Here is a 144,179-nt window from a genome sequence, read left to right on the forward strand (position 1 = left end):
GTGGAAAAAATACTTCTAGGGGGTTATGTGTGGCCTTCAATACAGAAGGATGTGCACCACTTGTGTAGATCCTACCATGAATGTCAGAGAATGGGAAAAAGAATTCTTAAAATGGAGCCGATAAATATTATGCTGGTTTATGATATTTTTGAAAGATGGGGAATAGATGCAATTGGTCCTCTACACAGAACTGCCAAAGGGAAATGTTATATGTTGACTGCATGGGCAGAAGTGAAGGCAATAAAGAGAGTGGATAGCAAAGGGGTTGCTAATTTTATATATGAACACATATGCTGTAGATTATTACTTTCAGATAATGGTCCTGGATTGGTGGTCCTGGATTCAGAGGAGAAGTGATGAATTACTTGTGCAATAAGTTGAATATAAATCATAAGTACATCACCCCATACTACCCTCAGTGCAATGGGTTGAATGAGAATTTTAATGGAAATTTTAAATTGATGCTGACTAAGATGACGGGAAACCACACAAAGAACTAGGATTTGGAGATGAATCAAGTTTTGTGGGCATACAAGATAGCTGTGAAGCATGTTCACTCAATTCTCTCCATTTCATTTGGTATATGGAAAAGAAGCAATTCTACCATTAGATATGGAAATACTAGCTTTGAAATTTTTGGTTGAAGAAGGATATGAGCCTATAGACAATTACAAGGAGAGATTACTAGCACTGCAAGTGATGTAGTTAGACAGGCATTTAGCTTTTGAGCATTATGCCAGAGTGCAAATGCAGAGACAAGAACTAGAAAATGCAAAAATCAAGAAAAAGGAAATTGAAGATGGAGACTTGGTTCTTAGATATAATAGCAAACTGGATAGTACATTTCATACTGCTTTTCAGACCAAGTGGGAAGGTCCATATAGAGTAGAGAAGAGATTTGAAAATGGAAATTATCAATTGACTGATTTAGATGGTAAAAAACATAAGAAGAGGATAATGGTGTCCGGTTGAAGAAATACTTTGCATATTAATACTAGCACTGAAAGAGGAGGATCATGAACATAATGAGTTGTGGTAGGACAGAGTGCAAGGTGAAGAAGAAGAAAATTTGGATCTTTCATCTCTTTTTGGCTCACTACTGGACATGAATGTCACAATAGAAGAAAGGGGTTGCTAGAGATGTGTGGACAAAAATGTAAATATGTATATCACTTGTTGCATGTTGATGGGTAAGTGCATAGCTGTGTACATAGCTAGTTGGTGGTGGAAATGAGTTATGGACACTCTCATAAAAGACTCTACACTGATGTAAATATTTTCTTGAGATTTAGATACTTCTATAGGGACTTCTGGGAGATGATGGAAAGCAGTGTGGGTGCATTAGACACTCCAAAGCAATTGGTGTGGGATGACGTACTTTTCATTGTTGTCCTGAGTTACGTTTATGTTGCCATGAGTTGCTCTTGATTTGTAAGCCCTATGAGCAATTATATCAAGGGTTGTGGGCTTCATGAATGTGTGGTCATATTGGGCAATCAAGTGCCCAAGGTCTTGCTTGAAGGATGTGAGTAAGGATGTGCTTAAAGCCTAAGGTTTGGATTAATGGACCTAAGGTTTAAGAAGACCTTTGAGAGGGGGAAAAGAGCATGAGATGACGTGCTTTTAAGAAGAAGATAAGCCATGCATGCAAATGGCTACGTGATTGGAATCTTGGAGGTTCTGGATTGTGGGAGCTGCCATGAACGTGGAGATCGGCTGGCAGGAAGGATCTGGACTTCACTTGGAGCTGGAGGATCAGAGGGGAAGGAGGATGCAGAAAAAGAGCTCTCAAAAAAGGGAGGCGACGTAGGAAAGAAAGGGGAGAGCTGCGATCGCGACTGCAGGCCTGAGGAGGAGCCTGGACTACGGGCGAGGCAACGCTACTGTAGGAGCCAGAGGACCTTGGATGACGAAGGAGAGCTGGGTGAGCGCAACTGTGAGTTGGAGAAGGAGTTTGTGGGCACACAGGAGATCATCACGAAAAGGAAGAGGGGCTGCATGGTTCTGAAAGAGGCCGAGAAGATACGTGAACTATAGATGGCCTTGGCTGGGAGAGCGGGGGAACGTTCATGGAAGCTCGGTGGAAGAGGCTTGTGTGGGAGAGGAAGTAAACAGGGATCGCGACCGCAAGCTCAGTCAGAGAGAGGACGAGTACGCAAGCTGAGCTGGAAGGAGGATGCAGTGAGGGAGCAGGGAGCTTCTCATCGACGAGCTGAAGGCGCGTATTGACAACAACCAAGAGCAGCAGAGGACCGTGAGCTCGCAGGAGGGCCACGTGAATAGGAGAACCATGGGTGACAGAAGACAGATGTTATTGTAGAGACCTGGGCCGAAGGAATTGCTGAGATGACGAGCAGTAACGAGCTGGTCGTTCAGTTTGGTGACCCCATAGGGCTGTTTTACATCATATGCTATTGTGAGATGCCTTGAGTAGTCTCCTACAGGCTGGACGATAGCAACAATTATACCCTGCTTGATGGAATTCACAGATGTTTGCACGTAGAAGAGGCTGAGCGACCTGAAGTTGGACTGTTAGGAGTTGTCTTGCTACGTGAATTTGCTTGCCAATTGCCCTCCATGGATGTATACAGGCTGGCCGACCTAAATATGAGGTGTTTGGGACTTGTAGCTGCATGAATTGCTGTTGAGTGTTTTTACCACTGCTTAGAGGCTAGACGACTATATATATGGCTTGTTGCTAGTGTACGTCTGTGTACTTGCTGAAAAGTGCAAAAATCATAACTGATTTTGAAGATTGGAAGAGCCACTCACTAGGAGAAGAGATTCTCAGCAAATAGTGACCCCCAATATGAAGGAAAGGGAAGATTTGGAGGTTGATCTTTTAGCTGCAGCAAATCAGAATTTTCTTTGTGCTTGCCTGAGGAGTTTGAAGAGAAGCAAAGGGAAGAAGGTTTAGCTAGCATCTAAAGCCATCTGATTGTGTATAAAGGAAGGGTGACTTTATGAAGGATGATACTAATGGTTGAAGTCATGGTCCAACCAGGGAGTTTTTCCAGTCCAAGGAAAGACCGGAAGGACTGATAATCTTGGTGTAACTAGAAAGATGTTTCCGATGTTTGAAATTATTGTATCGCAACATGTGCAATATGAAGTAATATACAATGAAGCTACAAAGGAAAGGTGGACTCTCATTCTTCAGATAACAGATGAGATAGCTACAGGATTGGAGTTTCCCAAGAGTCAGTGGCCAAGAGATCTATTTTATGAGATAGATATGATACCAGAATATGAATTTTTTTGAGACTAGAGTGTAGATATCATATCAGAATCATTTGAGTGTGGGTCTGGTTCTGTAGATATTTTTGTGGAAAGAGATAGAGTGACACTAGTAGAGGAGTTACTGGAGGAAATAAAAAAATAAAAAATGTATTTTTGTCTAGAGGTAGAATCACAGTATGAAGCAATGAGCTTCAATTTGGAACTTTTAGTTTGAAGAAATCCTCAACTTTGAAGCACAAGGTGTGTGACACCTACTCTTGTATGTAAATGATGAAGAGTGGTAGGATGTTGTGTTACCAGCAATGGAAGACCTCCCATAAGAAATTCTCTGGATGAGTCTTTGTATAGATGTTGAGTTTGATGAGTGGATATAAATACTAAAAATAGGAAATTGTATATTCATTTACTTAATCTTGGAAATTGGTTCTGTCTGTACAGAGCATTGAATTTGGTGATGACGTACATGAAGAAATTTTATACTTTGAGTAAATCAATCTACTATTGCCATCAGCAATATCACTTTTAGATGATATGTTTTGCTTGAATTTGTCTGGGATGAAGACTTATAGGTTTGAGGGGGTCTATGGTATCTAGTGTTTGGGGTAGGGGTGAGTATATAGAAGAGATTGCAGTCGTTAAAAGGCACTGTAGTGCTCTATCTTTTTTGCAATCAATGTGTGATCAAGGAGTATTTCAAAAAACCCCTACCTATGGATTTTTATAATCTATATACACCCCTTCTATAATTTTTGAGACAATAAGGGTATCCCTTATGTATGAAAATGTTCACTTTTTGAATTTAAAAAACCCTTATGTATGTATACTTTGTGTAACTCCATAAACACATAAAACCATTTCTATTGATTGCATGTGCTATCTTACATATTTCTTAGTGGCCCCCTTGGGAGTCTAGCATGGGAGTGTGATTAGGATCATGCGTCTTGATATTCAAAAGCAAAGATCATGTCCATTTCTTTTTTAAGGCATCTCTCAATTGGTGTTGGAGGTGATGACAATATTGTTGGTATATGTGCAATGCCCTCCTCTCATATGTAACCACCGATGTTCCATAGTGTCCTTTTGTAAATCCCCCATTATGAGGAGAAGCCATGGTGTGAGCAATGGACATTGTTAGGATCCTAGTTTTGACCCTAGATGAGGTCTCATGATAACCTTTTAATGGTTAGGATCACACAATGTGATAAGTCAATATGCATGTGCCACTACCAACCCACCAGTGTGGTGGAATTGGTCTACTACAAAGGGATATCCTAGAAACATAATTCCTCCTGATGCGGCACAATATTGATGCACTTTGCACTATCATCACAAGCATATTTGATTCAGTTCTCACGTTGATTCAACATACGTCCAACACATCCGAGGCTTGGAACATCTGGAAGAATTAGTATGAGACCCACAATCAGACACGGATTCAAATTTTGAAAAATCCACTTGTTGCCAAAAATCTTGTAGAAGGGGAGATTGTTGAGACATTCATCATGAGGATCAACAATTTGTGTGATCAAATGGCTACTGTGGGCATTGCAAAGACTAGTGAAGAGCTAGCTTGGAGGTGCATTCAAATTCTTCCACATAAATTTGATGGTCTAGTAACTGCACTTAACACTCAAGTTTGAAATCTTGCACTTAATTTTGAAGAATTTTGTGCATTACTACTTGAGGAGGAGATGTGGCTGAAGAGTCATGATGGTGGGAGCGATGCTTCTTTCACTACTATTACCAAAGGAAGAAGTGCCAATTCTTCAAAAAAGAAGAAGCCGAAGAAGAAGAAGTTTCAAGGGTCATGTTACTGTTGCAACAAGAAAGGTCATGCTGCAAAAGATTGCAGAAAGAAGCAATACAATGAGAAGAACGGGACCTTAAAAACTTCATGGAAGAGTAAGGACACTATCAACAATGCTGAAGTTGAGAGCTTGAGCTATTTGTGGCTATTAAAGAGATGTGCTCCATGGCTCAATGTTCACCCAGAAACACTTATAGCAGTGCGCATATATAGTGAGACTCATAGGCATGAATATACAACTTGCAGCCATATGAGGGACTATGAAATATCAATAAATTGTGCAAGTCATCATCAATAGACTCACTAAAGGATATGAGAATTGAGTTGTTGGAAAAGTGTTAGTTGCTTTAGTCTCTCCTATGCTACCAAGTCCAAGTTACATTATCAAGATAATTATAATATATTATCAACTTGCTTTACTCTCCCAAATATGGAAAGTAGGCTAAGTTTCATTTTGGAGATTCTTCCCAAATAGTGGATTTCACAGAGCTATGTTGGCTAACTCTATAAGGGATTGTGGAAAAGATCGCTTTCTTTTTTGGGCCCGCTCACTTTTTCTCGCTCGCTCTATCGACTACCCTAGAAATTTGGCATCTATTATCAGGGAAGCTATGCAAGAGTCAACCACACAAGTAATTCCCAACACAACGGAAGCCACACAAGAACCTTCCAATGTGAAGAACAAAGTATCTTCATCCATGACAACTTTCTCAGTTGAAACTTGGGCTCAACAGAAGCAAAATATCTCTGAGACATTGCGATCCTTCTCACACTTGATACATCGAACATATCTCGCTTTATTACGATGAGTATCATAGAAGTGGTACATGTGGAAGATCGCAATGTTCAATGGTGCAATAATGACAACAAGGAACATGCAAATAGCAGATCCACAAGAACCTACTCCTAAAAATGGAGTAGCTCCACAAGAACCTATTGCTGCTACAATAAAAGATCTCAAAGAACTCCAAGCAACGTTGTTGCCCATGGGATGCTCACCAACAAAGATCTCCAATAATGTCTTAGTGACTCTCCTCCGAAGTGATTATCAGACTTACGTGAGGTCAGAATTGGTCAATGTGTCATTGCACTCACCTTTTATTACACTCATAGGTACTAAGGCCATTTAGGTGAAAAGGAACTCAGTTCCAAATGCTAGGTCTAGGTGTGTGCATAAAGAACAATAAAGTTATAACATGTGGAAGTCCTACCACTTTGCTCACATGAGGAAGTCCTAGGTGAAAATAGGACTAGGTGAAAATAGGAGGTTAGTCCTCTTCACGCCCTCAGGACAGCATACTCAGCAAATCACAAGTACATCAGCCCAATGGCCCCTTGGTCAGGAAGATAAGCTACAAACACTACGGAAAGTTGATTCACCAAGCAGCATCAACAACAAATCCCATTAGCAAGGCCAAAACAGAACAGGGCATAGACTTATGCCTAAGTCATCAAAGTCTTGAATTTGATTTCACACATGGAATGACAAGTGGTTCCCCACAAGTAGCTCTCGAGGATGCATTCAACTCCAAGGTGAAGGTGATTACACCAATATGTGTTTGGATGAGTTTCTTGTGACCCTCAAAGCTTTTTTATCATTCCTTTACTAACATAACCATTAACTATCTAACTTCTACTCATTCTCTTCTCTGTACCTTTCTTTTCTTTCATGTCTAGCTTAAAAGCCTTTCCTAGAATCCCCCTCCTATAAACCTCTTTAGCCATAGTTTTCATTTTAAGAGTTTGTATGGTGTATTATCAGACTCCTCTTGATTCAATGACTCAGACAAATAAAGCTCTAGTTGGTGCCACAACCTTATTGGGCTCAAATACTTCCAAGCAAAGCCCTCAATGAAATACAATCCATAAAATGGATTTTGAAGGTAGTTCAATGTAGAGAAGTAAGAAAAAATGTCATGCACAACTTCAGACGTTCAAACATGGCATGACAAAGACATAGTCTGATGAGAATACATTAAGAAGTCCTACTCATATCAAAGATGGGACTTAAGCAGAGCATGAGAATGCACTTTACTTACTCTGCTAACACTAACACCACTAGGATCTTACATCAATCCCTACTAACACCTTCTTCCTAATAACTTACCCCTTAGACTTTTCTTTTCCTTTTTCTTATTCCTTCTTTAAATTGTCACAAGTACTCAAATCAGCTCACACAAACCCTGAGGTGCTAGCTCTAGAAGAATCACTAATCCGTACTTCTAGCAGGCATTCCATAATAAGGAGCCACTACATCCCTCTGTTGCAATGGACTAAAAAGGATGATTCAGCCCAATGAACAGGAACGACTACTTGGCATGATCTTTAGTGACAACCCTCCAACAACCACGAACGCTACATGATCCAGAGGACTGGATCGAGATCAAGAAGGGGGGCATGTTAATAGATTGGTTAAAAATATGCCACCACTGGGTGGTTAAGTGATGTGATTTGATGGACAATGGCAAGTCCGTAGAGCCAGGATTGTGTCTTGGAGCTATATGGGCCCAAGAGGATGGTAAAAGAATGAGAAGGGAGAGTGGTATAAAGAGATTAGGGTTGGCCCTCCCTTTAAAAGGTGACTTGTATAAAAGGCCAAATGGTTGACTTTGGTCTTCATTGTTGTTTGCACAAGTTTGAATACAAGCTCCCTCATCTCTTCCAAGAGAGTGTTTTGGGTGTTCTCTTGTTTCCATTGTAGTGCCTTTGTGATTGTCACTCTGTCCCCCTTCACTCCCTTCTCCTTCTTCTCTTCCTCCTCCTCCCTTCTCCCCTCCCCTCTTCCCCTTCCCCCTTTCTCGCATGAAACCACATTGCAACAATCCGAAGGCCACTTGAGTGACACTTGCAGATGGCTCGTGCTATGCATGGCTCCCACAAGGACTAGCCGCGGGAGTGGAAGCTCCGTTGGCATATCTTCAACTACCCCACGACACGTGACTCACTGCTAAGACCCACACTACAGTCCAATTAATTGCTTTACCTTATCTAGGGGGAGGATCAATCAATGGATGCTAAGCTCTACATGGTTGAGGAAAATTATTGCAAGGCATGTCTATAGGAATCTGATGCAGGGTCAGCTTTGGTTGATAAACTAAATGAAAAGTGGAAATTAAGGAAGTCATCCAAGTGGTAGAAGTAGAGAATTGTGAGCATCTAGAAGGGGTGCCAGGTCAGAAAATCAAGTTTCTCTCTTTGAAAAGTAATGTGCAAATGGATGCCGCCATTGAGAGGGAGAATGGCAAAGCGGTCGAGGCTTAAACCGTATTGTTCCTTGTGTGGAAGATGCATTGAGGATCCTATGAACATTTTGTGAGCCTGTGCGGTGACCCATACGGTTTAGTGTGAAAGGGGATATGCAGGGATTATCATCTACTTTGGCTGCATGATGCTGGCAGCATATTAGACGAGTAGTGCTGCTATCTATTTGGAGCTTGAGGAATGATATGGTAGCACAAGAGGTAGGGTGGTATAGAGAAAATGTCATTCTTGGACTTCTTAAATCTATGATAGCTGATCTAGAAGTGATAGTAGGTATGAAAGACTCCCTTGTTGGATCTTGCCTTAAGGAGTTGAGTGTTTTGGTTTTGAAAATTAAAATTTCACCTTTTGCCTCTATAATGCATAGGCCACGGGTAGCTTGCCAATGTTAGTAGTCTAGATTTTGTACCCCTTTTAATTTTTGTATATAATAAAAGTGTACGTGGGTGATGCTTCCATCGGGTCGCTTTGGAGAAGGAGCTATAAGGCAGGAGGCTTGTTTGTTGTAGAACGTAGATGGTGGAGCTCGATGGCTAAAGCTTGTGGCTACGAGGCTTGGAGGCTACCTTTGGAGTGGGCTGAAGGAGCGTGGCTCGTGGAGTGATCACCTGGAAGCTTGTTGAAGGCAGGCAAAGGTGCGTATGCACTTGTGCTTGCACTGAGAGTCATGGTTGTTGGCCCTGACTGTTTGCCTGTGGAGTCTGCCAATTATGTCGACTCAGCAGAGCCTAAGGAAGGCTCTAGGTGCCATCAAGGATTCCACTAAGGTTGGCCTTGCCTCACTTAACAATGACTACAAGGATCTAGACATAGCAATCGTCAAAGCTACGAATCATGTTGAATGCCCACCGAAGGAAAAACATGTGCAGACCATCTTCACGGTGGCTATATCTATAGCAAGACCTCGAGTGGATGTTGCGTATTGTATTCATGCTCTTGCAAGATGACAACTATTCTCGATCAAAAGGGCTTGTCTTCAATTTGTCTCATTTCAAAGATGATTCTAGTCTCGGTGCTGCTGGTGCCTCGAAAAAATCATTGGAGGAGGAACTCTGGCACTAGGTGCTTAGGAGCGTAGCTCGTTGAGGCTAGCTGTGCAGATCCCCATTGTCGCTGGCTTGTTTGGTTGAAGAGCGTTGTAGTAGAAGATGGCCTTTGTAGAAGGCTATGGCTTTAGCCTTAGTTATAGAAAGGCTTTGCTGTAGTCATAGCATTTGTTGAAGCGTATGCTTCAGAAGGTTGAACAACACCTCTCACCTCTTGGAATACCTCTCTATCTCTCTCTCTCTCAACAGAGTGGACTCATAAGAGCTAGAACCAAATCTCTCACACATACTAGAAACCAATGTTTCTCACACAAAAGAACAATGGACAGAATTCCTTTTACAATGGAAGAATCTCTCCCTAATGGAATGACGGAAATTTCTTTCAAAGAAAATAGAAATTTTCTCTAATAAATGGAAAATTCCTCTCAAAGAATGGATGAAGATCTCTTACGGGAAGTGGACTCTCATGAAGAACACTCAAGAGAACTCTCAATCTCTCAATCACTCTCACTCTCTCAAGGATCGCAACGCCTCAGTGGAAGGCAAGGGAGCTCTGATACCATGACAAAATATGAAGAGGGGAGAGGAGAAGAGTGGAGATGAGGAGAGAGGGCACAGCTAGAGAGAACACCACAAATGACTAACTATACACTAGATTTAGCTGAAAAAATAGAATATATACAAACCCATTTAGGGTTAGGGTTAGGGGATCTAACCCTTTCCTTTATAGCACTCTATAAGGTTAGTGCTATGCACATATGATCACATGATGGTGCTATGCACACATGATCACATGATGTTGAGCGTGAACTCTCAACAAGTAGTAGGCACATTGGTCAACCCAAATATCATTACTCTAGCCACATACACACCCCACTCGGTTGCGAAGGCTATTTTGTGTTGATCCTATGGGGCGATGGACACTTGGTTGTATCTAGAGAATTCGTCTAGGATGCTATAGGCTTCCTTTCTGGCTACCCTTTCTAGGACTTGTTTTGTGAATGTCAAGGGATAGTGGTCCCACCTGGTGGCAGCATTAACTTTTTTCAAGTCCATGCATACTCGAATCTTTTCATTCTTCTTCATCAGTACTATAACACCCAATCGATATGCTCGATCTCATAGATGAATCTCGTATCCATGAGTTTTTGGATTTCCTCCCTCACTATGAGTGCTTATTTGGGATTCATAGGGTAGGGACGTTGTCGTATCGGCCTAGCATCGTGCATCATGGGTATCATGTGCTGCACATTCAACGGGCACCCCTTTCATATCAGTGTATTTTCAGGCCATACAATCCTTGTATTCTCATAAGAGAGCTGTTAGAGCGTTCTCCTCATTGGGGGAGAGATCATCAATGATGAACATAGGTTGGGGGTCCTGCCCTTCCAGAGCCAGGTTTACCTCCTTGACCGAGGCTGGACCATCATATCCTTGGGAGCACCCGTCTTCTTGAGATCTCTTGGCCTATTGGTATAAGATCTTGCGATCCTTGATCATGTACGCCTTGTAGTGGGATGGTACCTGTCATAGGTCTTCCTTCTCTTCAGCTTCCTTTTCTATTTCTTCAGGAGGAGTGGTCCTCTTGGCCTTAGTCGACGAGCTTTCGGATAATGAGAGTTTTGGACCTGAAGGGGGCTCTTTCATGGCACTTATAGAGCCAACTGGGGAGGTTAACTTGCTCACCCTCACTCCCCAATTGGAAGATGACTCATGGTGGGCAATAGTGGTGCCAATGTATGCTAGCCGGTGGAGGTCAGATTTGACCCTTACTGTCCCTTTACTCACCTTGTGGGGTTTGAGCATGTTAAACATCCTAAGGGGAACCACTGGGGTCATTTTCTCGAGCTTGGGGGTTGTAATTTGGAACCCTATTCTCTCTTGAACATCAATGTTGGCCAAGATGTGCATCCAGTTTCTGAGAAAATTTCAGCTCGAGAAGAAGTGCATACCAAAATTCATCGAAGTCTTTTTCATCCTCTTCCCTCTCACAGTGTTGGAATAGCTTCATGGATGTTGTTCAGATGGTTGTGTTAGATTCCGTAGCAAAAAGGTGTCCTGACAATTAGTGGACCTTATAGGTGTACAAGTCCACTCGCATGATTTGCTCCTTATGCTGCAAATAGATGTTATCGATACGCCAATCGTGTATGAACCCAAACATTCATAAGAAGGGTCTGCCTAGGATGGCTTCATATCCCAGCTACTGCTGGGTGAAGTCCATGACTCTACGAACCTGACGGAGTATGTGAATCTAAATACTTTAATGTTAATACCAGCAGTGAGGACTCCCAAGGGTTCTGTAGTTCTGCCATTGGCCAACGTCACCACCATATGGGTTTGCTTGAGCGCAGGTTTTCCCACTTTACCAACATTCCTTAGTACAAACACTCACTCCGGCTCCCCCATCCAAGATGGCATCAATATTTTGGTGCTGATAGGTTATGGGGATAGTTGTGTTCGTGTCATTAGCTTTGAAGTATTGGCCTAACTTATTGATGGGAACCTTGGGTAAGGTCTTCCCCTCCTCTAGCCTTAGGGCTAGTAGGGTCTGGGGGCAAGAATTGTATGTTCATCCAATTGGATAGGTCTCGCCAAAGGATGGGATTCCCTCTCAATAGGGAGGCGATTGACATTTTTAACTCGATTGAGAGGAAGACAACCAACCCAGCGCTATCGCAGTGTTCCTACGGGGACTCCCTTCCCGCAAATAGCCAATCCTCAAACCCATAAAGGTCTCCTTCTTCCTATAGGTTTTGCAATACTGGGTCCTCTTGGAACAATTGCTGCATCAAATCTGGAGCCTCTAACTTATCAAAGCTGAAACGTTCCTCTTCTTCCACCCTTTCCGACACCTTGAGTAGCTTTGCTCCTCGGTGGTTAGTCAAGTGGGCTGGGTGGAAGGTATCTGACCCTCTGCTCACCTTGAGTCTATGCTCAAACTTTTCTTGGAAGTCCCGTACCAACTTCTAGGCCTCTACTACATATTGTTTCTCTAAGACTGGGTCTAGATAGGTTTCCTTATATGGGGTCGGGGGTGCGATGCTTTGGGCCTACACTGTCTTGTTTACACTTGAGTGGGGAGGTACTTCCGGGTCACCCTGGGCGGAAGCACGCCCTAAGGCAGAGGAGGTGGCGAGGGTGGTTGTCTCCTCATCGGAGCCATCTTGAATGAGCATCTAGTCGGGCCCATCACGTACCCATATGGCTTTCCGGGATCGGGTTTGCGGGATATTGAGAAATGCCAGGGCCTTGCAGTAGGGACCCTCTATCCTTCCTTGCATGTTTCCTCATTGTCCTACCTATGGCTTTAGTTTGCATCCTTGTGATGACCTTTAAGGGTATCGCAGTCACTAGCCTTGTTCTATACTAAGTAAGTTAAGGCTGGTGCTTTTAGGCAAGGTGACTGGGGTTACTGGTCTTCTCAAGGGACAGTCCTTAAACAAATGCTTGATTCCGTACCCCGCACACAAGGGTGTAGGGCCAGTTGTGGGAGGAGCGACTCAAGTAAGATCCCTATAGGGACAGTCCTTTAAGAAATGTGGCCCCTAACACTTGAAGCATGACACCGAAGGGTTTGAAGTACCTTTATAGGGGTACTCAATTGCCCTGTGCCGGCCCTGGCAGGTATAGCATTAGATTGGGGGCCTTTGAGCAACAAATTTTATGTCTGTAGCCCTTGCATTCAAGGGAGTAGTCTAAAACATGGGGACTTGTTGATCCTCTTACATGAGGTAGTGACTTAGGGTGCCAAATTCCTTCCTCATAGGGGTAGTAGTCAAGGGGTCCGTGGTTTAGATCTGTCTCCTCCCAATGATTGGGCACTTCCTCTACCAATACTTGATTGACAGGGAGCCATACGGGGTAGGAAAGGTTGAGAACCCAGTATGGGCGATGGTAATGGAGCTTGTTGTGCTCTGCATTGGCTTGGACTAGCCAAAGGGGCACCTTGTGCATTTATAGGATTAGGTAGAGCTATCAGAGCTAATGGGGGTCTCGCTTGATACATAGGTTGGGGCAGGGACCTTGGAAATTGGCATTGGGAGGTATTGTGGTTCCCCCATCTATGACAATGTGCACACTAGAGGGTTAGCCTTGCCCTAAGGTGAGGACACTCATTGGAGGGATGGTTGCCATTATATATCTCGCACCGGACGTTGTCTCTCCATGGAAACAAGTGGGGGTTGCTTGGCACCTCCTTGGAGGTCCCTTACCTCCACTATTGGCCAAGCTAATTTAGCAAATTTGAGGCTCGCTCACTCATATCTAAGCCCTTGGGCTCGTTAATTTCCTTCTTGGTCTTCTCCACACTAGAAGACCTGACCGATGGTGATAGGGTCGGGGTTTTATCCGAGTTAGCCTTGTCCCCATCATATTATCACTTATATGGATAGCCACATTACTACATAGTTCGAAGGAGGCAGGATTCATAATGATCAGGTGATCATGCAGCTTCAGGTCTACAACAATCATTCATTGCTCATTCACTCATATGGCTCGCAATAGGAATTGAGGTGCTTGATTCTAGCTATGTAATCCCGAAGGGATTCCTTGTCATTCTGCTTAACCTCGTATAACTGATTAATCAGGCTCCATTTATGTCCACTCGAGGCAAACCCTAAATGAAGGCTTTTCTCAACATCTCCCAGTTGACTTTTTCTTTTGAGACGAGAGCCCTATACCATTAGCCTGCTTTGCCATCCAGACTGAGACCAAATGCATTAGCTATTTCTAGATCTCTGGAAGCTCCAAAGGCTTCACATATCTACTCAAATCGCTCCGTGTGGGGGATCGGACCTCCTTTCCCAAGGAATTTGGTCATTAACTTGGAGATGGCTATGGGTCGGCTCCTTGAGGGATTCGTGATCCCTACGGGAAACATTGGGGTGGGTGGAGGTGGTGTGGCCCCCCTTCCTAGAGCATTCACCAGGATGTGCATCGCCTCATCTAATAGCACTGTTTGGGCAACTAGTGGAGGCGGCGCCAATGTGGGCCTAATGGGATGTAGGGGTAGCCTTAAGCCTAGCCATGGTGGTGGAATCCATTGAGTTGCTAGTAGCGGCATTGGGGTGGATGCGCTAAGACCTACATTCATTAGAGCAATAAATGCAAGTGGACACAATCTGACTTGTGGAGGGGGTGGGTCATGGGGCATTGCCACAAAGGTTCCTTGCATTGGGCGATAGGGTGAAACTTGTGGGGCCACATAGTTGGCAAAAGTTGGTGGCACCGGGAAGGTTGGGGGTTCATAAGACACCTCTCCTTGGGAGCCTCTCACATCTCCTCAACTAGGATCTTGTCCCCAAAAGTCCCTCGACCATGGATCTTCATTCTCCATGCGTTCCCCACTGAGGTTTCCTTGCGAAGGAGGTGGGCCCTGGGTCCACAAAGGTGATTTCAGTCCTGGTCTATGTTTCAAGATTTGGTTGTTGTTTGCTAACCTTTCCTTCCCACTAACATGCTAGAAAAGGGGTTCTCCATGTGTGCCAAATCTGTTCGGCCTAAACATCCAAACATGTTGGTGAATGTATCTCTTAACTTGGATGCTACAGAAGGAGCAAGAGAGTTGGGAGAGGCCACACTAGTGAAGGGGGCTTCGGAAGCCTTTGGACCCATGGGGTCTTGCATCTCCTCATCCAAGCTCTCTATCTCATCAGAGTTAGATGGATCCTCCTGTCAAGGTCTTATTACGGAGTGGGAGCTAGGAATCGAGCTTCCAATTCAGATCGCGATCCCTAGCTAGGGCGAAAGTTGGGCTGAGTGTAGCTCGAAGCATTGTCTTCAGGTGCGGGCTCCTTGGACAAAATTCTTCCAGATCGCAAGTGCATGTATAAGACCTCTAACAGGGCACACTCAGGCTGAAACTTTAATTCTATATTTTTTTTTGTGGACTACCCAAGAGGTATCCCAATGGGCATAGGGATAACGCTATGGCAATGGTCATAGGGATAGCTTAATGCATCAATGGGCGGGATACCAATATGGCAACGGCAAGATAGTGCTTAAGGCGCCAGTCAATGGGATGGGTAGTGCCACATGTCGGTGGGATGGGATGTAGGTGGTATCCCTATAGTCATAGGGATGAGCTAAGACTATGGGCAGAGGAATAACGAGGTCGGTAAGATAATCGTATGGCCACAGGCATGGGGGTAGCAAGATGGCAATGGTCACCGATGGCGGGGATGAGCTTAACGCACCGGTTGGCAGAATATCTTGATCAACGGGATACGAATATGGCAACGGGCGTGGGGATAACTAAAGGCACCGATTGGTGGGATACTAGTATAGTGATGGTTGTGGGGGTAGATCTAAGGCCACGAGTCAACAACTATCAGTCCGGTGGATAGCTAACTCTAACCTGCATTAATTAGGGCAGCGAGTTAGACCGTGGTCAGAAGTTAGGTCATAGGGATAGGCGCTATGGCCACAAGTCAACGGAGTTTGATTGGAGGGATAGTGCTAAGCCGTCGACCCGCGGGATAGGACTGCACTATGTCACCAACTATTTTTTGATGATTTTTGATAGATTTGGAGTTTCTATTCAAGTTTTTTGGTGCTAGGGAGATGCTATACTACCTAGTCTACCTACTCAATGCAAAAAACGTGAAAGAAAAACAACATTTGAGTGGAAAAATGAGAGATCTCTTGAGGGGTGACTGTTGACACACAAAACAACTTCGATAAATCTCAGCTTGATTCTTCATTCTTGGTTGTTTTTTGGGAGATTTGACAACATACACACCTTACCTTCCTATCATTTTAAAACTCTAGCAAACCTAAAAAACAAGCTTCCTAAACTAAAAAATGCACTTCAACATAAAATGATAATTTTCCATCTCTTTTTAGTCCAACTCACACTTCCTTCCTCATACCTCTCCTAAAACTCCACTAACAAAGCTCCAAGTTAAGCTTGAAGCCTTGTGCAATGGGTGGATTACAAAAGAAAGCAAGTACAATGAAAAATCATACCTTGAACTCCCCAAGAACGGCACCAAAAATGTGTAGTCTCGACGGTGACTCACGTGTCATGGGAATCTTGAAGGAATGCCAATGGATCCTCCACTCCAAGCTACTTCCTTGTGAGAGCAATGCAAGCACAAGCCATCCACTTGTGTCACACAAATCGCTTCTAGATTGTTGAAGTGTGTTTCCGCGAGAGAAAGAGGGAAAGGGGAGAAGGGAGAAGAGAGGAGACAAGGGAGGGAGAAGGAGGAGGGAAGAGGAGAGTGAAGGGGGATGGAGTGGCAAACACAAAGGCACTACAAATGAAACAAGAGAACACCCAAAGACATTCTTGAAGAGAAGAGGGAGCTTGTATTCCAAACTTGTGTATACAACAATGAAGACCAAAGTCAACCATTTGGTCTTTTATACATGTCACCTTTTGAAGGGAGGGCCAACCCTTTTCCTTTTAGCACTCTCTCTTGCTTTACATTTAAAAGGCTCTTGGGCCTGTAGGGTGACAAGGCATCTTTGCTATCCTTTCCATCTCTCCCCTACTATTCCACTCTTGTGTGTTAGAAATAGCACTTGTGTTAACCATATAAGAGCGCTAAATAGCACTTGTGTTAGCCTCAAACCTTCGAGGCCAAAGCTATTTGGGGCTCAAACCCCATGTGTGAGGCTTAAAAACTAGAGTGGCGAGGTCGATCTTGAGCTGACCCCCGTGAGGCAAATATCCACTTGATGTATTTGTGGTAATTTGTGGCTTGAACCTGTGACTGCTTGGGATATTTGGGGCTCAAACCCCTGAGCTTGCATTGTACTCCTTCCATGGCTGCAACCGTTGAAGTAAATCATGAAGCCTACTCACCTCTAATCACTGGTTACCTTGCATTCTGCAACTGTACTTTGTGGATGTTAACAGAAGAAGATTAACGAAAATCTCAATCTCTCAATCTCACATGGACAGAAATTATTCACTCAAATAGAGTGAATTTTCTCAACAAAAATGAACTCTCACGGAGAACACTCAAGAGAACTCTCGATCACTCTCACTCTCTCAAGAATCGCAATGCCTCAGCAGAAGGCAAGGGTGCTCTGATACCAGGACAAAATATGAAGAGGGGAGAGGAGAAGAGTGGAGATGAGGAGAGAGGGCATAGCTAGAAAGCACACCACAAATGACTAACTCTATACTAGATTTAGTTGAAAATGTAGAATGTATACAAACCCATTTAGGGTTAGGGTTAGGACATCTAACCCTTTCCTTTATAGCACTCTATATGTGTTAGTGCTATGCACATGTAATCACATGATGTTGAGCGTGGTCTCTCGATAGGGAGTGTGTGTGCAAATGCACATGCACATGTGTGTGTGTGCACGCACGCATGCGTGCACATGTGTGTGTTCATCCTAGCAAACAATCTATCCTACTTTACTACGAGACAAATTTCATTTCCAAGAAAATGTTCAAATGAACCAGATGCACCCATGTGCTACTGGCCATTTTCAAATCACAAGCGGAAGTAATCCATCTCTATTCAACTCTTTTTGACAAATTGCTAAAGTTGGAGTCAACTTAAATAGTCACAAATGGGAATCAACCATTATTACTAAGCCCCTTATTAGACATTATAAAGGTAGCAGTCAACTTAATAATCCTTCTCACATTAAGGAACTAGAAAAAAGATACAAGCCTCCAACAAATAGGTTTTTCCTACAATACAATAGTTGGAGATAATCTATTGTAGAGTGATCCATTATAACGAAGAAAGTTCACTTTCTCATTAGACCCATATCCTATTACCATTAGGATCAGTGCAAACAAGTCTTACAAGTACCCCCATCAAGTCTACTAGTAATTTCTTATAGGTCATGGTGGCAATATTCGTAACTCAAGGGAGTAGACCTGTAATAGTATTCATGTGATTACATGTGCATAGAACTAACCCAATAGAGTGCTATAAAGGAAAGGGTTAGATGCCCTAACCCTAACCCTAAATGGGTTTGTATATACTCTACATTTTCAACTAAATCTAGTGTACAGTTAGTCATTTGTGGTGTGCTCTCTAGCTGTGCCCTCTCTCCTCATCTTCACTCTTCTCCTCTCCCCTCTTCATATTTTGTCATGGTATCAGAGCTCCCTTGTCTTTCACTGAGACAAGGTGATCCTTGTGTGAGAGCGTGAGAGTGATCGAGAGATCTTGAGTGTTCTCTTCCATGAGAGCATGAGAGCATGAGAGTGATCGAGAGATCTTGAGTGTTCTCTTCTGTGAGAGAAACATCCATTCCGTTCATCTCTATGTGAGAGAGATGAGTCTTTCATTGAAACCGAGAGAGAGTGATCTTCTTTGAGAGCTTATAGTTCATTGAGAGATTGTGAGTGACTTATTAGAGAGAGACTTAGTTCCTTTGGATTTGAGAGGGAGAGAATAGATTTTTGTTCTACTCCCATATGTGGCAAGTCAACACGATGAGGCTGACATACAAGATGGAAACCTAGTTTTATCGACCAACAGCTTCAGCATCTAACAGCATAAATTGCATCTTGGTCCTCTCGGCCGCTCCTCCAAGGCCCTCTATAAGGCATGGAACAATAGAGCTCCTTCAACGAGCTTCCATACAACAAAAGAGCCGCCTATCCCGGTTGACTAACCAGCTAATCTCATGCAAAGAACCTTCTGCAATGTCTCCAAAGGCTCCAATCTTGCAACACCATAGCGTAGTACTCTGTCAATAGACGTTGCTCCAACAGGCTAGGCAATGCACACAACGCCACTCCCAACTCCATTGATGGCTTGTGGCTTCTCACACAGCCAACCAGCTTAGCAAGTCTCGACAATGACTTCTTCCTTCCAACGACCGGCCTCTGCACGAACTCTGCTCATAATCCAACGAACTCTGCACTAGGCTGCCACAAGCCTCCTACTTGTCTTCGTTAATGCCCACAGAAGTCTCTACAACAAGCGGCTCTACAACAACCGTCGACAACAGTGCCTACACTACTTCAAACGCCATGATCTCAAAGGCTCTTAGCTAGCTTGCAATGAGCAAAATGACTCCATCAACATAGCTCCCAGTACCTTCAATGGCAAATCTGCAAGTTCCTTTGAATGAGCCCCCATAGCCATCAGACGGCCATGCTACACCCACAGTAAGCCATGACCATGCCTTCGTTGATGGCTTCTCACAACGAGCAACGACTGTCCTTCACCAAGGCGACTCATGTAGCGAGCCTCCCCAGCATCCTTTACGACCTCCAGGTTCCATGACAGCCCGCGCTACTCCATCTCTACATCAGCGATGCCCCAGGCCCTCTGCCAACGATAGGCTCCCCTCACCGGAATCATAAAGATTTTATCAATATCCACCAATATTCCGCCAATCCTAGAGCTGACATGTGGCCAGATAGGATCTAACCAAGGTCAAGTGAAGATGACCTTGGGTTGATTAGTTGGTCTAGAAGTGGCCATGTGGCAACCTTACGCTCGCAAGCCACGTTAATAGCAGCAGTTGGCACTCGTGTGCCACATCATCTGAGGAACCTTATCTATCCACATCAGCTAGCCATGTGGCAGACAACACACATGCCATGTCATCAGATTCTTATCCTCTCATCTAGCCATGTTATCAACAGGTCCACATCAATAGTGACATGTCACTGCCACATCATCCAAGGCACATCATCTGTGCCACCTCAGTAGTGCCACATGGTAGTCTCCCGCAAGCACACAGTCACTCTGCAGGCACATGCACTGTATGTGAATCCTCTTGCCACCTCACTAGTGCTCTGCAGACACACCTCTCCACAGGCACTGTTACTACATGTGACCCTAAGTGCCACGTCATCATTGGGCACTTTGCACCCTTTTTTGCCCCTCCACCTAGATCAAGTCGTATCTCTTGATCCGGGAAGAATTTGAGGGCGCTCCAAAAAGGAAAATCACCCGACTTTAGCTAGCTTGCTAGTGTAGTAGGTTGTTGACAGGGAAATGGAGGTGTCCTCTATTGTGGAGGCAAAAAGACTAGTAGATTCAGTAGTGGTGTTGGAGGCAGTGGTGGTAGCTGGGCAAGAGTGGCTTGATTATGTGCATGGATGTGCAAAAATCTAGAGAGTTCAAGATACCACAATAGTTTCAATATCTACGAGTGTGCCACCAATTGGTCAAGACACTAAATGCCCATGCTCAACAATCTATTGATTAGAGCTCCATCAATGTGTTGGCATCCATGGGGACTACCTCTTGATCCAGGTTTTGGGTAGTGTGGAGCTCATATAGCATAGGAGGGCTAGAGCTCTTATGTATGTATGTTGCTTGCAAAGGCTTTCCAACATGCTGACATGCTCCTCTCTAGACTACTATTGCATGTGCTTGTTTCAACCTTCTGTGACAACTAGGAGACCCTGGTCACAAACTCTTGGCACAAATGTGCCATCTCCTATTCCTACTACCTTAGCCTGTGGTTGGCCTATGCTAGCTCCTAGTAAAGATGCTTCGTCTAGTAAATGACTAGGTACTGGGTGCAGCATCAAGCCACCTCAACATTAGCAAGCAAGGGTAGATGTGGGAACTTGATTGGAATGGCCAACTGGGTGGGAGGCACTATGATGGAGAGCTTCAATTGCACCTCTTGGTCTGTGTCTAGCCTCAAGTGCCTCCTAGTCTATGTCCAGCCTCAAGTGCTTGTTGGTAGTGGTGGGAAACATCTCAATAATGGGGCCTTGTTGGGCCTTCCTCTTCAACAGTGCCTTGATGGGATCATTGAGCCCGATGATCACCCCTATTATGGTCTTCACAGCTGTGGTCATCAAGGGAGGGAGAATAGACACAGAGGCGATGGGTAGGGACAGAGTTGTCTAAGGAATAGTAATAGGAATTGCCACTTGGGAGGAGAGTGCCAAGGCAATAGAAACAAGAGGGAGGGGTGCCACTGAGTGTTGGGCGCATTAAGGGAACTCAAGGGAGGCACTTTGGAGAAGGTCACCATTTGAGACTAATGGGCAAGGGGAAGGAGGTGATCAGCTCAAAGTCATAATTGGCAGAGATCTTACCATTGGCGAGGCTACTGTCCTCCAACTCAACAACTTTGGTGGTCTTTTTAGTGTGCACGGTCTTCTTTTCTAGTGTGGGCTTGAGTGGCACTTCATGGCCTTAGAGGTCTCTGTTGGATTGGCCTCGAGTGCACCACCTATTGGTGGTACTGAGAAGGGGAACAAGGCTGAGCACATCTAGCCAATGTGTCTCCAAGGATTTACCTACTCTACAAGGCATTTTTCCTCATTAAAGAAGTGCTCCAAGAATAGTTGTACACATGCCATGGGCATCAACCACCCTACTGTTGCAGCAGCAAGGTCAAGATGTTATCAGTTTTTGTTTACAACCAAATTAGTTTGAGAAAGAGCCTAAAGCAGGGGATGAGAATAGGGTTATTGAGGTTGCTGAGGAGGTTCTCCTGGGGCAGATTTCCTACCAAACAAAGACTCCATATCATTGGGCTTGGCATTGGGGTAGTGAACTTTGCCGTCTTGAGGAAGACAAAGCACTCTAGCGACCAACTTAGTATTGAGCATGTATTTCCTAAAGGCAACACAAAATATCTTTCCTTGTTGGAGCTGTGTGTAATGCGTTCTACCTCAAGGTGAACGAGGATTATGCTCCAAGGCAAGCTCACTACATCTCTGAATCATGATGTTGTCAGCCATTCCTCTACATTGGGTACTATAGCATCAAAGGTCAACAATGTAGTGTAAAGTTCCACCATCATGGGAGCTGGAGGGATATGAGGTAGAGTGCAAGAGAGTGTAAAGAGCAAGAATAGTAGAGTCGCAATGAGCAAAGTTGCAAATGACAAAGGGAATGAGCAACGCTGAGGAGGAATAGGCATGCAATGGCAAGGAGGCATTTGCATCATGCATGCAAAGTGATGATGGACCTTTTTGGGATGCTACACCCCATGTACTATAGTTAAATCCACATTGGGGCTAGTCCTATCATTCAATGAGTTAGCATCCAGCCAAATTAAATACACACATGTGGACATTTTTACCACTAGCGCGTCTTTTGATTCCTTGAGGAAGACATATGGTAGCATTGGGCCAAAATAAGGCCTAGGGTGGTAGCCATTAATTGGCTTTTTGAAAAGTTCTCCTTGAAACATGCCAAGTTAAAATGTGCCATGATAGTAATGGTGCATGAGCCAATATGGTCTAGCCCATTGAAACTTCAGTTTGCCAAGGTGGGGGACCTGCTTAGACCAAAGCAGCAATGCTACATCCTTTTCTTTGAAGATATGATTCTTTGCATGGTGGTCAACCCATTTCTTTTGGTAGCACTGCACTATATCAATAGTGTGGGTTGCATCGAGTCTCGTCGAGCTGTTGCAGCTAGTCCATGCAATGTGTGAATGAATTTTTTGGGCTCAGCTGCTCCATGACCACAATCTAGAGACTTGGCACCAAATACTCCATAGGCACCACTGCTTCAATTCCATACACCATCTTGAAAGGGGTGAGGCTGGTTGCTACCTTATAAGCTGTCCAAAAGCCCATAGGATGGAATATAGCTTTTGATCCCAATCCGTGTGATTCATGTTGATGATTTTCTTCATGATCGTCATCATGTTCTTGTTAGATGATTTTTCTTGGCCATTTTCTTGTTCATAATAGATGGTGGATAGCTTATAGATAGTCATATGGTGCCTTGTCATCTTCTTCATCACTTTGTTAATAAAGTGTCCACCTTGATCACTGACTATTTGAATTGGATAACCAAATCATGTGATGATCTACTCGTAGATGAACTTCGCAGTTGAGGTAGCCGAATTGTCTTTCAAAAGCCTTGCCTCAACCCACTTGGTCTAGTAGTTCATCATCATTAGGGCATATTGGTTGAATGGGCTAATGAAGTCAAGGCCCCACTTTTGGAATGGCTCTAAAGGGAGAATTGGGTTATGTGGCATGAGATCTTTGATGGTGGGTTGTCCCAACCTCTGGCATGTGTTGCATTTCTTGGAGAAGGAGAAGGCATAACCAATGATAGTAGGACACCATAGGCCATCCTGGAGGATTTTCCAACAAGTGGTATCTCCTACAAAATGACCTCTGGCCAGATCTTTGTGGGCTTCTTGTCATAGGACTAGTTGCTATTCATGTGGCAGAATGCATCTGTGATTGACCTTGGGCCAAGGTGGACCTTGTCATGGATGATCTCAAAACTTGGCTCTGTAGAGTGAGTCGCTTGTGTCTACTCAGGACAAGTGATGGCTTGGCAAGTTGGTTGACAGGAACTAGTACATGTCATCATACCACATCAATAAGAACACTAGGATGTCAAAAAGTCATTGGTAAAGAGATAGGGTTCTCACTGCCATATATTCAGGTTAGGTAATTGGCCACCACTGCATGCAAACTACTTGGAGTATAAACAATAGTGAAGTTGAAGACTTGAAGTAACGGCATCTAATGAGCATTGAGCTTATTTGCCAATTTAGGCTTGTTGATGCGAACTAGCAAAGCAAAATGATTCACATTAATTACAAAGGGGTTCTTGAGTAGGTAGCGCTAAAACTTGTTGGTGAAATAATTCAATCCGAGCGCCGCCTTCTCCATCATTAAATAATGCTTCTCGGGCTTCAACATTTGCAACTTGCATAGTAAACCAGACGATACCAATTCTTCGTCCTTTCTTTAATCAATACCGCACCAATTTTTGTGTTGGAGGCATCAACTAAGGCATGGAAGGGAAGCTTCCAAATGAGTGGTTGGACGATATAGGCTTTGGCCAACATTAGCTTGAGAAATCAAAAAGCCTAGTCACAATCTTGCATCCATATTAGTGGCTTCATGTTGAGGAGCACATTAAGAGGGGTAGCCACATTGGCAAGGTATGGAAGCATGTGGTTATACCCCCGAAAGTGGGCTAATTGCTTGCCAATCGCAAGCCAATATGCCTTGCAAATGCACTTAACTTTATCTAGATCCAGAGAAATACCATCTTTTGAGATGATATGTCCAAGCAAGCAAGCATCCATTGTTGATCATGAAGGCCCACTTCATTGGGTTGAGGGATAGCTCCACAGCATGGCATTTGGTAAGGCACAGTCAAAGGTGGACAATATGTAGGCTCTGCTCTCCAAAGAAACTAAAATCATCTAAAAATATTCGCATGAAAGAATTGAGATACTCATCAAATACTTCTTGGACTAGGCATTGGAATGCCACTCGTACATTTTTAGGTCAAATGGCATTATGTTGGAGGTAAAGACCCCGCATTTGGTGATGAATGTTGTTTTTTCTTGGTCCTCTTTGGCCATTTGGACCTAATTATACCCACTAAACCCATAGAGGAATGAGTACATTTCGTACCTAGCGACAACATCTAGCATGGAATCCATGAAAGCGAGAGGGAATGGATTGATCATAGTTGTGGCATTGAGCTTGGGTAATCAATGCAAACCCACAACTTCTTCTTCTTCTTGGGTACAATTACAATCAAGGAGATCTAGGTTGCACTGTTAATGGGGTATATGAAACCCACTTGCATTAATTTATCAAGCTCTTCCTTGACCCATTTCGCATAGTTTGGTCATTTGGTAATGTTGTTGTTGGATTGGTTTGTCATTGTCGTCCTTAAGGACAATCCTATGCTGGATTGGTTTGTCATTGTCCTTAAGGATAGTCCTACGCTGATAAAATTGAGGGTCAATACCCATCATATCCTTATAGCTCCATGTGAATACATCAACAAATGTCTCGTCCAAAACCCGAGGCTGAGTCAGGTGCTTATGCGAACCATCAGTGGGTCGTTCTTGATGCCAAAGTTCAGGTCTATTATGGCATCCTCGATCACCATTTGAGAGTGTTGCAATTCCCACTTGAAATTTTCCTTTGCCTGAATGAGGTTCAAATTTTCAGCTGGGGTCTCTTGGCTATTTCTGGTTAATGGATTCAAATCATCCTTGAGTGGTAGATCTGGCATCTAGCAGCAGTATTTCCTAAGGGAAGTGGTAATTATCAAGTATGAAAACTACGTCCACCTTGAAGAGAGTAACAATATCGGGATTGCTCCAGAGAAACTCTTCTTCTTTGTCATCATCAAGTCCTTCAATCATGTTGACTCCTTCAGCCACTCGTGGGAAGATGTGTATATGAATGGACCTCTTGGCCTTTATGGATAGCTTCACCTTTTTCTTACCTTGTTGGAACGTGATTCGGTCATAATTCCAATCTTATTTCACATGTGCTTATCGCAGCCATGGCCTGCGGAGCAATAGTGGGTACGCACTACTAATATCTTCCATCTGAAGAACGACGATGGCAACCAAAAACGTTAGGTTTGCCACCATAATCGGAACACTGTAGAGAATTTCCATCAATTGTACATGCTGTTTATCTTCCATCTTAACTGCAAATGGCACTAACTCCCATCTGGAGTATCCAACACGTCGGCACATATCATCCGATATTATGTTGACCCTTGAACAACCATCCAGCAATGCACCCAGAATCGCTTAGCACTTTAGTGTCGCTATAATCATAGCAATATTCTTATCATAAAGGTGTGTCGTCAGTTGTGCCAGCATCACTTTTGACTAGGCAGTGCATACCATTGAACTAGTTCTAAATGATCCTTTGACGTACACACAGGCTGTGGACTGGTAGTGGCGGTGGAACTGGAACACTGTGGTGGTGACAGAGCTACTAGTAGAAGGTTGGCACAAGATCCAATACTTGCTTCACTAACATATTAATCTGTAAATCCTTTAATGCAATCCAAATGTCAAACTCAGCCTTAGACGACACTTGCTCACCCACATCGGGGTTTTTCGCTACTTTCTCAGACACGAACACACCCAACTAGATCTGGGGCAATTCATCCTTGTCTTTAGGAATTATTTTTAATGGGGACTTTATACCAGGCATCAAACCAATTAGAGTTTGCAAATCTTGCACCCATTGTCACTATGTCATGAACATTTGCTTGACTCTACCAATTAATTGGCCGAGTCTTTGTTCTTCTTGTCTAGTCTACCAGACAGCAATGCGAGACCTAGCAAAATCTTCATCGCCCATGTCATCACATTGGCAGCAGCACTAGTGTCAAAAAGTGCAATCTTTGGCTTTGTCTAGAGCAACAATCTATACATTATGGATTGAGGTGTTATAGGCATAGGCATGGCAAGGTTAGTACGCAATGTGTCCCTCTTGGCCAGGTGTTTCTTGAGCAACTTGCACTCACTGTTTTGGTGGCCAAGCACATCACAATAATAGAAAATTATTTGGCCTAGAGGACCACGATAAGGTCTTTGATGAGGGTGATAGGGTTTGCTTTGAGTGGCTAGATCAGCAGATTTGGGGACATAGTTTGAATTGGGGTGACACCCATGGCTTGGATAGGAATTGCCTTGGGCACGGGTGGTGTGCAACGAGCGTTGTATCTATGAACATCAATGTTGTGAGTTGCCGTTTGGCATATGGTGCAACATAGCTAATTGAGGACGCATACCTCTAGTCCATGGCCATTTTTGTGGCATTTGGGACACCAGACACCACCACGATGTAGATGCGGCAATGCTTCAATGCCATCTTCAAGCAAGTGAGGCCACACTCTATGGTTGATGTGTTGGGTTTCTTGGTCACTCTCTTGCACTCACGATGTTTGTGGGCTTTCTTGTCCATGCTATTGTCATCAGAGTCCATGTCAGAATTGTCATAAGCTTTGTTAGTTCATGCTTCATGTGGAATAGCATTCATTTGGTATGGTAGGCACTGTTGACAAAGGTCAATGCTGCCATATATCTGAGGACATAATAGCTTGTTTTAGTTTTCAATTTAACCCATGCACAAAGTATGAATTCAATACTTTGTGGGGGGGTCATTGTGCTTGTGGTAGGTGACTGGTGAGTGTGCAAAACTTAGTGACGTAGTCATCCAATGTGAGGTTTTGTTGGTTCATACATCCAAGATTTTTGAGGATGTGAACCGCCATATTTTCTATGTAGTTGCGAGCCAGAAATGCCATACGAAGTGTAGCAAAATGTGGGAACTAGTAACGCCATACTGTGAAGCCTAACTCATTTCCCTACTATAGAGAGTAGCTAGATGGCATCACCATTTTGATGGGTTCTATTTGCTACACCACAGGAACATTAGCCTACCATGCACTTTCAAACAACATTACACATGCATCGGCATCCTCATTTGGGAAATCAGAGATCTTGGGGTACTTGGCAGTCATGATTGTATGACAAACGTGAACACAAATTGGTAACTGGTGAAAGTAAATCATCAATGGAGGATATGGAGGTGCAATAGGAATACCACCAAATGTGGTTGCAACAAAGTGTGGGAGAAGAGAGCTAGAATATTTGGTTCATGCTTGTTAGCTACGAGAGCACTGCTACTGGCTTCCTCGTAGTCCAAGGACACGACATATTCTTGAGAGTGATGCAATTTGTGGTTTCTATAATGATCTTCTTATGTAGACATGTACCAAAAAGGGACCAAAAACCTTCATGGTTGCCAAAGTGTTAACGGGATGTTTATGCTACGTTATTTGGTCGTATCGATACAACATTTTGCAAACAGAACTGTGAGCCAAAAAAGGAAGCAAGTGGGTTAGGCAGTTTAACGATAAATGTTTGAGTCCATTTTCTTAAGAAATATAATGATGAAATACTGAAAAGAAACACAGGTAAACATGCAGACAATGTTAGAAGCCAGAACAAAAATGAGAAATACAGAGCTCAAAGTTCCCCACTGAGTGCTATGATGCAATTGATGGGTCTAACTGAGCAAAGTCACTTGTATTTTAGAAGTCTAGAATTAACAACTTACAAAGAGGGGCAAGGTGCTGCTTATAAAGCCTACTTCCTACCAACGGTCATCGTAAGGTGGCAAGGGATTTGAACTAACCACCGTTTGAATGAATGACTACGGCCACATGAGTAGCATTGCATTAACCAAGGGCAATGCTGCATTCAGTAAGAAGGAGCGACCCTCATGACTGCGACTTAAAGGCCTATTAGAGGTGGGTCCAAGTTGGGTGACTCTAATGGTTGGACCATTTGTGTTACCCAAACACCTATCCAATTGAGGTGGTTGAACCAGCTAACATCCCCAAGCACAAGAATCATGCCATCTGTAACAACAACATGAATGGAGGCCAAATGGCATAAGGCAATTCCCAGCCTCATCAAGCGGCACTGTGGCAATAGACCCACAAGAACCTACCTCTAAAAGGAAGGAAGCACCATAAGACCCTATTGCCAGCCCATCAAATGAATGGGCCACTCTGACGAAGTCACGGATGATATCACTATCCCCCTGTATTCTTATGCTACAAGGGACAACATCATCATTGACCACAATAGTCCCACAAGAAATTGCTCCTCAAAGGGGAATTGAGCCACAAGAACCTATTGCATTGCAAGACAAGTCAAAGCTAAGGCAAGTGGTGAGCCTCGATGGGTTCCCAAGCACATACACTTAAATTTTTCATGTACTTCTAATTCCACTTCAACATCTAGCTCAGTAGTGCCACAAGAACCTACTCTTAAAAAGTGAATAGTGCCACAAGAACCTACTGTTGTGCTCACTCTGAAGGTATTGGCTTCAAAAATGGCATTCCACATAGGGACCCCACAAGACCAAGCTGAACCGCTAAGCTCCCAAGACCTGAAAGTCACACTACTTCCAGTGGATGCTAACCTTCTGCTGGAACCATGCAAGTCATCATTGACAAACTAGAAACAGCACCTATTGCAACTCCAAAGCACCACTGTCAACCCTATTTACAGGTGCTCTCAATGCATATGCAGCATGGGATGCAGCTTGGAAGAAGGCAAGGCACCCCAAGTACCCACAACCTTGATTTCATTTACCAGGTTAAGGTCTAGGTGAGTTCAGAGACTAGGCATTGATCCTTAAAATCACTATACTCATTAAGTCATTTAGGAAATGAGTGAATAGTGTTCCAAGAACGACTCATTTTGAACTAACTCACACACCACTCACATCACATTCCAATGCAAGCTACCATTTGAGGTCAAATTCTCAGCTAAACACTCACCCACTAAAGCTCTCAAGCCCCAATAGAATGGGTACAATTCATCCCCCCCCCCCCCCAACACATTATCTTGACTTCATCACATTGCATTAATCCTAATGCTCTACCATGCCGCAGTAGCGCTAATGCACCGCTAGATACCGCCACACCATTGCACTATTAGTAATTATTTGCCATGCCACAAAAGTGCTAGCACTAGCGCACCACCAAATACCACCACGCTAAGAATAATGCTCTACCACACTGCATTGTTGCTTACACATTTCCAAAGTAATGCTCTGCCACAATGCTATAAAGCCATAGCCATGCCACTAGAACACCTCTAATGCACTGGCAGCTATCACCACGCCTCTGTTATGTGCATAATGTGCCATCTATAATGCTTTATCACACTACAAGAGGCCTAAGCCACTGCAATGCATTGCCAAAACCTATAAAAGCATCCCCTTGGGGCCCTCCAGGCTCCATTAGCAATTTTAATAGAATTCTACCAAAACTTTTTCAAATTTTCTACCATCTCCAACTAACTTCTAGCAACATTCCAAACTTCTACCAGCATTCCAAACTCCCTAGATATCATCCAATTGCTCCTCACCTGCCAATTTCTTCATTGCCAACAGCCTCAAGGATTGCTTTCCTATGAATTCAAAACTCAACTTCGAGTTTCAGTCAGATACCCCCCTCCTTCACCAGACTACTTTCATGGCAACAACCCAATCATCTGAAACTACCACCTCCCAACTCACTTCAATTGTAATGTCATCCCATCCCCCTTCCATATGAAACTACAATCTCCCATCTTGCTTCAATTATAATGCCATCCCATCCGACGAACCCAAAATTGATAGTGAATATGTCATGTCCCACACTACACACTCCCCTCGGAGTGTTCAATGGCTCAATGAGCTCAATGGTAGAGCCATCCATTCAAAATATAAGTTCAGCATCACTGCAGAGTACTTCTCTATACTATCATACCATGCCATGCTATGCCGCCCTACAAGATCCTAAAGTCTATCCTCATCTGCAAGCACTAGGACTACAGATCTATTTCCATACTGCATTGATATTTCCTTCATCACAAGTTGTTGGAAAATTATAATGCAGCCACAGACCTCACCTTGATTCAAAACAATAAATAGAAGCTCACACAACACCATCTTAGCATCAACATGGTGCAAGCTTCATACGGCTACCAGTGATTATAAGAGCGGAATACAAAAGCACCCACAACATGCCAGAAAAGTTGCAAGGGGTTGTGAATTACACTACCAAAAAGCATTGAGGTGGCATCCCCTTTGATGCCATCAAAATCCCCTCTAATCAAGCCAGCTCACACTCTCAAGTTCCTAACTAGGGTCAAGATGACGAATTACCCAAGCAAGATTACTCCCAGTTTGTTGGCCTACTTGCATCAATCCTAGCCCACCAACTGGGCCGTGTTCTTCACAAAAGCTATCAGGAACTTTTGCATACACCATGAATTTAAAATCAGCAATCCAATGATATATCACATGAGGGGGGAATGGGACTTCCCTTGCAGAGCTTTGGGATTGGCCACTAAGGAATTCATTCCAAGATCCCTCAATAGTCTCGCTACAAGACAAAGTAACAGCTGCATGCCAACAAAGCATAACAAGGGCAAGGCCAAAAAAAAGGATTATGTAGCCAAGGCTAGGGTATTAGAAGAGGCCAAAGCAAAAAAGTCCTACAAAGCCCATCTAGAGCAACATCAAAATGACAAAGCAGACAAAGAGGTTGCAAGACAACACATAGCACAGTAGCAACAGCAGTGCAGGAGGAGCAAGTGAGCGCAAAAGAAAAAAGCAGTAGGAGTAGCAACAGCACAAGCAAGTCAATGCACAAGCAGAGCAGCAACAAATAAGAGCAAGTGAGTGCAAAAAGAAAGGACATAGCAGTTGAGAATTCAAAAGATAGTGAGCTACACGAAGAGAAACAACATGCCTTGGAGCTACATGATGAAGCGGTCCACGATGCCTACCACCAAGCAGTATTGGACAAACAACGCATTTCCACACTCATGAGGTTCCTTCAAAATATCTTCCAGCAACCACAACCCATAGGTCTGTCAATTGCCCAGCAGCCAAGTGGTACAACCACCACCCAGCCCTCAGCTCAATCTGTCCCCCCATTTGGAATAAGTTCGATTGAAGCACAAGAAGTGGTTGCATTCTATTCGTTGACTACCTATGACAATAAATAAACTTACATAGAAATGAAGGGCCAATATCTTCAAGCGGACCGCATGGAAGAAAGGTTCATGATGGCCATGACCCAGTATTAGCAACTGGCGCTTAACATCTTCCAATCCACTGACACAAAGCGTAAGTTGCCATGACCGCCCGGCTCATTATGGCTAATCTCCATGGAAATGAGCTACAACAGTATTTAGTCACAATGAGTGACAAAGTCTAGTTGCATCTCAAGTAGCTAGAGAGGCTAGTATACAAACAGTGAAAAAATACAAAGACATAGCAGAAGAGATGCAAAACCACCTTAAGCAGCTCAAGGGCCAACTGGCAGAGGAGCAGAGCCATAACAAAGAACTACACCAGTAGGCACTAACCCTCTAGGACAACTATACAAATCTAGATAAATAATTTTAAGACTACAAGGTGGTAGTAGAGATGCAGGTGATCTCTCATAATATCCACATCACCACCTTGCATAATACTCTATGCACAGAGAGAGACAGCAACTGGCAACTATGACAACAAGTAGCTTTTTTCTAAAGCATGGGCCACAACTAGATTAATCCCCCCTAAATAGGAAAAAAACAAAGGAATTTGTGTGGCTCAATAGTGCTTCTCATTATCTTGCTACACAAGCACTTGGTCCGTGCACTATTGAAGAGTCACCTTCACACGCTTCTACATCACACTCACCGCACAATCCACCTCCTCTAATTTTGATCTCACCACACCACTACCTCCTAATGCACTCCAAGCCTTAATTAGTTGACTCAATATTTTTTGCCAGCCCATCCTATCCATGTCCTTCTTTAGAGACCAAGAGCTGACTTTAGAACCAAACCTCCAAAATCCAACAACTTGGCCTACACCCCAGTATAGAAAAGTTTTAAGCCCAATGGTGTAGGGTACTCCAAGAGTCTTCCCTTTTTCCTGAAGATGAAGACATTTTACAATTATCTGAGCCTGGTACATTAGGAATGTACGGGCCTACGACCCATAGTCATTAGCCAAAGTCCTTGGGTGGTTGCAGCACTAGAGGCACGGCACCAACAGGCTATCAGAACACAAAAATATCTAGTTTATTAATAATGTCTAGCAATATCATCCAACTGGCATTATAACCTTATATAGTCACATTCTAGATGCCATGTAAAAAATGCTATAATTTGGCATGAACAATTTTGATACAAGCCATGTAGCTTACCCAAAAGAAATCTCAGAAGCAGAAAATGATACCGCCCTTGCCCATGTTGCCTCTACTACACCTCTTCCTCTTCAAAATCGACCACAGCCTCTGGTCCCTATCACTGACCCCAGTCCCCTCCTAATACCTATACCAACAACCCACAACCCACATCAATCCTCTCATGCCACTCACACACATGCACATCCATCACCTCCCAACACATCTTGTCATGCCTCCAACACCGCACTCCCCTCCAGTTCACAAACCACCACTAGAACTCACACTGAGACATGGGAAACGTTGCTTGAGCTGCCAAAATCTAAAGATATTTCGGTTGACAACAGATCCTTGGCCCTACGGTCCTTCTATAGTAGAGACATCTATTTAAGAGGAGGAAAACTTTCCAATCACCAAAGAGGACCAGATCTGATCTCCTCCAATCTAGATTGGGATCATATACTCAAACCCTTGCAGTCCTCGATTGATCTAGAGACACTCCAACAATAGAACACTTATCTAGAAGGGTCTTGCCTCCAATTGGTGGATGTTATGGAGGTAAATCCACTCACAGTCTTCATTGAAAAAACTTTTTGACTGTGGTAAAAAGAGAACCCTCAAGAAAAAAGAGGTGGAAACCAAGATCCAGATCCATCCCACCATCAAGTCAAAGATGACGAACAGGAATACAATCGACCTGGTGCATCCCATTTCTCAAGCAACACCAATTTTGGACAATCTAATTTGATACTAGCTGGAACCCGTGAGCTCATCCCACTTATATGCCCATGCACCATCGGTGGGCTTGGTTTGAATTTTGCTCCTTTCAAGCCAGCCACCCTAACATATGCTTCAATTTTCCTTGCTTTGACTTTCCCCTAGTTGCCATGACTGTCGGTCTTGTCTACCAACTTCAGTACTTCAATGACATTTATGTCTTGGTAACGGAACCCACTATAGTAGCCACAGTCCAATTTTTTTAGCTTATCATTATTCTTCTATGAATATTTCCGAACAAGAAAAAAAAGCAAAAGAATACTACCTCTGCCATACCGCTAGTCTTGTCTACCAACTCCAACGATTCAATGGCACTTAATCTTGATAACAGACCTGGCTATAGTAGCTACAGTCCACTTATTTAGCTTATCATTATTCTACTATGAATATTCTTGAACGAGAAAAAATAGCAAAAGAACACTACCTCCGCCTCAAGTGTTAAATTGTTTTTGATATGAATGAAGGGCCATCACAAGGGTAGGACACTCACATGTACGTTTGGGTTGTAATTTACATGGCTATCATATCAGCACATACAAGGACATGCATGACACTCACTTATGGAATCCCCAGCCACAATTTTGCAAGATCTCCCCTCAACAACTAGACTGCTACTACCTAATGCAAGTAGCCATAAGCTCCTAGGTTCTCCACAAACTGTGATCTAGGGATGGCTCATGAGCAAGAAGGAGGGCATGTTAACCACATGGGTCAACTGAGTCATAGTAGGTAATAACAGAGTCACATTGGTTAACAAAGGTGCCATTTTTTGGGGTTCTCTTAAATCAAACAGGAAATTTCAAGACTGCTACCTGGGTTCAGGTTTTGGGGATGCATTATACCACTTTTTTCTACCAAGGATCATGCAAGGAGGTGGGAAGTTTTGAAATAGTTGCCCAGGTTTTTGAAATAGTTGCCCAAAATAGAATAACATGAGCGCCATTTTGCAGCACTTGTGCAGGACTAGCAACTTGGGAACTTGGCCTAACAACGCGGGAAGGTATAAGATAGCATACCGCCATGAATACCTCAACCAATCATACTTGGATAACACAATTTCCATTTATAAAGCATGAAAATGCAACAACAAAAGCAGGGCCACAAGAAGCAAAGACAAAGAAAGGGAAAGCAAGATGACTTGGAGCTAGATGGGCCCCAAAATTTTGTAAAAAGAGAGAATAGGAATGGTAGGATGAAAATGGTTAGCCTTCCCTTCAAAAGGTGGAATGTTTGGTCTTCAATGTTGTATGCACACATTTGGGAATACAAGCTCTTCTCTTCCATGAGTTGTCTTGAGTGTTCCTCATTTCCTATCATAGTGCCTTTGTGATTGCCATTCCCTCTCCCTCATATCCCCTTCTTCATTCCCCTTTTCCCTTCCCCTTCCTCTTCTCTTCCCCCTTCTCCCCTCCCCCTCTTCCTCTCATGGAGTTTTACTGTAACAATTCGGAAGCTGTTTGTGTGACACAAGTGGTAGACAAGCACTTGCATTGCTCCCAACCCAGAGTGGAGTGCAGTGGATCTCACTACTAGGACTAAACACATTCTTTCTCATCTCTCTCCCACAACCCCTTTGCTCCTACACCTTCTTTCTCTTCCAATCCTATGCTTCCCCTAAACCCTTACCCTTTTAGATTAGTTCCTCAACCCTTGTCCTTTAAGATCTATGAGGGAGACAAGTTCTCTACCATGTACTCTATTTTGTGAACCCTGGATTCCCCTTCTAAACTTGAACCTCCTTTTGGACCCTCAAACCTCCTTTTGGACCCTAAAACTTTTTCTAAACCTTAAACTCCCAATGGAGGCAAAAGCCTTCATTCCCCCAACCATGTTGCTAATTGTTCCTTTCATGCAAGCATGCACAATATTTGCTTCCCACACTTGAGCCAATGTCTCTCACTAGAATATGACCTGAGATCCTAAGCTACACATATAAAACGATGGCAACGACAACAATACCAATATACTATAGGTGACAAAAATCCTTGAAACCCTATACATCGTGTGAATGTTGTGGAGAAGTGGCAACAAGCGACAACAAAAGTCCAAGGAAACACTTGCACTTCTAGCAATTTGGGCATTGACACAGGAGCACACCTAACGCCTATGGATTGTGGAGACAGTGGTTGCCTGAGTTGACCATGGGGCAATTGATCTCCATAATACCTCTACAAACCCGCCATCTCTACCACTTCAGAAATCCAAGTTGTGCCCAATGATGACTCAGAGCTATAAAGGGCTGGCAAGGGGAAGGAGATCCAAATTATAGATGAGGAGGAGGAAAGAGAACAACTGCCACCTTAGTACGTTTTGTGACCATCCCCGTTAGTAGCCCAACAAATACCTTGACTCCCTCCCCCATGAATTGTGTTGCCAAGAGGGGTCATTAACCCTCTTTTCTACTCAAAGGACTTGTCAATCCCACATGTGGTCATCTACAACTGGCAGCAGTAGTAGCAACGGGAGTCTGTAATGGAAGTTGCTCGACAATTGGCACACACATGGGTATTGTGACCGCAAGAGTCATTCCACTGTGGGCTAGTACCAAGATTTAGTGGATCCTCACAAAGAGAGAAAAGAAGATAGACTAGAAATATACTCATCTTTAGGTAGTGCACAAGTAGCTCTGAGTTGACCATGACAAGGCTATACATCAATATATGAAGCAATGATTGCTTTGAAGGTGGCTCAGGATACCATTGCTTCACAAAGGTGGCTCATGGTCCAACAAGAGGAGAAGTTCAAGGCCCTAAAAGGAATAATAGCTGAGTCACAACAAACTTATGAGGAGAATGCCAATCGTGACATAGAGGGCCACCAAACTACAACAAATTCAAGCTCTATTGCAAGACCTCAACCATCCCATAGAACAACTAGGAGTTCGACCCAAGAGACAGGAGCTAGATGATGAAGAAGATGGCACTAGGTTGGATGGTCAAGCGCAAATTTTAGTGCTATAACAACCATCCACGTTGACACTACACATGGTAGTGCAAGTGCAACCACAACAATTCCAATGACATTTGCAACGAGTTCGGGTGACATAACTTGCTATGTCAATGCCGATAATCAAATGTCCCCCCTTTGACTCGTGGAGTTGGAGATAGCGACCACCCAAAAATATATATATAGGGATGAATCACGTTTAATAGAAGAAAAGGATCCCTATGAGTACACTTGGGTATTCCTTGAGAGCATTCAAGTGTTGACAAGAGTGACTCCCCCTCAGCCCTTATTTTTTATGGAAGAAGAATGAGTAGACATACCTGCGCATAATATTTCGTTTTTGTCAGCATTCTTGGATGCAAATTGTGATCCGGTAAAGGAACCTACACATTATGAACGATCCACTCGCACGTTCACTGACAAAGTACTAACTCTAGCATACAAGGGTGGAAGCACATTAACCTGCTCAAAAAAGCATGTCCATGGACAATGCTAGGAAGCACAGTTGAATAGCATGTTTTGGTTTTGTTTGTAAGTGAGCATAATGTTAACCGGTAGTTACACTTAGCCCATACGTGGAGTGTATCTATCTTTTGAATTTGAATTTCAGTTATAGGATGGGATGTCACAAGAGTTCTATAGTAATATGGGGGTAAAACAAGGATGTCCGCTCTCACCCACTTTGTTCGGCCTATGCATTGATAGACTTGAGGAGTTGGTGAATGAAGAAGCATGTAAAGATGAGTTATACAGCCCTCATCTAGCAGGTCTCGTGATTTGGTTGCTTCTTTACGCAGATGATGTGGTTGTTTTCACTGATAGTGAAAGTAAGATGCAAAAAATGATGGATATCTTCAGCATATTTTGTGCAGAGAGTGGGATGGCTATTAATGTCAACAAAACTAAACTCATGATAGTCAAGACTATACAGCCAAGCAGCCCCCTCCAAATCTTATATAAAGGACAACCCATTGAGACAGTGCACTCATTCAAATACTTGGGTATTGAAATCCCTGCCAATAATAGATGGAACAGCTGTGTGCAACGGAGACTTGATGCAGGATGGGCAAAATACTTCCAATTTGAAAATGAGTGCAACAATAGCAATACGAGAAGGTGGCAAGTACGAAATATGATCTTTGGGGCATATGTGATACAGACAGTACTCTACGGAGTAGAGGTATGGGGTGGGAGTATATCTCCATCAACGTGGAATGAGATAGAGAAAATGCAAAAGTCTTTCATTAGGAGGCACCTGGGCATCAAGGCTACTACACCATACTCTTTGTTACTCCTAGAGACAGGATGTATACCCATAGAGCTACATGCTCTGAAGAGAGTACTCAGATACATCACAAAGGTCAAGTGCATGGATAATGAAAGGCTACCAAAGAGAGCATGGAATGAAAGTCAGAAGCTTCAAAAGACAAACAAGGGCAAGATTTTGACATCCGGATGGGCACAGGACCTAAAAAAATGGTTCAAGAAGTGGGAAGTAGAAGAGTATTTAAACTACTCTTCAGAGGAGATTGATGAAGAGGCTTTTCATTATGACCTGCTGAATGCACTACACAGGAAATGGCAAACAGCAGAAAACAAAGATAAATTTGAGTACTATCGCACATATATCAACCCCGAATATTGGTCAATTTATACAGGAAGGGAGACAACAACGCAGAAGTACATATGTACACCTATAGCAGTGCATAAACGGAGGGCTTTAGCCTCACTTCGCACCCGATCACACCAGCTGCAAATAGAAACAGGGGGATGGAAAAAGATGCCAAGGGAGAGTAGAATATGCCAACTATGTGATCAAGGTATGGTTGAAACAGAAGAACACATGGTAATGATATGCCCTCACTATGCACACATTAGGGAAGAGTTCAATCACCTCCTTGAGGGACATAACAAACTGGCTGATTTGCTGCATAAAGGGTCACCTTCAGCTTTAGGAACATTTGTGTATAAGCTCTTCAAGCATAGGAATCCACCTGAATCCTAGAAGGTGGTTTCTCTTTTCCACCCTCCCATCTTCGGGAGGAGCTTTCATGTACTTGTGATATTGTATTGCTCAGGTCCCATAGGCCGGTTTTGGTCTTCAGAGGACGATAATATATTCTTCTTCTTCTTCTTCTTCTCTCGCATACCGTGACCAATGTATTACACAGGTAGCAACATGCTAGCTGTCCACTCCACCCTTCTTCAAAGAAGGAGACTTTTTTGTAACATTCCATTGGGTCCCATGGGTCAATTTCAGGCCCCCAGAGGACGATAATAATAGTTTTTTTATTTCTTTCTTTCTTTCTCTCTCTCATGCACAGAGATGCAGTCTTCATCTTGCCTGCTCCATCACCAACTCTCTCTCTAACAAAGGTGCAATCCTCCTCCTACTTGTTCCATTGCCAGAAATTGTTGTCCTCCCTCTCACTCACTCTGCTGCCGCTGCAAGCGACATTGCAGTGCCTAGACTGCTCTCTTTCACTCACACACAGCTGCAAGCTTCCTCCTGCTTGCCCCATTACTAAGAATCCTTGTTGAGTCAGAGTATTCTCTCATGTGGACTCACTCTCTCTCCAATTACACAAATCATTTCAGACTACATTGAAGGGGCTACCACAATCTTGTCAGGATCTCCTTGCAATCAAGCTTTCTTGAAGCTTTGGTAAGTATGCTCATGATATGTAGTCACCAGATTATAACTTGAATCCAGCTTATCCGCGTAAATCACTTGGGCTCTCTTATATTCTGCAACCTTGATGTCTGCATCTGGAATCTCTGTAAGCTGATGCAGAAAATTGTATGGATTCTTGGTTTATATTGTTCATCGTTCAAAGCATTGCTTAGTTCCATATTTTTGTCTGTGTGCTACATAGAATATTCCATTACTCACAGTCCTGAAGTCTTTGTCTCCTCTTCACTATGTTGGGCATCTTCATCTTTGTCTCCTCACTTGCCCTGTTGTATAGAGTTCCAATCCTCATGGCACATGAAGAGAAACCCCCAATCTAGCCACAATGGCAGATTGCATGTGTTGTGTGCTAGCCTTTGATGAAATTATAGATCTTTCCAAGTACACTTCAACAGCCAAGTTGACGATCTGGATCTGGTTGTATCTGCTGAAGCCATCTAAAAAACTATAGATTTTGGAAATCCATAGCTTCCCATTGTTCTTCAGAATGATGACTATCAAAGACAGGTAGGTTACCTCATCCATTGAATAGATAAATCCCACCCTTAGCAGCTTGTTAATTTCCTTTTTGACCTACTTCCAAAAATCAGGTTCATCCAATAACACTGCTAGGTAACGGGCTTGGCATCTTTCTTCAGATTGATGCAATGAACACAAAGAGTCAGATCTCCTACTTTCATGTCTGCGTACTCCCATGCAAAAATATTTTTGTATTCCTACAACAACTAGACCAACTCCCATCAAAATTCTCCTATAGCAAACGCACTCAGCTTTCCTAGTTTTGGATCATCCTCTAGTCCCAGATTAAATTCCTCCAAATCATCTTCTTTAATGCAGGACGTCCTCCACATCTGGTCTTCATATGCCAATTCGGCCTTCAAAATTATTTCCTCTCCATATTTCCAATAGAGTGCTATTTCCCCCTCATCCGGTTCTAGATACGATATGTCAAGTTGAGCCTCCTCTGGTTCAAATGCCTCCTCGGGTACTAGATCTTTGACTATTAATATATGAACCGGGTTGTTTCCCCCAGATCCTCTATCAAAACACTTCTTCCACATCTATCTCAAATAGTCTAACCACCAACGGATTTGCATCTAGAAACTTTTGCTCCTCGCGTCATCATCAAGATCAATCCCCATGTTCATCCCGTGTGCCATGATAGGTCATTCCCTTTCCCTTTTCTTCAAGGCTATACTCGAGACCATTTGCATCTTAAGCTTCTTCTTGCCATTCTGTATTATGATCATTGAGGAACCTCAATTTTACTTCACTCTAGCATGTTTAAACCATGGCCTACCCAACAACATGGGATAGTGCATATCTTCATTTGCTAGAATACAAATTTATGCAAAACACCATGCCTTGCATGTGAATTACCTGATTATGGATTATGCCAATTGGTAAATTCTCCCAATCTACCATGTGGACCAAAAATGGGGCAGCCTCCATACCAAAAAGTCCCAACCTCTTGAACATGTACTACGGTATGATGTTCACATGTCCTTAGGCCCGACATGCAATTGGTGTGTCCTCATACAAGTGAGTTGGTGGTATGAATTCCCAGGGTGGGAATTATACACGAGGCCACATCACATCTGCCACTTGCCTTTTCCTACCTTTGGGGACCATTCATAATAGGCAATCTACCTCGATCTTCACTTTTGCCTTCTTCAAGGCCGGTCAGCAGTCCTTCTGAAAAGTTTTCCAATCTAGGATTTTTATCATAAATATGAACCATAGGTCTTTCCTTCGCATCTTTTAGTGGTATCAAACTGGTTCCGAGAGAATCTGATCCGGCTTTGTGTATCTTCGGTGTAAATGGTCACCCTTCCTCTTGTTGCTTGCCGCAAGCTTGCATCTTCTCAATTTGCTTCAAGGTTGTCATTCAAACCTCCTCTTGGTCCCTCCATTTCAAGCGCTCTTTCTTCTTTGGTAACGCTTCCACTTTAGCTTCTCGAACGGGACCCTTATACCCTATCACTACATACACATTAATCTTCTCCACCTCAATATATGGTAGCTTTCCCTACTTCATGCACGTCTAGCAATCACACTACTGCAACTCGTATAGGTGAGCTATGGAAATGGTCAATGTCACCCCATTCTTTGATCAACACCGCATTCGTTTGTGTTGATGGCTGCTCTTGTTGAGGAGGTCCGCGTCTTGGTGGCCAACATGTGATTTTGAGTCCATGCTTTGTTTTGTGTTTGCACCACTGGGCAATCTAGGCCTTGCCGATGCCCATTCTCCAAACAGTATTTACTGTCTTTTTTGATTCAAAAAAAAAAAATTGGCCCCCCGTTGTTTGTGGATTCCAATTACCTCGGTGATTCTAGTTGTTTCTCTACTGGATCTGGGCCATATTTTGTGCTGCCACTAGATCAATTGTTACCTGGTTGGCTCCTATTTCCAGTGTATGGGTTACCTACTGCATCGAATTCATTCGGGTAATTGGGTTGTACCAACATATCTCCATTGAATGGTTCTTCTTGTATATTGCATAGCTTAAATAGGATGCTGACTTAGCTACCCCCAAACTCTTAAGTTTTCCTTCCAACAACTTCTCCATCTTGCTAGTTTTCTTCTTTGCTTTCTTCTTTTCCTTTTTGGACTTCTTTGATTCCTTTTTGCTCGATTTCTTCTTACTATGCTTCCTTTTCTTCTTTGACTTGCTGTCCTTATCATCCAAATCACTATTGGATTCGTCAATGTCTATTTCTGTCTCATCATTTGTGTCACTGCCAGATTCATATCTGTCTGAGTCTGACCCACTGCTTGAGTCATCATCCTTGGATTGGCTTTTAAATGATCCACACCATCATTCTGCTCTTTTGGCAGCATCCACCACTTCATTAAAGCCATTTGAGCTAGACCACCATGCTACTAGCTTACAACATGAAGGATAAGGCATAGCCTAAGAAATCACCTATTGTCCCCTCAGTGGTGTATCATTCTGGCAAGACAATTAGCTAATGACATGAATGCCATAATTCCCATCTTCTACCAAAACAAGAAGGCCATGTCTATCTTGGATGGTGGAGCGGGTGTCAGTATCATCACAAAGCAGTGCTGGGCAAAATGGGAAAAGCCTAAGATGGAAAGCACCAATCTAATTGTGAAACTAGCCGATGGTGTGACGACATAGCCAGTGGGGTCCTAAAGGACATAAAGATCAAAACCTTTGGTCTGACCTACCATTTCTCGGTTGTGGTGATGGATTTCCATGGGCAACCAGATGGCTATGATTCATCCTAGGTAGACCTTTCATGTGCGCCATAGGCCTAGTACATGATCAGGCCTTTAATCAAATTTATCTACACAAGGATGGAAAAATTGTGAGGGTTGACCTATAGACTTAGAAGGAACACACCATGACCATCAATATGTTTGCAGTCAAGTCAGATACGACCCAAGAACTACCCCCATGAATGGAATTTTATAGACCCCATCAATCAAGAACTTGCCAATACATTTGATGATGGCAAGAGTATGTGAAGAGAATTAATATTCAATATTCTTGGTCATGTTTTATACATTGTTTGTCACAACTTGGTTGGCAAATCACAAAGGAACAATAACTTTCTACTTGACTTGACTTACATATGTATTTTTCTATCATAATCATTTTGAACCTGATTGTGGTATGTAATATCTCTCTTTAGCATGGATGATGATGAAGAAGAAGAAAATGATAGAGGTGGACGATTTGCAAAGTTCACATTCATCAAGACACTCTCTTAATGAGTCATGGAAAGAGGATGACTTGGAATTTAGATGAGGATGAATGTGTGTTGACGGTCCTTTTCTCACTGCCAGTTCAACTAATAATCTTGTGCCCCAACTCAGTGTGAGTGCTCCACTATATAAGAAGATGCCCTCCCTTGCAATCCTAGAGTTGCTATAGCAGACTTTTCCTATGTCATTTGGGATGTAGAAATAGGTATCAATAGAAAACACTAACAATTGAGGTTTGTGTTGCATGGGGAAAAACGTATGGAGATGCATGGTTAAGCACTTAGTTAGAATACAATTAATGCTTAAAAATGCAAGAAGTAACACACTCAACAATGTAAACACACTTGTATTGCTTGAGAAGATTTGTTGAGTTACAAACTACCATAGCCACAGAACCAGCACTCTGATGATCCTTGATCTTGCTCGCCTCAACTTAAGGCACAAGACTCTAATGAGAAATAATAGCCCACCTATGCACAACAAACAAGACTAGAATAGTATAGGAAAGAACCTATTACAATCCACAAGTAACTCCTACATATTAAGACCTTAATTCATTCCTTCAAATCTGCTAAACCTCTAGCTATGATTGGCTTTATTCTCCCTTCTTGGTAACCTAGAGACACACCACCTGGCTATTGATGTTGGCCACATCCCACTCCTACTCATCTTTGTGATCTTGACCGAGGCTGACCTGCTGATCTGAGTCATTGGGTTAACCAAGGGTTATTGCATCGGATTGGCTTGTGTTGTGTCCTCATAGCTCTCTGGGCACTCGCTTAAGATGTTGCTTGGTTCACTAGTGGAGCATTTCTTTTGTGGACCAAAACTAATTCTCCTTCACTTGGGTGTCGAGCTTTGTTGCTGGGGTTGTGTGATGAGAGTCAGAGCAGAGGATTTGTGTAGAGCTCGAAAGTATCGATGGGCACTTCTTGTCCTTGAGGCTCAAGGTCTTTGGACAGACATGATGGTGGTGTGAGTGGCTATTGTGGCCACGGGTGAATGCCATTGATGTCAAGTGGTGCATGCTCTAGATAGTTGTGCCACACTTTGATCCATTCCTGTGTTATCAATGTTAACTCCACACAATACCAAGCCATATCATCTAGTAGCCGTGCACATTGGATGGAGGATCCACCCATTTCTCAATTGAAGTTCTACACACCATAAAAAATGTGGTTGTACATGGCGGTTGCCTCAGTGCATCTAGAGCCGAGCAACTGTTCGAGAAGTCACAATTGCTGAGAGAAGTAAGCAAGAAGATTGGCCATTCCAGGTCAAGGCATGTTCACCAATTGATTTGATATCTTGCCATGCTCAATCGCAAAAGCTTCCCATTGCTTGGTGGCTTCCTCCTTTACCATTAAGTCAAAAGCATTGGCTGCCCACTCATACTTGGATACCTACTTTGTGGGATTATCATATTCGTCCAAAATTGCTTCTTGAAATCCTGCAACCCATGAAAACCGATATCCTCCAGGGGATGGTTTATACAACAGACTCAGTGGAGTAATTCTCAAGAGAGATTGCACGCTATGCAAAGAGCGGATCTGTAGGTCACTCTAATTATTTAAGCTATGATCTTCAAAAAATGTGATAACAGGTCCGCAATATTGGAATAATACAAGGGTGAAGTCTACATACCTTTATCAAAACTGAACACCCAAGAAAGTAGCGGGGCCAAGAAGAGAAGCGTTTGTGCTCTTCTCGGTGGGCTCCTTTGTTTAAATAATTTCTTCCCCAAAAAAGATTTCTACTCTTATGACTGGAACAACTGTGGCCGTACTTGATTGATCCAATGGAACTGTTACTTGCACTTGTGCTCATGCGTCAAACTTTGGATGGTACCCACTATGCAACAATGTTTTGCATCATCCGAGCTGCTTCCAAACCTATTTCCCTTAACTGTTGCCAACGCTCAAAGATAGTGCTTAGAGGATGTGTATCTTCAAAATGGAACAAGGGATGAATCCCCTCACCTTGCAGCACATAATTAGGGGGGGGAATCAATGGTACTTCTTGTGTAGGATTTGAAGAATGGCAACTAAATCTTTGACCTTCTATCAAGGTATCTCCCATATGCAACTTGCTAAGAATAGCTACTCTATTTGGATCTTTTATCCGGGTGCCCTGAGTAGTCTTAGTCTATGGCACAATAGCTTAATTGGGGGGTACATGTGTTGTGTTGACCTGGTCACTCAAACATGATGATTCATTGACAATACCTTTGCCCTTGTGATCTATTATTCTCTAAACAATTTTCCCATTAAATGACTGTAATGGGACAAGTAAGGAAGTAGTATCTACCTCCAATTTTTGGAGTGTTGAAGTGGCTATTCCCATAACTTGCTCTGTCTCTATCATGGCCGTGGCTCACTCATTGTGCACCTCTAGCTTGCTCTCTTTTCCTTCTTCACCCTATGGTGCCTCCTTCTCTATATTAGGCTCAGGGCCATCTTGTCACTTGGGAGATATTCATTATGAGATCTTCATTATCGGAGATATTAGGCTCAGGAGCCATCTTGTCACTTGGGAGATATACATTATGAGATCTAGCGGTTTTTCATTCTCCACTTGACTTCTCAAAGTTGATTAGAGGGGTCTGACCCTAGATACTCTATTTTTGGTCTGCTCACTCGTACTAGTCATAGTCTCACCAACTTGTTCTTGCACATCGTCATAGGACTGCTCCTCAACAAATCTAACTAGAGAAGGAGGAGAGGACTACTACTCAGAATGGGGTGATGAGGCTATTATTTGGGATACTGGTGGTGGCAAAGGGGAAGGATCTAAGATGGTCTCATGGGATGGGGCAAGCTCATTTGTTAGAGGAGAGGGCTATGGAAGTTCAAGAACTAGAGGGGTTTTTATGTGGAGGACAAATGTAGTGGACCTTGTTCGTTGATAAATTCAACTCAAAAAAGGAGGGGTGGAGGAGGCTTACACATTTTTAGGTGTGGGCCAAGTTTGCAGTAAGCCTAGCTCTTCAAACAAACATGCTCGATCTGAGAGCCAAAATTCCTTCAAAATATCTTGAGCCAATAAATCTACACCTGGTCTTCGTATGCTACAATGGCCTTTGCCACAAACACCCTAGGGATGAATCTGGTGATTTTCTTCAATCCTATATATTCTAAGAGTAATTGAAATAAAGGCTGCATATTTGGATCAATGACCTTATAGATGAGGTAGCCTTGTGATGACTAATGAAATATCTTTGACTCAAAATAATGTCACAACGTATGACACTTGGCACTGAGGTGTGCTTTGACATGCCAAAGGGCATCAAGGAAAGTTGAAAATCAATTTGTCAAGATGAAGTTGCATATTATCGAGGGGGATAATGTGTGTATCCACATCATATGGCTAAAGTAGTTCTTCAGTTGCATTTGCACTCTAGACCTCTTGCCGTAAAAGCCTTACAAATTAGCCAATTGGACTGTACCATTTCTATAGACATCAATCAACATGTATGGTTCATTCCATCTGAGTTTGATATTAGTCTTTAGTGGCCCTACCTTGGCATTTTATAAAAGTACCAACATGCCCTTTTTAAGATGCTTCCTAATAACAATATATGATCATGCCAAGCTTTATTGCTCCTTTGTATCACATACTATGGCCACACATCTCAAGTGTGCAACTCATCCATCACGGTGAGTTGATGCACCTATTAATTATGTCTAGTTCACCTAGGTGATGTTCAACTACAACTCATAGGCTCAAGACTAGAAATTTTGATGAAACAATATCTTCCAATCCAAAAGCCATGTGGAAAGGAGTTAAATGTGTACTGACCTTATAGGCTATCCAGTAAGCCCATCAAGCAGCAAAAAGCTTTATGTCCCAGTCTCGATGATGCATACTAATAGTTTTAGTATGCATCAGCTTCAATGTTTTGTTAGTGGACTTGGCTTGACCATTACAACAAGGATAGTAAGTGGTTACCACTTACTATACCACCATAAATTCCTCGATCAATAGCTCAAATACTTCATTCATGAAATCAGCTCTATGATCACTAATGAATTAAATTGGGTAGCCATATCTGGAAATGATATTCTCAAAAATAAACCCGACTATCATTTGAACCAAGTTACCTTTTAGCCTTATCCCATTAAGTAGCATAATCTATGGCTGCTAAGATAAATTTATTATGTGTATATTGAGCCATATTCTTGAATGGACCCATCCCAGTGCTAGAATGCTTCCCATGGTTGACTTAGTTGCAATGGCATGTGGTTTGCAGGAAGCAACCTTTCTATGCATGGATAGACATCACACACTCAACACTACAAGCATGTGCATTATTAAAGCGAGCACTCCACCAAAATCTTGCTTATAAAACTCTTCGAAGCAGTAAGACCACCACCAAAGTGACATTTTGTAGGACTAGTATGTGCCTCATTGAGTACCTTAGTCTAGTCACGTGGCAGAACCCATCTTTACAAAATTCCATCAACACCCTAGCAATACAAGTATCCACCAATTAAGCTATCCTTCCGAGACTTTAAGGCCAATTGCCTGTCCTTATCTTGGGCATATCCTCAAGAAAATCTCCGTGGCATAAATACTATAGCATCTCATCATACTCGGTTTTTGTAAAGTCACAGCAAATAGATGAGCATTTGATAATTTGGTAGCAACACCTTTATAGCATTTGAGACTAGAAATCAGAATAAAATGTTAGCTCCCTCATGAGATTTCCTTGGTTTATGAACAATTTTAAATTTGAATTTTTTGTAGTTTGGCTTTGGATCATTGTTTTATTTATAAGTTAAAGAAAATCATGATGATCAACATAAAAAATAAACTAATTTTCAAGAAAACAATGGTGAAAGTTTGTACATTATATACCATGCTTCCCCTCCATTCTTTGAAGCTTCAATTCCCTGCGCTCTCTATGCATTTTGCTATCGCTATTATCCTCTACACTCATCTGCCAACAGAGATGGTTTTCTTCATTGCCACTAGTCTCCAGCTTGCTCCTCGATTCCTAGGCTCGGCTGTTCTCACTCCAAGTGGATGATGCATCAACTATTTACGAGTGCCTGTGTCTATTCTACTCTTAATTCTCTGGCTATGGAGAAAAGGTAAATCTTGGTGTTCATCATCTCTTATGGCTCTAGCTATGGCAACCCAGTAGCTACGATGACTCAATAGCTACTATGATGGTTTCTAGCACCATGCTTTTTTTGCTCTGCACTCTTGGATACAGAGAATTGTTGCACTCTCTAGAATCCTTTTACTTGATCCGTGGTAGCTAAGTTCATCTTCCTATATTGATTTGATGTCTGCTTTTTGACTTGGGTTTATCCCGGTCTAGTAATTGCATATTCGATTTACATATGTTATCATGATTTTGTGAGCATACACTCTTTAAGATTCCACCACCTTTCTAGCTCTTGTTCATCTTGTTGACCTCCTTACCTCTGATGATGTAGATTATGCTTAAATAAGGATAATCCAATCATGAGTAAGAAAGCATTGTTGTGGTGTTAATTATATAAATGCAAACTGCATTTGTTTTCATGGTTTGTTTTATGAAACGGTTTTGCAAAAAAAAATTACATATAACTACAATCATTGAATAGGCGTATCTAGCCAAGTATTAGAGACAAATTTTCCTTGTAACAGTCCTAGTTATGCTTCAAAAAGTACTTATTCTTGGAATTCTTCCACCTCTTCAACTTACAAGGAATATGGGTCTCTCTAAGCATCCTTTGGTAGCCTGGGCTCCATCACCCTCTCCTTGCTTTCATTTATGTTGATCTGTCAATTGTTATGGCGATGATATTATTCCAAAATGCTGTGACAATATCTATAAGTTTGTTTCGAGCCCCAAAGAGAATTTCCTTTGTAGTATATGGTTCACTCGAGTCCCATAAACCCCTAGCTTCTATCAGTTCCTTGACTAGGTCTACTAGCATACATTTCGTAGCATTATAGTGTTACAGAGTAATCTGCAAACTATGGTGTGGATACTCTATATCATCACATGGTTTTAATGGCAGCTTCATGTCACCTTGTATTGACTGTTGTTGCAAGATGTGGTGTTTCCAAGCATCTTGAGATTCATGGGTGTTCCTAGCTAACTCTCTTCTATTGATAAAGACCATATATGAGCGCTCACTACACATGGTGACCTGCCTTTGAATTGTGTACTTTGTTACAGGTTGAGTTCACAATGCCAGCATTTACTTGGGTCGATCCAAAATCCATTTGGAGTCATGACCTACTGTCGGAATAGGTTTTTCAAGGATATTACTTTTGATCTCTACCATTGTGATGTGTTGCTTTGCAAGGACACAAATGGCTAACTGCATTATGGCATGGTTGGCCAAAAGATTTTCTTTTCAAAGTTATGTTTTTGCTAGCTCTCTTGGTTGACTACTGGTTCGTATTCTTGACTGTGATAACAAGCAGTCAGAGTGTATGACACCTGTAGGCCCAAGTTAGAAGTTGTATGTATTCTAACATAACCTTCTCTTGGATGGATGCAGGTAATAGTCCCCCACATTGGAATATGCCTCAATGTAGCTTCCAATGAGATCAAGTCTTCATTACTTTGCTTGCTCATGATCACCCCATATTGGGGGTTCTAACTTCTAAAGGGTTTCTACCTTATTGTATTTCTCATGTTTCATTCTAAATGTAATATTGAGAATTACAAGAAGTTTTTTCACTCTCATAATACCAAGTCCAAGACCACTGCCTGTTCCCATGGCGGATTCCTATAGGCCTAAAACACACACTTTTTCCCGTTTATGTTTTCATTAGGAAAGCGGATAGTGTGTTCTACCTGGTATAAGTTTTATCCACCATTTTCAATGATTTCCCTCATTACATTGCCATTCCATTTCGTTACTAATTTCTTTTTTTCTTTCTTCCTTTATAAGATGTATAGCTGTTGGTGTAAGTTTCATCCACCAGGTATCTGGTCAACTGCGATATAAAGAAAAAATAAGAGAAAATATAATAAACAAATTTTTACGAAATTTGAGAAAATAAGAAAAGTTAACGTATAAGAAGGAGGGTAAATAATTAAAATTTTATTTGAAGAATTTAGAAAAGTAGAGAGAGAGAAAAGAGAGAGAGAGAGAGAGAGAGAGAGAGAGAGAGAGAATATAGGAAAAAAAGCAAAAAATAAGAAAATTTTAGAAAACTCTTTAAGAAAACATTAAAAATTAAAGAAATTCATAAATAATGGAAATAATAGGGAGAACTAGGAAATAATTAGCGGAATTAGGAAAAAATATAAGAAAAACTAGGAAAAAATAGGGGAGGATAGAAACAATTAGGAGAAGAGTATGAAAATTAAAAAAGGTGCTAGAGTGGGATAAACTGGGAGGTTTTAGGGGAGTTTAGGAGAAAGAGAGAGGAGAAAAGAGGAGAAAGAGAGTGAGGGAAAAAGACATAAGTGATGATACATAGAAGGCAACCGCTTAAGGAGGTGCCAATGATTTAGGAAGCCCCTATGATATAGGGCTAATTGCCTTTGATATAGGAGAGGTGTCTACGATCTAGGACACCCTCTCTCCCAATCTATAAATGAGAGGCTTCTCTCTCACAATCAATAGAACACACTTCTGGATTATTCTTGTGATCTCAACTATTGTCATGATGCATCTCTTCTCTCCCACCACTCCCCAACAAGTGGCATCACCACTCCCCAACAGATCCACCAGCATTCCCATTTCAAAAGAAAATGGAAATTTTAAGTCACCTAGAAAACCATGCACCTACAAAGCCAACCCCTTAGAGCTATAATTAAAACATAGCTTTGAAAGTTTGAAACTCGATAGGAATTGGGCTCGCAACAACACAATGATCTTTCATAGCCATACATAAATGATCATGAGGACTCAACACCAGATTTTACTTAATAAGAGTAAACATTCTTGAGAAAACTCGGTGTTAATTACATTCAACACCAACAAATTTCTTTGCAAAGTGGATGAGAGACAATAGTGCAAATGAAAACACAACTCAAAGTCAAAGAGAAGCTAGTGAGGCAAGGGAGAGACAAGGCATTGCATCCTTAAGAGTAGACCTACCAATCTAAAAACAATGTCACCTTAGAAGCTAGGCATAACGACTTCGAGAGTCACATGGTTCTAGCATGTGCCCTACATTCTCCTTATGATCTATGGCATCACACTTCAATTCCAATTTTGTGTTTTTAAACATTCCTCTCGAGTAGCTTTTATGGGATGGGCATAGTCTTTAAACAATGGTTGTTTAAAACTTGAATCATAAGCATATCATCTCAAAGCTGGATGCTCATGGTTATGGCCTTACCTTTAGGGAACATAGCAAGGTGTCCATAATACAAGGTTGAAACCTTGTGTGCAACACCACTTGGATGGACAATTTGAAAGAGGGGATGTTGAATGTATCCCCATCCAACATTTGATGTCAGGCATAAGAAAACATCAATGGGATTTGAATAAAACAAAGAGCTAAAGTGTAGTTAGTCATTAGGACAACTTATTATGCACAAATAACAAGACTTTCAATTGGGACTTTAAATTATAAGCACCACACGGCCTCAATCACGCCTAGCTCTCAATAGACTCATATATTGAAGAGTTGATCAAGCTCATTGGTGGCGGAAGAGGTTGAAAACATTGGTACAAGCAAGGTGTTGGGTGAATATAGAGAAGAAATCTAATGCTGGTAGTTTCCCAATATTCATAGTGGTAGCCTCAAGTGAATTCCATCACATGCATGCATTTGACCTAGAGATGCTTCAATTTTAACCTTAACACTCAAAGAATTGTGGTCTTTTGATTTTGATTCTTCGTGCTATTGTGAGGATACTATAGAGGCTTTTTCGTACTATTCATATTTCATTGAGTTGCAACTTTAAGTGCTACTTCTTAGTGATTAGTGCCAAGTATATGGGCCGTGATGTCTCCCATGCAAATCAAGGCAATGATAAGAAGGGAATTCTTTTTCACATAGATGGACCTTTATAGATAAGCAATTCTTAGTGTAGAGTCAGCAAATAGCCACTCTCGATTTTCTTTTTTCTTTTTTCTTTCTTTTGTTTTTTTAATTTGAGACAAAAGAAAAGGGAAGAGAGAGAAGAGGAGGGTATATAACATTGGATTACAATTGTGGCAATGTTCCATTTTATGTGCCCTGACACAAGCATGTCCATGGTGCAATGAATACAAGCACAAAAGTGGGGCTATACCATCAGGGTAAGACCTAATGCTCTTACTCGACTCTCATTGCATGCATTCTGTCTATATTTTTCTCCTTCATATCTCAACTTGTTCGCAGCATCTTGCTCTACCTGATGGTTACAATACAATTCAAGTTGAAACAGAATTACACTCTTCCATAAGAAAGATTCATATGGGGTCTTTGGACCAGAACCATCTTAACTGATGGGAGTTTCCTTGAATGATGACTAACTGGATCAATTGATCTATTATACATAAAATTTAGCTTATAAAATTACACAATTTAAAACATCATTCTCTAGCTTCTAGAGTCACTGGTATTTTGACTTTTTGGTCCCCACGTAGCACCTCAACAGTAACCTGAGTAGACAATAAATGAAATCAGAAGGGCATTCTTAAAACTCGAAATATTTTGGTCACGTTTCACAGAATTCCTGCTCTAAATTTTTTATGTAAAAAAACAGATTACCGTGTCCCCCACTTTAAAACGATCCAATATCTTGTAAAGATCACTTCCATTGCTGACTTTTTGACCATTTAAAGAGGTAATGACGTCACCCAACACAAGGCGTCCATATTCATCCCTCGAAGTTGGTTTCAAACCCTGGGACAGAAGCCACAATTATTGCATCACATGAACACACAAACAAAAGAGCTCTGGCCAAAAACCCCTTCCCATACTTTTATTCATGCAAAATGGCAGCTCATCTTGATGCCCAATAAATTTACCGCTTTTCCAGCTGGTCCCCCTGGTGGAGCGTCGAGGACGAGCACTCCACTAACACCCAGTTGTTCAACAGATTGTTCTGGTGCAAAAGATATTCCTAACACAGGTCTCGTCACTTTTCCATACTTCACGATTTGGTCTACAATGCCACTGACCTGCATAATGCAATGACATTAATGTACTATTTCCTCCTCCCAACTCGCAAAGGAGAAGTCTGCTCTTCCCTAAAAACAGACAGCAGAATCTTACAGAGAAGATAGCAAGTTAGTGTAGGCCGAGTATTGACAAATGAGGCTCTACACTTTAACAAAAGTATGTAAATTTATTAACCCGGGTATTGGAATCACCCTGAGTGCTCTACTTGTATTATCCCAAACCCATCATAAGTGCTGTCAAAACCAACTAAATCCCATGACATAACCCAAAAAATCGTCTCCATGTGGCATGTACCCATCCCCTCATTGTCAACCCTAAGCTGAATAATAAACTCACCTGCAAATCTCATACATTACCACTAACCCAAAACGCTAAGCATATTCAACTTCAACTATAACCCGCCCATTTTGCCTTGACCACCAGAAAACAAATCTACTTTCCAGACTCCTTCGCACAGCCAAAAGGCGGCAAAAGGCAGCCAGGACGGGAGGGGTTTTGGGGGGTTTCTGAAGAATGAAATGAGCAGCCAAATAGGATAAGCTGAAGCATATATTGTGGGAGAGCAATGGTGAGTGGCTAGATGGGTTTCTGTGTGTAGACGTGTCAGTGTGCAATCACGCAGACTAGAGAGAGGGAAGAGAGAGAGAGAGAGAGGCTAGTTGACCACTGTAACACAGTCAAAAAGCAAGGTATTCTACCAAGAACCAGCTTCAAGATTATTACTTCAAAGAGTCATACCGTGTCCACAGGAATGGAGAATCCCACGCCTGATGATGCCCCTGATGGGGAGTATATTGCAGTGTTAATGCCAATTAAATTTCCAGAGCTATCAAGAAGTGGACCTCCACTATTTCCTGGATTGATTGCTGCATCTGTCTGGATCACATCCTGTATTGGACGCCCAGTGGCGGCTGAGCTGATCTCTCTCCTTAAACCACTGCAAATATACAGTAGAAGCAGTCACATACCACAGCCAAATCAAACATCAGAAGCACCATCAATGCTGATGTACGACAGAGAAACCCATGAGTAAACTTATGAGTATCACACCTAATCACCCCAGTTGTCAATGTGTGGTCTAGGCCAAACTGCAGCACACAAAAGAAAAATTACAATAGGACTGTTAAAAAGACAAAGAAAAAGGTTATGGAAATACAGCACAATGCATGAAACAGAAAATACACTGCAATAAAAAAGGAGATACTTAAAAAATTCCACATGGATAATCATAACACCAAAATCTGGAGCTGAATGTCACATATGCAGTGTTCAATGGAGTCCTATTTGCAAGTCATATATGGTCATATGACTCGAAGCAAAGTGAAACTAACAATTCATTAGCCATCCTTCATGAGAGATGCAGGCTTGAATCCCTCCATTATCATATAAGCCACACATTCATAGTAGCCATAGAGACACAAAAGGCATCACTTTTTCTCTCTTTTGGAGGGGGAGAGAAAAGGGCAGTGGAAGGGAGGGGCGGGGGGGAGGGCACGACTTTTTACTCAGAAGAAAAGATACACCCACAAAATCCTAATCGGCTTGGAAGCACACAAGTTTCCTGTTGGTCTACCTGAAGGTGCCAAGTGGTGCACCTACCCTGTGTGGGGATGCAGTCTAGCAACCCAATGACTCTTCACACTCCCTCAAACCCGGTACCAGGAGGAAGAATCCTTGTACCATAGCCACTATTTCTTGATTGTTTATAGTTCCACCCATATGTAGAATATGCATGTGTCATCCAAGAGTTCCTAATGTACAACACCCCTTACTCTTTGATAGTTTCCTTAATGTAGACACCAACAGATAATCTAGGGACAAAACAATGGCAGTGCCTAGATACATCACCCCAAGCCTTAATTTGAAGGCCCTGAACCACCTGTCTGATTGACACACATGCAGAGAGAAGGCCACAGCAGTCTAAAAGTAATGCGTGTGTGCGCGCGCGCGTGTGTGTGTGTGTGTGAGAGAGAGAGAGAGAGAACTGTCCAATTTAAGCTTGTCTCTCAGCATGCAACTGATCTCTATAATTGAGAGGGGGGAAGGGGAGGGAGAAAACAGCTGAGCTAGTAGGGGTAGCACTAGGAGACTATTTAGCTGGAGAACGTTATAATGTCCATCTCTCTCTCTCTCTCTCTCTCTCTCTCTCTCTCCCCCCCAAAACCCTAACACCCCCCCCGGCACCTCAGCCCAACCTCTCCCCACCTCAGCTTCCTCTCAAGAATCTGTCGCAAGAACCCTCTGCAGGTTGATCCCGGGCTGTTCCAGCCCCTAGTCGTCTGTCACAAGACCTTCCAGGAGTGCTCCAGCCCCCATAGTCTGTTGCGATTCTGCTCCCTGTTAGCTCCAAGATCCAGGCCTTTCTGTGTGGGACTGTGTCTCAGGCCCCTAAATTTGTCCACAGGCAGCCTGAGTGGCCCCAGCCTGATCGTGAACTTGTTCACCCAGCTCCACCTCCAAGAACAGGACGTGATTCAGCAACTACAAATCAGCTGCTGGTAAGAACAGCAACTACACATCAGCTGCCAGTCATCTGCATTTTACTGCTCCAAATTTGGAGTTTCTTGGCTCCTATTGTGGGCAGGAGCCCCCTTCAGTCCACCACATAGAGGCTCAGCCAGCCATTGGGCCAGCCTCCCAACCAACACTCCCCTTCAGGCAATGGAAGGCTGTGTGCCTCCCCCCCCTTAAAAATTCCAGCAAAGGGTACGTTCTGCAAAGCAACAAGGGAAAAGAAACAGGAGAAAAGGAAATGGCAAAAGGGGATAGAGCTGAAAAGGAGAAAGAGAAACCCAAGAAGGATGAGAAACAACAGAAACAACTCAAGATTGATGATGTGAACAAATGCAGCAATTGAAGTGGCTTGCATATTGATAGCACTGCCACACAGAAGGCAGCCACCACGACCTGTATCCTAGATGCTTCGACCTCGACATCAGTCTCTACATCACCATCATCACCAGCATTCACCACACCATCCCTAGAGGTCACAACTCCCATACCTATGAACGTGACAGCACCAGCACCGGAGTTGGCATCATCATCATCATTGTTGGGATCAAGGGTAGCCACGACATGCCCTCTTAGCCCAACTCTCTATGCCTCACGACATACCTAGATGAATCCAAGAACATTCCCAAACTCATCCTCTAAAACCACAACATGGTGCAGTTTCAATCTCACGATAGTCACTCATAAGATTGAAAACCATAAACTCCATCACGCATAGCAAGAACTAGCTACTATGACATCCCCACTGACGTCATCAGCGCCCAATAGTGGGTGTAGACCATAGTATAAAAATATGCTCTCACATACAAATCCACACCCCCACACATACTTGAGCATCCTTTTATACAAAGTCTTCGTACTGAGTTTCTGTCGGCACTCCGGAGGTGCAGGGCAAACTCAGCCATGAAGAAGGCTAGCACAAAAGGAGAAGGCTAATCAAAAAGTAGTCCAAAATCCCTTCATTCAAGCTACAACTGCTTGTGAAGTCTAAACGATTTCATTTTAGTCTCTAAAACCTCACTAAAGTATGCCTCGTTTCTGTCCCCTTACCCCTCAGTCAGCCACCTTTCCCTACCTCAGCCGTACTCACCACGCCCGCATTTCAAATCTCCCCGCACCTCACCAGTCTCCTAACCCCCTGTCCCTGCTTCCATCACTCAGCTACATGGCCACACGTTCCAATCTGACACCTGGGATCGCCTCCTCATGGAGGTACACCGCCTTCGTACACAGGGAGCAGAACAGCCTCATCCAATTTGGGCTAGGAGATATCACACCTCCGAAAGGATTTTCTAGATGGGTGGATGCCCCAAAACAGGAGCCTAAGAAGGCCACTGTTTCAGCCACCAGTGTAGAGCAACAGTAGAAAGCCAATAAAGCTCTCAATGTCAGTACTAGGCATGCCCCGTACACTTGCCACCCCCATTGAAGATGCGACCAGCGTCATGACTTCCATCCTCGGAGTCTAGGAGCATGGGATCGAGGGGGGCTAGCATATAGGGCAAGACCCCAATCGAGAGCAACCTCACATTAGAGACGTAGAGGCTCGTCGTGCGGCATTGCATAAGTGTTCAGCCTTATGGGACCACCCAGAGATCTACTTGGATGAGGACCTTACACCTCTATCGGTTGAGGATAGCAGGGGAATGTCGCCTACAAGGAGGACAAGTGGATAGTAGTCCGAGAAGGGCAGCTCTTGATACATCCCCGACGGGCACTTCGTGGCTCCCCTACATAGGCAGGAGGGTCTATGAGATTCAAAGCACCGAGTGACATGCAATGTTTGGAACTGTATGGTACCCTATGGTCAGATTCAAGTAATTTCTCAGAGTCTTACACTAGTTGAGACATAGCCATTTACACAGAGACACATCAGAGCCTAGAACGTCCTTTGACGGTAGTTAGTCGATACATGTGGACGGCAACATACCAAGATGTGACCCAAGACACGAGGAGTTCAAGGATCGGGAGAAGTGGCAGTACTATAAGATCATCCCTCTTCGCAATGATCTCCATCGAGCAATATTCACATGCTAGGTTTCTGTGGGTTCAGATCCGACACTCTTCTCGATAGGACTTCTTCATCGCAATCTGTTACTTTCCTCCCAAGACCTCACACTTTGCTCAAGTCTAGAGAGGAGGCAGAGACGTCACCTACGCAGTCCTCTATCTGGACATCATGGATTTCTCGAGGTGAGGGGAAGTTCTCCTTGTTGGGGACTTCAACGCGAGGAAGGGTAATGTACCTATCACTTCTAGAATTTTGCCATAATTATATCATTTTACCGAGATTGATCTAGACGAGGCTCGGACATCTCAAGTCTCCGCAGATAGACAAGCCCCAATCACATTGTACGTGCATGCACTACTGGACATGAGTAGGGTACATGGTCTTATCATCTATAGTAGCTTGGCTCGTTGGCCCTCCTCGGGTGGCTTGAATTGTTTCTCACAACGTGGAGGAGGGATGGGGGCTCCAGCGTAGTTGACTATCTCATGGGAACTCCTGCCTTCACTTCACATATCACGTATTTCTTGGTCTCACCACTGCCTCTAGGAGCCGATCACACCTATTTGCTTTTTATATATACCAACAACTTATTATGATACACACCGCAACACCTCACACACTAAAACCAGACTGACCGGTGAAAGACAGCTATGGCTTCAATATCACCACTCTTAAATGACGGGATTTATACTCTCAAAAGCTCTCCCTCACTCCCTCTCTCTGGAGATGCACTAGGGCCCAGGACAATTCGTCAGGCTGGACCCCCCCGAAGGTCTTTATTCATCCAAGAAAATCTGTTACAGAAGTTCAGCGTAGAGCTATCTCGTAAATCTCCATCTTACAAAACGTGAATAATCTCTTCTTTTACAAGAGCTTCAAGCTCCATTCAAATTGGCAACATGCCACTTGTCTAAAATCTAGACTAAATCCTATTACAAGCCACTAAGGGCCATTCTGGAGTCTTCAAAGCTCTCGGTCACACGAACCGCCTCCTAGATGCTTGTCAGGCTTCCATTTCGCTTAGGAAAAATAATCCTTCCTAGTACCTGCAACAATTAATTAAAGCGCACCACCATGGTACCCATTAATTGTTAGCGCTTTGCATGCAAATAACACACTGTGGACTAATCCTAGTCACGGTGGGCGTCCCCACTGAACACATGTGCACATCTAAACAAATATATATACAAATAAACATATATATATTCTCTGGTTGACCGGAGTCAACACTCTTGATTATAATTAAAGAGCTTTGACCAAAGGTCAAGGCGCCTTAATTATAGCCAAGTCTCTCCAACCAAAGTTGGCACATCTTGGTTAATCAGGGTTAACCCTCTTGACGCATGCCAAGTCTTGTTGACCGAAGTCAACACTCTCTGACCGCAGTCAGGTTTACTTGACTGGAGTCAAGTATCTTTGACCGTAGTCAATCCTTTGACCATTAAAATAACTCTTTGACCATAATTAACACATATAAAACTCTTTAATTATGATCAAATAAATGATCAACTGTACTTTGACTTAGGATATTTACATTGTAGTGACACACACACTATATATCATGACATACACTTTGATCACAATCTGAAACCTGAGTACTCCACACGCCTCTCCACTTTACTCGCATACATCCACACATAGCTCTTAGAGGATCAAGCCGCCTTGATTGCACACTCTCCATGAGGCTACCCTACGCACCACTCATTCCACACACCATCTCTCTGTTGGGATATCTCAAGGTGTATGCCCCAGGCACACCTTGGGTTCTATGTTGAAAATGGGGAGAGGGTGAGAGACAAGATCTGAGGCACGAACTGATGTTGATAGATTGTGTTATCACAGCAAGTACATAGCCTCTTTTATAGGCTAGGCAAGCCTTATCTTCCCACACAGACACCTCATAGATGAGGTCACACACAAGAGAATCTAGATCCTATAATCTAGGGGAGGAATCACACCTACCACATGAGGTGGCATAAGTGGCCTCAAGACTCTTCACACTCACACAACTGTAGGACACTCCTAGGAGGCCACACATGCTAGCAATCTCAGAGGCTAACACCTCAGCATAATTCAGAGGTTGAACCAAGCACTCTCATGGCTTAGGTGTCAACGTGATCAGAGACTCAAATCTGAGCATGGATGCATGACCAACTCATAGGTCTAGGGAGTACACCAACATCCTGGAACTCGGCCAGGCTTGATAAAGGAAAGACATAACAACCCCCCTGTCTCCTAACTGGGTACGTGGAAATAAGTGGAGCATTTTATAGGACAAGGCACACAAAATGACAAATTATTACATCATTTTAGGGGGACTACCCAAGGCCGAGTACCTAACACACATGAGGGGCAGAGAACCCGTATAAGGCCGAAGTAGCTGCTTACTCAAGAGTGTGCACATTCCCCCATATCGATGAAGTGTCGATGAAGCGCATGACGGGAATGCCTGGAAGATATGTCAATGTCGGCCACGGGAGCAGCTACATGGGACAATCAGCCCATGACTCTCAAAGTGACAGAGGGAGAGTCACCAAATGTCGGAGAAGAATCTCAAGTACACGAATTTGGCAAAATCCCCAAAAGATTTACATAGTAGAAGCTTCAATTATGCCAAAGAAAGACACAGGACAGAAAAGCCCTAAATTTTTGGGTTAGGGTTGCTGCAAAATTAGGGTTTGCAGAAAATTGGGGCTTTTCTAAATTTCTGACAGAAGAGTTCTCGTTCAACGGTTGGGAACCCTCACATCATGAAAACACCCAAAAAATTCGAGAAGTTGAGCATAAATTGTAAGGGGCGAAAATTGTTGGAATATGGAAGCAAGAACTAGAACTAGAAACTGGAAATGAAATAACAAGACTGAAAGACTAGAAATACCTTGAGAAGAGTGTAGACAAGACACAAGCTAGACTGATGTATTACAATGATGTGACCCATTGAATATATGGGCCAAAGTACAAGACATAAAGCAAGAGTGCTTATGGGATAATTGTAGAAGTGCCACATGGCACACACTCAAGACATAAAGACTAGACTTAGACTTAGACAAATGTAGACTAGGAAATAGTACACTTAGTGTGCACTTATCTCCAACACCCTCCTTAAGTGGACACTAGGAGTAAGACAGAAAGACAAGACTAGAAGACAGACTGACAGACTGAGAGACAAGATAGAGAACATGACAGTCAAAAGATCCTGAGACACCCCTCCTCAAGTGATATCCTCATATGGGTCCACAAGGGTAGGGACGATGGATCTAAAACACAGTCAGATTGATAGACAAATAGACGGACAGACAAGACTAGATAGACAGAAAACTGATTGTAGACAAATAGAAAGACCAAGACACTAGAATCCCTTGACCTACATCATCGGTGGTCAAGGTGGTAGACAAGACATAGAAGTAATCAAAAAGCCCACTTCTCATCATGTGAGGAAGGAACAGCACAATCAGCTTTTGGAGATGTTGCAGCAACATGGGCTGAGGTAGATGCAGGAGCTGATGTAGAGGTTTTGGAGTAGCAGTCCCTCTCCCGGTGATTATCACGGCCACAAATGGTGCATGGATGAGCCTTGAAACAGTCCTTCTCCACATGATTAGTTTTGCCACAATGGGTGCAAGGCTTTCTTACCTTAGAACTTCCTTTCTTTGCTAAAAATGCAGTGTCAGTTACCTTTCGTTGTTGAGTTCTTTCTTCCTCTTGGAGAGCATTGATGATACCCTCAAGAAAAGGATTATTATGATACTTGAAGGTAGTGACAAGAGTAGCATAGGAATCAGGTAAGCTTTTGAGAAGCACAGCAATAGCAATATCTTCAGAGATGGGAGACTTGACTAACGCAAGCTGAACCATAAGACTGCGAAGATAATTGACATGGGAGGCTATAGTAACTCCTTCCTGCATATGTAGATCAAAGAATGAGATCATAAGTGCAATCTTAGAGTTTTTAGATCGGGCTCCAAAAAGAGTATCCAAAGTGATCCATGCTTGAGAAGCAGACTGTATGTCGGAGATGTGATGAATGTAATCATCTCCAAGGCCGAGCAATATGATAGCATAGGCTTTGTCGTTCTTGGCAGCGACAACTTGCTCAGATGGACCTTCGGGAGCATCACGGTGAACAATGTCCCAAAGGCCTTCTTTCATAAGATGGCACTTAATTTTGATCTGCCAAGTATGAAAGTTGGACCCATTGAATTTGTCGATAGATATGAGAGAGTGAGAGGAAGATGCCATGTGGGAAGGTCTTACCTCTTGCTAGGATGCAAGGGCAGTGTCTATTCCCTTACAATATTGCAAAAATAAATTAGAGGAAGAGATCCCAGAAGCCGGTTCTCTCACCACTTTGTCAAGGCCATAGCATATGATAGCCCATCGAAGCAGGAGGAACCAGCAAAAAAAAGGAGAAACTATTCAGCAAACTGAAAGAAGCAAAGCTTAGTACCTTAATCCCAGGCAGAGGTAGAGGTGAAAAAGGGATGCAAATCTTCGTGAAGATGGAGCTGGAGAAGTCAGCTTGTGCAGGTACGGATTCCGTACAGTCGTACGGACTGCTGACGATGTACGGACGGCGAGCAAAGTACGGAGTACAGCCGACGTACGGATGACGTGCAGAGTACGGATGACGTACGGAATACCGGCGACGCTGTACGGATAGCAGGTACGATAGCAGGTGCAGAAGTGACAGCAGATTTACGCAGATCTGGCGGTACAGCAGAGAGTTGCGCAGATCTGGCGTGACAGCAGATCTGGCGCTCAGATCTGTGGCTGAGCTGCACAGATCTGAAGCGCAGATCTGGCGCAGAGATTGGAGCGGAATGGCGGGGCAGAAACAGGGCAGATCTGCAGCTGGAGAGAGAAGAGGCAGATCTGAGCGAGGGGCAGCAGGCGAAGAGAGAGATAAGCTGAAAGAAGAAGACGAAGCTATGGCTGCAGCAGAGTGAGAGGAGAGGAGAGGGGATCTACATGCTCTGATACCATGTTGGAATATGGAAGCAAGAACTAGAACTAGAAACTGGAAATGAAATAACAAGACTGAAAGACTAGAAATACCTTGAGAAGAGTGTAGACAAGACACAAGCTAGACTGATGTATTACAATGATGTGACCCATTGAATATATGGGCCAAAGTACAAGACATAAAGCAAGAGTGCTTATGGGATAATTGTAGAAGTGCCACATGGCACACACTCAAGACATAAAGACTAGACTTAGACTTAGACAAATGTAGACTAGGAAATAGTACACTTAATGTGCACTTATCTCCAACAAAAATTAGGGTTTCAGGCAGGAAATCGGTCACAAACAAGGCCTGTGGCAGTCAAAATGACGACTGAATTGCTGCAGCATTATCTTCATATGTTGGTGGAGAGGAATCAATTGGAGATCTTCAGAATGGCGAGCTTCGACACAGATAAAGCAGGGTTCAAGTCGGCCTAAATAGAGATAGAGCAGGGCTGCTACTGCATCAAGGCATCCTCAAGAGACAGGGAGGCAGCGAGGAATCAATGAGCCGAATCATGGACAACAGATCGTGAACAGCAAATGGCAGGATACGCCCTGTCCAAGTACTAGGAAGAATCGGCATACATATCCTCTTGTGGATGCAAATTCGGTGAGGAAACAAGTAGTTGCAGCATCAGGAGAGGTGAACCACGTAGGCAGAATAGTGTCACGCTGAGCTGATGCTAAAGAGCAGTCGATGATGAGGCTTGGGTAGGAGCTCATGTGGAACTAGAGTGGCCCAGGGGAGGAGAGAGGTGGCGGGTAGGATTACAAGGGATGCGTGAGCAGATTGCGAGGGAGGCGTGAGCAGACTGCAAGGGAGGACGGGCAGAATGGTGCAGCATCAGGGAAGATAGCGGGCATTCTCCTCCACCCAGCATTGCTCCGTCAGGCTTTCGCCCATTGCGGAAGATTTCCCACTGCTGCCTCCCGTAGGAGTCTAGGCCGTGTCTCAGTCCCAGAGTGGCTGATCATCCTCTCAGACCAGCTACTGATCGTCGCCTTGGTAAGCCGTTGCCTCACCAACTAGCTAATCAGACGCAAGCCCCTCTTTGGGCGGATTCGAAACGGCCTGCTGGTCAGCAACGTAGACATGGCGACGTGTGGTAATGTTATCGCAGAGACATGGTGATGAGGCAAGGCTCAGTCAGGGAAGACCTGCTCTGATACCAACTATTGAAAATAGGGAGAGGGTGAGAGACAAGATCTGAGGCACGAACTGATGTTGATAGATTGTGTTATCACACCAAGTACATAGCCTCTTTTATAGGCTGGGCAAGCCTTATCTTCCCACACAAACACCTCATAGATGAGGTCACACACAAGAGAATCTAGATCCTATAATCTAGGGGAGGAATCACACCTACCACATGAGGTGGCATAAGTGGCCTCAAGACTCTTCACACTCACACAACTATAGGACACTCCTAGGACTCTAGGACCACACACACTAGGACTCCGATTCCAACATTCTATGTGTGTGTGCTAGAGGCACAGTTAGGTACCCATAAGCACTGTTAGGTGGTGGTAGATGCCACATAGGCTGATTGAGAGATTCTAGGAGCTGATTGAGGAGATGATTGTGGAGCTTGGTGGCTCATTTAGAGGTGCCTACATATGGACCTCACCCTTCTTCATTCGATAAGCATTCTCTTGTTTTGTGTTCAGCTCCATGCTTTCCTTTCACTTCTCCAACATGGTATCAGAGCACTATGATCCTCCTTGAGCCCATTTATGCCATGTCATCATCTTCTTCCCCATCTCCACCTTCGTCTCCATTTTGCCCCTTTCTACCCAACCACTTGGAGGGCTGAATTCTCCTCTTACAGGTGACCTCTTCTAGAGTCCTTTTGGCTGGAGAGACCCTCCGTATAGGCGACCTTCCACATGCAAGGAATTAGAGAATGATCGTCGCTGCTGGTCAAAATTTCCCGGAATTCTGTCGAAGCTCTCTTTCGCGTATTCTCCTTCTCTGCTCCACCTCTTTCTTATTCCTTTTAGGGAAAGCTTTCCCATACTTTGGACTATCTTGTATCCAAGTTTGAGCAGCAATGGTTGTATATTCGAGGAGAACAAAGCCAAAAACCACTCGACATTGACGACGTTCCGGCCAGCAACGCCGCGCAACATTACGCTTGACCTCTGCACTAGAGATTCGCCCATATGTGAGCTTTCATTTGAGCTAGAAAGCCCTCTTTTCTTTGCTTTGAAGAGGGAGATCCAAGCCCTCCAAGATCAGGCCTCTGTTTTGGACAATTTTGACAGTATTATGAATTTGGTGCTACATTAGATGCTGCTTTGGCATTTCTAATATTTTAAAGTGTTGAATAGCATTAGTACAATTGTGGCTACAACTTTCTTTTAGGTTTCTATACCTTGATTTGCTTGGAATACCTTCATTTAGCCACCTCTATGAAGCATGCAAGTTAAAGTATCATTTCCACTATGATTTTTATTATGGAATTTGGTTACAAGTCTTTTCTACACCAAATGCTTATACTTTGAAGCTTTTCAGTTTTTTCTAGCCTTGTAAGAGAGTAGACACTGCCCATTTTGGATTAGACCCTCTCATGGCTACCTTCTTGCATATTGATAAGTTCAATGGTAACGGCTTTCACACATGGCAAATGAAAATTAAGTTTGCATTGATGAGGAAAAACCTCTGGGGGCTTGTCAAACCTGCTTCAACTTCTTCTTCAACAGCCTCTAATGCTAGAGAATCCTCAGCTCTTACACGCCCAGCACGAGACCCTGCTAAAGAGGAGAAAGCCTATGGCATTATTGCTCTTGGCTTAGGAGATGACTATATTCATCACATTTCTGATATGGAGTCTCCTTCTGAAGCTTGGCAAAAGCTTGGTATTCTTTTTGGTGCTAGCTCTCACATCTCAAAATTGTCACTTAAGATTGCTTTCTTTGAATCGAAGATGGCTAGTGGCACTCCATTGGCTGCCCATGTCAATCACATGCGGAGTCTCATGACTCAACTTGCTTCTATTAACTCTCCAAACACTACGGATGATGCAATGGCAGTATTGCTCAAAAGTATGCTTGAAGATTATGATCATGTTGTCGCCACATTGAAAGATCTTCCTAATCCTATTCTTCAAGGTCTTATTACTGCCCTTCAAGAAGAAGAAAGGCACAAGGAACTCCGGAGAGGCAATGACACAGCCTATGCCATAAAAACTCAAATGGGCAAGTTTCCACCTTGTAAACATTGTGGGAAGACTAATCACCTCTCAAAAGATTGCTTCAACATCAATCCTTGCAAATATTGTGGCAAAAACAATCACCAGGAAAAGTTTTATAAGGCCAAAAAGGAAGCAACTACAAAACCAGACGCTGCCAATTTACTTTCGATTGATGTGCTTCCACAAGATGAGGCCTCCTATGATGATTATGCTTTTTGAACCAGCTCCACATATGCTCCATATCTCTCTTTTATGTTGAGTTAAGGTACTCTACCTAGATAGTCCTCCAAAATGAATGGAATAAACTATTGTGTTCTTTGTAAACACCTCTGGTCACCATATGATGTAGGCCATGTGTATGTGTTTACCCTCATGGTACCTCCTACAGACATTGTGTGCATGTACATGCAGGGGAGATAACCATTGGGGGGGTCTTATGTATCCCTTTGTTTGGCTCACATCCTTGGGAACCCTTGCTAGCATGAGATCCTAACCATAGATTTATCCTTGACCACCATGAGATGGCTTGAGACACTATGTGACTAGATGTATCCTTGACATAGCCTGAGGCATTCCCTTGAGGAGGGGTCTGTTGGGACATCTCAAGGTGTATGCCCCAGGCACACCTTGGGTTCTATGTGTGTGTGCTAGAGGCACAGTTAGGTGCCCATAAGCACTGTTAGGTGGTGGTAGATGCCACATAGGCTGATTGAGAGATTCTAGGAGCTGATTGAGGAGATGATTGTGGAGCTTGGTGGCTCATGTAGAGGTGCCTACATATGGACCTCACCCTTCTTCATTCGATAAGCATTCTCTTGTTTTGTGTTCACCTCCATGCTTTCCTTTCATTTCTCCAACACTGTCTTGGCTCGATGTCCTATAATAGTTGGTATGATGATGAGTGTAAGGCTGTACACAGACAACTCGGATTCAAGGCTAAGCATCTCCTTCCAACCGAGGCAAAGACGCTACTCGAATACCGTGTTGCCTAGTATGTCGGAAGAAGCAAGCTTTCGTTCATCAAACAAGGAGTTAATAAACATTTTGTTTAGCAACAACTCTAAAGACTTCTGGCACAAGTTGCTTGTGCGGTAAGCCCCATCCCTCTCACAGACACCAAACTCTGGCACTCCTATGCACGACTCTATATGATGTTCCTAATTAACCAACACTCGATCTCTCACACGCACCACGCCCCACATCGTGAAACCTCCTTCATAAAAGACAGCAAATGCACTCTCATAAGCTCTCCCTCTCTCTACAGATACACTAGGGTACAGGACAATCGTCGGGCTGGACCCCCCGAAGGTTTTTATTCATGAGAGAGAATTAGAATGCACAGTTCAACGTAGAGCTACTTCTCCAAAAATCCAAAACGTGCATCAATCTTTACAAGAGCTTCAAGCTCATTCCGAAATGGCAACATGCCACTTGTCTAAAATCTAGACTAAGTCCTATTAGATGCCTCTGAGGGCAATTTCTCCGATCTTCTTAGCACTTGGTGGTCACGCGGGTGGCCTCCGAGATGCTTGCTACACTCCAAATTGCTTGGATCTTTAGCTCCTCATAGTACCTGTAACAATTAATTAAAGCTCACCACTATGGCACCCATTAATTGTTAGCGCTTTGCATATAAAAATAATAAACTATAAACTAATCCTAGTCACGGTGGGCGTTCCCACTGAACACATGTGCACACATGACAAATATATAAATATATTTATTCTCTAGTTGACCGGAGTCAACACTCTTGATCATAATTAAGGGGCTTTAACCAAGGGTTGAGGCGCCTTAATTCTAGTCAAGTCTCTCCAACCAAAGTTGGCACAACTCTCCAACCGAAGTTGGCACATCTTGGTTAACCGCACTTAACCTTCTTGGTATAAACCAAGTCTTCCTGACCGAAGTCAAGTATCTTTGACCAATAGAAGAACTCTTTTTACCATAATTAACCTAGATGGAAATTTCTTTAATTATGATCAAATAAATAGTCCACTATACTTTGACTTAGCATATTTACATTGTGGTGACATCCCCTCGGCTTCTATTCAATTGACCTCAACTAAAAAGCTTCCTTGTAAACATCCAAAAGCTGTGGATGATCGGACAACATGTCTTGATCCATCCACTTGCCATCCAATGCCGTATAATTCTTGAATTTTACAAGATACCTGTAAAATTTCTTGCCCTGAGGGCCTTTGCGTACAGTATGGTACCAATCTGTTCTGGCTAAAGGACCTCCTCCAGCTCAGCCACTTCTGGTGGATCCTCTGATATTGTCTCTGTAGGCTCTGGCCCCTGGAAGTTCTTTAGAAGACTCACATGGAATGCATTGTGAATCCTCCAATGCTCTGGCAATGCTAACATGTATGCAACCTCATTTATTCTTTCTCTAACCTTGAAAGGGCCATAGTACCTGAGAGATAACTTTGCATACACTTTCTGTTTGCCTTTAAACTTGTGGAGCCTAGCTTTCTCAAACTTCAAAAGTACCCAATCCCATTCTTTGAGATCTAACTGTCTCCGATGCTTATCTGCAGCTCTTTTATAGCTCTTTTATGCTTCTCTTGAGACCTTTCAATTGTTGTCCGGACTTGGTTGTAAGCTGTCTGGAGGTCTCTTACAAATGATTAGCTGCAAATATTTCATCCTTGGTCCTCAGGATAGGTGGCAGAATCACCTTCCCATAGATGACCTCAAAGAGGGCTTTCCATGTAGAGCTGTGTACTGTATTATTGTAAGCAAACTTTACCAATGGTAGGTACTTTTCCCAGTCTAAACCTTGGTAACCCCCGTAGCATTTCAGCATATCCAATGCTATAGAATTTGCTGCTTCACTTTGACCATCTATCTGGGCATGGAAAGAAGAAGAAAATTTCAGATTCGTCCTCATATTATCAAATAAAGCTCTCCAGAACAGACTGGTCATTCTGGGATCTCGATCACTGACAATGGACTTAGGCATACCATGGTGCTTAAAGATCTGTGCCATGAAAAGCTTAGCCATATGATCTGCTTTATGGTTTTACAAACTGGAATGAAATGAGCTTGCTTGCTGAATCTATCAATGATAGTCCAAATCCCATCATTCCCTGACTTTGATCTTGGAAAATCAAAAATGAAGTCCATTGTAATACTTTCCCAAGGTGCTTGAGGCACGGGTAGAGACATCAGTAGGCCAGGTGCCTTCCATCTATCATACTTCACTTTCTGACACGTAAGGCATTCAGTAACAAACTGATGTATATCTTAAAGAGACATGGAGGTAGGAGAATACAATCTAACTAGGAACGGAATGGAAATATGGAAAGCATAATGGAAAGCAAATGAAAGTACAAGTGCTAGGCAATGATAACCAAAATACTCACATGATATAAAGCTTGATGTTGACTGATGTAATAGACGATAGACAAGTACAACACCATATAGTGTGCCACTAGACTCTAGAAAGTCACAATGTCTATGGGATATCTCCCAATATGACACGTGGCATGTCTAGGACTCACTAGACTATTCAACCACACCTAGACCACCTAGAACACTCATTTTAGACTCACTTTGGCTTCATATTTCAACACCCCCCATGAAGGCAAGGTGAGAGACTACTGGAATGGGACCAAGAACAGAACATGACAATGATGGAGTCTACTGCTCTGTGCACCCCAAGTAGCTTAGAGGCTCAAATGAAGCATGGCTACTTGACCCAACAAATCGGTCTTGGGAAATGCACCAACATCTTGGAACTCAGCCAGACCTGATAGAGAGACCCATCAAAGCCAATACATATGGCTCCCACAGTACATCCCCCCTTGGCTTCATAACAGGACATGTTAGGAAGCCACACACCAACATAGAAAAACCAATACATCTTTTTAGGAGAGCTATCTAAGGCAAAGAACCTTTAGACTCAATGAAAACCAAACACTCAATATCTATCATTTTAGGGGGACTACCCACGACAGAGGACCCCAAAATACATCATGTTGTAGGAATAATAAAAATAGATCTCTTAGAAGTAAGAGATGTCCTCCAAGTAGCTAATGCACATGCGTGCACATCCCTGCAAGTTGATGACGATGTCGATGAAGCACTAGGCAAGAATGCCCCAAAAGATGTGTCAGTGAAGTCCATGGGATAGCTAAATGAAGCACTCACATAGTGACTCTCAAAATGGCTAAGTGAGAGTCACCGATGTCGAAGTAGAGGCCGGTTGGGTCAAGTTAACTAGACCTCCAATCAGGGTTAACTAACCAAAGTTACACTAACCACTGCTTTGACAAGCTAGCTGCCACGTCATCTGACACATGTTAGCATGACACGTCAGCAATACCATGTGCACTTTCACGTCAGCACTTGCTTAATCTGCCACGTGTCATGTCAAGCCACGTCAGCTCTGCACCACGTCAATACTAACCTAGCTATTTGCCACATCAGCATCTACATCTTTGGCTGGCTATTTGCAACGCAGAGAATCAACGACGAAAAACAAGAACCTATCGTTGTGCCATCGTCAAGCATCCAGAGAGCCTCTGCGTGCGCCTTTTTCTCTGGCCAAAGTATGGCAAGCATCGCCTATAGCAACACGACCTTCAGCTTCCATCACACTCTCACGCGTTGGGCCAATGAAGTATGCGATGCTTTAGAGCACTCACATCACCAAGAAAAAGAAGCGTCTGCCAGCATCAGTGACACCCATCAAATAGACAACCGCCCTATTGAGCTCGTGACAAACGATGGTGGCTTTCAAGCCCCAGAATTACAGACATTCGAGGAAACTTTGGTCGATGGCGATTGCTGCAATATCTATGCCTCTACCAATGTAATCCGTGATACAACGGATGATAAAACTCAGCGCCATATCTAGCAACGAAACGGCCAAGTGCTTCAACGTAAAATTGCTACGCTAGCCTTTATGACTTTAGATCATCACCCCCTTCAGAAAGAAGGCGAGCCAAGCTCTGATACCAATGAAACCTCCTTCATAAAAGTCTAGCCCGATAAACTTCAAAACCCCTTCACATTCTTCAAATGTGATACTGTAGAACTCAACCATTAGTCTCTGCAGTTGTTCAAGATCTACAAAAATATTATTCCAAGCATTATATATAGTGCTTCCCTTTTCACTTTCATATACACTTTCGATATGAAAGTACTGTCCAATGAACTTATCAATTTCTTGGTTGAGAAGACCTCGTTCCTTCCACACTTGTGCTGATGTTGGTTACAGCACACATTTTGTCCGTTGATCTTGTAATGTTGATGACACAACTTTAAAAATTAAAGCATATTCTTTTCTACTCACTCCGCTCACATCAAGAGCCTCTTGAATCTTAGTGACATCAGCTCTACTTTCCAATACAAAGTCTTCAAGAACTTCACCTTTTACCTTCTTAAACTTTTTTCCCTCTATCCTGTTCTTTGCAACAACAGTGGAGACTAAACCCTTCATTTGTTTGACAAAAATTAAATTAGGATCAACGTTTTCTTTCTAAGGTCTCAAAATTTCCCTACAACAAGTACACTTTGCAATATCACAGATTCGCTTGCAAGAAAGACACACATATACAACTACAATGGCTAAGCAAGATGTGCTCTTACCTTGCTTTCTGTACTCTGCGCTTAGATCCTCCAATGCCAGCTTTCAACTCCGCAATGTTTCGAATTCTCTTGCTTCGTTTTCTGTCTCAAGAAGAACCGTTCTCTTCATTCTTGCTCTTCGTAACTCATTCTTTGTCTTTGAATGCTCTTCGATTTCCCTCTGCAACAACTCTTTCAAATTTGAATTTATTGACATTTTTTGCACCTACTCCATTCTTTCTTGGGCATACCATGTCTTGCACATTTCCGCAACTGAATGTTGAGTCGAAATGTATCCATACAATCCATTTCTTAGAAAAGCTTTTCAACGAAGCAGTTTGCATCAGTTTCCCTCACACCTGAACCCTTAACACCATCACTCCCATTCACAAGACAGGGGACCCCATGAGCCCAAAAAACTACGAGACCATTATGATTGGACGTAAGGCTTATTGTGGATCATCCATGAAAGCATGAGAACCTGAAGCCTCTCGACTCGAGCCCAATTAGGTTTGGAATCTGAATCCCAGCAAGGGCTGCCTAGATACCCACCAAGTGGACCAAAGAGCCAAACAGAAGAGTCTTGGTCCAAGATGAGAGTGAAAGCACTGATGCTCAAGTCTAGCAAGTGCAACGTATCCCCTACACAGTTGAGCCTGCAATGTTGTTTGCATGTTGAAGATCGGGCAAGCAAAAAGAACCCCCAAGAATGTATAGGATGCAACCACCTCCACAATAACCTATCTAGTGTGAAATGCTCTCTGTGAATGGCTAAACGGGCTGTATTCAAGATCATGACCTCGTATTTACAAAGGTTTACCTTCAAATCCTATGTCTTGCAAAAAGTGTGGAGTGCACCTAAGTATCTCTGAAGCCCCTCTGCTAAGAAGGAAAGTGGTACAGCGTTACCTACGTATATGAGAATATGGAACAATGAAGTCTCAAGCTTGTCTATATAAGGCCAAACAGGGTTGGAGATAGTGGACAATCTTGTTTGACCCCAATAGTACTCGTAATCTCCTCTGTCTTGCACCTATCTAGACCCTACCCAAGACTCTCTCTTGAGTGCCATGACTGCCCAATGATCATACCCTAACTGCAGGTGTCTGATGAGTCCAACTCGCGGCACTGTGTGAAAAGCTTTACGAAAATTTATGAATCAATAATAAACCTCTGTCTCCGTGACTTGGCTTCCTCAATGATCCCCCAAGGGTAAGCGTATGTGATACATGATCAAGTGATCTCTATAGAAGCCCACCTGTCCCACAACTTTGAGTCCCTGAAGCTTTGCGAAACGGCTAATCTCTATATCGAGCACTAAAACATAGATCTTGGACATGATATTCCACTATGGCTCAATGCAGTGTTTCATGTTATCACATATCTCCAACACATCAAGGAGTATAAATCTTGCACCACGGGGTGACGCAGGCTACCATGGTTGGCCTTTTCCTCATCATGGCTTTGGCAACTGAGGGTCACAAGAGGTGCTAGTATGCACATACATGCATTGGTTTGAGAGCCTGGGGCTCCACATAAATAGATTACACACCTTCCAATACATCATTCAGTCTGGTCCTTCCTGGAGGGTACTCTGGAGCGACTAGGTTTCCCAGCAGGATGGATTCAGGGTATTTCAGTGCTATACAGGACAGCTTCTAGCAGGGTCATCATCGGCGGCAGGATGGGAGAGCGATTTTGTTTGGAGAGATCAGTGCGTCAGGGTTGCCCCCTTGCTCCTTACCTGTTTCTCTTCTTCGCCGAAGCTATGACATACTACCTTCGGGCGAGGTCGACCGGGATCCGGGGTGTTCGCCTTCCCATCAGGGAGGACACGAAGCTCCTGGATTCGGAGTATGCAGATGACACAGCACTGTATGTCCAGGATGATGAGATGATGCTGGAGAGGGTGAGGATGGCCCTAAAGGTCTTCTGTTCGGCAGCCGGTGCGAACATCAACTAGAACAAATCAGTTGGTTTTCTCACAAACCCCGGGGCGTGCTCACAATGGGGGAGGTTTTTGGGTTTCAGGTGGATCACGCGAGGACAGACAGCTAGACATCTCAGCTTTCAGGTCGGCCTGGATATCACGCCAGCTCAGTAGTTTCTCCCGGTGCTAGATTCCATTCGACGGAAGCTGGCTTTCTGGAGCACTACTAAGCTGCAGATCGTGCTCTTGTAGTCAACCAGGTCCTCCTAGCCACGGCATGGTATGTGGCTTCTTGTTGGTGTTTCTCAAGATCCAGCGTGGCACAGCTTAGGAGGTTGGTCCGGAACTTCCTGTGGTCCGGGGGGGATGGTCTCAGAGATACCAGAGCCAGGGTTGCCTGGCAGACAGTCGTTCTTCCGCAGGCTGAGGGTGGCTTGGGGGTCATCGATCCAGAGCTTCAGAGTCAGGCCCTGCTGGGCAAGTTAGTTATCCGCGGTTTGACCCCGAGGGGGCAAACGTGGAAGATGTTACTTCAGCAGGGGGTCGGTTCTTGTGTCCCGCGCCGAGGTGGAGAGTGGCTACCGTCCCTCAGGTGGATCTTCACTTCCGCCCCGCTCACTCAGCCCCGCTCCCCACTCGTTCGTAGCCTCCTCATGGTTTGGAGGCGGCTCCGCCTCAGTCTCATACAGTCCCCTCCTAGTTGTCAGGAGGAGATTGATTGTCAGCCGCTCATCTGGAACGGTCAGGTCAGAGATGCCGAGGGCCTTCAGCTGGGGGAGAGATCACACATCAAGTGGGACGGCTGGATGCGGGGGCCAGCCCGGTCCTTTGAAGTTTGGAGGGACATGTACAGACACTTGGAGACCGTTGCTCTAGCAGTCGCAGCTGGAGGTGCCTGTGGAGCTCAGGCGAGACGCACGGAAATAGACGGAGCGATCCAGCTAATTGGTTGGTTCCACCCGAGATTCAGATCCTCATGCTTGGTGATGACCGTTGGCTGGGACAGTTCACCCCCCGTGGCATCCCACTGGTGGTAGCAAGTCGGATGGACAACACCTCTGTTTCCTTTTTCGCGGTTATGGGGGACGGACGACTCAGGAGAGAGGATGTGCTCATCGACCCCCTACTCCCATGGCAGAGGGTTCGGGTCGTAGGCCTCGTGGGGAAGGTTTGGCGGACCGATCCCAGTATAGAGCAGGATCAGCTGCAGTTATAGCGACTCTGGCTCTGGGAGGGGCAGGCCTTGTCAGAGCTTGATTGGGACCCAGGAGAGTGGAGATGGCCAGAGACTGTGACAGGTCAGGGGCCGACCTCTTTCTTTGCCTACAGCACGACATTGGGCAGGAGAGTTCTCGGGAGGATGCAGAGCCGCCCTCCCACCCAGTGGCCCAGTTGGTATGCTCAAGGTATCTCAAGGTTATTTTTGCAGACCTTCTGGAAGGCCTTGTGGGAGAGCTGGCGGCCGCGGAAGATCTCCTACTTCCTTTGGCTTCTCGCCCACAAAGGTCTTCCAGTGGGGAGCTGGTTGCGGCAGGTAGGTCAGGATGGACGTTGTCAGATATGTCATGAGGACGAGGAGTCACCAAAACACTGCCTGTGGAGCTGCACTCGTGCCCAGGAAGTGCGGAGGTGGACCTTCGGGATCCTTACTCGCGCAGCACCGGAGTTAGGTTTGATCACTTGGGACGCGTTCTGCTGGTGCAGCACCGCACCTCGTTTTCATCACTTGTTCGAGGCATGTCCGCAGGACCCCACATTCCTTATCACCCAGGGGACGTGGGGGCCGCTCGAGAGCATTCTGCCGCACATGGCAGAGGCTGGCACAGGATCTCAGGAGAGGCAGCCAGTCTGGGAGATTATTAGCAGCATCGCAGGATGGCACATTTGGACCTCGCGCTGCGCGCAGATCCTCGGTGGCACCTCCCTTTCGACTGCCCAGATCATGACTGACGTCTGGAGTGAGATTATACACATCCTCAGAGGCCAGTGGGACCAGATACAGGGAGACTCCCGAACTGGCCGGGAGAAGCGGAGACGTTTCCTCCGTGATTGGGACACACAGGGCCTCTTCTTCGAGCATACTTCGCAGGGCCTTCAGTGGCGTTACTCACAACCTCTCTGGCTGTTCACTCACACTCGCCTGATCCCTCCGTGAGAGAGAGCTTTACTTTTTTGTTACCTTTTTTGGGCTGCGTCCGATTTGTGAACGCAGCCCGTCAGTTGCAAAGCTGACCTCTTGTATCTTGTTTTCAAAGTAATATAATTAGCACTGTTTTTTCGGCAAAAAATACATCATTCAGTCCCTGCATGTATCAAGAGGTGAACCAGGATCCAACATGATCTTTTACAACTACACACATTCAAAACCCCGTTGGCACCCCATGAGCTCTTTCAATTTTCACAGAGACCATTGCTTGCAGATCTCAGCAAAGAGATTTATTGATCCAACCGGATACACACAAATCCATCTCCCCCCACTGATATCAATCGGGTAGTTCCCCTTTCATCACATGGGCTCCGCATGGAGAGTGAGCGAGCCAAGGGCATATCTAGAGAGGGTCGCATCTGCACTTTATGTGACTGTATACTAGGAGATCAAAGGTCGCTATCACTGTCTCTTTAGGGACGGTTTCAGATCCCTATCTAGTTTCTTGTCCTACCCAAAATAGAGATACCTCGCGACTTTCATCCATAGTTCGGGGAAACGAAAACGGGGAAACAGGGAATGAAAACGGAAACAGAAACGTTTCGGGATTTTTGGGAGGGCTGAAACACGAAAACGCCACATCACCAAGGGAGGGGAGTAGATGGTGATGGAGGGCTGAAGCACGCTGCAGGAGAGAAAGGAGAGGAAAGGAGTGAATGGGGCTGAAGGAGGGCTGGAAAACCTTGAGGATGGAGAGTATGAGGCTGAAGGAGTGGAAGGAGGCCAAAATCGAAAGCAATAAGACAAAAAACGGGGCTGGCGGCGGATTTCACGTGATTTTGGAGACCTAGCAGCCTGTGTTGTCTGAAACAGCATGTTTCAGGGCTCTGAAACGCGTTTCAGAATGGTTGAAACATTTCAGCCAGCCGTTTCAGGGTCCTGAAACGTTTCAGACCCTAAAACACGTTTCAGGAAACGAGGCTTCTCTGAAACGGCGTTTCATGCCTGGCTGGGCTCTTGAACGCGTTTCAGCGAAACTACGCTTTCATCCATGAGGCCATCCGACACGAGGAGCATTTGCTCTAGACACAGAGGCGAGATCAGGCAATGAAACCAGACTCCACTCAAAACATGATCACCGAGTGTTCCAACCAGATGGCACTGACCAATAGGGCCAAGGAGATGACGGATCTGAGAACTTGCTAGACGGCACTAACCAATTGCAAGGCCCTACCGCTCAAGCCTAGCAAGTGTGGCACATCCCCTACTCAATTGGGCCTGTGTCACGGGCCACATCATGAAAATTGGGCTAGAGAAAAGAATTCCCACGTATGTGTAAGATGCGACAACCTCCACTTGTAATCCATCCAACATGAATTGCTCTTTGTGAATGGCTCAATCACTTGCTGATAATCTCTCTCTAACATAGTGATAGTGAACCTCAATATGCTTTGTGTAAGCATGGAAAACAGGATTCCATGCAACAACCAAAGCACTCTGACTATCAATGAAGATGACGGTAGGAGCAGTCTGATATGCATAAAGATCTGCAAGTAACTTCCAGAGCCAAACACACTCCATTGTAGCTGTAAAAGCTGCTCTGTACTCAGCTTCACAGATAGAGTAGCAACTGTAGCTTGCTTCTTGCTGAACCAAGAGATGCATACAATACCAAGCATGAAACAGTTGCCACTATGTGACACACGGGTGTCCAAACAGCTAGCCAATCACTATCAGTGAATCCATGCATAACAAGTAAAGAATCAGCCTCATAAAGCAGGCCCAAATGCTGAGTGCCCTAAAGACAAGCTTCACAGCTTGCCAAAGGAGAGTAGGGAGGCTGTGCATATATCTACTCAGCTGTGAGACAGCATACTGAAGATCAGGTCTCGTATGGCATAAGTAAATCAAACAACCATTGCCTGTTGATAGAGAGTGACATCACATGCACCGCTGCCATCCTCAGAAGAGAAGTGAAAACCAGCCTCTAATGGTGTGGATACTGGCTTGCGATCCTTAAACTGAAAACGCTGCAAAAGCTGTCCAATATACTTGGATTGTGACATCAAAATTCCCCCCTAGCAAATTGAATACCCAGATAGTAATGCAAAAGACCAAGATCAAACATAGCAAATGTCTTCTACAAGTCAAGCTTAAAAGCGGCAATTTGTCCAACATGTGTCCCAGTGACAAGCATGTCATCCACATAGAGCACTAAAATCAGCAAATCTGTCCCACTCTTGCGGATGTAAAGGGTAGCCTCTATAGGCTATTCTGAAAGCCAAGTGTGAGCAAATGAGCATGTATCCTGGAATACCAAGCCCAAGGTGCCTGCTTCAATCCATAGAGGGCTTTCTTTAAGTGACATACCTTACTTTAAGAACCTTCAACCTCAAAGCCAGGAGGTTGGGAAACATAGACCTCTTCCTACAAATGCCCATGAAGGAAATTTGTCTTGATATCAAGATGATGTACCTCCCAATGAAAGTGGGCAGCAAAGGCAATAACAATGCGGATAATAGTGATCCTGAAAAGTCTCCTCAAAGTCAATGCCTTGCTGCCGAGCATAGCCCTTAGCAACAACATGGGCTTTGTAACGGTCCACTAAACCATCAGCTTTCTGTTCAATCGTATAAAACCCACTTAGTTCCAATGGCATTCTTGCCAAGAGGCAAATCACATAACTCCCGAGTGTTATTTTGATAGATAGAATCCAATTCAGCTTGCATAGCCGCAACCAACAATCAGTCTAAAAGGCATCCTTATCGCACAATGGCTCTTCATTGCATGTTGTAGCAACCAATGCGCAAGCAACCAATGCGCAAGCAACCAAATCAGCATGCTCTTTTTGGACAGCTGCTCTAGTACGGGCTCGCAAAGGAGTATCCTATTTGCTATCTTTTAATGTGTCAAGGAGCCAACGGGGGACCTTTCTTAGCTCCTGTATTTCAGTTCTCTCCTAGTCAAGGGCCTTGTGCACAATGTCCTGATCAAGCTGAGGCATATCAAGCTATAAATGGGGCTGAATATCAAGCTGCACATGTGGCTGCAAATGACCAACAAATGTAGGAGCAACCTCAGATGTGACATCATCATGAGCATTTGACGGAAACAAAGGCATCAAGTTGTCAAAGAGGTCTGGTGCATCAACAATGGGCTGTTTTTGACAGTCCAGCAAAAGCATAGAGGAGGCTTCATCACATACAACATCCCTACTGACAAAACACTTGCCCGTGCAGGGCTAGTAGAGCTTATAGCCCTTGCTCTCTGAGCTATACCCAATAAGAATGCATGACAGCTTTATCATCCAACTTGGTGTGTATCTGAGAAGGCACATGGGCGTATGCCAAGCATCCAAAAGTCCTCATGTGAGAAATCCGAGACTTATGACCTATCCAAGCCTCTAATGGTCTTCAATGCCTTTGTGGGACACCTGTTTAAAATGTAATTAGCACACATAACAGCATCCAACCACAACTTGTTAGGCAAGTGCTGGCCTTTCAACATACACCTGGCCATCTCCATCACTAATCTATTCTTTCTCTCAACCACGGGATTCTGTTGAGGAGTGTAAGGCACCATGCACTGATGATGAATGCCACAGGAGGCCAAAAAAACGGCAAACTCTTTTGACATATATTCACCCCCCTGTCTGTATTAAGGTGAGCAATTTTCAGCCCACTCTTATTCTCAGCCGAGGCAATAAAATGCCTGAAGCATCCAGAAACTTCAGTATTGGATTTGCATGCAAAAATCCAAGTATACTTGGTGAAGTCATCAATGAATGTGACAAAATAATACAATCCCCCAAGAGCTCCAACCTGCATGGGTCCACAAACATCACTATGAACCAAATAAAGCTTGCCTGAGACACCAACTCTCTCATCCTTGGGAAATGCAAAACGGTGCATCTTACCAAGCAAACAAAGTTCACAAACATGCTTTGAAGAAATATGCATTTTGGGAAGATCAACAACCATACCATCCTTATGTAGCTTCACCAAAGCCCTAAAGTTGAGGTGTCCAAACCTCTCATGCCACAAATGGGTATCTGCCATGATAGAGGAATCAACAGCAAAGGCACCTACATCTCCAAGTCCAGCATCATCCAAGCATCTGCCATAGGCATGAAGTCTACACAGCCCTCTAGTCAATGTCACAGTCAAGACCATGGTATAGGCATGTGTGGCATCATAGATGGCACACCGAACACCATCAAAGAGAACCTAATAACCACAAGTAGCTATGGCTGAAATAGAGATGAGGTTCACGCGAATGCCTGGAACATACAGCACATTCTCTAGAGTGATAAGACCACCAGAAACAAAAGTAAGCTTGCACAATGCCTCTCACTATATATGATGCATTATTGGCACATGTGACTGTCCCCCCCTTAGATGCATGCTTAAGTGAGATGAACAACTCCGTGCAAGAAGTAATGTGCTTGCTAGCACTACTATCAAAGAACCAGGCATCAGATACATCAGAAACTAACATGCATGCATCATGAACATCAGGAACATCAGGATTATCTGACATGTAACAAGAAAAGCCCAATGTTGGTCTTGTGCAAAGTTAGCTGACTCATGTCAATCATCTAGACTAGGAGAACAACATACTGCAAGACCAGACTCTTTCTTCTTCTTCTCAAATGCAATTCTCTTCTTGCATTCAGAAATGGCATGCCCAGGTTTCCTGCAATTGTTGCATCTCTTCTTCTTGTTCTTATCCCCCGAAGAAGAAGAATCATGGGAGCGACCAACATGTGAATGAGGGGGTTTACCAACTGAAACCTTGCCTTTACCTTTGTTTTTATGCTAGGCAGCAAAGGCTTGATCACTAGCCATAGAAGCATTGCGGTTTGCACGGCTTTGCTCCTCCTATAGTAAGAGAGCAACCATCTGGTCAAAGAAATAATGGTTGGCATTGCCATATGCAACCAACCTCAATGTAGTAGCAAAGCCCTAATAAGAGTCAGACAACCTATGAAGGGTATTAGAAACAAGTCCAGAATCAAGCACCACTTCATCAATATTAGCCAACTACTCTTTCAAATCTCACACTAGTAAGATAGGCATCCATATTACCACCCTCTTCAAGCTTCAAGTCCTTCAATTGCTTGTAGAGATAGGCAACCCGTGCCTTATTCCGCACCTAATATAAGGATACAAGCTGATCCCATGCTTGCTTTGTTATCTTGCAAGACCGGATATGAGGGATAATGACCCTTTTAACTGAAAGAGCAATCAAGGCTTGTGCTTTGGCATCACGACCATCCCATTGAATCTGCTCCTGTGTAGGAGGCAAAGTACATGTAGTAGAAGATGCAACTGCTCCAGAAGTAGCATTAGACCCATCACCAGATGAGCTTGAAGCAATACCTGTAGTACCAAAAGCAGGAGCTGTAGCACCAGAAGCTGCATTACGTGTAGCCCTGACCTCATCGCCTAAAACAATGTTCCACAAATTCTTGGCAACCAAGACATGCCCCATCACGTATGCCCACACGAGGTAATTTGTGCCATCAAGCTTGTCCTGTGCCATCAAGCTTGCCCTCAGTCAATCATCCTTGCTGCTAGTCATGGTGCTGAAATTCAGGAGTTGAAAACAGCCTCGAAATGCTGCAAATTGGTCACAAAACAACCGAAATGCACAACGGGGCACTAGAGACTTGATTTCCGACAATGAAACTCCTCCAAAAGGCCTTGAATTGCTTCAGCTTGCTGCAAAGGCCTTGAGAATGAACCAACCAGCAGGAATGAGAGCTCCAAGGGCTGCCAAACAGCTTGGAAAAGCTGTCAATTGGATTCCCGACCCGACCTACTCCGATACCAGTGTAGGCTAGGGCAAGCAATGGAAGCTCAAAAATGAAGAGGAGAAGACAAAAAACGAGCTCCTGTAATGAATTGCTGCAAAACTGAGTGGAGGCTCAAGAGAGAGACAATATAACAAAACCCTAGGGCTAAATACCCTAGCTGGACTAAGTGTCCTAACTGTCCTAAGTGGTACATGTACTAACTATACCAATTGACCTAACTGACTAACTAGGCCTACAAGGCACATACCAAGGAATGAGTGGCACCTATGGATAGCCAATTGACCTAACTGACTATAACTAGGCCTACAAGGCACATACCAAGGAATGAGTGGCACCTATGGATAGCCAATAAAATGGCCTACACATGGGATCCCTTGCCTTGTGAATGGAAGTGGTGGTGTTAAGGGTCCAAGTGAGGAGAACCAAAGAAAACCACTTTGCTACAAAGCTTTACTAAGATCAGGGCCATAGTACTAATTCCATATGCAATGTACTTAGTACATAGGCCCTCACAATCTTTCGCTCGGCAAGAATGTAGCTTCACAGCTGCGTGTTTGACGCTACTAGCAGTGAAAAGTGTGCAAGAGGTAGGACAAGGTGATTGTGAGAAGTCAAGTGATGGTTGATAAGGAATGTCATACTGTGTGCGTGCATAGGAGTCACAGTGTGTGTCCGTAAGAGAAAAGAGGCTCGTCGCTTAAGAAACTTCTACCAAAAGTCCTTAGAGTTGTTACTAAATAAAATGTTTATTAACTCCTCCTGGTTCTGGCAAAAGAAGACCTATTTCATTTGGCGGACTTGATGGGTGTTCATCACTTTAGCAACATTGGAGGCCCATTAACCCATACCTAATGTTCTCATTTAGGCAACACTCATTCTCGTCTTTGCCTCATTCGGAAGGTGATGCTTAGTCTCGAATCTGCGTTGACGTTATAAAGCCTTATACTGATCATCATACCACCTATTGCAAGGTACTATGCAAAGAGGCAACAAGCCAATGGAGCAGGTGGTGTGCATGAGAGTGTAGGATGGCCTCATGGATAGAGTGTGTGATCTAAGCAGCTTGATCTTCTAGAAGTGGGACGTATAAGACTTCAAGAAATTCCCTCGATCTGACCTTAAGGTACCATTATAGTTCCAAACATTGTAAGTCAAGGCCTTGGAGCTTTGAATCTCATAGACGCCAGGGGGACTATCACGTGCCTGACATGGGCCTATTAAAAGCCGTCTGTCTTGAACCACTGCCCACTTCCCCTCCATGCGGACTATGTCCTGCTATTGTAGGAGGGTGTGCATCTCCTCTACCTCCATAGGTGCGAGGTCCTCATCCAGCTGGATTTGAAAGTGATCTCGTAGAACTGTATGCCTCCGTAGTGTTGTAAGACGAGCTTGAGTGTCTTTAAATCGCACGATAAGGGTCTGCTCTTATGTGCCAGGCACTCTCAATCACATGGTCTAGGGCTCCAAAGTGAAAGTCACGAAGCTGGTCACATCCTCAATGGGAGTGGTGGATGTGCGAGGGCTCCCCCCGACTCGGATGTCAAGAACCTTATTGGCTCTCTATTCCTGCTCCAGTATGGTGGTTGAAATGGCAGGCTTCACAAACTCTCGTTTCATGACATCCACCCACCTAGAAGTCTTTGCAATAGCCGAGTGTATGGTGGCCTAGCTATCTGTGTCTCTACATCTGGCCCATTGCACGGGGTTGTCACTATGGCCGCAACCTCCTTACATAGCTGTAGTATCTGCTAACCGAGGCTGTGTATAAAGTGATCCTGCTGTGTCCCTCATGCACGTAGGCAATGAACCTCCATGACGAGCTCTCCGTGGAATCGAATGTGCCTCAAGTGACGAATATGGGCAAGGCATGAATGGAGGCTATGTGATAGGGGATAGGAGCGGAGGGGTGGGGTGGGGATGGCAGAAGACTGAGAATGGTGGGGACACGTCTAGGATATAGTTGAGGTGAGTCCAACTATAGAGGGGAATGGTTGGTGGCTATCTGAGGGTTGGGGTGACAAGAAGGAAGAATATGCATAGAGGACTGTAGAGATCAGACTAACACAGGGCAAATCGGTGCTGGTATTGATGCCAATGGTAAGGCCTAGGCTGGTGTCAATGATGATAATACCACTGTTAGGGATAATGACAATGATGAAGATGATAGTGCTGATGCTTGGGCTGAAGCTGAGGGTGTTGGAGCTGCAGGCTTCTGCACAGCCATACTATCTATATGCAGGCCACCACGATTGTGGCAGTTGTTCATGTCATCTGTCTCTCCCTTTGGTGGCTGTTTGAGCTGTTGATTTCTCGAATTCTCTTCCTTCTTTTCCTTTTGCCATATTGATTGCTGTTTTCTTTTTCACCTTGTTTTTCTCCTTGTGCGTATCTTGCTGAAATTATGGCGTGTAGAAGGGGATGCAGCGCTTCACGCCTTCCATCCCTGAAGATCAAGGGCAGCAATTGCAGCAATGCAGAAAGAAGGGCGGGCTTAACAGGGAATGCCCCCTGTTGAGTCAAGGCCAGCTCAAGGATGGTATGTTCAAGAGGAGGATGTAGACAACACAACTTCCATGTGACTATTTTTTGACGTAGGAGTTTGTAGGGCATTTCATGCAATCAATGCTTAACGTTTAAGGGCGCTTGTATTCAGCCTAATTTGGCATTGTGATGAGGGGCATGATTGCAATTGATTAGCTTGTTTTTCATATTCCCCTGCTTGTCCTAAACTCAAACACCCTGCTGTTTCTTGTACATTCAATTGCCATTTTCGAAACATTTCACTGGATGATGTTTCCTGCGACTTAGGCCCAACCCACTTCATGCCTTCTTCCTGGATGCGTTGCACACCCACAGACGCTTTCTCAATCTATAAGCTCATTTTAACTCGTGTTGCAGGGCTCTCACCACACACCTTGCAGTCCCAGTTGGCATACCATGACCAGTTAGATGGGCATGTGATAGAAGGTGACAATTGAAAGCGCTCGTGCAAAACCATGCTCAAAGCTTACACAATTGTATGTTCCATGTGGAGACACAGTTAAACCAATCACATTGCCTGTTTTATTTATTAACAGAAGATCAGATATTTTAAAAACAACACAATTTGATCAAGGAGTAAAAGAAATAAACTCACCTACCGGATTCCCAATGGCATAAACTTTCTGTCCAACTAACAGATCAGATGATGTTCCAACTGGAATCGGTCTAAGCTTGTCTTTAGGTGCGTCAATGTGTAACACAGCAACATCTTTGTCCTCATCGTAGCCTACAACATCTGCTTCATATACGGACTGATCTCCTAATGTGACTCTGGAACAATACATTCACCATTGTAAACAGGATCAACAATTCCCATAATAAAAGACGCTAACAAAAATCCCTTTCCAGCCTGACCAAATAACTGTTTTAAAAATTCAAATCCTTCAGAGGCCCACTCTGAAGAACAGCGAGTAAAATTCATTTTTGGTTGCTCTAGTAAAATATTTGCTGTCAAATAGCTAATTTCCTATCTACCAACCACCAGAGAGATGGCTGATGCAATATCGTATATATTTCTCCAGCATAAAACGTGCAGCCAGTTCAAAAAGTTAAACAATGATATATGACCTTAAATCTGAAGCTCCTCTGATCACATGATAATTAGTGACAACATGCCCTTCTTTGTCCCACACAAATCCAGAACCAGAGCCTTGTGGCACTTCCATGACATCTAATGTAAAGACATCACGCCTGCAGGATACACAACAGACATCAAGCCTCATACACATAAGTCCTGAATCTGAGGATTAAAACCATTCCTTGATATAGACATTCTCTCTCCCAATAGCCATGCATATCTCAGCCAGTTTGCATTCACAATGGCAATGAGAGGAAGACACATCAGGCTCAATTATGCACAAGTACCCAAGCATAAGCTGGTATTTCAGTTTCAAAATATTTTGGAATCTCTTGGGTAAAACCCAATGTTTACTAAGATATAAAATCCCCACCCAAACAAAAAAAAATTATGACAACAAAAGGAGGAAAAGAGAGAGAGAGAGAGAGAGAGAGAGAGAGAGAGATGATACCATATGATATGATTGTATTAACGTCCTCGTGAGACCCTTCAGGATCTATGGGACACTGATCACTATCAACAAGTAGTGGTTGTTTACATCCAGTGAAAGAAAATAGCATAAATGTGCTATGCAGTGAGTACTTGTGCTGCTACCCTGTGTGCTAGACCAAGCTCTTTGGCTGGCCGCTCTAGTAGGGATTTCAGGTTGCTTCTATTGCCCCTATAACATTCTCTGATTTGTGCATATGCTTGACATGTTAGGAGTACATGCCGCTCATTTTCTACTTCTCCAATGGGGCAGATTTTACAGACTCTTTCCTCTTTTGGTACCCTGGGTCTTGCCCATCTCCACCTCGAGATCATGTGAGCTGGTTCTGATTTTGCAGATTAAATGTCTTTTAAATATTAATATGTCTTCCCCGAGGTATTTCTGCATTCCATAGCTGTCCATCAGATTGTTTCCTGCTTATAAAACTGCATTTTTGCCCCCGGTTCTTGCCATAGCTTCTGTAGCATTCTCTGCGTCACTAACTCAAAGAAACATAATGGGGTGGAGTAGGGGGGGAGGAAGGGGCAGAGGATCTAAGCAAAACACTCCTAGGACCAGATGACATTCAAAAATAGTACAAACCTAAACAAGCTAATCCTCAGAAGAGTAGCACAATGTCAACGATTGTAACAAAGGCTGCATAAGAAATACTTAATCTTTTGGGGTTGCTGTGACTTGCGACCACTAAGCAGTGTGACACGTTTTTATTTACTGTCTGCTGCCGATTTGCTCTAGACACACTTGCTGAAGGGTCTCACTCACCAAGCGGCACATAGACTGGCTTGCAAATATCCAAGTTCCCATTATGGCGTGTGCTCACAGTTGCAGACTTCAGAGTCTGCAAGTATTAGTTTTGCTTGTGGGTTGACAGGCTTAGACCAGCCGAAGGTTCTCAAAGAGGCTCCAATCACATGTGAAGCGATTGTAGAAAGGCATTTTGTGGGGTACACTTGGTGTAATGAGCAAAGTGAAAAATATATGGTATATGAAGCATCTATGCAACTGAACTATAACAGGCCATCATCTGGGTGTCTGCAAACACTAAAGGTTAACAAAGCCAATATCCACAAAGTGGAAAGAGGACAAATACGCCCTGTAAATGTGAGCTAGCTGTACATTGCAAATGTAGAAATCTGAAGCTGAATCCTAATGGCATATTATTGAAGCGTCAACTGGGGACGCTTAAGATAAGATGAATAATGGAATTTAGAAGTTTTGTCGCAAGTCTCAATTTTTGAAGGGGTTCACAATTCATACATCATAATAAGCCGTTTGTCTTGAGTAATAGTCCAAGACTTCCAGTCGGTTATTAGGGTGTATAAGGATAGGCCTACACTTCATCTCCTCAGACCTGCAGTTCAACAGTCGACATAAATTGGACCAAGGAGCTTCCTTTCACTTTCTTACAATTTACTTTGAAGATATTTATATATTGGATTTGCAGTATGTCTTATTTGCAGTGATTTTCCTAGTATTGAAACTCGCTTTTACATTTATACATAGTGGGATTTACATTTTTAAAATACCACAAACATCTGTAAACATGGAAAGAGACTTAAATCAAGAAATTGAGGGTGAAACCTCTTGTGTGAATCCCATAGGATTTTTTAATCTGGCCAATACAATAGGTATCACATCCCATGGCATGTTAAAGTCTGTCATCGAACACCAGGATTGGTAATCTAGATTATGCCTTACTACATGATACATCTATTAACTCAACACCTTGATGACGCCTTACAATCTAAATGATGGCTTACAACACCTATTAGCTTAACAATGATGGTCAAAAAGAGCTTCATAAAGTTATTCAAGCACTTACAAATAGGCACTAGAGGGAGGGCAAGGGAAAAGGGTTGATGAAACTGATTCCAGCGTTTACATGTTTGGAGAAAATGAAACAAAATCGACCCAACATAGCAAATTATGTATGTATGTATGTATGTAGAGAGAGAGAGAGAGCAAATTATAGGCCAGAGAAGCATAATCACAACAAAATGTGTTTCTTTGCCAAAGAAACGTTACGAAACGTTTCTTTGATAAAGAAACGTGTGTTGGAAACTAGAAGAAATCAGGGATTTGGGGATCTTAGAGAACTTTAGAGATCTTGGGCTTCACTTGACGCCGATTGCTCCATCCGTAAATCCCGTACAGTGATTCGTGTACCCAGCTTCCTTCAATCGTATCTTCGGTGCTTCATCCGCACTATATGAAGTACACCCAGGTGCTTCAGCCGTACTATATCTTGTAAGTTAATGTGACGCAGCTGCATGTTTACAGACATGATGACCAAAAGACCTAAATGATTTTTCTTTCAGCCTTCAATCGTGCTACACTACAGATTGATTATCTGATGACGACACAACCAACCTCCAATCATGCAGTACAAATCTCTACCTAATCTACATTTGTATGCTTGTCATTGGTGACAGTTGCTCCATTTCGATCCATTCTTGATTGTCGACACTCAAGCACAGCCTTGACATACACTCACACTCAGCGCTGATTAGGGCTGAATGCTTGTTGTTGCAAGCAAGTTGGCAACAGGTGCCAAGTCTTGACTTCATTCTGGCTCCCCCACGCAGCACATGGGGTTCAGGTATCAAGACATTCTACTCTCTAGAACCCACGCTCCTGCAAAGATTAGAATACGCTACTACAATTGATAAAGTGTCCTACTAGATTCGCTTATCGGGTATGTGCAGTGGGATAGCTTTCCTCTTTTCTCATAGCTTTCCAACCTTTTCTCTTATCTATTGTGAGTAATTGGACTTGTGTCACAGGTCACAGCTTCAGCCTTCCAGGCATTCTTTCTACTTCACAACTTCAAAGTTCAAAAATCACAAGTGAAGAAAATGGGTCGTTCACGAGATCCCGTTTGCCAACAGGTGGATGTGGGGGAGTCATATGGTGCATTGAGGACCAACAATTGGAAGTGCAAGCACTGTCGGGGCACCTTTCGTGGACGTGCACCTCAGATGAGGGCATGTTTGCTTGGCATCTCTTAGAGAGGAGTAAATGGGTGTGTAGGACATGTTTGTCATGACAAGAGAAATGGTTATTTAGTTAATTAATAGTCATGAGAACCTTATTATTGTTTGTCGCCAATTTGATGGTGCGGTTGTATGTTTGTATTTATGATCGATCAAGCGGTGTAAATAGTACCGCCAAAACTATGTAACATTGGCCAATGATAAATAATAAAGATGTGCACACACGTGTCTAGGTCCTAGGGGCAATAGGAAAGGGAAAGGGTGCATTTGAGTGCATTGAATGGTAGGTGCATGGGTCATAGGATAAGGGTAAGTGTAAATGGAAAGATGGAACTTGGGAGATCTCAAGGGACATTAATGAAAGGGTATCACCCTTTCATTGTGAATCTCACGTAGCATTCTCTCTACCACATTGCATTCATCCGCCATCTCTCTCCCACCTTACATGTAGGTCGAAATAGAAACAAGTACTCTCACTAGGGCGCTCTTCCCCATTGTAGGGCCAATTGGCATTCAAATTCTGCATGCATTGCACACATTTACATTCTCGAAAAGTCTGGTTTTTCACATTTGGTATCAGAGCAGTGACGGTCCACGACTGGGACGAGAAGAGGACGAGAGAGGAATGCGTAGATTCGTGACGACAACAGAAAAGAAGTACAACGGACGCCGGGAGCAGGCGCAGAAGCCGCAAAAGAAGGCTCAAGAGAAGGCACGACCAATGAACATGACGCAACAGAAGAAGGCGCGCACGACCAAGGAACGCACGCAAGACAACGAAATATTGGACGGCACGCATGCATGCGCTGCGGGCAACAGCCCACCATGCACACAACATACTTTCCAAGGTATAAACATCTCCTTCCTGGCCAATCCTAAATTCTTGAGGTTTTGAAACAAGGGATTTTTCTGAAAAAATTATGTCTTGAACGGTGAATGGGGTGTCCTAACGTGGTGACTCCCCCCCTGTGTGAATGTACCCTTAAAATCCTTAAACGGAAAGTCGGATCGGAGCAAGATTTTAAGGGGGTGATACACCCATCAACTACCCCCTATAACGGTATCTGAAGCTCCAATCCGCTCAAAACAAGTAGCCCAAACAGAGCGTACCAGTTTACAGCAGAAATACAAGAAGAAAAGCTTAAAAGAGAAGGAAGAGGAGGTCATTTTAAGTGTCTTCTCAACATCTCCTTGGGGTAATGGAGGAAAAGGAATAAGTTCATTGTTATATCTCCCTTCCCCTTCCATTCTTTCCTTTTAGTAATACAAGAGAGAAAATGACTTGCTGTAATTTCAAAAAAGGGGTTTATTTTACAACAAAAGTCAAGTGTTGTAGAGTTGGTGGTACTTATCCGACTCCCGCTTCGTTTTGACCCATCAAATCATGTTGATAGTGTGGGTACATTGAAGATATAATTTTGTGGTTAATGGGAAGGATGTCTCCCACCTTGCATGTAGGTCGAAATAGAAACAAGTACTGTCACGAGGGCGCTCTTCCCCATTGGAGGGCCAATTGGCATTCAAATTCTGCATGCATTGCACACATTTGCATTCTCGAAAAGTCTGGTTTTTCACAATGTCCCAGATGATATTGTTCTTGGTTTGGGAGGCATTCCAAGTGCATCAAAGAAGTAGAGGCTTGAGGCTCCCCATCTATGTCAGTGCATGGATCTCCTCCTAGGAGTCCCAGTGCAAGTCTCCATTGAGTGCTACATGTGGAGCACTACCTGTGCTTTCGCTCATCATCCACTGCATTACCTACACAGGGTGTATCTACAACTGTGCTGTGCAGCCCCATCAAGGGCAACAAGGGGGAAAAACAAAGCACCACTCAAGGCAGGATCTCTACAAGCTGGTTGGGTTGCAGCTTTATCAAGAAATGCTCGCAGGTATGGCGTACGGTCTACTAGTGTGATCTTCCTTTTAACACTGCTCATACTCCTGCATTTGTCGAGTTTGGGCAAGCCGTATGCAACTATTGTGGAAACTGAATCATCACCTAAGCTGGTAAGAGAAACCAATGTCTGAACTGCTGCAGAATAGTCCACTGAACTATGCTTGGAGATGGAAGGCTCCGGCACACATAAAGAACTACCTGTGGATAAAGAACTGTCTGTGAGTACTGCGGGAGGATAGTCCACTACATTGTGCTATAGGGTGACAGATCACTAAGCGGATGATGGACTCAAACTGGTAGCTGCTGCTGGGGAGAGGAACTGCGACAAACAGCCCATGCGAGCAGGCCGTGAGAAACTATAAAAGCATCTGTTCTTGATCTCCCCTGCACTAGACCTCCAATGCTGCCAAGACAGCATGACGTCTGGCCCGATGGGCGGCCTCCTCAAGGAGGTATGTTTCAGCAGAAGCTAGAAACAGTCCAAAGTCGTTGCATCCTCCTTTGTCTTCTTTTCCTACTCACGCAAGAGCTAGAGCTGCTCACAAAGAAGCCAATTCTGCTCGAGCAGACAATCCTGCGCCCTAAACGTGCGCATGAGAGCTGCTATGTTGGATGGCCTCATGATGGAAGATTGGTAGACAATCAACTCCTGCGACAATGACTACAAGAGAAAAAATGACAAGGTGTAAACGCACACAAGTGATGACAGGAGCCGGTCTGATGCTAGGGAGGGAGAGGCTAATGGAATATCATACTACCACTAGTCCGGGGTAGGACAAAATACAAAATTAGATAATATCCCCACCATGCTCCCTCCTCTACTGACCGAGTCCCCATTACTAAGCTTTGCTGCCCGGACTCCCTCTAAACTCATTCAGACCAGAAGGAACCATGCTGCTCTGATACCAATGTAACTGGGTAGGGGCCAAGGTTGACTATAAAAGGCACCTTCCCCTATTCCCTTGCTTGGAGCATGCCTTTGGGAGCCCCTTTGGGCACCTACCATGGCTGCTCGTTTCCTCTTCGATAGGCCAGCCTATGGGGAATTAAAATATGATGCATTGGGGTGTTGCGAGATGGTGAGTGGGCAGCACTGCCACTTGTGCCTGGCACTGATGCATGTGACACTATTCGACAAGCGACTCATGTGAGTGCCTTTAATGTTGAGAAGAAACCCAAGATGCTTGAGTGACATGACCGAAAGGCTGTAGCAGCCCTCTTTCCCAGATACCAACAATGTTGTGTAGCAAAATGGCTTATGCAAGGCCCTATGGACATCCTAATGCGAAGCCAACAGGTGAAGCCTAATGGTGTAGCAGGCAATAAACAACACACTAAAGCCATCATGGACAGTCGAAAGAGGACAAATTTATGCTTTAAGTGTGGCGAGAATGGACCCTTGAGCACAGGGAGGTATGCAAAATGAGGAATACATGTTAGCACTTAGCCCTTGTATGGCCTTGTAGGCTAGTTAGGACATTTAGTCCTAGTACACCTAGTTCAATTAGGACATTTTAGTCCTTAGTTGACTATTTGACTTTCGGACCATATATTGTCCACTCTTGTACTTTCTTCATTATCCATTTATACCTCAGTTCCTTCAGCTGCCTGTTTGCTCCCTTGCATTCCATCTTCCATTGCTTCCCGCACCCAATGGTCGTATCAGAGCACTATCTGTACACATTTCGGACTTGTCTGTACAACATGGTCGTTCGTACAAACTTGTATTGCCACTGCCCACATCGATCACCTACATATTTGCACCGACAAACACAAATATAGATTTTTTGTTGTTCTAAAGACCAAAAATCTACACAAAAATAAAAGAAAAAATGGAAGAGAAGAAAAAAGAGGTAAACAAAAACTTTTATGAAAAACAAAAGGAAGACTTACTTAGCAAGCAAAGCAACACTTATGTCGTCATCAGTGCCCAAGCATAAGCAGCTATTCTGGGTTTCTAAAGGCCCGTGGAGTCTCTTGGGCCAACCCAAAGCTTACTAAAATACGTCGAATAAACAAAAGAGAAAGAAAACAAGAAATAAAGAAGAAAGGAAGAAGATGACTAAGCAAAAATAAACAAGCAAGTCAAGAAACAAAATCTTCCAAAAAACAGGAATAAACTCTCTCTCTCTCTCTCTCTCTCTCTCTCTCTCTCAAAACATAAAAAGCTAAATGGACCCTTTACACTTATGTATCGCTTCCTACAAAGAGGTAAAATTACATTCCTAACTTAGAAAGCACAAGCATACTCAATCAAACTCTCTTTTGAAACTAAAAGAAAAACGGGCTATTCAGCTCACCGCATTTTTTCTTCAGCTTATGTTCAATCATTCTAAACATACCTAAGGCCGATACACCATATATAAAAGGCTTCATATCTAAGATTGTGCGTACTTTTTTCATTATTTTCCTTGGATTATACCTCGTGTAATAGTGTGATCAAATTACTACATTGAGTGATAAAAGACTCCTTAGTTGTATAGGATCAAATCGTTGATTCCTTTGTACAATCACACTTCTAGTTCATTGACCATACAACAAGCACCTTCAATCATACAATGTCGACCAGCCAGATTGTCCATACAGGGTACCCTCCTCCGTTAGTCCCTAACTAACGGGTGTCGACCTCCAGCATAGATATCTGCAACTGTTAGTACAAGGGTGTGGCAGTTCATACAATCTCTGCCGTTATCAACCCACAATCTCATCGATTGCACAGAACTGTGACAATCAACGATCAGAGTTATGCCACTTGGTCTAGACAACTCATCGTACAACACCAGTCACATGTGTGTTTTGCTCCAAGTTGCACTTGCAAGTTTTGTCAACTCTATTGACTTTGTGACTCCCGAAAAATTGCCAAATTTTGGGGCTTTTGACTGCTTCAATAGACTGCAATCTACCACATTTGCAGATAAATTTGGAGCTTTTCGTGAAATTAACCTCTTTTAGGCTCATTTTGCTCTACAAATCGGAACGTTTGATATTGGGCTGCACTTTTGCAAGGAACATGTCATTTTGTAGCTTTTCATGCATCTTTCTACTCAGTGTGAGTGATCTGCAGATGTTTGCTATTTTAGCAATCTGATTTGAAGATTTTGGGACTTTTGATGCCAGTGACAGTGTATTGCATGTGATTGCCTACTGGTGCATTGACATCCGCAAAAATTACTATTTGCACTCTTTTCTAGCATACTTTCCTTTTTGGATTGTGACTTTTGCAGCATTGACACGTGCAGTCATCTCCTTTGCCTTAGGGTTCAATTTCAAGTCACTTTTGATCAAATCTGAAAGCTGGATAAGCTCTTGCAGGTCAACTTTGAGAGAGAAAAAGAGAGCACGCCACGCACACACACCACACTGAGAGGGAGAGAAGGAACAAGAGAACTGCAAGTGATCTCTGGCAAAAGCCCCACTACAACTGGGGGAAAACCTCTGCACAACAGGCTGCTCAGGAAGAACTGCTCCACAACCCTGCTACAAGTGGGCTGGAGCAGTAATCAAAACAACCCGTTATGCCATGTAAAGTCAGGATGATCCATCCTCTCCAAGAATCTTATACTTCCTGCTATCTCTCTCTCTTACCTTTCTAGGAAAGGGGATATAGAATGGCCTGGTGCCACTCCTAGCTCTAGGATAGTGGCTAATCTAAATGTATCTTGACCATCCTTGGCTCTCTTAGTGAGCTCTTTCCCAGCTTCCACTGTTTCCCTCCTTGATGAATTCGATGCCGTGTGCTCCTCGTGGAAAAAGCCTCACAATACTCTTATCTTCTGCAACAAAAACCCTGATCTCCCCTGCATTCACAGAATACAAGCATACCATTGCTCCACTGCTTGTGGTCTCCAGCTGCGGTGCTCAAATGGCTCAGGTTTGCCCTTTTATCATTGGCTGACCAGTGAATAGCCCAGCCAGTTAGGTCAACCTGCTTAGGTTGGCCAAGCTGACTCTGTTGGCACAACTCCTTCTAGCTGCTCTATCTTACGTCTTTATGGCTTGGCCGTATAAGCCCTCCATTTGTCTCTGATGTGGAGCCATTCTAGTAGCATCAGCTAATACGGTTTCTAGCCTCGCTTTACACATTACACGAGTTCTTGGTAGGAAGGCTTACACATGTCGTCGTGGGAAGGGTTGCACATAACGTCGTGTGCCAAAAGGGAATCTGACAGTATACCAAATACAGCAGGAATTCTGAGCTAGGCAAAAAGTACTTGCTTCCAATTTAGCGATTCGCATTTCCCATCTTTCATGTCCTCTTTAATTCAGATTCCTTCTAGAGATAATCTCGTCTTTCAACAGTCAGTTAAAATTACCCTACGATCCAAGCAACTCTAGGAGGCACTTGGCAGTAATTTTCTGATCAGCAAAACAACAAGCGTCCAGATACGTCATAGTATAAGGAGACATTAGGAAGCTATAGTGCTATGGATGGGATCGATCTGAACAGCTTTAAGCTCGAAGAATCTCTCTGCATGAGGAAACGATAGAAGGAGTATATCTCAGATCCAACCTTTCCCAGTTGATAAGCCTTTTGCCTGAAGCTCAAAAGAGATATTAGTTTTCCAAACATCATGTGCTGCTCATCGTTGCTTTACCTATCCTGCTCCTCCAAATGTATCCAGATTAAGTAACAAAACGACTTTACAAGAGATTCAACGTCACCTGACAGCTAGATTTGTTATGTAGACGACTGAAGGAGTGTTCTCTCTAAACAGCTGCACTGTGGCCAACTCGTCGCTCTGCAACCGCCTTGAAGGAGCCGATACAAGTGCATACGACTCAAGACCAGTCGTCAGCATTGTCACAGCTATTGCAAACGAAGTTACGGTAAGAAGCAACTTCAATGGTAGCATCCTGGGCAGCTTGCTGATGTCTGACCAACTGGCAAGCCTGCTCACAAATTCCGAGACTCGAGCAAGGAAAGGCAAGCTTTCGGAACGCAGAGGAGGAGGAGCTGTGTGCAACAGCCTACACAGGAAAACTGCCCATGCAGGTGCTTGGGAAGGCGAGAAACGATCGTGTCGATGATGATGAGCTTGCATTTGGGTGTGAGAGAGCTGGAAACGGGGGGGGGGGCAAATTTCTTCATTGGGAGGTTGTGGGGAGGAGCTGGGGAGGAGAGGGTTGCTGTGGGGGTCTGGGGAAGGGTGCGAAGAGCAGCGGAGGCGAAGGAGGCGACGGGGATGCAGGCGAAGAGGATGGGAGGGAGAGCAAAATGAGAATGTGGGAGGAGAAGAAGTGAAAGGAGAATGAGCTGCCAACATGATGAAGTTCTAACGAAGAATTGAAAACATACGCATCTAGTTATAGTATCCCCAAGCCTTCTTTTAGATCATGATGACTCATATCGATGATCCACACGTTCAACTATATGGGAATGTGCAATGGAATGCCACTCCTTGGAACTCTCAAGTATATGGGAATGTCTCGTGGGAGGACAGTCCGCGGAGCTTAGAAATGCACCGCGAGAGGGAAGTCCGTGGAACTCAGAATGTGGCGTGGGAGGGCAGTTTGTGCATGCCAAATATTACAGGGCGGGATGAAGGGAGCGATTGCGAAAGGGGGGACTTGAACCCCCACGAGTGGCCCTATTTTGTTGGGTACCAGGGTTGCGATAAGTTGGTGGGGTGCTCTTCTTCTTTCTCATTGAGACTTGGATGGCCCGTTGAGTCTCTTCGAGAAATCTCTTAGAGACTTACGAGATGGAGTCCTTGAATTTTTAGCAAAAGCCCCATTTCTAGATATAATGGATTGAGAATCCGAGTTGCATGAACTGCCCTCCCACGTCGCATTCTCAGTTCCATGGACTACCCTCCCACGGTGCATTCTTAGTTCTACGAACTGCCCTCCCACGATGCATTCTCAGTTCCACGAACTCCCCTCCCACGACGCATTCCACAAACTACCCTCCCACAGCACATTCTCATATACTTCAACTTTTGGATCATCCATATAACTTAGAAGGGAAGGTTTCTTACTCGGAATGCCCTCCTACCTCCCACGGAGGATTCCCTCACATGAACGATATAAAGGAGGCTGAGGTAGACAACTGTTGTTAGTTCATTTGACCTAGGCCCATTTCGTTGACCCGTGGTTAGTTCATTTTACGTGCGTCAATTTGCTTAACCTATGGTTAGTGTCATTGATGTGTGGTTAGTTTTGTACTAACCATGGTTAGTGGGGTTCCGTCTGGCGTCCTTGGAATTGGGATTTTGGAACGAATGCATTTGTGGAAGGAAAGTGAGAATTTTGAACGAAGACAATTATGGAACGAAGGTGATGATTGCAATAAACAATCATGATTGCATAAGAAATTCAATTGTATTTGCAGAAACAATTCAATTGTAAACTATTGTGATTGCGATTTGAAACACTTGTTATTTCAAGAATTTGATAAACCAAAGCACTCTAAGACTTGACTATATATGCTAAAAATGAAAATTATGCTATGCTTAGAATACGAAAGTTCAATTGTTATGCTATGGCATCTGGATACAATGTACTGTAGGAAAGTCGAATTGTAAGGAAAATTATGCTATGGCATGTGGATACAATGTACTCTACTGATACACTGTACTGTATGGTAGTAAATTCTCATAGGATGTTCACAATTGAAACAAAGAATTTTGTGATTCAAAATCTGCAATAGTTGTGAAATTCTTTTAAATAGCAAATTATTACTATTTTTTGTCGGAGTTGGTCTGCCCTAGAACGAAGTTGCTGATACAGTTGTTGAATACTGGCTACTAAAGTTGTGTCAATCGAGTACAGTTTTGGAGTTGAAGAGCTTTGGCTCCTTCTGGCCATCATTCCTCATTAAATTTGAGGTCTGTGCTGTGCGGTGTGTTGAAGATTCTCCACAGTTTATTGAGTCCTTCTAAACTAGTCACTGGGACTTCCAATGAATGTATTGTTGTTTGTGTTGGCGAGTCTAGAGCAAGTGTCTTGTGATTCTCCTTCATTTTGTTGTTTGTATTCTCGTTCAGCTTGCAGTGTTCTTCTATGGTCCTTGTCCAATATTCAAAGGTTATGTCGGCGCTGATTGTACTTGGTTGAGAAAGAAGAGTCCTCACTATGTTGTTTGTATTCTCGTTCAACTTGCAGTGTTCTTCTCTAGTCCTTGTCCAATATTCAAAGGTTGTCTCAGTGTTGATTGTACTTGGTTGAGAAAGAAGAGTGCAATTTGTAAATTGAGCAATTGAGTAATTGTATTGTTGAGATTGATTTTGGAGTCGGGTGTACCCTTTTAATGTTCTCTTGGTTGTCGTTCTATTTTATCTTGCTCGATGTTGGAGTCTTTTATCTTCCGCAAAATAGTAGAGTGTTAGATAATTGATGGAAAGCTTTAACGTAAATGTTTGTTGTTTCGGTCGCTTACCTTTTGTTCAGGTTGAATTCCGTCTATCTTTTTTGCATAGTCACAAATTGTTTGCTTTAGGACTTCTCCATATTCACATATGGGGCCATTGTCATCATACGGGTTGTTGAGTAGGCTATATGCTACTTGCACCTGTAGGTTTGTGGTCCCATCATACTTTCTTAAGGCATCTAATGTTTTGTGTTCGATAACTTGCATTGCCACTTCCGCTGATATGTTGCAGAGCATCAGAAACTAGAGTCTTTGTGCCTACTCCGTTTCTATTATACCAAATCTATTGCATATGCAGAAATTTAGGATTTTGTCAGCGTTTGTTGTTAGGAACTTGAATTAATGAGAGATATCGAGGGAGTCTATTTCAATTTTGCAAAGAATGTGAATTAAGGGAGCAAACAGTAGTTTCGATGTGTTAGCCTACCGGATTAGTACTTACCATTCCTCGGGGATTGTTGATAGGTTGAAGAAACAAGTATTTCATATTTTTGTCCTCGTTTGACTGTGGCATAAGATGTTTCTCATGCTGGTTGTATGTGAAGACCACATCTGTTTCACGTATTAGCAGAGGTCGTCGTAGGTGATCCTCTTTGTAGTGTTGTAGGTCGATCTTTCCTTGTACCTGCAGAAACGGAGGTAGTAATAGTGGATTCAATCAAATCCGGTGGGAATTTTTGGAGGTGTATCTGTGTAAGCTTCGTATTCTCCGATTGTGTCTTTGCCTGCATAAAAGCCAGATCGCTCGAGCCTCTTGTACAATTATGTGCCTCCTATAGAAGGATTGAGTCGAGCTATTATTTCTAATAGAGTCTTATGCCCAAGCCAAGGCCAGCAAGAGTGCAGAGCATCAAAGTGTTGGTTTTGCAGCTCGGCCATTTTTAATTCAATAGATTTTATCAAGTAATATAAGTGTTTTTGCATTATTGAGTTGTTATTTCTTGCATTTCCAGGTATTACTTGTATTATGATCAAGTGCTTAATGACCCATCTCTAGGCAGTTTTGTCCATGTAGCACAAACCCAGATTGTTAGTGTTTTTTGTTGATATTTGTTTTCGCATCCTAATCGACGTGGAAAAAGTCTGCCATAGCAACCTTGGGATTGCAAGAGAGGGCATCTTTCTATACATATGAGCATTTACACCAAGCTTAGGGTTGCTATGATTGTGAGAAAAAGACTGTCACCATTTGGCGATCCTATTGGGGAATAGACGTGCTAGAAGTCTAAGTGGGGAATTAAGTGGCTTGAGCATAGTGGTCAGTAGAACTAAGTGCACAGATTTTCAAAAGAGCAACAAATGCTACTCAAGCAGAGCTATTGCAATTGCTTGAATTGACAAACTACCTCAGAACATATATCTAAGTAGCATCCGATGATTTTAAAGTCTTGTAGACCTATTTGATGGTAGGTATCTGGATTGAGAATTTTTCCCAACCAGCACCTTATGTAGTCCTAATGGTGACTCACGTGTCATGGGGATGTTGCCGATACACTAGTGAGCTCTACTACACTCTACTCCTGGTTGGGAGCAATGCAAGTTCTTATCAACCGCTCGTGTAACTTTAACAACTTCAGGACCGTTGCAATATGATTGCATAAGAGGGAAGGGGATGGGGAGGAAGGGGGAGAGAGAGAGGGAAGGAGTGGGAAGAAAGAGAAGGAGGGGGTAGAGAGGAAGAGGCACAACAAGGAAAGATGAGAACACTCCAACAACTCATAGAGAGAAAGAGAGCTTGTATTCCAAAAGGTGCAAACACAAGTAAGACCAAAGTCAAACTTTTGGTCTTATATACATCTCATTTTTTGAAGGGAGAGCCAACCCTTTTCTCTTTCTTCCACTCTCTCTCTTCTCTCTTTTTTACAATTCTCATGGGTGTGTTTGGCTTCAAGGCATTAAGGCTTGGAGTAGACTCAACTCCTCTCCTCCATGATCTTCAATCCGTAGGCCTCAATAACAAACACGTAGGTATACTTGTTGGAAGAACTCGATTGAAAGTGGGTTGAATATTTAGTGCTATTGCTTTTTAGGTCTGTGAGAATCCAATTCAAGAGCCTGCCATGAACCGGTGGCCTTCAATGATTGGACTAATGCAAGCAAGCAGACTAGTTGATGGACTCACAACTGCAAGAGAAAAAAAGAAAAAACACGAATCTAGCACATGCTAGACAAGAACAAAGCTATTGCAGACCAAGCAAGTGACTTGCAACAACAAAGGCAAAGAGCAGCCTTGACAAACTTCTATACCTAAACAACGTGGGTAGCAATGATGCGACAAGCACAGAGCAAAGCAGAACAGCATGGGATGCAGTAAGGACTCAGTACTCCTAAACACTACAACCAACTCCAAAAAGCATCCTCGATGAAAACACTGCAAGGCAATCTCCATTGATGTTGGCCGTCCAAAGCTCCTTATGGAATCTTTCTTCTTCCAAGGTGACGCCTTGAGCCACATGGAAATGCCATGTGGCAAATAAGGTGGATTAAGGTTAAATTATGGGTGGGTTAGCCTGGTCAATGGTTAGTGGAAGGCCACCCACTTGTTGCTATAACATGTGGCACATTGCCTCCTATTAAGCACACTGTGGACACTACATATGAGCATAGACTGCCACATCACCCACAGTGCCACCTCATTTTCCTTAGACAATATTTCACTCAAAATTCAAATGAGCATAACTTTTGATCCATAAAGAACTTTATGGTGCTGTTAAAGGAAAAATTATAAGTGAATCAATCTCTACCCTTTGAGCACAACATATTTATATTATATATTTTAGATAGGCGAGCAAATGAATAAATAAGAAAGATTCCATTGTATGTTTCATGCCTTTCGTTTTTACAAAAAGTGTTGTAATCCACCCTCTAGGCCATATGATGCACTTCATGAGCATGTCCATACTGAATATCATGATGCTAATGAGGAATGTCCAAAGGGTCTTGAGCTAACAATTGTCAAAGTTAAGGTAACTATGCCTATCAAAGTCAAGTTTCAAGATTTTAAAGGGACAGTGGAAGAAGATCCATACAGTCATTTGCATAGTTTTTTGTGAGTTTGTCATATAAATGGTGTTGTGATCAAGGAAGAATACATGAATCACTTTCCTTGCCATTTGTCTAAGATAGCAGAATGTTGGTTCAACTAATTTCCAATTGGTGACTTCAAGGATTGGCAGCAAGTACCTAAGGCTTTTCTCAAATAGTTCAAACACAAAATAAACGAAGTAGATTTATGGGCAAAGTTCAATGATTTAAAATATAAGGAGAATGAATCTACACAAGAATTTGTACTAAGAATGCAATCTCTTATCTCACAATCAACTTAGCACACCACTGATGATAAATCACTCCATGCATGGTTGATCACCGGTTACAGTCACATTGATCTGATGTCTCCAAAAATTGTCAATCTGACTAAAACATATGAAGAGTTGTTAAATCAAATGGTCAAATAGATGAGGATGATCTTCTACAAAACCAAACAAACTAAGTCTATAGTGAAGAAGGCCCTAAAAGAAATGGGTTTACAAGAGTAACTAGGCCAGAATGAAAAATGGTGTAACAAGTGTTCTTAAAAAGGACACATAGAAAATGAATGTAGAACAAAATAGTATGAAAGCCTGTTACACCAAACTTGGTGGATGCTCATGCAATTACTTGATCACAAGGCCTAGTGGGTAGTGCAAAATACCCTTTTCCACCAACAGGAGATGTCAATTGAAAGGCACATAAACAATTTTTAATTTAGATATGCAAAGAATTAAAGGGCAAAGCATCAATTGTTAACTTACTTGCTCATTCGAGTAGGATGACATAGTCTATTACTCCAGCTGAAGCTTCTACAAGCAAATCACAGAAGGAATTGATTTTTTATGAAGACCCAAGCCCATATATGGCAAAGACCAAAAAGTACACTAAATTTCAATGGATTGATGAATTATTTCTGGAATTATATGCATTAAAGAAACATGAATTTGAAACATCCATTCTCAGATAGCTGAGACTGGATGTTAAATTTTTCATGTTAATTTGGATGATGCCTCTGGGTATGTTATTGGTGTCATGTTGGCCCAACCAAACAGAAAGTTGGATTATCTAGTGTATTATGCAAGCTACTTGATGACTCCATCTAAGTGCAAATACAACACAGCCAAGCGTGAAGCTCTTGATTACTACTAGAGGAGTCCAAGCTATGTTTATGGAAAGTCTTGTGGAAGGGGCAGAGAAAGCAATGTAGGGTAAGGGCCAAATAATGCAAAAGAATTGCAGCTTCTATGAACAACAAAGAAGGGGGGTGTGATAGGATAGGAAAGAATGAGGGTAGTCGTCAAGCCAGCGGAGAGAGGAGGAGCTACGAGGAGGATAGTTGGGGAAGAAGGGGGAGCCACTATACCTACAGGGAAGGCTGCTGCATGAGGAGAAAGTGCCAAGGACTTAGGAGGGAGAAAGGGAGAAGGATGGCCTATTTAGAAGGAGGACCCTAATGAGAGATAGTGGGACATTCACTCGAAAGGAGGAATCTAGTGGAAGAGAGTAGGAGATGCATTGAGCCCATGAGGAGATTTGTGGAGAGAAAAGTGAGGAATGAAGCAAGGGGGGAGGGAAGATCCCAAGAGGAACCGAGCTCACATGAGAAGAGATTATATAGGCAACACAGAGAGAAATGAGAGGAAAAGTGAGGCCAGGCCTATCACAATTGAAGGAAAGGGAAGATTTACTCGATTAACCTACCAAAGTAGGCTATTAATAAAGGAGGATTTGGGGATGAAAGAAGGATGGCAACTCTAGCTAGCTTTTCTTGCAATGAAAGAAAATGCAGATTTACACGCTTTAAAGGACAACTTTGGCATTATGCTTTGATTTACAATGTCCCATACAGCTCTTTGTTTAAAAGGGAATTCAAGGGATGGCTCCAAGGCACACAAGAGTGTGCATACACTAATGTTCTTTTGGCCCTCAACTTTTAGGAAGTATGAAAACACTTAATGGCCTTTTGGCTCCATGCTACTATCCCAAGGTACATCCAATCCATCAAAGAGGATCTCCTACTAAGGGATTAATAGTTCCCCATTTTGTAAAGGAAGCACAACCGAAGGACATATCATAAATTGGTACCAAGGGACATGGTTTGCTAAGCAATAACAAGGAAACCGAGGTCAAGTGAGGATTAATCACTTATAGAGAGCATTACTTATAGCTAAAGGTCCAGCCTCTTCCCGCAGTTACGTAATGACAAGCCTTAAGTAAGAGTAGAGTAATAAAGAGGCCCTTTTCAAAAGGTCTCTTTCATGAGAGGACTAGCTTACATTAGGGGTAAATTTAGCTAGCCAAAGGTACTATGTTAGTGCAGTTCTCTTAGATAATTAGCTAATTTCAAGGATAATAGACGTAACTAAGAAGGCTGGTTGATGCCAAAAGCCATAGGAAGGAAAGCATGTCATCCATAGATATTGTATGTCACCTATTTGATGACTTATTATGACATACATAGGGAGGACAAGCCTAGATTAGAGGAGACCCTTGGAATCAACATGTAGGAAAGTATGCCACCAATAGTGGTATAGAGAATTTACCATGGTAAAATAGTGAAACCCATACGGAAAAAGGCATTAAACATCTACTCCCATAACTGAATGTGTGTGCTAATCAAGTTAAGAATATAAGTGTGTGTGTGTGTAAGATTTGACAACACCCCTTTGCATAGTGAAAAGACCAAAGAGTGAAGCTAGACAATGGAAAAGGATTAATTGCATTAACGGAAAAGTTTATACAAGTTTGTGAATCGATGTTTATAAAGGAAACCAACAGTGGGCTATTTTCTAGAAATGACTTTGTGGAAATTGTATAGAAGTTGAGCTTGGATAAGTCGTGGCAAGCATCACTTTTATCGAAGAGGGGAGTTTGCCTACCTGCCACCATCCAACAAGAAAAACGTGGTGAGAACCTGCTTAAACCTTAGTTGGGAAGACAGGTGTCATAAACACCCCTCCCTTGTTATCAGGGTCAAAATAAAAATAGAAACTTGCAAACTTATATAGCTCAATGTATACTTATAAATGCAAAAAGGATGATCTATTTAGGGAACTGAGTAAATTTGAAAGTAATGTGAAAGGGACATTTAAGGGTAGGTACAATGAAGAAGAGGGGGGTTATGACTTAGATATGTGCATCAGATACAAATCCACACACCCACACATACTTGAGCATCCATTTACACAAAGTCTTCGTACTGAGTTTCTGTCGGCACTTCGGAGGTGAGAGTAGACTCAACCATGATGAAGGCTAGCACTAAAGGAGAAGGCTAATCAAAAGTAGTCCAAAATCTCTTCATTCAAGCTACAACTGCCTGTGAAGTCTAAATGAATTCATTTTAGTCTCTCCCAAATGAGCATCTAAATCTAAATTTATTTATTTATTTATTGCATGCCATTAGATTAATGAACGTGATTGGATGATGGTTGCAAGTTCTACAAGATCTGCTCCATTGTCATCGCACCCTTAATGCACTCTACCGCCCACCTCATGCCACATTTGGCCCTTCTCTACCCTTAATCTGCTCCTCGCAAGCCCTTGGATCTAATGGCCCCATCATTTCACATTTGTGAGGCATTTTATCACTAATGGGAGATAACACTTCATCTGCATGATTTGTGCCTATGGAGAATATGATTTTTTTGTGCCTTCCCAAGTCTCTATCTTATCCAATATTTCCTAATCCTTCTCAAGTCTTTATCTTACTCCGATATTTCCTAAAGAAGTGGAATTGCAGAATTTTTGGATAGCTAGATTCCAGCGTGATTATCTCTCAATCCTTGAGGATTTGAAGTCTGATTCCAACTGAGAAATTTTAGATTTATGAATAAGCTACAACTTTTCTTTGGATCAAATCCATCCGAGATTTATAAAAAAAGCTATGGTGTTGTCAAAATAGCCAGAAGTTATTTTTGGTATAGCCTAGAAAATGCCTTGAAATTGTAGAAATTTTTGGACAACTAGTTTGCAATCTGATTATCTCTCAATCTTCAAGGACTCGTAGTATGAGTCCAAATGAGAAGTTGTAGATCTATGAATAAGCTACAACTTTTTTTTTCAAAGAAAACTTGTCCAACATTTATAACAAAAGATATGATGCTGTCAAAATAGTCAAAAGTTGTTTTTGCTATAGCCAGGAAAACATCTTGAAATTGTAGAAATTTCTAGATAGCAAGTTTGCAACCTGACTATCTCACAATATTTGAGGATTTGCAGTATAAGTCCACCTAAGAAGTTATAGATCTATGAATAAGCTACAACTTTTTTTTTGGGAGCAAACGTGTTCGACATTTATAACAAAAGTTATGATGCTGTCAAAATAGCCAAAAGTTATTTTTGCTACAGCTAGGAAAATGCCTTGAAATGCATGTTTGTGACATGTATGATCTACTTGGGATTCCTAATTATTACTTGGATTTTGTTTAATTCCATCTGCTACTTTGTTTGGAATATTAGAATGCCAAGATTTGATTGATGCTAATCTAGATAGAGTGATAAGGATAACAACTGTGTGCCAGCAGGCAGTGAAGCTTGAAAAAATATGAAGAGGGGAGAGGAGAAGAGTGGAGATGAGGAGAGAGGGCATAGCTAGAGAGCACACCACAAATGACTAACTGTACACTAGATTTAGTTGAAAATGTAGAATATATACAAACCCATTTAGGATCAGGGTTAGGGCATCTAGCCCTTTCCTTTATAGCACTCTATATGTGTTAGTGCTATGCACATATGATCACATGATATTGAGCGTGATCTCTCAACACCTTCCCTCAAGATCAACATCTTGAAGTAGGCCTTCCCTCAAGATGGTGATTTTCGGGAATCGAAGAAGGACTAAACATTACATTCCATCACACCCCTTTAATGGGAATGGCCTTCCTCTGCATCAAACTAAGAGCTTATCAATGTTTCTCAAAAAGCTCTTTATTGAGTGGTTTGGTAAAGATGTCTGCAACATTCTCTTTGCTATCACAATATTGCAGTGTGATGTCACCAAGCAACACTCTTTCTCTGATGAAGTGCTCTCTGACATCAATGTGCTTTGTCCTGGAGTGATACACTGGATTCTTGGCCAATGCTTGAGTCGATTGATTATCACAGTATATTGTTGTTGGCTTTGACTCATCAAAGTAATCTATTTCTGGTGATAATAGTCTTCTGATCCATATAGCCTTACATGCACCTATAGTGAGTGCTTTATATTTTGCCACACTTGAAGATAAAGAAACACTTGGCTATTTGTTTGATAACCATGATATAGCACCTTGACCAAGGAAAAATGCATATCTCTGTGTCGATCTCCTGGTCTCATGATCTCCAGCATAGTCACTATCACAGTATCCATGCAACCTTGAGTGAGTTCCTCTGTATTCTATCCCAAACTATCTTGTACCTCTGATGTATCATGTATCTCAAGACTCTTTTGGTTGCATTCCAGTGAGATTGTTTTGGATTTACCATAAACTGTGCTAAAGAACTTACTGCATAACAAATATCTGGCTGTGTGATAGTAAAAAATATAAGAGATCCGATGAGCTGCCTATAGTAACTGCCATTGACTGTAGGCTTTTTTGAATATTTTGTAAGTTTCAAACTCTGTTCCATGGGAGTGACTACAATCTTGCAATTTGCCACATGAAACTTCTTCAGGAGACTGTCAATATATTTGAGATGACTCATGAAGGTGCTATCTGAATCTCTCTAGAACTCAATTCCAAGATAATAGTGCATAAGTCCAAGATCTTTCATGTTGAGCTCTATAGATAAGTCTTGTTTCAATTTCTTGATGAAGCTATCCTTGCTTCCGGTCACAATCAGATCATCTACGTACAAAAGTGCAATAGTAATGTCTTCCCCTTGAACTTTGTAGTAGAGAGTATGATCTACATTGGATTTCATGTATCCTAGATCAGCAAAATACTTGTCGATTCTGCTGTACTAACTTGTGGGTGCTTGCTTTAAGCTATAGAGATTCTTCTTAACCTGGCAAACCTTATTCTGCTTTCCTGGTTCAACATAACCTACTGGTTGTTGCATGTAGACTTCCTCATCTAGGTAACCATTGAGAAATGCATTCTTGACATCGAGCTGAGATACATTCCATCGACTGAGTGTCGTTAGTGATATCAAGAACCATATGGAATCCATCTTTGCTATTGGAGCATAAGTCTCATCATAGGCTTGACCATATTGCTGTGCAAATCCTTTTGCAACTAGTATGGCTTTGTATCTTTGAATACTTCCATCTAGATTGTACTTCACTTTGTATACCCATTTGTTTGCTATGGCCTTATTCTTCATTCATAGTAGTTTGCTATTCTGGCTTGTCTACTACATCTTCGAAGAAGTACACTAGCTCTTCTGTAGCCATGATGGTAGTCATAAGAGCATAGTTGGTGGTTTCAACCTGAATTGCTTTGCCTTTGTGAGCATATGTCAATGTCATTGGAGGTTTGCTTTCCCTAATAGACCATCTGAGTTGCTGTGACTCTGCTTGGGGTGTTTCTGGCAATTCTTGCTCTTCTTCATCAACCTTTTCTGTAGATGACAGTGAAATTGGTGAAATTGGAGCTTTGGAATCCTGATTGCCATATTTTAATTCATGAGATCTAACAATCTCTTGAAATTGACATGACCATATCTCTCGTGCCATTTTGTAGATAGTGGCATCTGTTGCGGTTAAGATGACATGGCATGCAAATCTGGTACTGTAGCTAGCATTCTATACAAGCATCCTTCCTCGACATCTTTTCCTACTAGAGCTAAAATATTCTAGATTTGTCTCTGAGAGCAAGGGCTACAAGCTCTACCAGCCTCGCACAGGCAAGGCTTTTGTCAATAGGGATGTTGTGTTTGATGAATCTTCCTTTATGCCTTTGATGGGCTATCAAAAACAGCCCATTGATGATGGTGTAGATTCATCGCCATACTCCCATTTGTCCTAGAGTACAAGAATGGTCTCCATTCAGTGTTTCCATGTGTCATAATTGGAGTTGCCTAGCTTAGCAGATGCCTCTAGATTGAGGTTGCTAGTCATAGACATGGTGCAAGAAATGTACTCAAAGTGTCGTGAAAATCACTTTCTGAATCAACTACAAAATATTGCCCATAGCAAGTGAAATCTGAACTCTTGGTGAGGGTAAAACTACAATATAGAATTCGATTTGAATTACAAGGCTTGTGGCAAATGATGTTGAGAATAGCCAAGAGGCTTTCCAAGGCTGGAATAAAGTGCACAATGCTGTGAAGTTACCAAATAGGCTTTACAATGATGGCATGTGTGTGTGAAATCAAATCATGTGCTATTTGCTCATCACTGATCAATTAGCAATGCCTCTAAACACTCTGAAGTCTACTCATTGAACTTGTGAACATTTGATACATTGGGCACGAGAGTTTCTCCAACTTGCAAAATATCCCCTATAGCTGGTAATATTTGCCCTTTGCAGATCCCATTCGGCGGTTTCTCTTTCCTCTTTAGATGTTGGCTTGATTACTAGAAAAGGCCCCTTCATTTGTAATGCCTACTACCTTGACTACTCGACATGCTCTCAAGAAGTGCAATGGGGCTCACCATGATATGTGGCACCTTCGAAGTCATTAAGACTCGTTTAGTAGTATCTTCCAAGTCATCATTTGGATTCTTAGCCTTGACTTTGCCATAAAATGATGTAATATTTTTCTATCAGTATTTCTATTAATCTAGCAATAGCTCCCATTCAACTTTTCCTTAGGCCTTGTGGAGTTCTTAGTTTTTGCAACCTATTCCCTTGCGGATGCCAAAGTGTTAATTGGTCCGACCACCCCCACCAGTAGGCATTTCAATAATGTGGCAGGATCGACCATTGGATTCACCTGACCTAGACTTGCCTCCAATAGGCCTTTAAGTCATAGTCAAGAGGGCAGCTGCTTCTTGTTTAATGTGGTGCTATCCTTGGAATGCAATGGTGCTCGTGTAGCTGTAGCTATTCATTCAAACAATGGTTGTTTCAAAGCCCATGACACCTTATGATGACCATTGGTAGGAAGTAGGATTTATAAGGGGAATCTTGCCCCTCTTTGTACATTGTTGATTCCAAACTTCTGAAATAGAAGTGACTTTGCTTATTGAACCTATTGATTGAGTTGTAGTACTCCACTGGGAACTTTGAGCTGTGCAATACTCATTTTTGTTTCTAGCTTCCAACCTTGTCTCCATGTTTCTTTTTTAGTATTTCATCATCGTGTTTGATTAAGCAAATCGAGTCAAACATGTACTATTAAACCAACCATCTTGCTTGCCTTGTTTTTTGACTCATGTCTATGTTTGTGAAACATCATATTGATACAATTGGTGGTGGTTAACATAGCATAAACATCTCGTCAACATGGGGCAATCAATGGAAGGCATGGTAGTAGTATGGTGGGTCCTTGGTACCCAAAAATAGGCATTGCCTTTGTAGTAGCCTTGAACTTTTAGTAACCATTTAGGGATCCACCGTGGATGACTTCTTTTCTTTCTGGACCTCGATACTTGTTTTCTTCTTTGGGGTTTCCTTAGTCTGGGGGCATTAACTGGGCTCAATGTAGGTAATAAGGGAAGGAGTGAGGCTACATGTTGAGGCCCTTTTCCTAGATTTCGGATAGTGCTATCTTGGAGACTACTTTTCGAGACCCACTAGTGTCCTTGTTGTCGGTTGTGCTGGTTGCTTAACGAGGAAGAGGATTGGAATGTAGATTTTGCAATTACCATAGCTCATGGTGGCATGGGATTTCCTTCTGGAGCCTTAGTAGTCTTAGTCGTGTTGTCCTTGGTGGATGATGGAAGCACTATTGTGATGCAAGCTATGCCACTCCTTTGGTCCATGCCTCTATCATTTGGGTCCTTTGCTCCTTTGGTCCATGACCCATACCATGAGATTTTACCTTTGTCTTGGTGTTAATTATGCTATATAATAGTGAAAGTTCACCTTCTCTAAGCTATTTATTTTTAAGGTTGCGGTCAAACCAATGTTTTTGGCAAAGTTTCTCAACTTTTATGCCATGTGCCACTCTAAGCCTTGTCTCATTAAATATCTCAAGTTAAATTAGCCTCTTAGGGATGGGTTCTTTGGAAATCCTCTCTTGAAATGGCACCCTTAGGCTCAGTAGTAGGAATTCTATGGGCATCATCACCTCTACCTTGAAGGTGTGGCTAAAGGAGTATAGTTAGTTGCACTCTTGTATGCGGTATGGTATCCCCATAATGCAGCAGTGACCTTATGTTCCCAGTCACTTCGGCTGGCCCCCATCATGCATGTCATAGTCAAAACATAAAATTTTATTAAAGCTTTTGGCTTGGTCATTGGCTTTGGGGTAGTATGAAATGGGTTTCCTATGAACTATTAGGAACTCACTCATAAGGATTTGTATAGTCTCATTGATGAAGTGAGTCCCTCGGTTGCTATAACAAGTTCCAATGGGAGGCTGAAGTGTGATATGACATTTTCATATAGGAATTTGGTTGTTGCTCAAGCGTCAACTTCCTAGTTGCCTTGGCTTCTGCCCACTTGGTAAAATAGTTGGTTGCCACGATAACATATTAGGCTTGTGTCCCTTTTGTTGCTGCTGCTAGACCGATAGGTTTGATAAAATCAATGTCCCACTTCTCAAAGGGCTGGTCTGTAAGTACTCATGTAAGGGGAATATAATATTTCTTTTGGGGTATGGAAGTTATCTAGAAGGGGTCACAATGCTTAGCAAATTTAGCTGTCTATAAAGAAAGTAGGCCACAATAATTCGGCCTGGAGTACCTTGCAAACCATAAGCTCTCCTACAAAATTCCCTCTAGCAATAACCAAGTAGGCTTCTTCCAACCCTCAACAAATTCATATTTGAGAATGTAGTGGTGCATTATGCCATCCTTTCCCATTTGGTATAATTGGTTAGATATTAGTTGATAAGGTGCTACATCCTTAATAAGTTTTCAGGCCCTATCCTTATTAGGGGCACTATCCTATAGAACCCATTGGCCAAATATGACCAACCTCTTGATCCCATTTTGGTATTAGGTTGACAAAGGAATAGTGAGGCATCTAGGAGATAATCATTAATGCCTGTTGTTGTAGGCTCTTTGTTGGGAATTGGGACATGTGGTCTACCATAAAGTGTTCGTCCCTTGTGAACTACAATGGTGAAATAAAGCTCAAGTAGCATGAGTATCCACCACATGAAATCAAACACAAGTAGTAGAAGAATCCACTGTGTGATTGTTGGCTCTTTCCCATGGCTTCCATAGAAAGAGCAAGGTATTCTCAGTATGCAAGTTTCCGAGGCTTTTTGTCACCTACAAATATATATCGGGGTTGTCGTTTGTAGTATATGTGTAGCTTAGGATCTTGAGTCATATTTCGATGAGAGATATAGGCTTAAGTGTGGTAAGCAAACATAGTGCATGCATGTGTGAAAGGAACATGCATTATCATGGTTGAGGTAATGAAGGCTTTCGCCTTCATTGGGGGTTGCAGGGTTTAGGAGTAGTTTAAGGGTTAGAAGGAGGTTCCAAGGTTTAGAAGGAGATGCCAGATATAGAAGGAGGTTCCAAGGTTTAGAAGGAGGTTCCAGAGTTTAGAAGGAGGTTCCAAGGTTTAGAAGTTCCAGGGTTAGAAGGAGGATCCAAGGTTCAGGGTAGAGTAGATGGTAGAGAACTTGTCTACCTCATAGATCATGGAGGTTAAGGGTTGGTGGAGATTGGAGGTCACATCCCTCACTGCCTTCTCTTGATCTTGGAGAGCTTGGTTCACCCGAAGTGCCTTGACCTTTATGGCCATGGCCTAGAATCGATCTTCGATTTCTATTGCAGTCTGTATGTCCAATTCTCTTTCATATTCTTCCTTGGCCAAGATAGTGAATAGTTTGAACATCTGGATCATTTGGCTAGCTTAATGTTAGAGAATGATAGACGGTGATGAGGACTAGCGATACTATTGATACAAGTGGTGACCATGATGATTCTGTAGTACTTGTGGGAGGTTGTTCCAATGGTATTTCAATCACTTGTGTACAATAGTCATACTGTTGATCTGGCACTAGATCCCCTTGTGGCTCATCGACTGGCATGGTGTTGATGGGTGGTTGTAGTGCTGATTTAGGCTCAGGCTTTGGTACCGATCTTTTCTCAGGCTCTAGTGCCAATCTTGACTCATGCTCTGGTTGCTGTTGTTGTTGGAGATATATTCGTTGCAGTTGTGCATCGAGCTATAGCATCTCGTGGGGCAATTTCTCAATTCCAACCTCCAGAATATGTATTTCTTCTGAGGCATCTGCACTTGCCAATGTGATAGCAGGAGAAGTTGGTGATGGCTCCCATACTGGTGAGAAGGGAATGTCCAACTCCTTAATTGGTTTTGGTGACTAGGGCAGAGTCATTTCTCGTCCTTGTAGCTCTTTTTTGATGATTATAGCCAATAAGTGTGGAATTTTATATTTTTGGCCTGATGAACCATCTAATTTTTTTGTGAAGAAGATGGCTAAGTGCTGTATCCAGTCTTGCTTTAGTTTCCTACTACTCAACAAAAGAAATGTGCGGAGTAGAAGGGATCGATTCTTGCTATACCTAACCCCCATGATTGTGGATAGGAATTGTGCTACTTCCCTGAGGCGATGGTTGAGGATGGTGTGAAGTAATATGCCATCCCTATGGATCAGTGTGCCCTTGGTGCGAGGAGAGTGTACTTTGAGAAATTTTGCATCGGTAGGCCATGTAGGGTATTTTTTACCTTGTGTTGGGATGAGAAAGCCCTTTGAATGACTATACTATTGAGGATAATGTTGAGTGGGCTTTGATGTATAGTGATGGTACCATACTTACCAACCTGTGCATTGCTGGAGTGGTAAGAATGGAGAAAGTCCCTGATGTATGTGGTCATTATAGGACTGTCCTCCAAGGATTTTAGGTTCTCATGCAAACTGCCTAGACCCCTTTACTCTAAGTAAGATGTTGCATCCTTGGGAAGAGCATAAGTTGATGTAGGTGGCTAAACAAGTTCTAATGACTGGGCCCCATCAATGGTTATGTAGGCCAGTGGTGACTGGGGTGGCATTTGTTCTTCTTGGTCATGCACTGAATCCTCCTCAGAGTTATCATGGTCTCGACCACAAATGCCTATGGTCGCTGTGGTTGAGAGAATGTAGATGGCTACGAACACTGGAGAGGGTCTCTTGGTTGAGGCGGTGGGCTCTTTCTATGCATCCTCTTTAGTAGCAGCATTTTTTCTAAACCTACATCCATGTGCATGTGGTGTAATATTGATCATTAGATTAGTTGGCATGCAGGTATGACCTTTGTGTGTGTTTATGATAGATCTTGTTTTTATACATGCTTCGAGAGTGTGGAATGAAAGTGTGTGGCACAATTATTCATGCAATGTGTCTAAGCCAAAGCATGTGAGTGCACATGACCTAGTAGTTAGGTAGGGACTAACTATATGTTTTTTTTTTAATTGCTGGGATTTCATAGGGTAGCTAGAACTCTCAGGCATTACTTCTGAGACCTAGGTTAAAATCGATTGATGCTACCTATATGTGAGAATCGTGATACAATCTAATCCTAACTAAGGAAGACTTGGGTTTTTTAAATCTTTGTTTTTGTCGAGGATGGCTTGCGTGTTGTAGTAGCGCTTTAGTTGGCTCTCGGTTATTATTGTGTTGAATTGGACTCCATCCAATGTTTCTAGCAGTGCAACTCTGATGGGATTCATCTTTCTTACTCGGTAGGGTCCTTGACCTAGATACTTCAGTTTTCCCTTGTGTACTTTGGCATTGTATAACAAGACCAAGTCACCTTCCTTGATGTCTTTAGCTTTAGTATTTCTGTCAAACCATGCCTTTCTTCTGCGTTTTCTGTTGTCATGACATGGTAGGCGACAAGATACTTTAGTTTCCCCTTGTGTACTTTGGCATTGTATAACAAGACCAAGTCACCTTCCTTGATGTCTTTAGCTTTAAGATTTCTGTCAAACCATGCCTTTCTTTTTCGTTTTTTTGTTGTCATGGCATGGTAGGCGACTAGTCTTGTCTCTATATGCTTCTCCAAATAATAGAGTCTTTCTTTCAAGGATTCATGGTCTCCCATGCATTCCTGTATTGCTATGCGTAGGCTTGGTATTACAAATTCTAGTGGGACCACAGCTTTAAAGCCATACACCAATTGAAAAGGTGTGTTCCTTGTATTGACCTTGAGTGTGGCTTTGTATGCCCATAAGGTTGCATTCAGTTTCTTTGCTCAATCAAAACGCTAAGGTTCTACTACCTTGGTGAGGATAATGCATAATATTTTATTGGTGGATTCAGCCTGTCCATTCCCTTGGGGGTAGTAGGGTGTGCTTTTTCTATGGATTACCATAAAGCTAGACAAGAGTTCTTGGATTACCTCATTGACAAAATGTGTGCCTCTATCTGACACAATTTCAATGGGGCATCCGAATCGAGTGATCACATTTTTGTATAAGAATCTTGCTGTGCTTTTGGCATCTGCGTTTCTGACTGCTTTAGCTTTAGTCCATTTTGCAAATCAATCAGTGGCCACAATGATGTAGCATGCCTGTGTTCCCTTTGCTGATGGATGGATGGGACCCACATAGTCAATCCCTCATTTTTCAAATGGTTTTTGTGTAACAACTGTTGTTAGGGGATTGAAGTCTTTGTGTTGTGGTTTAGTAGTCCATTGGCATACATCACAGTCTTTTACATATTCATAAGCATCTGCCCATAGTGTTGGCCACCAGTAGCCTGTGAGGAGGACTTTTATTATTGTGGCTTCCTCTTGGAAGTGTCCTCCTGCAATGCCTTCATGGACTTCACTCAAGATTGGAATGATCTCATGAGACATCACGCGTCTTCTTAATACCTGGTCCTTGTCCATCTTGTACAATTGTCTTGTAATGAGTTGATAGGGTGCAGTCTTTAAAATTAGTTTTTTGGCATCTTTTGCTTTCATTTTAGGGGGTGGTCTTCCTATCATTAAGTACCCAATGATATCTTCAGACCAATCTGGAATAGCATTTATCTAAAATAGTGTGGCATCTGGCAAGTTGTCTTCTACTCCAGTGGCTTCTTCTCCCAAGCTGACACGAGACATGTGATCGGCAATGCATTGTTGGGCACCTTTGTGGACCACTATTTTAAAGTTAAATTCTTGAAGCAAGAAGAGCCATCTGGTTATTCTTCCTGTTGTACACGAATGGTTCACAAGATAAAGCAATGGTCGGTGTAGAAGACAAAATAATTTGCCAGTAGATAGTGCCAAAATTTCTTAACACTATACACCATTGCTAGGGCTTCTCTTTCTATGGTGGTATAGTTGATGTCTGCATCATTGAGTTGTTGACTGGTGAAGTAGAATGGGTAGTCTTTCTTATGCTCACTAGCTTGACAATGCACACTCCCAATTGCATACTTGGATCCATTAGTATGAACATGAAAATCAATAGCCCAATTGGGAGATATAAGGATGGGTGTTGTGATTAGGCACCACTTTAGCTCAAAGGCTTGGTTGCATTCTTCTGTCCATAGAAATTCCACTACTAATTTGTAAAGTGGCCTAGCTATCATGGCATACTGCAATATAAATCTTCTATAATAGCTGGCATGTCCCATAAAGATCTGTATACCTTTGGAATTTGTAGGAGGAGGCAATTCCATGACAATTTTGATTTTGTCCATGTCGGTTGTGCAATCCCATGTTGAGAAACGATGTGTCCCAAAACAACTCCGTGGGTGACCATGAACTGGCATTTTGTTGGATTTAGGGAGATGCCATACTCCTTGCATTTGATTAGTACTGCTTCAAGACATTTGAAGTGGTCTTTTTTGTTTAAATGGATGCACAAATCATCCAAGAACACCTATAAAAACTTATTTAGAAATGACTTGAAAGCTATGAATATGACTCGCTAAAATGTGGCTGGGGCATTACACAGGCCGAATGGCATGACTCTATATGCAAAAATACCCAATTCTATAGCAAATGCTATTTTTGATTGGTCTTTAGGAGCAATTTGTACTTGGTTATAGCCACTAAAGCCATCCAAGAAGCTATATATTTTGAAACTTGCCACACTGTTTCTCTTAAGGATAGGGGATGGTGTTTTCTAATTGTGGCAGCATTGACATTACAAGAAAGAATACAAGAATAGAGAGAAACATACCTGGATAGGGCCAATCGGTGGAGCCATAGATGATGATACCACTAGTGATCCTTATGGCTCTAAAACATCCCATAGTATTTAATAAACTATAAAACAAGTAAGTATTAAAACAAATTCATGCAATTAAAGATTATTTTGAATGGCTTTATAAGGATCACATAGGTTCTAAAAGTCCTCATGGATCAAAAGATAAATAAATAGAATTAACTTCAAATTACAACTAGAAGAGAAAGAAATAAGAAAAGAGATATATGCCGTGCGAATGGAAGTTGTCAAGCTCAAAGTATCACCCAACGCATAATGGATGGACTCGACAACTGGTTTGACACCCATTGTGATATGGGTCCCTAGTGCCTATTCAAATTCTTGTTTACACATATTCTGAGCGTCTTGTTGTGTTTAGGCACAATGATGATGGGTGAAACCCAATCAGCGTGCTCTATCTCATAGATGAATTTGGCATCTAGGAGTTTTTCCAGCTCGTCAACATCATAAACCTGTGAAGAGAGTGGGAGAGGAGGAAGGAGTCTCACTTGCAGCTTTCTCACATACACAATGGGGGAATATACACAAAGGTGGAGGCTGAAAATAGTTTTCCTCTTCTTAGTTGTGAAAGCCAAAAGAACTGTACAAATCTTATGGTCAAGTTAGCTAACGGCCCAAACGGTAGGAGTATTGAGAGATATGAAAATCAAGACTTTTGGTCTCTCCTACCATGAATGGTTGGTCATTATAGATTTCCATGACCAACTGGATGGTTATGACATTATATTGGGAAGACCCTTCATGTGCATGGTAGGATTGGTCCATGACTATCCTCAAACCTATTATATTTATGAAAGGGTGAATAGGTCATGAGGGTTGACCTTCAAACTTGGAAAGCCCATCTGATGTCTGGTAACTTATTTGTAGCCGAGTCTAGCACGACTCAATGGACTACTTTCGTGAACATGTTGACAGATCATGAGGGTTGACCTTGAAACTTGGAAAGCCCATCATATGTCTTGTAACTTATTCATAGCCAAGTCTGACAATACTCAATGGACTACTTTCAATAAAAGGGTCATTAGAGAGGACTCTGATGGACATTGGTATGCTTCATTGGCAGAACCTAAGTTCTCCCACCACTAGACGTGCATCCTTGCAACCATATACTAACTTGAGAGTGCTCAAAAAGAGAGGAACACAGATGGTTGCTCATGATTCCAAGGTGCCAGGGACCTTATTCCCTTTAAACATGATTAACATATTAAGGGAACTTGAGGAAGGAATGGGGGACAACGTCCATCGGCTAATATATGTCAGCTCTATTATGGTGTACCACGATTTCTCCTCCAACTAGGAAGCTAGGCTAGATAGGCTGAACACCCCATTAGGCTCTATGAAGGAAAAAGATGCATATCCACAAAAGGCTAGGTCCTCATCAAGAGCTAAGCCCTCACTTGAGGACAAGGTTCCAAGGGCTAAGAACAAAAAGACTCCTCTTAAAAAGGGGGTTTCCATTTTTGAGCAAAAACACACGAGCAACAAATGCACAAAAGGTGGGAAGTATCAAATATATAGTCTCGAGTCATTTTTTTTGGAGCACAAAATTCCAAAATTTTTCAAGAAATATGTAAGTACTTACATATGAAATATTGATATATAGAGATAGATATAAATACACATTTATATAATGTCCAAGTAGTGACTTATTTTATGACTTTCAAACATCCTTTTCTTTTCTTTTGACATTGGATAGATCATGAAATTTTGAGCAAATCTCCTCTTCAATGTTCCTCAAGATGAGCTAAGAAAAAGAAGCAATCCCTTTTTAATAGACCCTCCAAGTGTATTCTGCTACCAGAGGAATATGGTTTGAAGAGCTAGACCCAACCCTATTCCACCGTTGAAATACCCTTGGAGGGCCTACAAAGAAGAGGTCATAACTTTTTCTCCTTAGCTCAAATTGAGAATCTATAAAAGGAATATGTTCAAAATTTATGCAATGGTAGGCTTAAAAGTATAATAGAAGAGATAAATTGGTAATTTCAAGATGTATATGAGAGCTATAACTTCTTTCTAATTCATATTATGGTAGGAAGGAGCTTAGTAGGGACCACATTTCCTTAAAGTTTTTTAGGTTTGGAGATTTGGGAGTATTTTGAAAATCCCTCCCTTGCCCTCCTATATTTGATAATATAGTAGAGATGAATTTATGATCGATTATAATGGCTTCAAGTATGAGGCTTTTCAATATCTCTTTCCTACTCAATATGGTATACATTGTTACATGAGAGCTTCTCAATACTTCAAATATGGGATTGCTTAATCTAAGAGAAATTCTTCTAAATCCATTGAATTAGCATAATCCTCAAAAGAGAGTATGGTAGGAAGGGACTTATAAAAGTTTCTAAAGTGTTTAGTATTTGTTCATATATAGATGATACTCTCTAAAATGAGGGATATAATGATAAATAAGTAAGTATATGGTTCCATAAATGAGAAATTGTAGGGAGGGACTTATAAAAATATTTAAAGTGTTCACTATTTGTTCACATATAGATGATGCTCTCTAAAATGAGGGATGTAATGATAAATAAGTATATAGTTCTATAAATGAGAAAATAAGAAAGAATTGTATATTCCTTTGAGTTATTGTAAAAAATTATTGCTCAGACTTTTTTGCTCATAGATTTTTGATCATAAATTGTGCGCATCCTCCTAAGGAGGGGAAGCAACCCAAACCAAAAGGCTTAGAGGTTGGCAAAGAAGAAGAGGTTGAAGTCCCAAACCACTTTAAGAAGAAGAGGTTGATTTATGGCAAGTCCCCAACCACTTTAAGTGCTACATGGTTCATGCCTACAAAATACTTCTAGAGCAATCTAGGAGAATGTCAGAAATTAACATGGTTACAATGGCTAGGCTATGTTTAAAGTAGGCCTCACATTCAAGGATGAAGATCCTTAACTAGTGTACTTGGCTAATGACCTCACAATCAAATAGGAAGCAGCCCTCATGCCCTGCTCCATGAATAAAAAGATTTCTTTGCCTAGATGTACACAGATATGAAGGGGTTATGCCTCCTAAAGTCATTCAACACACCATCCCTATGATGGATTATATTAGACCGGTTAGGTAGAGACCCTATCCCATGAATCCCAAGTATGCAATGATTGTGAGGAAAGAAATACAAAAGCTCATTGACATGGGAATCATAAACAAGATTGAACATATGGATTGAGTATTCCCCATAGTCATTGTGTTGAAAAAGAACAAGAAGATAAGATTAGAGTATTTATTGATCACAAAAAGGTAAATATTGCCACACCTAAGGAAGGACCACTATCTACTACCACTTATGGAACATGTATTAGAGAGATTCACAAGGACAGAAGCCTATAACTTTCTTTATAGATTCTCTCGGTACAACCACAAGTACCATAGCTTTAATGGAATAGCATATAATGGCATTCACCATGGAATGGCTGATTTTGGGGCTCACCAATGCTCCTATGACATTCCAGAGGCTAATGATCATGGCCTTTAAATAATATTAGAGAGATTTATTAGAGATAGTCCTTGATGACCTATGTGTATGTTCAGCATTGGGTGAACACCTCAAATTTCTCATACTAGCCTTTGGGAGGTGTTGCCTCTATAGGATTCCCTTAACCCTCTTAAGTGCCAATTTTGGGTCATGATCTTCGGGCATGATATATCCAAAAATGGAATCTCCATGGATTACAACACAATAAATCTCATCTTGGAGCTACCATCCCCTACAAATGTGAAGGGTGTGTAGTGGCTCACTGGGCATACAAGCTATTATAGAAGGTTTATTTATAGATATGCCAAGATTGCTCACCCCTTATATAAGCTTTTTGTTGCATTCAACTGGATGGAGGCCTACCAGATCTCCTTTTAAGCCCTTAAATTCGTCCTCTTTTCCACTCCTATTTTGCAAGTACAAAATTGGGATCTAATCTTCCATGTACATATTGAGTCCTTCAAAGTTCATAATAGGATGTGTGTTTGTGCAGAATAACCTAGACTACCTCATATATTTTGCAAGTTGCCAACTCAATGATACAGAGATGAGAAGGGCCTCGCAATGGTCTATGCCATGAAGAAATTTTCCCATTACTTGTTGGCAAACATGTTTGTATTTTTCATAGACCATTAGGTGCTTCTTTATCTAGTAAACAAGCCTTGCATGACTGGACACATCATTGTTGTCTATGTGCTAACATGGACTTAGGTAGTACAGAATGTGTGTGTAGAGTAGCCGCAAAGCTCCGCTTGTACTTGCATAAGGCTAGAAATAATCTCTCTTAGGAATCCTGAACATGCAAGTTCTACTTGTGATTTCTACATGTGAGTTCTACATGCAACTCCTACATGCAAGTCCTACATGCAATTCCTACATGCATGTTCTACTTGCAACTTCTACTTGCAACTCCTACATGCAAGTCCTACATGCAAGTCCTACATGCATGTTCTACATGCAAGCTCTACATGCAACTCCTACATGCAACATGCAACATGCGAGTTCTACATGCAACTCCTACATGCAACATGCAACTTGCGACTCCTACATGCAACTTCTATATGCAAGTTCTACATGTAGAGAGAGAATGTCTTGCAATTCCTACATGTAGAGAGAGAAGCTCTCCAACTTGTATAAATACCCCATAATGAAATGAAGCCCACACTCTTTGGGGCATTGTGTTGAGTTCTTTGGTATTCCAAGTAATTGTCTCAAGTGTCCATGCTTCCTTGCACTGCACGTCCAAAAGCATGTCCTAACCTTGCAACTCCTCCTCCCCTCTCCTCCAACCTTGCAATCCATCCTCTCCCTCTTCTCCTCCCTCCTCCTCCTCCCTTCTCCTCATTTTCCTCCCTCCTCCTCCCTTCTCCTCCTCCTCCTACCTCCTCCTTCTCCTCCCTTCTCCTCCTCGCTCCTCTCTCTTCTTTCCCCCATGCTCTTACACCTTCTTCCTCTTTCACTCCTATGCTCCCCCTAAACCCTTAGTTCCTCAACCCTTAACCTCCATGATCTACGAGGGAGAGGAATTCTCCACCATGTACTCTACCCTGAACCTTGGATCCTCCTTCTAACCCTGGAACTTCTTCTAAACCTTGGAACCTCCTTCTAAACTCTAGAACCTCCTTCTAAACTTGGAACCTCCTTCTAAACCTTGGAACCTCCTTCTAACCCTTAAACTCCTCCTAAACCCTACAACTCCCAATGAAGGCGAAAGCCTTCATTACCTCAACCATGATGATGCATGTTCCTTTCACACATGCATGCACGATGTTTGCTTACCACACTTAAGCCTACATCTCTCACTGTAATACGACTCGAGGTCCTAAGCTACACTATACTACAAACGATAACCCTGATATATTTGTAGGTGACAAAAAGCCTCGGAACCCTGCATACTGAGAATACCCTACTCTTCCTACGGAAGCCGTGGAAAAGAGCCAATATTTGGCATCACTGTCGAGGAGACTAGCATCTCAAGTAACGAATAAACATACGCAAGTATGTGTAAAAAACAAACTACTATGAATTTTCATGAACATAACACTCAAGGGCAAGGAGAGTAAAATTTTTTCCAACTCTAGCCAAACATATCAACCCCAAGCATCAACCTTAGGTTACTACCTTAAGAAATTTTCTTTATTTCTTAAAAAGAAGCCACATGATAAACAATCAAGCTGGACATGAATGTGTAAAGCTTGCATTTTTGATCATTTTAGCCTTTTATAGAAGAGCGATCCGAGCTAACTATGCAAAGTTACAACTTGAGAAGAGTTTAGGGTTTAACCCTAAACCTACACCCATTTCCTATAAAAACCCACTCCACCCCCTCATTTTTCTTATTTCACATCTTTCTTCCATCCTCTTTCCCATTCCGAGCCCTACGCAAGACACTCCTCCCTCTCCATCGACTGCCACCCTACTCGCATCCTCACACAGTGAGTTACTTTGAGCCCATCTCATAGCAATAACCTACCCATCCACCCACTGTCCATTCTTCCTCAATAATCCCGTTACATCAAGAAAGACTTGGAGAATGTTGAGGTAACCATCTCTTCCTCCCTTTGGATTTCCATCAAAGTTTTATGTCCATCAAGTTTCCTCCACCCCCCTCCCTCTCCCCCTCCCCCTCCACCCCTCCACCCCCCCCCCCCGGCCTCCCCCCCCCCCATCCTTGGCCTCCCCCCCCCCTCCATCCCCTCCACCCACCACCACCCCCCCTCCATCTCCACCACCCACCCCCACCACCCCCCCTCCATCTCCACCCCCCCTCCACCCTCCCCCCCCCCTCCATCCCCTCCACCCACCCCCACCTCCCCTCCATCTCCTCCACCCACCCCCAGCCCCCCTCCATCTCCACCCACCCCCCGCCCCCCTCCATCTCCACCCCCAGCCCCCCTCCATCTCCACCCACCCCCAGCCCCCCTCCACCCACCCCCAGCCCCCCTCCATCTCCACCCCCCCATCTCTTCCCCCTCCCCATCTCCACCACCCCCCCCCTCTCCACCCCCCTGCCCCCACCCCTCTCCACCTCCACCCCTCCACCCCCCCCCCCTCTCCTCTACCCTCCCTCCACCCACCCCCACGACCCCCCCTCCATCTCCACCCCCCCCATGTCCACCACCCCCGCTCCCCCCCCCTCCATCTCCCCCCCCCCCTCTCCACCCCCCCCCTTCCCCCCCCCTCCATCTCCACCCCCCCTCTCAACCCTCCACCACCTCTCTCTCTCTCTCTCTCTCTCTCTCTCCCCCCCCTAGGCGCTCCCTAGGCGGGCCGTTTGTCACCCCTAATCTAACTAAGGCCTAAGGCCTCTATACTATATATAAGGACTTATAAGCCCTTACTCCAAACATTAACCACAATGCCCGCCCTACGGGGCAACGCAAGCGCAATGCAACGCCTGCCCACAGTAGTGCAGCCATAAGCGGAGCTACCACCGACGACGTGCACAGAGCCGCCAGGCCCACCTCCTCCAGCCTCCTTCCATGCCCACCTCGCTGCCTCCTCCTGCCATCTTCCTTCCTCCTCCACATCTCCTCCATCCCCTCCTACACACTACCTCCACACCTCCCCCATCCCCTCCACACTCTCCTCCCCACCCCCTCGACTCTACCCCCTCACAGAACCACTTACCTCTCGACCGCCGCCGCGCGCCGCCCCCTGTCAAATTTTTTTTAATTAATCTAAAATTTTTTATTTTATTTTATTTTTATTTTTATTTTATTCTTTTAAGGGCAACCCTAACCTAACCTAATCCTCTAACTAACTCGAGATAGGTTAGTGTTAATCTAGGTTAGTTAGGTTAACTGTAAATTAAAATTTTTTATTTTATTTTATTTTATTTTATTTTTATTTTTATTTTATTCTTTTAAGGGCAACCCTAACCTAACCTAATCCTCTTACTAACTCGAGATAGGTTAGTGTTAATCTAGGTTAGTTAGGTTAATTGTAGGTTAGTTACTTACAATTAGGTTAGTGTTAAGCTAACCTAGGTTAGATTGAAACTCTAGGTTAGTTAGACTTACAGTTAAGTTAGTATAATTGAGTTGGTTAGGTTAGCTTAACTAATGTTCAATTAGTAAACCAACCACTAATTAGCACCAAATCCAGCTCCTCAAGCAATTCCAATACATCAATTACAAGCCGAGAAAGTAGACTCGCCATTTGAGTATGAAGCAGAGTACCCAGTGTACTATGTAGAAGGCACAAAGGGACTAATACCAATCTATGCAAATCAAGTACGTCCCAACACACATCGAGCACCAATCAAGTGATACAGTTGTGGAGAAAATCGCTGAATCACAGAGTGCCCTCATCATGGTAGCCCTGCTACTTTCCAACCACTCTATAGAGATTGTGGCATAGGACATGCCTGTATGGATTGTCCCATGAAAAATAATGTCCCACAACAAATAGAGCTTAAGCTTGATGTCCAAATCGGCATCATTGGGGTGGACCATCAAAGTCTGGGACCATCGGCAAGCATAATATCACAACCTATGAATGTAATTACACACCAGCAGAAAGAGGCCACCAAGGACCCTAACATTCCAAGCCAACCAAAGTGAATTCTTAAAAAGAAAGCATAAGTGCCTCCACCTCCGCCAAGCAATGAGTAGCCAAGCTCATCCACATCAGCTCCCGAGCCTTAAATAAAAGAAGCTCCATATCCAAATGCAGAAGTGGAGAAGGCTCGTTTTTAGGCATTTCAACAATGGGTACAAAAGAAACAAGCTCAATTTGAGGCTGAGAAATAAGCTCAAGACCCAATCCATGACTTGTCCCCACAAAGTATTGATACTAGACTCAAGCCTCTGTTCCAACAATAGACTCCACAACATAATGTACCACCATGTCAACTTGAAGGAGCTGCACTCTCTAGCATCCTGAGTTGCCCTATGTGAATTCCCATCGGAATCCTCCTATGGAATTCTCCCAATCTTTGGGAGAGTTTCAAAGGCTGGATTGAACTCGCAAATCCCCCTCCACCTATGAACGGCATCGAAGATATCCCTGTGCGGATGGGTGAGAGGGATGGCATATGCAACATTACTGTGCCTTTGATTCACAAGGCATATAATGAAGTCCAAGCCATAGTGGATGGTGGAGCATAATCTCCCTCTCTCTTCACATGGTATCAGAGCTCGGTTCGTGGTAAGGAGCTCAAGAAAGCAAACCAAGTTCGCGGTGTCCTAGTAAGAGGATCAATGTTGCTTTCCTTTTTTTTTCGAGTTTGGGAGCAAATCTCTACAGGTAGCATAGCTGAAAAGTGCAAGAGTGCACTGAGATTGGGACGCCCTTCACAGTGTGGTGAGAGGGCAGTATATGCTATGGGAGAGGGCAAATTCTTGGTGAATTTATTTTTTTGATTTGAGGCCATTTCGGGGCCCGTTTTGGTAGTGAAAGTTTTCCGCAGGCACTCAAGAAAGTGCCCTGTTTTTGCTGTGTGACCACTATAAGTCAGTGAAAAGTTGCAGAAATTACATCGTATGCTTGTGCGGACATATTGGGAGTGATAGAATCAAATAACACTCTCGTTAGTTTTGCAGGTTTGCCCTTGTGAGGCAGAAGTTGTGTTTTTTTACAGTGACAAAATATTTTGCAATGTTCTGTAATGGCATCTGATGCTCTTTCATAGATTGTCACTGAAAAGCTTGACAAGAACAACTTCCAAGCATGGAAGTTTAGAATGACAAATTTCCTTAAGGAAAAAGGCTATTTGGAGTTCATTACTGGAGCTGAACAAGAACCAGTTATTCCTAATGTTCCCAGTCAACAGGAGTTGCAGGCATTTAAAGGCTGGCATGAGAGAGCCAAAAAAGTTATGTACTGGCTGTCTATCAATATTTAAGATTCTATGATTGTGCATATTCAGGATGCAAGCATGCCAAAGGAGGCGTGGGATACTTTGACAAAAATGTATAGCACAAATACGCAAGCCGGGAAAATCCAGCTCAAGCAAGAGTTGCATAATGTTCAGAGAGAAAATATGAGCATCAATGACTACCACATGAAGGTGAAGAAGATTGCAAATGCACTTGCTTCTATTGGGTCGCCAATGGAAGATGATGATTAAGTTTCTGTGACCTTGAATGGTCTAGGAAAGGATTATGCACATTTCCGGACATCCATTGCTGTCCGTGAGAATTTTCCTGATTTTGGGGAGTTGATTGCTCTTCTAATTTCTGAAGAGTAGAGAAATGGTGGTGCATATTCTTCTTCAAAAGAAACTGTCTTCTACTCAAATGTTGGAAGAGGTAGAGGTAGAGGTAGAGCAGGACGATTTGGAGGCCATGGTAGAAATCAGAATATGCAGCAAATTCAAGAAAACCAATCCTATGGAGCAGGATATGGTAACCTTAGAGGCAAGGGGAGCCAAGGAGGTCATGGTGGATGGCAGAGATGCCAAAATGCAAATAGTAATGTTGAATGCTACTACTGTGGTAAAATGGGTCATATGGTTAAAGATTATTATAAAAAGCAGAATGACATCATGACTGGAAAATTGCAGCAAGGCAATTATGCATCCTCTAGTAGATAGGGTGATGACAGAAATGAGCATTTGTTTATGGTGCAACACGACCAATTCCGTGACAAGTGTAGAAGAAAGCAATGATGTGTGGTATGTTGACTCAGGTGCGTTAGACCACATAACAGGTCATGCAAAATGGATGCAGGATGTAAGGAAAATGGAAAGACTAGGATTTGTGGAGATTGGTGATGATACTGCACATCTTATTGTGCAGATTGGTAAAATTCCTTTGTCTATATAGGATGCAAAAAAGAAATACATGTTTGATGTATTTCATGTCCTGAATATCACCAAGAACCTAGTTTCTATTGGTCAAATGGTTGAGCAGGGCTTGCAAGTCAGATTTAATCCTCATGGATGCTTTGTTGAGGATATGAAAAATAAAGGTCACTTGATAGCAAAAGGGAAGAAGAAGGGCAGGATGTTTACGTTGGATGCGGACATGCTTGATATGAGTGCAGCAATGTTTGCACATGGGACCAGTGTAGTTGCAGATATTGATATTTGGCATAAACGCATTGGTCATGTTCATGTATAGTGACTTAAATTAATGCATGCCCAAAACATTATTGCAGGATTGCCTAAGTTCAAGGTTGCAAAAATGCATAAGGTATGTGAAGTCTATCAATTTGGAAAATAGGCAAGGAAACCATTTCCTAGACATGTTCAAGAGAGTAAGAGGCCATTGGAATTAATCCACTCTGATGTGTGGACTACTAAAGCTGCATGTATTGGAGGCTGTCATTATTTTGTCACTTTTATTGATGACTACAGCAAAAAAGTTTGGGTGTATTTTATGAAAAAGAAAAGTGCAGTGTTTGGGCAGGGCCATCCCCACTTAGCCAAGCACTGTTTAGTGACTGTGCTCACCCCTGCCCCTCCATCCATTATTTTCATGGAATCCTTCTCTTGGTAGGTGATCAAGAGTACCCATTAGTCTCATCACTTTCAAAGTACTGGCATAGCTTATTGATTATTACCTTGAGAAGTTTTTATTCCTCATTAGGGGGTTCTATTACCTTAGGGGGCACCTCCTTAGGGGCAACCGTTTGTTGTCCGTTCATCCAATCATAGAGATCCCTCCAAAGGGTAGGGTTCCCTCTTAGTAGGGTGGCAATGGGCATTTTAACCTATGTGGACAAGAATGCAGCTTAGCTAGCCACATCTTGAGGTTGTTAATTAGTTTTTGTCCAACAATTATGGCTCTTGGAAGCCATAAAAGGATAGCTATTCCTATTTTGTGGCCTGATGCCATGTGGGGTCCTCCTAAAAAATTTAATGCCTTAGGAGAGAATGACATGCCAATGTGCCACCTGGTCCTTCCTCTTCCACCTTTTCTAGTATGGGAGAGGCTTTAGGGCTTCTATTGAACGTTTGATAGTTTGGATGGATCATATGCATGCTCTTACTAGTCTTGAGTTGCTCTTGAGTTGGATGGATCATATCCATGCTCTTGAGTTGTTGCTTAAATTTCTCTTGATCAACTGTTGTGCCTTGTTAAGGTGTTGTTTCGTGATAATGGGCTCTGTCGAGGCAGCCAATAGAGTGAGATGGAAAAGGCAAGCAAGCCCAAAAAATCAAGCCAAAATTTGTTGAAGCAATAAGAAAATAATTGCTTGAAGCAGAAACTATTTGAAAGGGGGGGTTATGTGCCACATTTCTTGCAATTGAGTAGTCCAAAGTTAAGGACTATTTTCACATGACCCTATTTGGGTTTGGCAATACCCAAGGGAATCACTCATAAATATGTAACATAGCACTTTAGTACAGTGAGGGGTATTTGTTAATGGGGGGACTTACATGTCGTTTATGTGCATGAGGGGATTTATAAAATACCAAATTAATGCAATTTATATGTGTAGATTTATGAAGGGGTGTCACAATTTTAAGATTGGAAATGTCAACAAATACAAGGGTTTAATCAATTGCATGAGAAAATGTAAAAATGCAAAAATAAGGGTATTTTTTAACACATGCTTGCGTGCACATGCTTTATGGGTTTATGAAGAGTGATGCCCTGAGCAAAATTAAAAGGTAGAAAATGTCAAAATCTTGCTATTTTTAAAGCCAAAATAGATAGTGTCTTCTTGCTCCCTATTATGGGAAACCTTGCTTTAAATTTGACTGCAACAAATCAACCAAAAAATCATAAAATCCATATTTTGATGCACACAATTTTTTAAGATAGTGTAAAAAGGCATGCTATTCATCTTAATCATGCCTTGCCATTTGATTTGATATGTAATATTATGCCATATGGATTTGACAATCAAAAGATGCAAGGATGTCAAAAACTCATCTTTTAACAAAAAAAACCAAAACTTGACAACTTGCAAAGATACAAGGATGTGAAAATGGCATCTTTTAGGCCAAAACTAGAATCACGTTAATGCACTCCTAGTTTTGGCCAAGAGATGCCGTTTTTGCTTCCCCATATCTTTTGATTTACAAGCTCAAATGGGGTCATGTTACATATCAAATCAAACAACAAGGCATGATTTAGATGATTATCATGCCTTTTTGCACTGTCTAAGAAAATTTTATGCTCTAAAATATGAATTTGTGGTCAATTTGTTGCATTAGTTAGAATAGAGGGATGGAAGAGTGAATCACTTGGAAGGTATGTTTAGTAACAAAGAAACATGGGTTTTCCTCCAAGAGCAAATAGAGTTAACATAGCTAAGCATTTACATATGCATGGATTATAGATTAATCCATTCAAGCAGTTCTTGGAAACACCCCACTTGTGTGGAAGATCGGCACATTGATGATCTCAACTACTATGCTGGAAAGAGAGAATTTGATTGTTGTAGTAGGGTTTGTATTTGATAATAATGATGAGTTGGCAAATGAAACATACCAACTCTCTTAATGGGATGTGAATTCAGTGTCACTGGCTTTAAAGTTATATGCATATGTAACCTTCTAGCATAGAGGAAACAAATGGACTTTTGAATAAACCATATATTTTTACTACTCAAATAGGTGTTTATAAATATTTTATTGTTTTGTATTGCTCACTTTTTTTGGCTTGGTCGCTTTCGTTGCTCTCTTTTTGGTAATCCTTGGGACTAGATATTCACCCTAATTATTGGGGGTTGGGTGTTTTCTATAACTCATTACCTCTCTCATGTAACCCCTGCCAGGTGCCTCTAGATAGTTGGTTGGAAAGGGAATCTATCTCCTTTTGCTTTCACTTACAATTGGTTAATAGTGATCTATATGGGACCATTGGGGGCAAACCCCGCTATGAATGATTTTCTTAGTGTGTCCCAATTGATTTTTTCCTCAAGGTTTAGTGCCCTATACCTCTATTCTGCCTTGCGACGATTAGGGCTTAGTCTAGGCATTGACCTTGTCCAGGTCACTTCTGTCTCCAAAGGCCTTATAGATTTTCTAAAAAATTTCCACATGGGACACTGGATCTCCTTCTCCTAGGAATTTAGTAATAAGTTTGGAGATGGTGATGATTGGTTTGCTCCTCAAGGAGTCGGTATCCTAGGGGAAGGAGTTGCAAGGTTGGAGGAGGGGGAAGTAAGAGATAAGGGTAGGACATGCTTTTGGGTTGAAAGTGCAAGGAAGCATGGACACTTGGAGATAATTGCATCCAAAGTAGAACCCAACACAATACCCTAAAGATTGTGGGATTCATTCCATCATGACACATTTATACAAGATGGAGATCTTCTTCCTCTACACATAGGATTTGTAGGACTATCTCTCTCTACATGTAGGGATTGCATCTAGGATGCACATATAGGAATGGCATGTAGAACTTGCATCTAGAAATTGCATGTAGAAATCACATGTAGGAATCACATGTAGGAATCACATGTAGGATTCCTAAGAGAGATTCCTGAGAGATTATTTGTAGCCTCATGTAAGTACAAACAAGGCTTTGCCACTATTCTACACACACACTTTGTGCACTTGAGTCCCTGTTGACATAGAGGTAACATACCCACAGACACATTTTATTACCCATCCTCAGGTTATGGCCTATTGTGATCATGGAGCTGGGACACGGATGCCATGTGTGTATCCTAGTGGTTGTGGAACTTGTGGCATGCCAGTCAATCATGTTTTAGCTTCTTCATACCATATAAAATTCTCTCAATTTCTAGGAAGCCGTATCCACCATTTGTTCATAAAGTTATATGTGGTGAGCTTCTAAGAAGATGATACTATGATAGAGTCTACTTATAGTATGAGCATCGACCCATCCACTAGGATTGAAACTTCGTGTAGGCAAATGGTGGTCAACGTGGATGGGAACCTTAAGAATGTATTCCAAGGTTTTGTAAAAATAGCACTTTGCCATAGGATGTAGTCAATGTTGGCTCGCATGCATATGTAATTTGCTAAAGTGCTCAAATCAATGTGCCTTGCATGTTTCATTCTAGTCTAGAGTATGGCTTGATTAGTGGCCAATTACTAGTGGTATAATCCTCACCCAAAGTGTGTGTGTTGGCATCCTAGCATTGCCATTATGGTATTGCATAGAACTTGGGATGGGTTCTAAGGCATGGAGGTGCATGGAGGTATTCATTCAAGAAGGTCACATAAAAGAGCTTGGGTCACTGCCAATTGATTGGGGATCCAATTTGTAGATCCAAGCTTTAGTATAATCAGAGGCTAGTGTGAATGTTGATTGGGGAAGTTGTATATAGGCTGGCCGACCTAAATATGAGGTGTTTGGGACTTGTAGCTGCATGAATTGCTGTTGAGTGTTTTTAACCACTGCTTGGAGGCTAGACGACTGTATATATGGCTTGAAGGAGGCCGATTTACTTGCTAGTGTACATCTGTGTAGTTGCTGAAAAGTGCAAAAGTCATAACTGTATGAATTGATTTTGAAGATTGGAAGAGCCACTGCCTGGGAGAAGAGATTCTGAGCAAATAGTGACCCCGAATAGGAAGGAACGAGAAGATTTGGAGGTTGATCTCTTAGCTGCAGCAAATCAAAATTTTCTTTGTGCTTGCCTGAGGAGTTTGAAGAGAAGCCAAGGGAAGAAGGTTCAGCCAGCATCTGAAGCCATTTGATTGTGTATAAAGGAAGGGTGACTTTATGAAGGATGATACTGATGGTTGCAGTCATGGTCCAACCAGGGAGTTTTTCCAGCCCAAGGAGAGGCCGAAAGGACTGATAATCTTGGTGTAACTAGAAAGATGTTTCTGGTATTTGAAATGAACCACCGGGTGGAGGCAATTATTGTATCACGACATGTGCAATGTGAAGTAATATACAATGAAGCTAGAGAGGAGAGGTGGACTCTCATTCTTTAGATAATAGATGAGATAGTTGCAGGATTGGAGTTTCCCAGGAGCCAATGGCCGAGAGATCTATTTTATGAGATAGATATGATACCAGAATATGAATTTTTCTGAGACTAGAGTGTAGATATCATATCAGAATCATTTGAGTGTGGGTTTGGTTTTGTAGATATTTTTGTGGAAAGAGAGAGAGTGATACCGGTAGAGGAGTTACTCGAGGAAATAAAAAAACAAAAAATGTAATTTTTTCTAGAGGTAGAATCACAATATGAAGCAGTGAGCTTCATTTGGAACTTTCAGTTTGAAGAAATCCTTAACTTTGAAGCACAAGGTGTGTGGCACCTAGTGTTGTATTAAATGATGAAGGGTGGTAGGGTGTTGTGTTACTAGCAATGGAAGACCTCCCAAAAGAAATTCTTTGGATGAGTCTTTGTACAGATGTTGAGTTTGATGAGTGGATATAAATATTACAAATAGGAAATTGTATATTCATGTACTTGATCTTGGAAATTGGGTCTGTCTGTGCAGAGCATTGAATTTGGTGATGATGTACATGAAGAAATTTTATACTCTGAGTGGATCAATCAGCTATTGCCATCAGCAAGATCACTTTTGGATGATATGTTTTGCTTGAATTTGTCTAGGATGAAGACTTATAGGTTTGAGCGGGTCTATGGTGTCTGGTGTTTGGGGTAGGTGAGTATATAGAAGAGATTGCAGTGGTTATAAAGGTAGTATAGTGCTCTATCTTTTTTGCAATCATCTTTTTGGTACCTCCACCGAGGAGTTCACTTCAGTTTACAAGACTGAAAGAGTAGATGTTCTGAACTATGTTGCAAGCAATGGGGAGAAATCCATATATGAGAGTGATCCAGTGTGAGTGGTGTGGAGAGTGTGGTCAGAGGAAGGACAGATGCATTGAAGTCCAACTACATGTGATCCGAGAGTGTAGAGAGCTCTGAAAGTGCTTACCTATAGGAAAAAGAATGCTCTTCGTATGCAGAGTGAGCTTCTTTAGTAGTGTGTTTGCTTGTTGCTTTCCAGTTTTGTTGTGATTGAGATAGGATAGGGTGTGGCAGTTGAAGAATTGTGAGGATGGCACAGGATTTCCAAGAATACCGAGGGATGCCATATGAGAATGCAGTGAGATTCCTAGAAAAGATGGAATTTATAGCACTTATGAAAGATAGGGCAACCCTTGAGATTTTGTTTCAGATCTTGAATTATTGCTTGCAGGGAGATGCAAAAGCATGGCTACAGATTCAAGTCACTACCTATAGGACTGCTCATCCTCAGCAACAAAATCCAGAGTATATAGTCGTGACAGCAGCTTTCCTTGCACGGTTTGCACAAGCAAAGAGCCCTAATGAAGTTTGGAAAGAGCTGTGCAAAGTGAGGTAGGAGGAAGAGCAAGATGTGAATCAGTATCTTATGCAGTTTGGGAGATTATGGAGTTTATGGTGTGAAGCTCTTGTTCCAAAGGTACCACCTCAAATGATCAAGCGTGATCGTTTCATAGCTGGCCTGAAGCGTACACTCATATTGAAAGTGGAGCTGAAGAATTTGGATAGTTTTGAAGATGTTGTCAGAGTGGCCAGGGAGAAGGAATGGAAAGTACAAAGGCTGAGGTAGCTTGGCATGCAAGAAGAGCCTAAGAATCTGATTGGAAGTTCAAAAATAATAAAGGCTTATGCAAAGAGAGAGCTAGTGTCTGTTCCTGTGCAGGATGACTCCTTGAAGAAGGACTTGCATGATGCTATAGAGATTACGAAGACACTTAGCCTGAATTAGATGGAGAGTGAAGGAAATACAACTGGAATAGGTAGAGGATGGGGATACATGAGTAATGTGAAGTGCTGGAACTGTGAAGAGTGGGGACATATCAGCCCTTACTATGATAAACAGCAAGAGTGGGTGGAGAAGTTTATCCCATAATGAAGAAGACAAATGATAGGTCAGGAGACTTCAATGTGGAAGTAAAGGATCTGAATCAACCCTCTACCAGTGGAGCCAAATCGGAAGATAAAGGGTAAGGGAAGGCAGTCAACCTGATTAGGGTGGAGACTATTCCAAAGATAATGCCAGTGGCAAAGAGAACAAGGAGTGCAATAGGAGAAAATGGACCTTCTGTAAAAAAAGGAAAGCATGTGGAGTTTGATCTCAGCCCTCAATATCCTAAAAAGAAGAGTCGGAGGCCCAGGAAACATTACAAAACTTCAGATTTGCATATTGGTCAAGGACAGGAGGAATACACACTGATGTATGATCTGAAAGGAAGAACAACCAATATAACTTTTGCAGAGTTACTTGGTTTGTGCCCGAAGCTCAAGAGAGAATGGAAGAAGTTGGCCAATCCCAGGAAAAGTAATGAGCAGGAACCTACAAGAGGAGAAATGGAGATGATGTATGTAGAAGATCTTCCAGATTTATGCCCTGCAGTGGACGCATGGTGTGGAGGTATGAGTGTTGGAGAGGCATATGTTGATGGAGGTGCACAGATAAGTGTCATGACTCAAGCATGTATGGAGAGGTTGGGGCTAAAATTGAATGCATATTCAGATTTTAGGCTCCGATTGGCAAACCATGTGAAGGTGAACTGTTTGGGTATATGCACGGGAGTAGTAGTGGATGCTTTTGGAGTATCCTACTACATTAATTGCGGCATTATGCTTGCTGGTTTGGGAGCATACCCACAGACTTTGGGAAGACCTTGGCTTAGACAGGTAGGAGCAATACAAAACTAGAGGATGGGTACAATTACAGTGCATGATAAGAAAGGAAAGGCCAAGAAATTTGATATGAGCAGCAGACGGGAAATAGAAGAAGAACCAGAAGAAACAAGCATGGAAGAGGAGTCAGACAGTGAGATTGAAGAAGAAAGTACCACATCTGAGGAGGAGGGGCAAGTATCATTTCTCTTGAAGGAATCTGATGCACATGAATTACAGGCAGCAGAGATACAAGAAGCTAAGGAGGAGAGTAAGCTTGAGGATATGGGTAACTTGATGCAACCCCCACCTTCCCAGATAGAGAGAGAAGAGATTTTGCTATCCATGCTGAATTCCAGTCTAAAAGAAGTGGAGAAGGAGGAGTATATGAAGGTCATTCATCAGTATCCAAAGTTGTTTATTACCTCACATGAAGAGATCAGGGGCTTCAGATGTGAGCCAATGCACATTGAGCTAAAAGAAGGTAGCAGGCCTATTTTTCAGAAATTGAGGAGAACACATGGAGAGGTTTTGCCTATGTTGAGAGAGGAATTAAATAAGTTGCTCAAGGCTGGGTTGATATATCCAGTGGAGCATTCAGATTGGGGCAGTCTAGTGGTAATCATTCCTAAGCACACACGAGGATGGAGAGTATGCATTGATTACAAACCTCTCAATGTGGTAACAAAAAGCAATCATTATCCTCTTCCTTTTATTGATGGTATATTGGATAGAGTGGCACGATATGAAAAGTATAGTGTGTGATGGATATTCTGTATACTTCCAAATTTCAATTGTAGAGGAAGATCAGATCAAAACTACATTCATCACACCCTGGGGTTGCTTTTGTTACAAAGTAGTGCCATTTGGATTGAAGAATGCACCGGCATGGTATCAGGAGAATACTGAGATGAAGTGTTAGTGAAACCAGAAGGTAATTATTTTCACACAAATTCACCACTTAATCAACTGGAGAAAGGGAACACAATCACACCATGAAAACGACAACAGAATGGGTACAATCTCCCCCCCTAGATGAGTGGCTCACGCTTCCTCATCTAGAGTATTTATGATATTCCATAAAAGCATCAAGGAGCCAAAATTATCCCTGTCACATCCAAAAATGAGGGATTTGCTTTACATAGCCATCTTAGGTCCCAAAATGAATTATGTCTTCAACAAAATAATTGCTCAAACTTGTAATAATAAAACAAATACAAAATTGGCCCATGGCCATTTATAATGCGTTGTGCGACACCTCGATCGGTACCCTCACACTAACTCCAATCCTCGCTATGAGTTCCATCACCTATACTCAAGCCGCCAATTACATTAGTTATTAACAATCGATTGAACGAATCACCGAATCAACCGATCCCAACATAACTGCACTCAAAGCACAATAATCAAGCACAACACCAATAACACTAGCGATGTCAGTATTAACATGGAATCACCCACAATACTGATCATCTAGCATGGCAATACACAAGCTAGTCAGGCATCCCCAACTAACCACACAAAGTATCCACTAGGACCCCCGCCACGTCCGGTGCGCTCCTATGGAGTACTTTGCCATAGTCACACTTGACTAAAAATAATAATGTCCAAAGCAAGATATATCATAAATGTAATTTCCGTTAACATCCCTCTTGCTTGGATTGCAACTGACCTCAGTTGTGTGTTTGATTATAGGAACTAAGGAGGTTTGGAAAAGTTCGAAAGAACTGCTCAGGCATCCACTAAGCATCGTCTCTTGGATGGTTCTTAAATTTGAGCAAGTAATTAGTATCGACATTTCCTTTTCGGGTCGAGGTCTGTTGATGATCAACAATGCATTCGGGTTCTAGAATTTCTTCTTCATCAACAATCAATGGGGCCTCTTCATAGATAGGATGAATATGTAAAGGTCCTTTGAAGGGCTTTAAGAGGCTGATATGGAAAGCATTATGTATTTTCCAATTATTAGGTAATTCAAGCCTATAAGCTAGATCATTGATTTTCTGAATCACCTTGAATGGTCCATAAAAACGTGGTGACATCTTGATTACTAGCCATTTCTCAACACTCTTCAATCTTCTTTTCTCAATCCGAAGAAGTACATAATCGCCTTCTTTAAAAAGCATGTCTTTTCGTTTCTTATAGCTTGTTTAGTGTACTTCTCTTGAGCTATTGCAATCGCTTCTCAAACTTCTTTGAGAATATTTTGATAATCATGGGTAAATGCATTTGCTGCTTCCACTCTATGGGTCAATTGTGTGATAGGAATAGGTAAAACCTTCCCATAGATAATCTCAAAGGGTGCTCTTCTAGTTGTAGAATGAGGAGTATTATTATAAGCAAACTGTAAGAGATGAATGTATTTGTCCCAAGCCTTTGGTTGACTTCCTGCATAAGCTCTTATCATATCCAGAATAGTACTGTTTGTAACTTTAGTTTGTCCATTTGATTCTAGATGAAAAGCTGATGAGAAGTCTAACTTAGTGCCTAGATTATGAAATAATGTAGTCCAGAAATTACTGCAAAACTTCGAATCTTGATCAAACACTATAGTCTTTGGCAAGCCATGATGAACAAAGATATGCTTGATGAATAAATGTGCAGCTTGATGAGTTGTTAAAGTCTTTTTTGCATGGGATGAAATAAGCTTGCTTACTATTATCATCCAAATCATATCATTTTGATTCGCTGTAGTAGGAAAACCTGTTATGAAATCCATAGATATTTGTTCCCAAGGTTGCATAGGAATAGGTAAAGGCATAAGCAATCCTAGGGTCTTGCCTTTGTAACTCTTGATCTTCTGACAAGTGATGCATTCGGCTACAAACTTAGCCACATCTTTTCTTATAGTAGGCCAATGGAATTCTCTTGCTATCACTTGTAAAGTGGCAGTCACTCCCCTATGTCCCATATATGGTGGTTGGTGCATTTCCTCCATTACAATTTGTCTAAAGGGTCGAGTGATGCATAATTTCTTTTGATAAAAGAGGTATCCATCATTGCATGAATAGTCCAACATAGGATTGCAATTGTTATTTTCTAATTTGTTCCATATATCGGAGAAGTCTAGAACCCCTTGATAAGAATTCTTCATACCTTCAAAAGGCTGGGTCTCTACAGCAGTGATGTGATTAATACTTGGCTTTCTGCTAAGAGCATCAACAACTACATTTTCCTTTCCAGGTTGATACTGAATCATGGGCTGAAAACTCTATATAAATGATGCCCACTTGATGTGCCTATCAGATATTAGTGGCTGAGTTAACAAATGCTTGATACTTTGTTGATCAGTTTTGATAAGAAACTTAGATCCCATCAAATAATTTTTCCACATTTGTAAGGCATGAACAACAACGGTTAATTCTTTATTATATGTGCTATAATTGCATTCTGCTGGTTGGGTGAGTAGCCGTAACCGTATTCACCAAAATAAGATATGTCTTCTCACGTTTTCTAATTGCTCTTTTGGCTTGTGTGTGGTAAAGGACCTGACCTCAGATTTCATTGAGCTTTTTAGACATATTTCTTGTTTGTCCTTCTCAATCCACATCTGATGTGAATTGTAATCTATATCTCAGGATTGTATTGATGCCTCCATGGCATTCCTAAGATGATGTCCACTCCCTGTAGGGGTGCCACTAGAAAGTCTCGTGTATCCTTGTAGGGTTTGATTGAGATTTCAAGATTCTTGACTTCTCTAGTGCAATTGTATTTTGTTTTGGTAAAAGCAGCTTTGACCTTATAGTTAGATGGGAAAAACTCTAGGTTTAGCTTTGCTAAGGTTCTTTCCAAAATGAAATCATGTGTACTTGTCATGCAAAATAACAACCTCTTTGCCAGTAATGAAACCTTTCATCTTTAGAAGAGCATGACAATTATACTTACCTCCCTCTTGCTTGGCTGCTTTGTCATCAATCATGTGCACTTTTGCCGTCGGGGTCTTCTTTCTTTCAGGACACTCAGTGGCTATGTGTCCCAGCTTGTTGCATTTAAAACACCTTATTTCTTTCTTTGGAAAAGTCCCACCATTCGGCTTCGAAGAAGAATCTATCTTTTGTGGAACAAAGTCATTTTTAGATTTAAAGAAGGGCTTTTTATCAAATCTCTTTTTCTTATGGAAGGGTACATGCTATTCCAGATCTTTTCCTTCTTTTGGGATCCCATTCTTCCTTGCACAATTCATTGCAAGAGAAATTGCTAAGCTCAGTGAGTGACGATGAAACATGTTAATCTCAGCTCTCAACTTAGACTTTAGACCTACCACATACTTCCTTCGTTGATCGCGCTCATTTATTTTCTCTAAAGACTCTAATTGGATCAACGTTTGCCAAAATCTATCAATATATGTGGAGATCGTTTCCTTATCGAACTGCCTAAAAGTGTCCCATTGTTATCTACTTTTGCTTTGAAATGTGAGGGAATGATTTGCAACACATTAATCTTATCTTTTTTAGAGAATTTCTCCCCATCATCTAACTGACTGATCCAAGACAATATAGTGTGTGCTTCTTTCTTTTCATCAAAATTTTGAAATGAGAAAGCTTTTCTACTTATCTTACTCTTTTTCCTCAAATTTTGTGCTCTTAGTGTGGCTTTGACTGTCCTAATAATAGTATCATCGTCAGAATCATCATCGGATGACTCATTATCAGATGAATGTCTCTTCCTTTTCTTACCATTGATTTTCTTTTCCAATCTCTCCCTATGATCACGCTCATCGACCAACTGTGCGTGAAGTGCATTTAACTGCTCTTGGAGCGTGGGTGGTAGTGGTTGATGCGCCATGAAAATGCAATAAGTACAAATAAAGTGGAGTAGAGAAAAATAAAGATACTAAGTGTATGAGAATTAAACGGATGAAAAAGTGCGTTTTCGAGTGTACAGTAAGAAATGGATGGCGGAAGAATCTAAGTGTATGAAATATAAAGCAAAAGAAATCACTTATCTCGCTCTTTGATTAGAGGTGGAAAAGACTAGAGTGGGAGATATGTGACCAATGATGTCGCTCATAGTCGTTTATGTGCTCGACTGATCTCCAATTAATTGCTACTATCACGTGCGAAGCCAGAGACTTCGGAATCCAAAATGGCACGCTGGTCAAAAATACGACAGGCAACTGTAGGCCCGCAGATGGGGTCACACAGAGAAAGAGACTCCCAAATCTAGAGGCGACTATGCGAATCGCGATGGCTAGCAGAATACTGCGGGAAACTGTAGGTGCTGCACTGCGTTGTCAGAGGCCTGAGGGTAGAGGCTGCTACTATCTCTTGATTATTGTGAACTGTAGGTCATTCCGCTCGTGACGACGGCTGCTCCCAAGTCCCAAGAGACTTCGAAGTTTGCAAACAAGCTACTGCAAGGCTCCCGAGATGATGATTTTGGGTTTAGTACTTGGTGCGATCTTCAAAGTTCATAGCCTAAGGCTCGATGCGCACATCCCTCGATGCAAAATTTCTCTCCCCCACGACCACGAGCTTTATTTCATGTATAAGAGTCACATAGTACTCTTGAATCTTCCAGAGGGCTTCTCTTCAATTTCTTCACAAGAGCATGACCTAAGCTATGATACCACTGAAACCAGAAGGTAATTATTTTCACACAAATTCACCACTTAATCAACTGGAGAAAGAGAACACAATCACACCATGAAAATGAAGTAGAATGGGTACAATCTCCCCCCCCCTAGATGAGTGGCTCATGCTTCCTCATCTAGAGTATTTATGATATTCCACAAAAGCATCGAGGAGCCAAAATTATCTCTCTCATCCAAAAATGAGGGATTTGCTTTACATAGCCATCTTAGGTCCCAAAATGAATTATGTCCTACACAAAATATATTGCTCAAACTTGCAATAATAAAACAAATACAAAATTGGCCCATGGCCATTTATAATGCGTTGTGTGACACCTTGATCAGTACCCTCACACTAACTCCAATCCTCGCTATGAGTTCCATCACCTGTACTCAAGCTGCCAATTACATCAGTTATTAACAATCGATTGAATGAATCACCGAATCAACTGATCCCAACATAACCGCACTCAAAGCACAATAATCAAGCACAACACCAATAACACTAGCGACATCAGTTTTAACATGGAATCACCCACAAAACCGATCATCTAGCATGGCAATACACAAGCTAGTCAGGCGTCCCCAACTAACCACACAAAGTATCCACTAGGACCCCTGCCGCATTCGGTGCACTCCTATGGAGTACTTTGCCATAGTCACACTCGACTAAAAATAATAATGTCCAAAGCAAGATATATCATAAATATAATTTCCGTAATAGTTAGCCCCTTTCATTGATAATTTTGTGAGAGCATTTTTGGATGATATATGCATGTACACTTCTAAGAGAGAGCATGCATGGAGGCTGTATCAAGTGTTCCATAGAATGGATGAAGCAGGAGGATAGTTCAATCCATAGAAGTGTCATTTAGGATGCTCCAAAGTGAAGTTATTGGGACATATAGTATCTCAAAATGGCATTGAGCCTGATCTAGAGAAGGTGAAAGCCCTTATTTTACTTCTAGCTCCCTCTACATCTAAATAGTTGTAGACTTTTGTGCAGAAAGTGAAGTATATGACAAGATTTATACATTTAATCTCTCAGCTGATGTATCCTTTGCAACAAGCTATGAAGGAAGAACTTCTACAATGGAGTGAGGATTGTGAGGCAGTGTTTAATAGAGTGAAGGAAGTGTTAGGAGAGATTGCTTGTGTGAAAGCTCCAGATTTCTCTTAGACCTTTTATGTGAACCCTTCACTTGGACCAAATGCTGTGGGAGCTATCTTACTACAAAAAGGGGAGGAGTCCCGTTATATGAGGCCTGTATATTATGCTAGCAGAGTAAAGACAAAAGCAGAAAGGAGATATACAAAGGCAGAGCTGATTCTGTCAAGCTTGGTGTATGCTTGCAGGAAGTTCAAGGCATATCTTATCTCACAACCATTTGTGGTTTTGACTTGCTACTCTTTATTGCCTCAGCTTGTCAATACTTCAACACTTTCTTGAAGCATGATGAAGTGGTTGGTTGAGCTACAAGAATATACTTTCTCATTTCTGGTGGAGAGCACTTCCAAAGCCACACTGGTAGATCTGTTGACAACAAAGAGGGTCCCTTTTTGGTGAAGGAAGTGGAAAATAAGATAGATAAGGAAGAGCATGCTGTCATTCAAGGAGCATCTATCTTGCATTTTGATGGCTCATACAGGAAGAGTTTACATCAAGCTAATGGAGGCTATGTGATTACTGATTCAGAATAGTAAGCCGATTCAGAAGGAGGGAGTTCATCTGGAAGCTAGAAACAATAATGAGGCGGAGTATGCAGCATTATATGAAGGGTTACTGACTGCACTTAAGCTAAAAATTCAGAAGATAATGATCAAGGGAGATTCTTTACTAGTTGTAATGTAGGTCCTAGGAAGTTGGCAAGTAAGAAAGCCGAGGTTGAGAGGGTATCTAGCCAAAGTAAGAAAACTGCTTCAACAATTTACAGCATGGAATCTCCAGCATGTGCGAAGGGAGGATAATCAAATGGCACATGAATTAGCTCAGGAGATGAGTGATCAAGATCCAGTGATAGCAAGGCTTGAAGATCCACTATTCGTCTTCTACCGAGGCTGAGTACAAGGCAACATGTTTTGCTGCATGTGAAGCAATGTGGTTGAGGAGGATCTTATGGCACATGGGAGTGCAAGAGGATGAGGCAAATGTGCTGAGGTGCGACAATCAAAGTTGCATGGCCATTGCTAAAAATCCAGTGTTTCATGTGCGCACAAAACATATAGAGGTTCAATATCACTATGTGCGTGATTTGTGGGATAGTGGAATTGGTCTATTGTCCAACAAAGCAAAATGGAACATATATCTTCACTAAGGCACTCGGAAGGATCAGCTTTGGGGTCATCTTCGGAGACAACATTGGGCCGAGAAGGTAGTTCACCTACGGGTGGACATTGAGGGGGGGTGTTAGATATGCTCAATGCCCCACCCTCTCGGTAACCACCAATCGGTAACCACCAATGGTCCAAGGTGCTGAAGTTGTAAGGCCCCCATATGAGGAGAAGCCATGTGTGAGCCTAGGACACTGGATGGATCCTGACTTGCATGTCAAATGAGGTCTATCAATGAGACCGTTGATGGTAGAAAGGTGATTGTGTGGGAGCCCCTTATTCTTGTTGGGGTCTAGGGGCCAGCAACCCCCCCTGGTGGGGGTTCGTGTTGAGATATCAAGCTCCACTCGTGATAGGCTAGGGTGACCGTTGTGCATTTATGTCACCAACTTGTTAGTTGCAGATGCGGTTGGTACACTGCCCATGAATAATAGTTGGATGACAGCTATCTTTATGTAATCTAGTTAGTGGCTCAGTGAGTATGCCACCTAGGTTAGCTGAGTTTGGTTTGAGACCCACATATAGGGTTCATCTATTCCTTTTGTACTAAGAGAGAGTTCTTTTGGCTTTCACAACTAGGAAAAGGAAAACTATTTTCAGCCTCCACCTTTGTGTGTATTCCCCCATTGTGTATATGAGAAAGCTGCAAGTGAGACTCCTTACTTCTTTCCCACTCTCTTCACATGGTATCAGAGCTTGGTTCATGGTAAGGAGCTCAAGAAAGCAAACCAAGTTCATTGTATCTTGGTAAGAGGATCGGTGTTGCTTTCCTTTTTCGAGTTTGGGAGCAAATCTCTGCAGGTAGCACAGCCGGAAAGTGCAAGAGTGCACTATCTCAGATTGGTACGCCCTTCGTGGTGTGGCGAGAGGGTAGTATATGCAGGCTTGAAAAGCCGTCGGTGACATTATTTTTTTGATTCGAGGACGTTTCGGGGCTTGTTTTGGTGGCAGAAGTTTTCTGCAGGCACTCAGAAAGGTGTCCTGTTTTTGCTATGCGACCACTGTTCGGTGAAAAGTTATTGCAGAAATTGAGAAGCCAGTGTTGTAGATTTGCCCTTGTGAGGCAGAAGTTGTGTTTTTTGTAGTGACTAAAAATTTTTGTAGTGTTCTATAATGGCGTCTGATGCTCTTTCATAGATTGTCACTGAAAAGCTTGACAAGAACAACTTCTCAGCATGGAAGTTTGGAATGACGAATTTCCTTAAGGGAAAAGGCTATTGGGAGTTCATTACTAGAGCTGAACAAGAACCATTATTCCTAATGTTCCTACTCAATAGGAGTTGTAGGCATTTAAAGCTGGCATGAGAGAGCCAGGAAAGTCATGTACTGGCTGTCTATTAGTATTTCAGATTCTATGATTGTGCATATTCAGGATGCAAGCACACCGAAGGAGGCATGGGATACTTTAATAAAAATGTATAGCACAAATATGCAAGCCAAAAAAATGTAGCTCAAGTAGGAGTTGCATAATGTGCAGAGAGAAAATATGAGCATCAATGACTACCACATGAAGGTGAAGAAAATCGCAGATGCACTTGCTTCCATTGGGTTGCCAGTAGAAGATGATGATTTAGTTTTTGTGACCTTGAATGGTCTAGGAAAGGATTATGCATAGTTCCAGACATCCATTGCCATCCGTGAGAATTTTCCTAATTTTGGGGAGTTGATTGCTCTTCTAATCTCTGAAGAGCAGAGAAATGGTGGTGCATCTTCTTTAGGAGGAACTTCAAAAGAAGCTATCTTCTACTCAAATGCTGGAAGAGGTAGAGGCAGAGGTAGAGTAGGCCGATCTGGAGGCCGTGGCAAAAATCAAAATATGTAGCAAATTCAAGAAAACCAATCCTATAAAGGAGGACGTGGTAACCTTAGAGGCAGGGGGAGCCAAAGAGGTCATGGTGGATGGCAGAGAGGCCAAAATGCAAACAGCAATGTTGAATGCTACTACTATGGTAAAATGGGTCATATGGCTAAAGACTTCTACGAAAAGCAGAATGACATCATGAATGGAAAATTGCAAAAAGGCAATTATGCATTCTCTAGTAGACAGGGTGATGACAAAAATGAGCATTTGTTTATGGTGCAACACATGACCAATTCTATGATAAGTGCAGGAGAGAGCAATGATGTGTGGTCTATTGACTCAAGTGCGTCAAACCACATGACAGGTCATGCAGAATGGATGCAGGATGTAAGGAAAATGGAAAGACCAGGATTTGTGGAGACTGGTGATGATACTGCACATCCTATTGTGCAAATTGATAAAATTCCTTTGTCTATGCAGGATGGGAAAAAGAAATACCTGTCTGATGTATTTCATGTCTCGAATATCTCCAAGAACCTAGTTTTTGTTGGTCAAATGGTTGAGCAAGGCTTGTAGGTCAGATTTAATCCTCATGGATGCTTTGTTGAGGATATGAAAAATAAAGGTCGCTTGATAGCAAAAGGGAAGAAGGGTAGGATGTTTATGTTGGATGCGAACATGCCTGA

General features: G+C 42.6%; 1 protein-coding gene across 1 annotated transcript; it reads right to left on the reverse strand.

Moving 5' to 3' along the window:
* Positions 1 to 52,020: 52,020 nt before the first annotated feature.
* LOC147888049 (protease Do-like 1, chloroplastic) lies at positions 52,021 to 95,469 on the reverse strand. The gene is made up of 8 exons (XM_087393396.1): positions 94,846 to 95,469; positions 84,794 to 84,916; positions 84,325 to 84,496; positions 54,041 to 54,078; positions 53,729 to 53,927; positions 52,837 to 52,989; positions 52,577 to 52,711; positions 52,021 to 52,467 (listed from the first exon to the last, which is right to left on the reverse strand). The coding sequence occupies exons 1-8, from the start codon at positions 95,445 to 95,447 to the stop codon at positions 52,399 to 52,401; spliced, it is 1,491 nt and encodes a 496-aa protein (XP_087249522.1). The 5' UTR covers positions 95,448 to 95,469; the 3' UTR covers positions 52,021 to 52,398.
* Positions 95,470 to 144,179: the final 48,710 nt, after the last annotated feature.

Source organism: Dipteris shenzhenensis, chromosome 22 (assembly GCF_047967505.1).
Source record: "Dipteris shenzhenensis isolate YYH24624 ecotype China chromosome 22, Dip_SZ_1.0, whole genome shotgun sequence".
Taxonomy (NCBI): Eukaryota; Viridiplantae; Streptophyta; class Polypodiopsida; order Gleicheniales; family Dipteridaceae; genus Dipteris; species Dipteris shenzhenensis.

Bases quoted from the DNA above. Each gene is read 5' to 3' on its own strand.
- LOC147888049 (XM_087393396.1), bottom strand. From the start codon at position 95,447: ATGTTGGCAGCTCATTCTCCTTTCACTTCTTCTCCTCCCACATTCTCA. The intron at 52,990-53,728 runs GTATGACTCTTT...TGCATTATGCAG, and splicing joins TCTCCATTCCTGTGGACACG to GTCAGTGGCATTGTAGACCA. The intron at 52,468-52,576 runs GTAATCTGTTTT...TTGTCTACTCAG, and splicing joins GTTTTAAAGTGGGGGACACG to GTTACTGTTGAGGTGCTACG.